Raw genomic sequence first — 144,179 nt, 5'->3', positions numbered from 1 at the left:
AACTTGGCTCAGTTCTGAAATGATAATTGAATAGAATAGAAAAGAATAGAATTCAACTTTATTGTCATTGCACATGTCACAGGTACAGGGCAACGAAATGCAGTTTGCATCCATCCAGAAGTGCTTTAGTGATATAGATATATTACAATATATATTAGCAATAATATAGATATGCAAGTATATTACAGAAATGGGTCTATTGTGGTATGTTATAATGTACACGGTATGAAGTATGTTGTGAATATTCTATAACTATAGGTATGTACAGGCTGTAGTGAGTACAAGCTATGTACAGGATATAAATATGAAAAACTATACAGAGTATGAAATAAATAACTTTACAGAAATATGAGATATACAGTTATACAGAAATGGGAACTATGCAAGTTGTAAACAGTTGTAAGGTTAAAAATTATTGTATGTACAGAATGATTATTTACACAGAGCTATACAGTAGTGCAGTTAAGATAAGTGAGGGTGTGGATAATTTCTACAGAGGCTGTCAGATGTCAGGAGGCAGAGTTCAGGAGTCTGACAGCTGTGGGGAAGAAGCTGTTCCGGTACCTGGTGGTCTTAGTCCGGAGGCTCCTGTAGCGCCTCCCAGAGGGCAGGAGGGTGAAGAGGCCATGTGATGGGTGACTGGGGTCTCTGATGATTTTCCCAGCCCTTTTCAGACACCGCTTCCTGTAGATGTCTTTTATGGCAGGAAGTGGTGCTCCGGCGATGCGCTGGGCAGTGTTGTGGAAGTTTTCCATTAAATAAAGCCTGCAGATGAGTGGTGAGCGATAGCCAACATTCTTTTAATCAAAGCACACAAAGAACAGACAACCAAGCTTGGTGGAGAGCCTGCATGACCACAGGGCAGGGTCAGCAGAGTCTCACTGAGAGTAGGGTGGCTCTCACTTAAATACCTTCTCCAGGAACAAAAGGCAGTACACAGATGTTTCACACCTTAAGATTCACCACTCCCTGGAAGAGACAAAAGACTCTTCCTGTGGAGTTGTCTGCTTCCCCAACTTCCTAACTAGACCCCCACCATTTGTCTTACAGTATGGGTGTCAGACATGTTAAAATCCAGTGGCACCAAAGCATTACAATAAAATAATGTGATTAATACATAAGTGAAAGAAATTCCTTTACAATCCCACCCTTTGATTCTCAAATCAAGAATCACATTAAAACCAGAATTTCTTTCCCAACATTCTGTACATCACATCAACATTATTTTACACTTAAAGGAGTTTCACACTGTGTATCCTAACTTCACTGTTCTCCCACCACCCTTTGTTCATCTTTAATCTTCCCCCAATCTAAGCTCTCACATGCAAATGGCAACAACAATGATACAGAGGAAAGGTCTTCTCCATAGTGTCAGAGTACTTTGCATGGCAAAGTGAAAAAAAAGCATTAGATGGTCATTCCCAGTCCCCGGTCATGGCTCCTGGTGTCTGTGCCATTTACAGAGTCATAATTCCAACGCTGGTCTCCCTCTGCGCTGTCACTTTTGGAGCTTGGCACGCTCTCTCCATCCCTTGATTTCCGTTCCAACGCAGCTGTAGATTTAAGGCAGAGCACGTCGTACACCTTAGTTGTCTTCCTCAACGTCAACGGCGAAACTCTTTCATTTTATTTTAAGATTTTACTGTTCAAAATCTCCTCGTGACAATCATTTGAAGCCCAGTGGTGCAGCCCACTGTCGTTTGTCTGCTGTCCTGCAGATGGTCCCTGCTTCTCACTGGTCCTCTTGAAGCGTTCTCTCCCGGTCGTGGTCTGGATCTGCACTTCAGTCTCTTCTTCCATATCTCTCATGTCACGGTCTCTGCAATTTAAAATGAAAACTTCCCGGAAAACCCTCTTTTGCCCTATGTCAGCTTAGCACAATTAGACATGCACAATAAAGTTGTGCATTGTCTCTAAAAATTCCCAGGATTCCCCCTGGAGTAGTTTCACTCCAGGCCCTGTCTTTAGAAAAGGTAAAACATTAGCCAGTGGTGTGTCCTGCTGCAAATCATGTGATTGGATCATATGATTAGCCCTCTGCTGTGGAAGAATAGATGTTAGCGTAGCGCATCTGTATGCACACTTTCTCACAGTGACCTCTGCACTGTAAACAATACAAGGTCATGAATAACACACCGCTGGTAAATTCAAAGACACAGAAAGTGGCAATTAAAAGGTTAAACCAGCATGGTCCAAAAGCTCATGCAACCTGTTGCTGTCACCTTTCTGCTCCTGTAAAAAAACAAACATACATACATACATCCACCCTTTTGTCAGGTCAAGGTGGAGGTGCAATCTTGCATACTGGTGTCAAGTCAGTAAAAGCTTTTGTCAGTCCAGTCAGTCCTCATTTTTATTTGCTGACAGTAGAACCTCGTGACGCAATAAGTTTCTACTGCCAGCAATGACGTCATTTAAAAAAAAGAAAAATAATTTAGACTGGATTACATCGCTGAATCCTTTTTGACAGGGACTTGTTTTCTGGTTGTCCCAAATCAGTGGCTTTCTCCCGAGCCCATTTTAATTTTTTTGGAGAAACTCACTTGCGATTGTTCAACATGTTGTGTAGCGCTTTCGATCCCGATCTTGTAGGCCTGCTTCAAAAGAAAAATTGCCAAACAAAAATCTCAGTGCACTGTTAAAAATCAAAAAATATGAAGGCCTCTTTTTAGAAGTTGTCTAAGCATATTCTTAGAATGATAGATCAAAACACAACTAACTGGTAGGTTCAAAGTGGTACCAAAATAAAATGCAAAATCCCCAAAACTTTCATCCACCAGTCACACACCTCACACAACAATATTCTATTAGATAATGAGTTTTGTTTTCCCCATGTAACCAGATGTGTGTCATGATAAGACCTCCCCACACATCAGAAACAAGAAACTCAATAATCTATTAGTCTCCACTCATCTGACCCCCCTGCATCATTCTGTTCACCCCTGCTATGATTCAATCATCCTTCCATAAAAATAATACTAGTTCACTAGTCTATGTATCACTTCTTAACCCACTAAGTGAACCGGACAAGATGATGGTAACAGCAATGCATGCTTAAAATGCTATTTGGTCTCCATGAGCTTCATTGTGTGTGTTTGTGTTAGTAGGATTAATGCATTTTCTGTTTGTGTAATTTTTGTGTACCTCTCCTCTTTGCGGTGCTCCAGACACTTTTCAATTCTCCACGCAAGGCAGTCGTTTTTTCCTTCCCAGTTTCCTAAACCCAAATTTCATTCCCCACACTAAAACAGCCATGTTCTCCCCTGCTCCTTCCACTGTGGTCTCATCTCATCTCTCCCCTTGCAGCAGTCCAGTGAGAATCAGTTGTCTTTCAGCTTTGTCCTGTCTTTTCCACTGTTTCATCTTGCCATTTTGCTCCAAAAGTGGCAAATGTCCAACTCAGACAGTCTTTCAAAGGTCCATTCACACACAGTGAAGTTGCAGCTCGTTGGAAATGCACATCCATCCATCCAGTCATGATGATGCCATTTTTCTCCTTGCTGCCGCTGTCTTGCACAGTTGCTGCTGCTGGACCTTTTCTTCACTGCTCAGGACCCTGCTGTGAGCTCTTGATATCCATCTCGTTGTTCTGGAACTGCATTTCTTGTCTTCAGGGAGAGATTCTTGGAGCTTGTGTTCTCAGGGTGACAAACACATGGAAGTTAAGCTGTAAAACAATTCAGCCAAAACTTGGCTTGAGTGTTTCTAAATGATGTTAACCTATAATTTTCTTCCGACTGCTGCACGTGAAAAATTGATCAGGGTCTGCTCTTCACCTGCAAGTGACACACTGAGACATTTTGATCATTCTTATCACTGCTTAAAGAAACACGTCTCCCCTCTCTGGTTCTGAAGTCCCCTTTCTTAAAACCCCAGAGAGATTGTAGTTGTTCTACATTGAAAATCACCAAACCCTCTTCCTGTTTTTTTTTTTACTCATTTTCATCAACAATTCTGCTAATTTTGTGTGTGTGCCCACCCTAGGGGAGCTGGTGGCCTGCAGTACCACCGTCTCCCGCTAGTTGGAAACAACTTTACGCACATTTCTACACTCCTCTTTCTTTTTTTTTTTTCTTGTTTTTGTTCCCTATTTTCAACATTTTGAACCCCATTTTTCTCTGTTTTTTACACACACACCAGCTTTTCCCACACAACCATTCTCTTTCATCTCACAACATACTTTTACCCACAGTTCTTAACATACAGTCACACATTGAGTTTTGTCTCTGGCCGCCTGGTGGAACGTCTGCCGCAGTCGCCTCTCGAGCCACTAATCCGGCTCCGCTGACTGCCCCTGGAATCTAGATTCTCTTCCTACTACACGAGGCGTCCCCCGTGAGGTTCCTTGCCTTCTACGGACCAAGGAACGAACACCGCCACCCCCAGTCTCCTTTGAAGAAGTTAGGATCTTTTAGAAGACGCTAGAGATGTCACTCCGTGATTCTACACGAAGACTCTCCGTGATTCTACACGAAGACTCCCTCGGAGCTCTTGCCCTGGAAGGTCGTAACACACCTTCTTGGGCTCCCCGAAGGCTGCAACACGCTCACCTCTTGCCAGACACAAAACTCTCGTGACTTGTTACAAGTTAGCTATCACTCACCCATCTGCAGGAGTCCCCTCAAAATCGATGGTCTCGGTGGCCACTGAAACACACGGCTCCGTGACTCCTCCATTTCCTTTGCTTCAACAGCCGGTAGGACAAAGGTACCTTTTCCCTCAGGGGTGATCAGCCCGTCCACGGAACCGTTGTTCAGCGACCACACGGACCACCCTGCTCGCAGCGCCATTCTGTTGTGGAAGTTTTCCATTAAATAAAGCCTGCAGATGAGTGGTGAGCGATAGCCAACATTCTTTTAATCAAAGCACACAAAGAACAGACAACCAAGCTTGGTGGAGAGCCTGCATGACCACAGGGCAGGGTCAGCAGAGTCTCACTGAGAGTAGGGTGGCTCTCACTTAAATACCTTCTCCAGGAACAAAAGGCAGTACACAGATGTTTCACACCTTAAGATTCACCACTCCCTGGAAGAGACAAAAGACTCTTCCTGTGGAGTTGTCTGCTTCCCCCAACTTCCTAACTAGACCCCCACCATTTGTCTTACAGTATGGGTGTCAGACATGTTAAAATCCAGTGGCACCAAAGCATTACAATAAAATAATGTGATTAATACATAAGTGAAAGAAATTCCTTTACAGCAGTTTTCACGACCCTCTGCAACGCCTTCGGTCCGGCGGAGCAGTTCCCGTACCAGACTGTTATACAGTTGGTCAGGAGGCTCTCGATGGTGCAGCGATAGAAGTTCACCAGGATGTCTGAGGACAGGTGGTTCTTCCTCAGAGTCCTCAAGAAGAAGAGGCGCTGGTGAGCCTTCTTGACCAGCTTGGAGCAGTTGGTCATCCAGGTGAGATCCTCGGAGATGTGGACTCCCAGGAGCTTGAAGCTGCTCACACGCTCCACAGCCGTCCCCTTAATGTGGATGGGTGGATGTGGGTCAGCATTCCTCCTGTAGTCCACGATGAGCTCCTTGGTGTTCTCGGTGTTAAGCAGCAGGTTGTTTGTGTCGCACCACTCAGCCAGACGATCCACCTCCTCCCCTGTAGGCGGCCTCATCGTTGTCACTGATGAGGCCAATCACCGTGGTGTCATCTGCAAACTTAATGATGGTGTTAGAACCATCAGCAGGTCTGCAGTCGTGGGTGAAGAGGGAGTAGAGGAAAGGGCTCATCACACAGCCTTGTGGTACACGGTGTTCATTGTGATGGTAGATGAGCAGTGGTTATCCAGCCGGACATGTTGGGGCGGTTGGTCAGGAAGTCCAGTAACCATTTGCAGATGAGGGAACTGATGCCCAGGTCTGTCAGTTTCCTGATGAGTTGTGAGGGTGGATTGTATTGAACGCTGAACTGAAGTCTATAAACAGCATTCTGGCGTAGGTGTTGTTGTTGTCCAGGTGTGAGAGGACAGAGTGCAGTACGATGGAGACTGCATCCTCTGTGCTCCTGTTCTGGCGGTATGCAAATTGGTGGGGGTCCAGGGTGGGGGAGACAGGATTTGAAGTGTGCTAGGACCAGCTGCTCTAAGCACTTAGTGATGATGGGGGTGAGTGCTACTGGGCGGTAGTCATTGAGGCTAGATGGGTTGGAGTTTTTGGGTATCGGGACGATGGAGGTGGATTTGAAGCAGGCCGGTACCACAGCGTGGGCCAAGGACAGGTTGAATATGTCTGTCAGGACTCCTGCAAGCTCCCAGAACACGCTCTAAGAACACGACCGGGATGCCATCAGGACCAGGGAGAGAGTCAGAGGTTGGTGGTCTGGCGTCGTGTCTGTTTTGGTTGTGGTCGTGGGGTTCCCTCGCTCAAAACGAGCATAAAAGTTGTTGAGCTCGTTGAGGAAGGAGACATCAGAGGATGCGGGGAGGGTTTGGTGGTCCTGTAGTCTGTGATGGTCTGGAGTCCTTGCCACATGCGTCGGGGTTGGAGTTGGAGAAGTGTCCTTCTACCTTCTTTTTGTAATGGTGTTTGAGAGACACTGAGCCTCGCGTTGTTCACGCAGCGCCCGCCATCTTGGCGCGTGAAGTTCTCCAAACAATGAGTGAAATCCTTCTACAGGCTTGTGCAAAAATTAGGAGCTTTTTTATTTTATGTAAGCATTTACAGATATGTTAGCACATATGTGCACACAGCTAACTAGTAGTTTTGTTTGCAGCTTGAATAAATATTATTTACGTATGTCTTCATGATCAAAACAGATCAGGTGTGTTCTGTAATGAATAGTTGTACTTTCCAAAAGACGAACCAGCCATTGTATTTGGTACACCTGTCCAACTGCTCATTAATGCAAAAATCTAATCAGTTAATCACATGACTGCAACACAATGCAGACAAGATGATCTGCTGAAGATCAAACTGAACATCGACATCAAACTAATTCTAAAAATCCCAAAGTGTCCATGTTCATATTTTAATCACTTTTATTTTGTCAGAGAAGACAACAAGCAGCACAATTTCAACACCTGTGAAATCTGCACTAAAGATCAAAGAAGAAAAGGGTGTCGTTAATAGCCTTCCTGAGGTAAGACTGTTTTATTTTATTAAAAACTTACCATGTAAAAAAAGATAAATAAAACACCACTGTCACTAAAGCACTTGCTCATAGGGGTCATCTAATTGTTGGTGTTTTCTCCTTATTATTGTAGGGTCTTCATAATATAAAGCACCTGGAGGTGACTGTTTTTACATTGTATCGCTATATAACTAAAACTGGATTAAACTGAATGTTGCTCAAAGTAAGGCTAGCATTTTCAAATGAAATTATAAATAAGGACACTAATATATAATTGGCTGTCTTTGAAACAGAAGACTAGACATCATCCTGAGATGCCAAGATCTGAAGTCAGTGGAAATAAGAAAGATGTGGCAAAGAACACAGCAATCAAAGTGCAAAATGTTAAGAAAGAACCTCAAGACAAACTGAGTGAGTTGTTCAAAACCAAAATCACTTTAATGTTGTATTCAACTTCTATATTTTTTTTTTCTGTTGTTGAAGTAGAAGAAAAACATTTTCAATCTATAGTTTAAGTTCACAGGTTTGTCCTTCTTTAACCTCTGATTATGTGAGATGACTGTGGGTGTACAGTTAATTTGGCTCAGTTCTGAAATGATAATTGAAGTTCACCAAACAATGAGTGAAATCCTTCTATAGGCTTGTGCAAAAATTAGGAGCTTTTTATTTTATGTAAGCATTTACAGATATGTTAGCACATATGTGGACACAGCTAACTACTATAGTAGTTTTGTTTGCAGTTTGAATAAATATTATTTCTCCATGTCGTCGTGATCAAAACAGATCAGGTGTGTCAGCCATTTGATTTGGTACACCTGTCCAACTGCTCATTAAAGGGAACCCCGAATATTATGAGAAATTACTCTAAATATGTTACAAAATATTTCCACTACATAAAAACATACTTGAGAATAACTATATTTTTGTTATTCATTAAATCTTTGTTGTTTAAAACTATTTTGGAGCCGTGGGAGTGGCCATGTTTTCACAAACAATGAATTCTGGGACAATGACGGATATTGGTTGTCGGCAGTATAGGTGCTTTCGTTCAGCTGACCTGTTTTGTTTTTTATAGTATAGCAACCGTATTAATTAACTTGCCTACTATTGATGTGGTTACGACTTGGTAGACCAGCACTATCTGGTCTTTGAGTCTGACGTTATTAGCCATGTCTGGGCCCAAACTCCGCTGCAAAAGTCAAATGATCACTGCAGCATTACTGAGAGTCGAAAACTGTCTAAATATGTTCATCTATATAAAATGATAAGTGTGACGGTTCTACCAGGTGTAACAATTAAGTTTAACATTCAGGCATCCATGAAAATGGAATTTATGATATTTAACTAAGTTAGTTAACAGGGAGTGGCTGGCTAGCTTCCATCTAAATATACCATGTTCTGACTGAGAGATTTATTAAACAAATTAAAACGTACAGTTCTGCTATCACTTCCAACATAAATGACGACAGGAAAGTGAAGAGCAGCGAGGTTTGTAGGGTCATTGAAGTTGGGCTAGCTGGTGTGCTACGCGATCGCTAGTGCGACAAGCTATGTTAGCATAACATAAGTAGTAAAGCTGGAGGACGAACGCTAACAAACGGAGGACTGTTTTCCACTCGATAAAAGTTAATGTGAGGGTTCCCAATGGTTAGGGTCAAATGCAATCGCATGGCAGGATGCTGTAAACAGACCAAACGTCAGTCAGGAGAACCACCGAGATAATCCATCCACAATAGAAGGTTAGTCATTAATATACTGCTGCTGCATGGGCTGGGCTGTAGTTACATCATAAGGGTTTAAAAACTGTGAGAAGCCGACAGTGATCACTGACTGTTTTTAGAGGCTTGTTGAGATTAAATCGAACAAGATACAAAGCATTAAAACATGTTAAAAACACAACAGTCTTATTAAATGCAGAATACTTTGGGGTTGGAAGCAGGATTCATCACATTATCACTTAAAGACCGGATACCGGTCATGGAGGCTAACAAGGGCTGCCCAAAGAACATCTGGATTAAGACATACGGCTTCAAAAAGCTTTGGTGCTTTACAACAAAGGCTCTCAGTCGCAATAGCCATTGGCAAGCAGTAGCCTCATAGACACCAGTAGTTTTCTCTCACTCTCTCGTCCTCTTGTGACAGATTGTTTTCATCTTGATCTAAACTCACTACTGGTTGACTATTTTCATTCTCTCTCTCGGGTTGCTCTGGTTCAAACTGGAAAGGTTGAACAGAAGCCATTTCCATAGTGCTGCTAACTGTGAATTGGATGCAGTGCAACCGTATGATGTCGCTACCCATAGTGCATTGAGAAGTAAATAACAATGGCGGCCTACTGGTAAATCAGTTTTATATAACATGTGCTTAAAAGGAAAACATTTGGCGTATTTCAATAACACATATGTGTTATTGAAACACAGTACATATTTTAGCGCAGACATGTCTTAATAGCCGGGGTTCCTTTTAATGCATAAATATAATCAGTCAATCAAATGACAGCAACTCAATGCAGACAAGATGATCTGCTGAAGATCAGACTGAACATCAACATCAAACTAATTCTAAAAATCCCAAAGTGTCCATGTTCATATTTTAATCACCTTTATTTTTTTCAGAGAAGACAACAACCAGCACAATTTCAACACCCGTAAAATCTGCACTAAAGGTAAAAGAAGTAAATCGTGTCGTTAATAGCCTTTGTCAGGTAAGACTGTTTTATTTTATTTTAAACTTGCCATATAAAATAAAGATAAATAAAACACCACTGTCACTAAAGTGCTTGCTCATAGGGGGTCATCTAATTGTTGGTGTTTTCTCCTTATTATTGTAGGGTCTTCATAATATAAAGCACCTGGAGGTGACTGTTTTTACATTTTATTGCCATATAACTAAAACTGGATTAAACTGAATGTTGCTCAAAATAATGTTAGCATTTTCAAATGAAATTATAAATAAGGACACTAATATATAATTGGCTGTCATTGAAACAGAAGACTAGACATCATCCTGAGATGCCAAGATCTGAAGTCAGTGGAAATAAGAAAGATGTGGCAAAGAACACAGCAATCAAACTGCAAAATGTTAAGAAAGAACCTCAAGACAAACTGAGTGAGTTGTTCAAAAACCAAAATCACTAACATGATTTTTCTCTGCTTTTATTTAGAAGAGAAAAAAAATCCAGTTTCATGTATTTGTTGTATTTTTTATTATTTCTTTTGATCTTTTCTGGTCTTCTTTTCCCCAATATGTTTTCTAATCACAGGTCTTTCCTGTGAACCTCTGGCTGTGTCAGATCAGCAAGAGCATAAAGCTGTTCACTGCTCTGGCCACAAAGTAGCTGATTTACAACCCATGAGGCCAGAAGGGGGGTAAGATAAAGCTGTCATATCGTTTAGGCAAATATTTTGAATTTATTCACACAGTCTTAAAAGGTTTTGTTTCTATGGCATTTATTTCTCACACTGCAAAACCAACTCTACTTGAAATTAAATCTGACCAAACTGTCTAGTTTGAGAGAGAAAAATCTGCCAATAGGGTAAGTAAACGTTGTTTTGGTAGAATTCTTAAAACTAGCAAATTATTGTCTAAAATATACAGAACACTTACTAAAATAGATGAATCAATATCCCTTCCTTTTGCAAAGTGGGAAGCAGATTTATCAGTCAGCTTAGACCAAAACTTCTGGTCTCAGGTATGCTTAAAAACCTTCAAATTGAATAGAAATCCCAGTCTGCAATTAATACAATACAAAATACTACACAGAGTGCACTAAACAGGTCATTGGATGTTCCAGATGGGCTTTACATCTTTCAACAACTGCTCACACTGTCAAGGCAATACACCAAACACTTACATCCACGCTCTTTGGTTCTGTCCACCAGTTCAGAAGTTTTGGCACGGGATATGTGAAGACTTCTCAAAGTGTCTGAAATGTAAAATTCCAACCTCCCCTTTAGTGTGCTTGTTGGGCAAATTGGATGATGTCACTACAGAAACTAATACAGTCCACATGGTTTTTACTGCCCTATGCATTGCCAAGAAAACGGTCCTCATGAACTGGAAAAATAAAAATAATCTTAATTCTAGCCAATATAGGAACCATCTAATAGATCACATTAGTCTCGATACAACCTCTGCCACCACATTAGATCAATCCCTCTGGGCTTCTTTTGATCGGCTCCATCACCTAGCGGGGGTAGGGGGTCGTGGTTTGGTCCCGCCTTCGCTATTGTGGTTGATGTGGAGGTTGGGATGGGCTTAGGGCGTTTGGAGAATCCCTAGGGACGTTATCCCTGGAGGGCTTAACCCGGGGGTTGTGGTCATAACCTGGTTAGTGGCTCTGATTGCTCTTAGAGGGTGTTTTCCTCGTGGCTGCGTGCAGCAGGGCTGGGGGAGGGTCGGTGCTGGCGGACGTAGGTTACTGGCCTGGTAGCCTGGCTGCCCCTGAGTGGATCCGAGGCAGGCGTGGGGGCTTGGGCCCCTCCCTTCTTTTCCTCCCCATCCCCGACTGCCTCCCTCTTCCCGCTCCACCACACCCACCCACACAAGTAGGGCCTTGGGGTGCAGGTATGTCACCAGGGTGCAGGGGAGGCATGCCAGTGTTGTTCCCTATGGCTTCTGCTTCATGGATGCTGGGTGACACCTCATCTGAGACTCTCCTCAGCTCTTCCCAGAAGGGTGGCACGGATGCCCCTCCGGTGGTCCTCCTTAGGCTCTCGCACTTAGGGCCTCTGGATGTTGTTAGGGTTCTGGAGCCTGGATGTCCTCCATGTCTGCTTCATGCCCTGGGGGACGGGGCTATGGCTCCGTACACCCTCTAGCAGACTGTTACATGGGGAAACCTTTTGAATACAAGCGCACTGATCAACACAGGTGTGCACACGGGTGTTCACTGTTCATAGACATAAACTACACCTTTCTCGGCTGCTACTTCAAAGCACATTGTGCGCTGTTGGTCCTACGTGCTGCACAACAACATTCAATATTTAGTATTTACTGCTGTTTACACTTAGCTAGATTATTGCGATGGTGTTGTGTTTATTATGTTGCTCTCTTTTTTTGCTTGTTTTCTCTTCTTTTTCTCTCAACAGGTGATCCAGGTGATTTTTTTTCTTCTTTCTCTTTTTAAGTGCCCTTTCTCACTGTCCCTCTTCTCATCTGTTTTTCTTTTCCTTCATCTTTCTTGCTCCCTTTCCTATCCCCCAGTCATGTCTGTCCTTAAAAACAAAACAAAAAAACAAAACTGAAAAGTCAATCACAACTGAACTTTTTTTTGAAAAAAAAACAAAAACTAGCAAATTTGACTGTTGTATGCCTTTAATTAGACAAAACTGTCTAAAATGTCTAATTAATTAAAAATCTTAACCTATGATGAATATTACGCTTTCTTGAACAAGCTATTTTCAAAAATAAATTTGTTGTTTTAGTGTTTAATTTAGATTTTCACATAAAGGTTAGATTCATTTGCTAGTTTTAAAGATCTTACCCAAACAACTTTTGCTTACACTATTTAGATTTCTTTTCTCAAAACAAGATAGTTTTGTTAAATTTAACAAAATCTGGCTCATTTCATTTTTAACTTGCAGTGCGGACATGATGGAGGCCCTGTCACCTAAGCCCTCGGGCAGCTCTGGTTTGAATACAGTGGATCTTGATGAACTAAAGAGGAAGAAATAAAAATGCAACTAACGGTTTTAAAATTAAAAGAAGAGTATTACACTTTGAAAATAAAGGAACTTAAAAATGAGCATTAATGCTTCTGTGGGGCTGACATTGCAGACAATAAATTAAAAGATTGCTGTGTTTACATCCACAAACTGACACACGTTAGTTGGAGGTTTGTTGGCAGGAATGTTACTTTTGACAAAAGCTACATAATCATAGAAGTGTGCTGCATTAATACATTGTACTTTTTCTTAGCTATACTCAGTTTCCCTTTAGTATTGTTGATTACCATGTTTGACTTTGTTTTGTAATTAAACAAATATCTGATATTTTCTTCTGTAAAATGTGAATAAACAATATTGGTGCTTTTATCTGTAAACCATGCAAATGTTATGAAACAGTGTTTCCTTTGGACCTTGCCCAACCTGTAGTAATTGTTGTAAGAAGTAGCCTTTTAACAGCATCGTCCAGGTAATGTACTTACCTGTTTTGTATATGGATAGATTATAAACACTATGTACGTAAGCAACATAGTGGGTTGGAGAGTACTTGTATCTTGCAATAAAGGCTTCTGTTTGTGTCTGCTTTGTCTACCTCTGCGTCCTGCTTTAAACTCTTCTCATCTCCACCCTACACCACAGCTAAACCAATCACTGATTGCAAGTCTAACTGTATACCCAAAAAACCAAGAGACTCTTCAGCTGTACATCAGCATTGTAAATGTGTGATAAAACTTACAAATATCAATAGTTGAGGTAGTTTCAAAGTTACAAAGCTTAGGTTAGTGAGTTAGTTATTTAACCCTAGAACACTATCGCAAATACATTTACATGATTTCTCTCTCCTGCAGCTGTTTGCGTGTCGAGGAGCCTGTGCCTTCACCAGGGAAGTCTCAAATTTCCCAGGAATGGGTGGACCAAAGACCAGCTTTCCAGAGTCATTATTTTGTTTTAGGAGGGGTTTTTTTTTCATTTTGTTAGACATGGCACAATTGAAAGTAAAAGAAGACCACTCTAATTTGTCATGTGTTGTCATATTTTGATATATTTGATTACTTTTTATTGGTTATATTATATTGGGTAAAAATCACCCGGCATTAGTGATTGTGTTACTATTTATAGCGATAGTGTTCTAGGGTTAATGAGTTACTTAGCTAAGTAATTGAGGTTTGTGGGGTTGATAAGTATCAAGACATGCAATGGGTCTTTGAGTAAGTCAGCCCAGGACAACGGTCATTTTGGGTTTTCAGGGTGGAATGACTGTACATTTTTAATGACTTACAAACAAACAAAGAATTAGGTGTACAAGTTTGAATTTCTTCAGGAGTTTCTCTAATCCAAACAGGGTGAAAAGTATACACACTGAATCAAATATATACATACACTCCCAGTGATATTTGGTTAAATTACTCTGAGCAAGTTGCACCTCAATCAGAGACTTTCAGTGGCCAACAACAAGACCATGCTTAAAACCTGGTCCTTTGCCAACAAACCAAATAATTTTAATAAACTGCACCAGTTCTGCAAAGAAGAGCGGTCAAACATTCCGCCGGAATTTTGACACACCTTTCTTGAAATTAGTAAATTAGTTAAATTTACTAATAGCAATTTCTGCAGTAAAAGAATTATATATATGACTGGATATATTTTGGAGGTCTCCAGTTCATTGGGATGTGATATTGGTCTGATTTCTCTGGACCAAGGAAAGGCTTTTGATAGAGTTGAGTACCGTTACCTCTGGAGTGTGTTGGAAAGGTTTGGTCTCAGCACTGACTTAATTGCCAAGATTATGGTGTTGTACAAAGACATTGAAAGTGTACTGAAAATAAACGGTTGTTTGTGCAAACCTTTTAAAGCAACCAGAGGTATCAGGCAAAGTTGTTTGATGTCTGGTATGTTATATGCTCTGTCTATTGAACCAATGTTAAATAATGTTAGGTGTTCTATTGCTGGGATTATTTTAGTAGGTTTTAACATGCCTTTTAACCTATCTGCATATGCTGATGATAATACTGTTTTGCTAGTGTTAGGGTTCAAATATTAAGGAGGGATATAGGAGGAAATCCAAATAACAACGCTGGTCCGGTGGAGTCAAACGCTGATTTTTAATGAACACGCGTGGGGAGATGTACACTGCCAAACATCAGCTGTAGATCTCCGCCCAAAAATACACAAGACAATCATTTTATAGCATCAGGGTATGTTTACTGACGCCCCCTCTTGCGTCATCCGATACAATACATGCATAAGTTAAAACCACAAATGTTCTGTTGACAACTTGTGACACAATTAAAAAGAACATTGTCTCCATCTCGACGGCAGGGGCTTCCTGTCGCTCGTCCTGCCCGCTTATCGTCTGGAGCATCAGCAGCAGTTCTGCAACAAATTGCAAGCTTTGCAAAGCTATGGTTTGAACTCTTACCTAAACATGAGCCTCACTATGGTGTGTGTGTGCGTGTGTGTGTGTCTGTGTCTTAACCTCAAATGCACTCTGCCTCACCTCGCCGACTAGCTCCTGACGTCTCACCAGACAGAGAGACAGAAGCCACTCTCATATGTGTAATAACCTAACTGAAACTATGTATATGTAATCTATTGAATAAATGTTTTAATCAAGAACCTCTACTAAAAGCTTAATCAAAAAATATAAATGAATAAGAAGTAATACTGAATACCCTGGTTATTCATAGCATCATCCAAACAGCTCCTCAAAGTAACTTACACTTAGATTCTGCTTTAGTTTCACTTTCACAAGCACGCTCAAAAGCCTGCACTTCCTGTCTACTTTGCCACAGAGTGTACTCAGAGTTTGGCCTTTCTTTTATAAGTAATGTAATCTGCATATAAACATTTAAGATTATAAAAAGCATTCAAAAGCATTTAAGATTATAAATTCAACTCAACAGTTTAAAGTGGTTATAACTGCACCTGTAATAAAGGTTAACATGATACCAGTATGTTTAAACATCTGAATGCAATATCAATATTAATTATTAATGCAATGGTAATGATGATGATTATAAACAATAGCAGCAAAATATCTCCCCGATCCCCACACTAGAAGTCAAAAAGATGTCAATAAGTTAGGAATGATTGTTGAAAACTTTTGCTGGTTTTCAGCTGCACAAGTAAATTTGGCTAAGAGTGAGGCTCTTGCAGTAGGAGATTGGCGTGCTGGACTCCCGCAACGTCCAGGTGGTTTGAAGTGGAAAAGGGGTGGTTTGAAGTATCTGGGTGTGCACTTGGGAGAAACGGTAAACAAGAACTGGGAAGGGGTGTTAGGGAAAGTTGAGGGGAAATTAGGGAAGTGGAGATGGTTATTACCCCAGATGTCATATAGAGCGAGGGTGCTGATTATAAATACATTAGTTGCTTCTGTATTGTGGCATCAATTAGCTTGTCTGGAGCCACCCCCTGGCTTATTGTGTAAACTTCAATCTTTGTTGACCAATTTTTGGGGGGATAACTTGTGGTCGCAAATTTTGAAGCCATTCTGATAACCTTCTCCCACCAACGATGTGGAGATCCAAATCCAATTAAAATCAAGACACTCAAAAAGATGCTCTGTAAAAGAGTAGAATTCTTGGAACAGAGTTTAATACACTGAATCATATGAACAGCAGGAAAAATACATACAGACATTTAGCAAGAGAATTACAAAGCAGAAAGCAAGCAAAGCAAAACCCCGGGGTGTACAGCCTTAAGCACAGACAGCAGAGCAACACAGAGACGGACAGGTAGCAGCAGCAGGAGGAAAAAGAGCTCTGGGGGCGTCCTCTGGTCCCCTAATATAGGGACCAGTATCGCCGCCCCCTGCTGCTGGGTAACTTTCCCACACGCCCAGCACAGCTGCTGGGGTCAGGTAGCGGCCAAGGTCTTGGCCAAAGGCCAGTCAGGACTCTGAGTACCCCTTGCTCTGGCTTATCACAATAGGTCATGACACGGTCAAAGGTCAGACATTAATCCTAATTATTAAATCTTATACAGCAAGTGGCACAATCTTATAACATATAATACATAGGTTACATGCTTAAAAACACTTCAGTGTGGGTTCAAAGTGTGTGTGTGTGTGTGTGTGTGTTTATTTTGTATGGTATTTTATCGTGATGTGTTCAGGATCTCTGTTACAATGTTACTGTTTTGGTTGTGCTGCGTTAAAAAGATGTTGAGTGTGTATTAGGGAAGGTTAGTTACCGGAGAGTAAATTATTCAGGAGAACTCTCCCCTTACATTAACTGCCCTGTTACTGTACCAACTTAATAAACCTCGGTGAAGCAAAAATGTCTTGTGCTTAAGACTCTACATGAAAGTTAAAATATATATGTTCAGTGCACATAGATATATAGAGTATATAGTTACATAGTTATACATATCATACAAAAATCCACCACAAACTTACACTGGATACCCCAGGCTGTGCTTCTTTTTGCCCAAAGAGGAAGGTGGACAAGGGCTGGTTCACCTTGAGAGCAGCTGCTTTCAGGTTGCAGTTTATTCAGAAGATGGGAAGGGATGGGATGGGAAGGGAAGAAGATGTTGTCTGGAAACCAGTAACTAGTGTTATTTTAAGAAGAATAGGAGAGTTGGGTATCGGTGCCTCAATGTTTTTATTAGACTGTAATATGATATGTTCTTATGACATACCCAGGTTTTATAAAGGCCTTTTTAAAGCTTGGACCATTTTCACATGGAAAATGGAACCTATGTTTGGAACCTACGTTTTCATTGTTTTGCCTTCTAGAGGAACCATTGCTGTTTGGGGCCCGGCTGGATGCACATGATGGAACAGGACTTGCTTTTGCAAAAAGAGTGCTTGAGAAAGAGGTTCTCAAACTAGGACAAAATGTGGAGGTGGCTTGACCAGACCTTCAGAACACAAAAGCAGCAGCATCTTTGGTTGGATTGAAATCAAGCCGCATCCCGAGGTGTATTCTGGACTCGTGGCTTAGAAGGTTAACCTCATTTAAAAAAGGAAATGCTGTTGGATTATTCCAGTGGATTGGAGATTCCTGATGAAGCAGATCCTCTTCCAGGATTGGGATTGAATATTAATTTTACAGGCATGACAGGACCACTGCTTGTGAAGCAAAAAGACTCTGATTTTCACATGTTGAGTGGAAAACTGTTATATAGAATGTCTTTTCAAGGGTTAAATAAAAGGCAATTTAGTGGAAGAACAGATACTATATAAAGAGACAAGTTGTCTTTTATAAACCCCCTTTGAATAAGAGGTCAGGTGATCTACAATGGAAGATTTTGCACGGGGCCATTGCTGCTAATAGTTTTGTGTCTAAGATTTTAAAAGATGCAAGGGAATTATAGCCAGAAACAGTTTTTCACGTTTCTTGAATGTAAATGCCTTGGACCATTGTTTTTTATGTTAAAGCATGTCGTTGAAAAATGTGGAGTGGGTTGGTCTCCATTGGCATTTCTGTTTTGTGCTGGCTATGCAAAATGGAAGCAACTACATTTTGTGGTGGGTCAACCAAAATGTTCTCTATATAAAAGTAGAAAAGTTAAGATTGATAATATTGCAGAGAAAAGGGTTGATACTACTTTCATTTTGCTGGTTAAATATCGAGTTAAAGCTGAGTTTCAGTTTTACTCATTGGTTCATAATCTAACAGACTTCTCAGTGGTGTTTTAAGAATGTGGTGTGTTCTGTTATAGATGGCCCTTTATATTTCAGGCTTTTTGTTCATGTGACAGTTTTTTTTGTTTGTATTATTTCGCCTTGTGACAAAACTTGGGATGTCTTGATTTATAATAATGTGTGGGATAAATGTGTTGTTAAAAATAATTAAAAAAAAATCTTTCTTTCTGTCTTTCTTTCTTTTGAAGGAAAGCTATTGTGTACATGGGTATATGATAATCATAATACATTCAAGCAATTAACAATGGACAAGTCTATTGAGACATGTGGGATTAAGAGTCCTCCTGGCATTTCTCTTGGCCTATTATGTTGCCGGGCAAATTGAGCTATTTTGACATTTTTAAAAATGTAATAAAAATAAATAATAATAATAATAACTAAAAGCATGTTTTTAATGTGAAGCTTGCTTGTCTTGTTTATATTACACAGATACATATCATGTCAATTTGAACTTGTAGTCAAAGTGTAGAAAAAGGCTTAGAAGTGTCAAATACTATTTGCTTCTTTGCAGCTAGGAGTCATTGTCATGGTCCCCGTGTCTCTCTGGCTGGCTCACACTGACTACAGGCTTTGTTTTTTTTCTTTCCCTCTCCCTCGCTCCTCTCTGCCTGGGTGGAGCTTGTTATGGGCTCTTGCTCTTGGCCCACACACGTGTGTGATTGTCATCACCTGGTGCTTTTCTTCAAAGATCACCCTGTGTGTATTCGTCTGTGGTACTAACTCCTGTATTCTGTGTGTGTGGAGTTTTGGAGCGAGTACGGCTGAAGAGGTGTGAGAGTGCGTGGAGGAGCTGTGGTGGTGACTGAGCTGAAGTGGAAGCGTGCAGGGCTGGACTGGGACAAAAAATCGGCCTGGGCATTTTGACTAGAGACCGGCCCACCAGGTATTATGGTAAAAACCATAAAGCCTTTGAATGAAAACAAACGTCGTTGTGACAGTGATGTACACTGTCTTGTTGGTATATATGCATCAATCTAGAACTTAACTTAAACCTACACCATCCTCCCTATTCTGGTATTCTAAACAGTACTTAGCCGAAACCCAAAGACTGCTTGGTTTACCTCCTGAACTTTCTACAACACATGGAGGAAACCTGAAATTAAGACAGAGAAGACTAGAGGTGAGACATGACCATTACTGAATATTAAAAATAATAAATGACAGATTTAGTGATATTTTCATAAACTATTTATTTACCACATCAATAAACAGCATGGCAGGGCAAAATATTTTTTCTAACATGGCAACCTTTAAAAAGTGAAAGGAGACAGAAAGAAAGGTGAGAAAGAATAAAACTTCCTCACTCAAAACTTACCATCAAAACTTAATTTTGATGGTATTTTACACACAGTACTGGTACAGTATCTAGAAAATGTGGGAAAATACTGGCATCATATACAGTACTTACTTCTGAAGAAATTATGTTGGGACCCTGAAAAAAATTACTATGTACAATAATGGATTTCTATACATTTGACATCAGATGAAAACTTTGGTTGTATGATTCAGATAATTATTTGTTAAATAATTATTATTTGTTAAAATAATTGTTTGTTTTACAAAATGAGCAGCAGAAGTAAACAGTTGACACGCCTGGAGGCTTAATTTTGATCACAGAGGAGGAGGATGAAGATGAGGTCAATTCAGAATCTTATGATTCTGATTATGAAGCAAACTGGTATTCATATCCCTGCAAGCAAGTCACTCACATCAAAGAATAATGAAATATAGTGGTCTTCAGTCTGAAATATACATCAGGCAAAACTACCAGCCCAAAATATAATAAATGGAAATAATATTTTTTCAGCTTTTTCAGTAATAGATCATTTATCACTCAGATCTATGATAATGAAGGTTACCGGTTATTTCAGAATAAATTGCATTAAAAATGTGATTCAAATGTATCAGTCAATACTTAGAAAATGTTTCCATAGCATTAAAGGTTCTCTTCAGGTAATCAAGTAAAGCAACTGTAAAAATGCTAAGAAAAAGTAGTGGCAGGATTAATAAAAGGCTATTACAAGTTTTGAAATGATATGGTCCATTGTAAAATCACTTTACAGCAATATGTAGTCATGTCTCACTTATCAGTAACTGCAGAGTACCGAGCATCCTCTGGTATTAACGTCAACATAAAAATTGTGTTCATGACATGGTTTTCTGTGTAAAGCAGGTAAACAAATAAATTCAACATTTACTCGTGTTACTCCTTTTTTAAATTATTGTGACTGTAATTGTTCAAGAACGTAGTTTTAAAAAAAAAAACAGTATGTCAACTCTCAACGGCTGAGAGTGTTTATTTTTCAGTGTAACTGAAAAGTTAAGTTTCATTTTCCTGTTCTGGGATATCTCTCTAGTCAGCAACAGAGGTAAGTCCCCATTCTGGTGTTTCGCCTTTCAGTTCTTTTTTAAAACAAGTTGTGTTTTTATACATGGATAATGGATGTATGATTGCAAGAACTGATGTGCAGATGTGCTGTCTGTTTGCTCTACTGTGGTTTCTGATGCTTTTGCTTATAGACCTCAGTGCTATTGTAATTACAGAATGTGACTTTGTTTACACATGCACACATATACACACACACAAATACATATATATATATATATATATATATATATATATATATATATATATATATATATATATATATATATATATATATATATATACATATGTAAATGTATATATAGGGGCATTTATGTATACAGCGGATTTGTTAGTTTGGATAGTGATAGCAGTTCAGTCTAAATGGCTAAACTATATGGATAATATGGATAAAAGTACAGAGTCTTCATCTTTGTATTCAGGTGTTTTCATTGCTTGGCCAGGCAGTTTTTCCTTCACATGGTTCAATCTCAAGAGCTCACTGAGCATGGTACTGTAATAGGATGCCACGGTTGCTCCAAGTTACTTTGTGTAATTTCTTCCCTCCGCCACAAAGTGCCAGACAGAGTGGAGTCGCCAAAGTGCATAGAGTGTAAAGTCCCCAAATTTTGCTTATTAATAATAACCCTTAATAATCATAAGAATTCTTCTTTTATTAACATCTTCATGAAAACTGTTGAGGTGGGTTTCTATGTCACAAGCAGTTCCCGTGGGAATAATGTGTAAGTGGACCAGAACGTTTGTCCCTATAGTGTATTTCACTTTTCAGTTTTATTCCTGGACTTTGCATACAGGAATGCAAAGTGCATTCCTGTATGCAAAGTCCAGGAAATGCAAAGTCCATTCCTGGATGGACTTTGCATTTCTTCCCTAATGCTGACCAAGTGAACAAAGAATTCAATAATGTAAAACTTATAAATTGTATTAATTTACTGTATAAAAAATAGAGTGTTTTGTAAAAGTCTTGAACCACAGCTCACTTCTTTATAGGAATATTTACTGAAATATGTGCAAACAGACAGTATACTTATTATTAATAGAAATAGAATAGAAAGTGCCTTGAGGCAACTGTTGTTGTGACAATGCACTTTATAAATAAAAAACTGAACTGAACTGAAATATATAACCAAACCATGTTTGAAAGCGTTCCATACTGTAAAAGTAAAAAATACAGGCTCTGAACTGTACTCAAAGTATGAAAGTAAAATAATCTCCTTAAAGCACAATTCAACTAATCATATTTGTACAAAGGTAACTGAACCTTTGTATATTATTTTAATATAAGAATAAAATACTATTAGTACATGATGATAAAAATATTCACATTTAATTCTAATGGATGTACTTCAATTGAATATGTTACATAGTGAAAAAGGATTTTACAAAAATAACCTATTTTCTGGTGCCTAGATTGTAGAGGGTGAAAGTAAAATGAGTACAGTCGGGGTTTAAAGTGAAATTCAGTAGGTGAGGGATCTTATAGTCTATGTAGTGGCTCAGCATAGGTAAAAGAACCACAACACAATCATTTCTAATGTGAGCTCCAGTAGATTTTCTTAGTGCATGCTGTGATCAGCATATCATACGGCCACAGTGTTTTAAATGCAGTTTTTATACTGTGAGACTTGTAAAAATCCGCTTCTCTTTGTGTTCTTAGAAGAGACAATGATGTATATAAATAATTTTTAAGTGTTTTTGTGGATATTTTGTTGACTCCATTTACATATAGGGAATTTCACCTGCGTCACTGAAGAGGTGTGCAAAGCTGCCTAGACATCTTGCCCCTCCTTTACTATTACTATTAAACAAGTTAATAAGTTAACTTATAAATAACTAAAAGGCAAGATTTATGAAGTTATCATAGGCCAGTTCTGACTGGTCACAACAGTTCATTTTACATAAAAAATTTAATCGGAGTAAACACATTATGGTTCAGAGGTTGTTCAGATGAAGAGACTTTCCCTCAGTTTATTTAAAACCTATACATACTCCCATACATGGATATGGAGAGAAATATCCATAGGCTACTGTGTAGTCGAGGCACAAATGTAATGTTCAGCCCCAGTGTAAAACTGAAACATATTAGCTTCCACTGTATTTCTAAAATAAATTGGACATTTTTTTTTCTAAATAAACAGAACCGCTCTTGAACACTTTACTAGAAAACATAGATTTACTAATTACAGACACTAGGCAGTAGCCTGTTACATGCTCAAATGTCCTTGGTTATTTATTATGCTAACATTAATGTTAGCCTGCTTTAAATAGAGAAAGGACAATTAGCATCAGTGTTATTCCACATTACCTGGATTATATTTACATTCAAAATATAAAGAGATTAGTTAGCATATGTTTACGCCAGAGGATGATACACAGCGATGTAAAGCCATTGTGTTCCCATCTGCAGCCGAGCCCTGATTGACTTTTCCCAGCAGAAGATTGTCCAGCATGTAGCAGCAGATTATTATATATGCTGGTGTGTACTGTCTGTAATTGGTAAATCACATTTTCTGCTGTATTTAGAAAAAAGGGACGACCACTTTATTTGAATAAATACATAAACAAAATGACCTGCCGTCTTTACCAGAAGTCAATGTACACACCTCAACGGCTGAGAGTGTTTATTTTTCCAGTGTAACTGAAAAGTTAAGTTTCATTTTCCTGTTCTGGGACATCATTTGCTTTCTAGTCAGCAACAGAGGTAAGTCCCTATTCTGGTGTTTCGCCTCTCTGTTCTTTTTTTAAAACAAGTTGTGTTTTTATACATGGATAATGGATGTATGATTGCTAGAACTGATGCGCAGATGTGCTGTCTGTTTGCTCTACTGTGGTTTCTGATGGTTTTGCTGAAAGACCTCAGTGCTATTGTAATTACAGAATGTAACTTTGTTTACACATGCACACACACACACAAATATATATATATATATACCCCCTATATACTAGGGGTGCAACGATACACAAAATTCACGGTTCGGTTCGGTTCGATATTTTGGTTTCACGGTTCGATATTTTTCGATACAAAAAAAAATGTTCATGCCTTTTTAATTTGTCATTTATTAAAATTATAAATATATATTTTAACTCAAAAGTACAGTTTTTAAATTTAATGTTGCTGAAACAACAAAATAATAGAATAAAATAAATCTATCTGATCGAGAAATCACTCATCTTTGGAAAAGAGAGTTTATTACAGAGAAATGGCTCTTTCAAAATAAAAGCTCTACTATACGCTTCTTCTGGGCTATATTCTCAGCAGCATATTAAACATATCAGGTCCCCATAAGGAGAATCATGTGCTAACGGCTGTCTAAATGACTCGGGTAAAGTTTGTAGCAAGCGTGCTTGTTGTTTTTGTCTGCTTCCACTTGTCTTTGCACTAGGATGATGTCGGCGTAAATGTGCAGTCATATTGGTTGTGTTCCCACTAGTGCTGTCAGCGTTAATCTCGTTAAAATGACACTAACGCCATAACGCCGCGCAAATCTCCGTTAACGAGTTACCGCGGATCGCCCGAACGTGGGGCTGGACGGCGTCAACACGTTAATAAGCTAACCGCGCTAATGCACTAGTTCCCACCAATTGAGCATTGCGTGGCACATCCGACATACTGTTTTACTTTTGTCCATGACGCGCTTACCATCAGGGTCATGCTTCACATGAAAACCAAGATAGTTGCAAAGGCCAGATCTGAATGAGGGTGGGGGGGTTCAGTTTCGGGTAGCTTTGAGGCAGTTGCCATGTTGCAACGAGCTTAACTTCTGTCTTGCTAGCTTGTGCTGCGCTCAGTGGATCTGCGCTCACAGTGCAGCCTAGGGCGGAGTAGTCGAACGCAGATCCACTGAGCGCTCAACGCAGACAGCATCGTCAGAAGAAAAGTTGATAAAATAAATAAAAATTTTGTATTGTTCGATTCATATGCGTGCCGAACCGAAAGCACTGTATCGAACGGTTCAATATCGATACGAGTATTGTTGCACCTCCACTATATACATACATATATGGGGGGTATTTTTGTATACAGCGGATTTGTTGATTTGGATAGTGATAGCAGTTCAGTCTAAATGGCTAAACTATATGGATAATATGGATAAAAGTACAGAGTCTTCATCTTTGTATTCAGGTGTTTTCATTGCTTGGCCAGGCAGTTTTTCCTTCACATGGTTCAATCTCAAGAGCTCACTGAGCATGGTACTGTAATAGGATGCCACGGTTGCTCCAAGTTACTTTGTGTAATTTCTTCCCTCCGCCACAAAGTGCCAGACAGAGTGGAGTCGCCAAAGTGCATAGAGTGTAAAGTCCCCAAATTTTGCTTATTAATAATAACCCTTAATAATCATAAGAATTCTTCTTTTATTAACATCTTCATGAAAACTGTTGAGGTGGGTTTCTATGTCACAAGCAGTTCCCGTGGGAATAATGTGTAAGTGGACCAGAACGTTTGTCCCTATAGTGTATTTCACTTTTCAGTTTTATTCCTGGACTTTGCATACAGGAATGCAAAGTGCATTCCTGTATGTAAAGTCCAGGAAATGCAAAGTCCATTCCTGGATGGACTTTGCATTTCTTCCCTTGTGCTGACCAAGTGAACAAAGAATTCAATAATGTAAAACTTATAAATTGTATTAATTTACTGTATAAAAAATAGAGTGTTTTGTAAAAGTCTTGAACCACAGCTCACTTCTTTATAGGAATATTTACTGAAATATGTGCAAACAGACAGTATACTTATTATTAATAGAAATAGAATAGAAAGTGCCTTGAGGCAACTGTTGTTGTGACAATGCACTTTATAAATAAAAATGAACTGAACTGAAATATATAACCAAACCATGTTTGAAAGCGTTCCATACTGTAAAAGTAAAAAAATACAGGCTCTGAACTGTACTCAAAGTATGAAAGTAAAATAATCTCCTTAAAGCACAATTCAACTAATCATATTTGTACAAAGGTAACTGAACCTTTGTATATTATTTTAATATAAGAATAAAATACTATTAGTACATGATGATAAAAATATTCACATTTAATTCTAATGGATGTACTTCAATTGAATATGTTACATAGTGTAAAAGGATTTTACAAAAATAACCTATTTTCTGGTGCCTAGATTGTAGAGGGTGAAAGTAAAATGAGTACAGTCGGGGTTTAAAGTGAAATTCAGTAGGTGAGGGATCTTATAGTCTATGTAGTGGCTCAGCATAGGTAAAAGAACCACAACACAATCATTTCTAATGTGAGCTCCAGTAGATTTTCTTAGTGCATGCTGTGATCAGCATATCATACGGCCACAGTGTTTTAAATGCAGTTTTATACTGTGAGACTTGTAAAAAAATCCGCTTCTCTTTGTTTTCTTAGAAGAGACAATGATGTATATAAATAATTTTAAGTGTTTTTGTGGATATTTTGTTGACTCCATTTACATATAGGGGAATTTCACCTGCGTCACTGAAGAGGTGTGCAAAGCTGCCTAGACATCTTGCCCTCCTTTACTATTACTATTAAACAAGTTAATAAGTTAACTTATAAATAACTAAAAGGCAAGATTTATGAAGTTATCATAGGCCAGTTCTGACTGGTCACAACAGTTCATTTTACATAAAAAATTTAATCGGAGTAAACACATTATGGTTCAGAGGTTGTTCAGATGAAGAGACTTTCCTCAGTTTATTTAAAACCTATACATACTCCCATACATGGATATGGAGAGAAATATCCATAGGCTACTGTGTAGTCGAGGCACAAATGTAATATTCAGCCCCAGTGTAAAACTGAAACATATTAGCTTCCACTGTATTTCTAAAATAAATTGGACATTTTTTTTCTAAATAAACAGAACCGCTCTTGAACACTTTACTAGAAAACATAGATTTACTAATTACAGACACTAGGCAGTAGCCTGTTACATGCTCAAATGTCCTTGGCTATTTATTATGCTAACATTAATGTTAGCCTGCTTTAAATAGAGAAAGGACAATTAGCATCAGTGTTATTCCACATTACCTGGATTATATTTATATTCAAAATATAAAGAGATTAGTTAGCATATGTTTACGCCAGAGGATGATACACAGCGATGTAAAGCCATTGTGTTCCCATCTGCAGCCGAGCCCTGATTGACTTTTCCCAGCAGAAGATTGTCCAGCATGTAGCAGCAGATTATTATATATGCTGGTGTGTACTGTCTGTAATTGGTAAATCACATTTTCTGCTGTATTTAGAAAAAGGGACGACCACTTTATTTGAATAAATACATAAACAAAATGACCTGCCGTCTTTACCAGAAGTCAATGTACACACCTCAACGGCTGAGAGTGTTTATTTTTCCAGTGTAACTGAAAAGTTAAGTTTCATTTTCCTGTTCTGGGACATCATTTGCTTTCTAGTCAGCAACAGAGGTAAGTCCCTATTCTGGTGTTTCGCGCCTCTCTGTTCTTTTTAAAACAAGTTGTGTTTTTATACATGGATAATGGATGTATGATTGCTAGAACTGATGCGCAGATGTGCTGTCTGTTTGCTCTACTGTGGTTTCTGATGGTTTTGCTGAAAGACCTCAGTGCTATTGTAATTACAGAATGTAACTTTGTTTACACATGCACACACACACACACAAATATATATATATATATACCCCCTATATACTAGGGTGCAACGATACACAAAATTCATGGTTCGGTTCGGTTCGATATTTTGGTTTCACGGTTCGATATTTTTTCGATACAAAAAAAATGTTCATGCCTTTTTAATTTGTCATTTATTAAAATTATAAATATATATTTTAACTCAAAAGTACAGTTTTTAAATTTAATGTTGCTGAAACAACAAAATAATAGAATAAAATAAATCTATCTGATCGAGAAATCCCTCATCTTTGGAAAAGAGAGTTTATTACAGAGAAATGGCTCTTTCCAAAATAAAAGCTCTACTATACGCTTCTTCTGGGCTATATTCTCAGCAGCATATTAAACATATCAGGTCCCCATAAGGAGAATCATGTGCTAACGGCTGTCTAAATGACTCGGGTAAAGTTTGTAGCATGCGTGCTTGTTGTTTTTGTCTGCTTCCACTTGTCTTTGCACTAGGATGATGTCGGCGTAAATGTGCAGTCATATTGGTTGTGTTCCCACTAGTGCTGTCAGCGTTAATCTCGTTAAAATGACACTAACGCCATAACGCCGCAAATCTCCGTTAACGAGTTACCGTGGATCGCCCCGAACGTGGGGCTGGACGGCGTCAACACGTTAATAAGCTAACTGCGCTAATGCACTAGTTCCCACCAATTGAGCATTGCGTGGCACATCCGACATACTGTTTTACTTTTGTCCATGACGCGCTTACCATCAGGGTCATGCTTCACATGAAAACCAAGATAGTTGCAAAGGCCAGATCTGAATGAGGGTGGGGGGGTTCAGTTTCGGGTAGCTTTGAGGCAGTTGCCATGTTGCAACGAGCTTAACTTCTGTCTTGCTAGCTTGTGCTGCGCTCAGTGGATCTGCGCTCACAGTGCAGCCTAGGCGGAGTAGTCGAACGCAGATCCACTGAGCGCTCAACGCAGACAGCATCGTCAGAAGAAAAGTTGATAAAATAAATAAAAAATTTTGTATTGTTCGATTCATATGCGTACCGAACCGAAAGCACTGTATCGAACGGTTCAATACCGATACGAGTATTGTTGCACCTCCACTATATACATACATATATGGGGGGTATTTTTGTATACAGCGGATTTGTTGATTTGGATAGTGATAGCAGTTCAGTCTAAATGGCTAAACTATATGGATAATATGGATAAAAGTACAGAGTCTTCATCTTTGTATTCAGGTGTTTTCATTGCTTGGCCAGGCAGTTTTTCCTTCACATGGTTCAATCTCAAGAGCTCACTGAGCATGGTACTGTAATAGGATGCCACGGTTGCTCCAAGTTACTTTGTGTAATTTCTTCCCTCCGCCACAAAGTGCCAGACAGAGTGGAGTCGCCAAAGTGCATAGAGTGTAAAAGTCCCCAAATTTTGCTTATTAATAATAACCCTTAATAATCATAAGAATTCTTCTTTTATTAACATCTTCATGAAAACTGTTGAGGTGGGTTTCTATGTCACAAGCAGTTCCCGTGGGAATAATGTGTAAGTGGACCAGAACGTTTGTCCCTATAGTGTATTTCACTTTTCAGTTTTATTCCTGGACTTTGCATACAGGAATGCAAAGTGCATTCCTGTATGTAAAGTCCAGGAAATGCAAAGTCCATTCCTGGATGGACTTTGCATTTCTTCCCTTGTGCTGACCAAGTGAACAAAGAATTCAATAATGTAAAACTTATAAATTGTATTAATTTACTGTATAAAAAATAGAGTGTTTTGTAAAAGTCTTGAACCACAGCTCACTTCTTTATAGGAATATTTACTGAAATATGTGCAAACAGACAGTATACTTATTATTAATAGAAATAGAATAGAAAGTGCCTTGAGGCAACTGTTGTTGTGACAATGCACTTTATAAATAAAATGAACTGAACTGAAATATATAACCAAACCATGTTTGAAAGCGTTCCATACTGTAAAAGTAAAAAAATACAGGCTCTGAACTGTACTCAAAGTATGAAAGTAAAAATAATCTCCTTAAAGCACAATTCAACTAATCATATTTGTACAAAGGTAACTGAACCTTTGTATATTATTTTAATATAAGAATAAAATACTATTAGTACATGATGATAAAAATATTCACATTTAATTCTAATGGATGTACTTCAATTGAATATGTTACATAGTGAAAAAGGATTTTACAAAAATAACCTATTTTCTGGTGCCTAGATTGTAGAGGGTGAAAGTAAAATGAGTACAGTCGGGGTTTAAAGTGAAATTCAGTAGGTGAGGGATCTTATAGTCTATGTAGTGGCTCAGCATAGGTAAAAGAACCACAACACAATCATTTCTAATGTGAGCTCCAGTAGATTTTCTTAGTGCATGCTGTGATCAGCATATCATACGACCACAGTGTTTTAAATGCAGTTTTATACTGTGAGACTTGTAAAAATCCGCTTCTCTTTGTGTTCTTAGAAGAGACAATGATGTATATAAATAATTTTAAGTGTTTTTGTGGATATTTTGTTGACTCCATTTACATATAGGGGAATTTCACCTGCGTCACTGAAGAGGTGTGCAAAGCTGCCTAGACATCTTGCCCCTCCTTTACTATTACTATTAAACAAGTTAATAAGTTAACTTATAAATAACTAAAAGGCAAGATTTATGAAGTTATCATAGGCCAGTTCTGACTGGTCACAACAGTTCATTTTACATAAAAATTTAATCGGAGTAAACACATTATGGTTCAGAGGTTGTTCAGATGAAGAGACTTTCCCTCAGTTTATTTAAAACCTATACATACTCCCATACATGGATATGGAGAGAAATATCCATAGGCTACTGTGTAGTCGAGGCACAAATGTAATGTTCAGCCCCAGTGTAAAACTGAAACATATTAGCTTCCACTGTATTTCTAAAATAAATTGGACATTTTTTTTTCTAAATAAACAGAACCGCTCTTGAACACTTTACTAGAAAACATAGATTTACTAATTACAGACACTAGGCAGTAGCCTGTTACATGCTCAAATGTCCTTGGCTATTTATTATGCTAACATTAATGTTAGCCTGCTTTAAATAGAGAAAGGACAATTAGCATCAGTGTTATTCCACATTACCTGGATTATATTTATATTCAAAATATAAAGAGATTAGTTAGCATATGTTTACGCCAGAGGATGATACACAGCGATGTAAAGCCATTGTGTTCCCATCTGCAGCCGAGCCCTGATTGACTTTTCCCAGCAGAAGATTGTCCAGCATGTAGCAGCAGATTATTATATATGCTGGTGTGTACTGTCTGTAATTGGTAAATCACATTTTCTGCTGTATTTAGAAAAAGGGACGACCACTTTATTTGAATAAATACATAAACAAAATTTGAATAAATACATAAACAAAATGACCTGCCGTCTTTACCAGAAGTCAATGTACACACCTCAACGGCTGAGAGTGTTTATTTTTCCAGTGTAACTGAAAAGTTAAGTTTCATTTTCCTGTTCTGGGACATCATTTGCTTTCTAGTCAGCAACAGAGGTAAGTCCCTATTCTGGTGTTTCGCCTCTCTGTTCTTTTTTAAAACAAGTTGTGTTTTTATACATGGATAATGGATGTATGATTGCTAGAACTGATGCGCAGATGTGCTGTCTGTTTGCTCTACTGTGGTTTCTGATGGTTTTGCTGAAAGACCTCAGTGCTATTGTAATTACAGAATGTAACTTTGTTTACACATGCACACACACACACACAAATATATATATATATATATACCCCCCTATATACTAGGGGTGCAACGATACACAAAATTCACGGTTCGGTTCGGTTCGATATTTTGGTTTCACGGTTCGATATTTTTTCGATACAAAAAAAATGTTCATGCCTTTTTAATTTGTCATTTATTAAAATTATAAATATATATTTTAACTCAAAAGTACAGTTTTTAAATTTAATGTTGCTGAAACAACAAAATAATAGAATAAAATAAATCTATCTGATCGAGAAATCACTCATCTTTGGAAAAGAGAGTTTATTACAGAGAAATGGCTCTTTCCAAAATAAAAGCTCTACTATACGCTTCTTCTGGGCTATATTCTCAGCAGCATATTAAACATATCAGGTCCCCATAAGGAGAATCATGTGCTAACGGCTGTCTAAATGACTCGGGTAAAGTTTGTAGCAAGCGTGCTTGTTGTTTTGTCTGCTTCCACTTGTCTTTGCACTAGGATGATGTCGGCGTAAATGTGCAGTCATATTGGTTGTGTTCCCACTAGTGCTGTCAGCGTTAATCTCGTTAAAATGACACTAACGCCATAACGCCGCAAATCTCCGTTAACGAGTTACCGTGGATCGCCCGAACGTGGGGCTGGGCGGCGTCAACACGTTAATAAGCTAACTGCGCTAATGCACTAGTTCCCACCAATTGAGCATTGCGTGGCACATCCGACATACTGTTTTACTTTTGTCCATGACGCGCTTACCATCAGGGTCATGCTTCACATGAAAACCAAGATAGTTGCAAAGGCCAGATCTGAATGAGGGTGGGGGTTCAGTTTCGGGTAGCTTTGAGGCAGTTGCCATGTTGCAACGAGCTTAACTTCTGTCTTGCTAGCTTGTGCTGCGCTCAGTGGATCTGCGCTCACAGTGCAGCCTAGGCGGAGTAGTCGAACGCAGAGATCCACTGAGCGCTCAACGCAGACAGCATCGTCAGAAGAAAAGTTGATAAAATAAATAAAAATTTTGTATTGTTCGATTCATATGCGTGCGAACCGAAAGCACTGTATCGAACGGTTCAATACCGATCAGTAGTTTGTTGCACCTCCACTATATACATACATATATGGGGGTATTTTTGTATACAGCGGATTTGTTGATTTGGATAGTGATAGCAGTTCAGTCTAAATGGCTAAACTATATGGATAATATGGATAAAAGTACAGAGTCTTCATCTTTGTATTCAGGTGTTTTCATTGCTTGGCCAGGCAGTTTTTCCTTCACATGGTTCAATCTCAAGAGCTCACTGAGCATGGTACTGTAATAGGATGCCACGGTTGCTCCAAGTTACTTTGTGTAATTTCTTCCCTCCACAAAGTGCCAGACAGAGTGGAGTCGCCAAAGTGCATAGAGTGTAAAGTCCCCAAATTTTGCTTATTAATAATAACCCTTAATAATCATAAGAATTCTTCTTTTATTAACATCTTCATGAAAACTGTTGAGGTGGGTTTCTATGTCACAAGCAGTTCCCGTGGGAATAATGTGTAAGTGGACCAGAACGTTTGTCCCTATAGTGTATTTCACTTTTCAGTTTTATTCCTGGACTTTGCATACAGGAATGCAAAGTGCATTCCTGTATGCAAAGTCCAGGAAATGCAAAGTCCATTCCTGGATGGACTTTGCATTTCTTCCCTTGTGCTGACCAAGTGAACAAAGAATTCAATAATGTAAAACTTATAAATTGTATTAATTTACTGTATAAAAAATAGAGTGTTTTGTAAAAGTCTTGAACCACAGCTCACTTCTTTATAGGAATATTTACTGAAATATGTGCAAACAGACAGTATACTTATTATTAATAGAAATAGAATAGAAAGTGCCTTGAGGCAACTGTTGTTGTGACAATGCACTTTATAAATAAAAATGAACTGAACTGAAATATATAACCAAACCATGTTTGAAAGCGTTCCATACTGTAAAAGTAAAAAAATACAGGCTCTGAACTGTACTCAAAGTATGAAAGTAAAAATAATCTCCTTAAAGCACAATTCAACTAATCATATTTGTACAAAGGTAACTGAACCTTTGTATATTATTTTAATATAAGAATAAAATACTATTAGTACATGATGATAAAAATATTCACATTTAATTCTAATGGATGTACTTCAATTGAATATGTTACATAGTGAAAAAGGATTTTACAAAAATAACCTATTTTCTGGTGCCTAGATTGTAGAGGGTGAAAGTAAAATGAGTACAGTCGGGGTTTAAAGTGAAATTCAGTAGGTGAGGGATCTTATAGTCTATGTAGTGGCTCAGCATAGGTAAAAGAACCACAACACAATCATTTCTAATGTGAGCTCCAGTAGATTTTCTTAGTGCATGCTGTGATCAGCATATCATACGACCACAGTGTTTTAAATGCAGTTTTTATACTGTGAGACTTGTAAAAATCCGCTTCTCTTTGTGTTCTTAGAAGAGACAATGATGTATATAAATAATTTTTAAGTGTTTTTGTGGATATTTTGTTGACTCCATTTACATATAGGGGAATTTCACCTGCGTCACTGAAGAGGTGTGCAAAGCTGCCTAGACATCTTGCCCCTCCTTTACTATTACTATTAAACAAGTTAATAAGTTAACTTATAAATAACTAAAAGGCAAGATTTATGAAGTTATCATAGGCCAGTTCTGACTGGTCACAACAGTTCATTTTACATAAAAAATTTAATCGGAGTAAACACATTATGGTTCAGAGGTTGTTCAGATGAAGAGACTTTCCCTCAGTTTATTTAAAACCTATACATACTCCCATACATGGATATGGAGAGAAATATCCATAGGCTACTGTGTAGTCGAGGCACAAATGTAATGTTCAGCCCCAGTGTAAAACTGAAACATATTAGCTTCCACTGTATTTCTAAAATAAATTGGACATTTTTTTTCTAAATAAACAGAACCGCTCTTGAACACTTTACTAGAAAACATAGATTTACTAATTACAGACACTAGGCAGTAGCCTGTTACATGCTCAAATGTCCTTGGTTATTTATTATGCTAACATTAATGTTAGCCTGCTAATTTTAGCCTAGCATCAGTGTTATTCCACATTACCTGGATTATATTTATATTCAAAATATAAAGAGATTAGTTAGCATATGTTTACTATTCTGGTGTTTCACCTCTCTGTTCTTTTTTAAAACAAGTTGTGTTGTTATACATGGATAATGGATGTATGGTTGCTAGAACTGATGTGTAGATGTTGAGGTGGGTTTCTGTGTCACAAGCAGTCCCTGTAGGAATAATGTGTAGGTGGACCAGAACGTTTGTCCCTATAGTGTATTTCACTTTTCAGTTTTATTCCTGGAACTTTGAATCCAGGAATGCAAAGTGCAAAGTGCACTACTTCCAAGAGGAATTGTACCAGTGCGTTTTTTTCCTTTGGAAAGGCATTTCCACGTGCAGCTCACTTCAGAGAAAAAGAAAAGGTGAAATTTAGGGATATGTTCCTCAACTTTAAAAAGAAATACGTAGACGGAGTGGAAGGCATCCCCTTTGTTGCAATAACGAAGGAGAATCTTCAGAAAGAGTGGGACTGTCTACATACCAGATGCACGGACCTAGAGACAGCTTTACTAGATAAAAAACGGGAGCTGGATTCATTTAAAAGGAAGTACAATGATATGGTAAAGTCTTTCTAGGACGCTTTATTCAAACAAAGACAGGAGCTCATTGGACCAGTGAACCAGATTATCAGAAAGGCTTGCAATGAAGAAAAAGAGATAGGTCTTCTAAAATCTAGAGTGAAAGACGTTCCAATGGAGCTTAAATTAGAAAAACAGAAAGGACAAAAGCTCACATCGTTGGTCCATAGAAGCGGGATGGGGAGATGTTATGGGGAGACTCCGACTCCGTCTCAGATCTTTCCACAGATTAATCCTCGTCTACCTCCAGTGCAAACTAAATTTATTCAAGTGCTTCCAAAACACTCTCGCAGATGTGCAGGAATGCCTTCTCCAGTGTATCCCCCTGTAGAGTCTCCATCAGCACCACCTTTCTTCAATTCTGATGATGGATTACCACCAGTTGATTGTTAAAAATTAACTGCTAAAAATTCAAAAGGGTATTGAAGCATTTGATAATTTAATCTAACAGGCCAGGGGTGGCCAACTCCAGGCCTCGAGATGTGGTATCCCACATGGTTTAGATAACACCCTGGATCAACACACCTGAATAAATTGATTAGTTCATTACCAGGCCTCTGGAGAACTTCAAGAAATGTTGAGGAGGTAATTTAGTCATTTAAATCAGCTGTGTTGGATCAAGGACGCATCTAAAACCTGCAGGACAGCGGCTCTCGAGGCCTGGAGTTGGCCACCCCTGTAATCGTTTATAATACTATATAAACGATAGTATTCAGAAAACAACAAACATTGCATATATTTTTTTATCATAACTCTGGTTTTACGTGGCCTATCAACACAATTTAAAAACTGGTCTAAAGTCCACACGTTTTCCGTCAATTGTTCCGTCTGTCCTGCTCACATCTCCAATGGTTGTACACGGTGTCATTAACGTGGTTTCACGCCACATCAGCCACGCCACTTTGCTAACTAAAACACCGGTGTCGGCACATAAGGACGCTGTCGTAGCCTGTCAACGACGTTGATTAGCTGCGCATCATTGCCTGGAGCAGCCAGTCACCGCTCACTACTGACTCACACTGCAAAACAGAATGAATTGTCTGTTGTCTGTGGTGACGTTAATGCCTTTGATCCTTTGATGTTCAAAAAGTCTTAAATAGACCATGAAATCTGTCAAAATGAATTGATTATTAAGCTATCGTTTTGTTGTGAAATGATACAGCATTAAAAAGCAGAAATGAGTTCAAAATGTAAGAAAGACAGAGATGTTAATATCTTGAAAAAATGGTTAACAGTCTAAAAGACAAAAGTCAAAAGAAAAAGATACATATGCCAGCCAGTTTGACCAAAGACTCCGTCCAATGACTGACGAAGTTGAAAAGCTTAAAACAGAGCTTGAAACTACTAAAAAAACAACATGTAGTCAATAAGAAACGGATCGAGGATCTAACTGAAGAAAACAATGAACTTTGGCAGAATAATAAGATGCTGTCTTCAGTCGTGGACGACAGGACAAATATCTCTGACAGGTTAAACTCCATAATGGATGACCACGAAGCTCTCATAAAGTTCCGCGCAGAGATGGAGAAAACTCTGGCTGAACTTAAACAGAAACATGAGGAAGAAGTTGAAGTCCTGCAAGGACTGCTGGAAACAGAAAAAGAAAAGGTGGCACGTCAGGAATTTCACAACAGCCAAATTGTTGACTTATTATTGAAACGCCACAAAGAGGAGAAAAATCAGATGCAGCAATTTTACGATGAAAATACAAAAACCTCGAAAACAAAGGTTATCCTGCAGAAACAGAGTTAAAAATGGTCATGGGAATTTATGCTAATTTAAGCTTGAGAATCGATTAAAAATTGGTAAAAGTGTGACCGTCAACGTAGTTAAAGAACGTGAGGAGGAACATAAATCCTCGCAGTATTGGATTGAGGGCCTTTTGACACATAATACAAAGCTATAGGACCAAAATGAATTAATGGATAAAACTGTGAAAGAGTTAACAGATAAGAAATATGAAATGGGCAAAGTAATAGATGATCAAAAGGCCCAGCATATGGAGATGAAACAAAAATGTCAGAGAAATATTAGGGCTCTGGCAATTGAAAAGAAATTAAAGGCTATGGTCGAAGATGAATTTGTTTCTTTGAAAAAGAAAAATGAAGAATGAAAGTGGATGTAAAGTGCTAAGTGTGTTAGCAGCAGTTCAGCGAAGGGAGGTGATGTGTCTAAATGAGGCTACATGTCTGGGTAAGAAGCTGTTTGTCAGTCTGTTGTGACCAGCAAATCTGTTCAGTGTTCTAAGTCTGTAAAAACAATAATAGAATTGTTTACAATTAGATTAAAATGTTAAAAGCTAATAGATTCATCTCATATAAAAATGGCAGATATGAGCAGTGCATGTTTCTGAAAAAAAAAGGCTTTTCAAAATTTATCTGTGTTGATACCTTTAAAATGACAAAATATAAATGAAGGCTAAAAAACCTGAAATAAAATAATGAAAACTGTGTTATTAGACCACAAAGGCATAACTTCAAAGTGCTAATGCTGTTTTTCTCAGACCATACTATCAGGACCAGTGTCATAAACTAAACCTGAACTGAATCTGCGTGAGTGGTGGGAAATATTTTTCTTTCCTTGTGCTGACCAGGTAAACAAACAATTCGACATTCACTCTTGTCACTCTTTTTTTTTTTTATGATTGTGACTCTAATTGATTTAAGTGATTCAAGAGCATTATTTTAGCTGAAAATAACTTTTCTTCCCTAAAGTCTGTTTGGAAGGAGATATCTAATATTGAAAAATAAAAAATGGATAAAAACCTTGAAAGCCTGCTTCCAGGATTTCCATGGGAAAAATATGAGAAATCCAATGGGAAAAAAGGAAGAATTAGCTTGAAGAAAAGAAAGAGATTTGCGGATGATAAAAATGAGAACAGTAAGTCCTTTGTGTCATTTTACCTTAAAGATCTGTTTATTAAAATATATTTCTGCATGCGAAAAATAATTCTCTGAAGCTGTTGAAGTTACAGGGTATAATGAGACATGACAATTTTGAGGGTATTTCATATTCTTCATTGTCATACTTGTGTAAATGCAAACATATAAACGCATGTGTGAATTCATTCTTCACAAGTCGAGACTGCCTAAATGAAACTGCCTTTCTTTTGTTCCTTCAGATAAAGACATGCATAATTAGATTAAAATTATTTTACGTGATTGCAAAGTTGTTGGCAGATATAGGTTTAGGAAATACTCTCCAGGGATCTTAGCATCGCATTATACCTTAACTGGAGGACATTTTTGGCTTTATTTAAATGTAATATTTAAGGAAAGAAACCCCCCAAAAAAGTGTTGGATAATGGAGCAAACTGATGTATTTCAAGTTTTCATCCAAAGTGACAATAAGACAGGCAACATTTTCATTTCATTTAGGCAGCATCACCTAATGAAGAACCAGCTCCACAGCATGTCTTTTGTCCTGTCTCCCTCCCTCACCCCAACTGGTCGTGACAGAATGGCTGACCCTCTCTGTGCCTGGTTCTGCCCGAGTCTTCTTGTTAAAAAGTTTTTCCTTGCCACTGTCACCAAAGTGCCTGCTCATAGGGGGTTATCTGATTGTTGGGTTTTCTCTGTATTTTTGCAGGGTCTGTACCTTCCAATATAATGCTTTGAAGTGACTGTTGTTGTGATTTGGTGCTATTTAATAAAATGAATTGAATTATAAATATTTGCATTATCACAACTATTACAATAAAAGTAGGAAATACTCCCACAACTGGCATCTCTCTTTATACAACTTCTACAATTGCAAATTAATTGTACATTGACCATGAAAATACATTTAATATATATTTTTATGGAGAAATTACTTCTTCTTTTTTGGTGATTCAAAAACAGACCTCTGGCGTGTAAAATGTGGAACCAAAATGGGCATCTTGCATAAAGAGAAGATGAGCAAAGGTAAGTACATACTGTATTGTTTTCTTACCTGTCTTTCCTTTTCTCTTTTGTACATATATAAATACATCAATCAATGAATAATTTTTCATAAAAACGATTACTTTTTCTTTATAAATATAGGTGAGGCATGTATTGAGCGTAAAGGCTCCTTTTACACTCCACCTGAGTTTGAGAAGCTTGCAGGAAAAGAGCCATGTAGAAAATGGAAGTCATCTATTTGCCACAAAGGAAAAACTCTACGCTTTTGGTTCAAGGTACTTTGTTGCATTTTATGAATCTACAAAATCTGATTTCACTAAATAAACCGTTGAATTAACTTATCACAGAAAGGTGAGCTAACCACTACCGGATATAGACAAAAGAAAAGAAAACAACAATCATCAGACCTTGAGTCCCACGAACTCTCAACAGGTTTGTCTGCTCTTTTTTTATCTGTGCCTCAAACCAGAAAATGTTTGAGAATATGAATCAAAAGCATGCAAACATTATATTATTTTTAATCAGCTGTTTGTAGACTTCAGTAGTTTTGACAAATACACCACAGAAGTTCAGAAAAAAGAGTGTTTGCATAGAAAAAGTCACAAAAATCTCAGTGTATGTTGTAATATTTTATGTATTTAAACATCTCTTGAAAGAACCCAAGGAAGATCGTGATGAAGATGAAGATGATGATGGAGAAGAGGATGATGATGATATGGATGAAGATAATGAGCCTGACACTAAGAAAAACAAAGATGAAGATGCTACACCGATTTATATCTCTTCTGAAGAAGAAGAAAGCGAGGAAGATCTTGTTGAAGATGAAGATGAGGATATGGATGAAGATGATGTTGGTGACGATCAGCGTAGCACTGAGGAAGATGAGGATGAAGAAGATGATAATGATGAGGAAGAGACTGTGCCTGCTGTTGCCTCTAACAATACTGACAGCAAAGGTGACATTTCCAATATATTTCCTGTTGGTATGTTAGGATAACAAAGACCTTGTTTGTGTATGAAAATAACTTTTCTTCTTTTTTCAGAGAGAGTAACAGCTACAATTCCAACACCTGGAAAACATGCATTAGAGATGAAAGAGGTAAAGGGTATCGTTAACATCCTTCCTGAGGCAAGACAGATTATTTGATTTAAATGTTTCACTGTGCTTTACATTGCTGGAAGTTTTGAGTATGTCACGGATCAGAGATTACTCTACTTCACACCAGCACCGTCATCAATGGAAAATATTATGGTTCAGCATGACATACAAAATAAATTACAAATGTACACTTTTACCTCATCCAGACCGACTATTTAAAAAAAATACTAATACATTCTTGGTTGTCTTTAAAGCAGAAAACTAGACGTCGTCCTGACATGCCAAGATCTGAAGTCAGTGGAAATAAGAGAGATGTGGCAAAGAACACAGCAATCAAACTGCAAAATGTTAAGAAAGAACCTCAAGACAAACTGAGTGAGTTGTTCAAATACTGAAAGCACTTTAAGGTTGTATTCAACTTCTGTTTTGTTTTTGCTTTTTTTTGTTGTTGAAGTAGAAAAAAACTTTCAATCTATTTTCTAAGTTCACAGGTTTGTCCTTCTTTAACCTCTGATTATGTGAGATGACTGTGGGTGTACAGTTAATTTGGCTCAGTTCTGAAATGATAATTGAAGTTCTCCAAACAATGAGTGAAATCCTTCTACAGGCTTGTGCAAAAATTAAGAGCGTTTTTATTTCATGTAAGCATTTACAGATATGTTAGCACATATGTGCACACAGCTAACTAGTAGTTTTGTTTGCAGCTTGAAAAAATATTATGTCTTTGTGATCAAAACAGATCAGGTGTGTTCTGTAATGAATAGTTGTACTTTCAAAAGACACTAAACTCCCATTTTATTTGGTATACCTGTCCAACTGCTCATTAATGCAAAAAAAAATCTAATCAGCCAATCACATGACAGCAACTCAGTGCAGACATGGAGACATGGTCAAGATGATCTGCTGAAGTTCAGACTGAACATCAACATCAAACTAATTCTAATAATTCCAAAGTGTGTATGCTCATATTTTAATCATCTTTCTTTTTTTTCAGAGAAGACAACAAGCAGCACAATTTCAACACCTGTGAAACCTGCACTAAAGATCAAAGAAGTAAAGGGTGTCGTTAATAGCCTTCCTGAGGTAAGACCGTTTTATTTTATTAAAACTTATCATTCAAAATAAAGATAATTAAAACACCACTGTCACTAAAGCACTTGCTCATAGGGGTCATCTAATTGTTGGTGTTTTCTCTGTATTATTGTAGGGTCTTTACAATATAAAGCACCATCAGCTGACTCTTTATAGTTTATATAAATAAAACTTGGATTAAACTAAATGTTGCTCAAAATAGTTTTATTATTTTCAAATGAAATTATAAATAAGGACACTAATATATAATTGGCTGTCTTTGAAACAGAAGACTAGACATCATTCTGAGATTGCAAGATCTGAAGTCCGTGGACATAACAGAGATGTGGCAACAAACACAGCAATCAAACTGCAAAATGTTAAGAAAGAACCTGAAGACAAACTGAGTGAGTTGTTCAAAAACCAGAATCACTAGCATGATTTTTTTCTGCTTTTTTTCTAGAAAAAAAAATCCAGTTTCATGTATTTGTTTTATTTTTTATTATTTCTTTTGATCTTTTCTGGTCTTCTTTTCCCAACATGTTTTCTAATTGTACAGGTCCTTCCTGTGAACCTCTGGCTGTGTCAGATCAGCAAGAGCATAAAGCTGTTCACTGCTCTGGCCACAAAGTAGCTGATTTACAATCCATGAGGCCAGAAGGGGGTAAGATAAAGCTGTCATATCATTTAGGCAAAGATTTTGAATTTATTCACACAGACTTAAAGGGTTGTTTTTCGACGGCATTTATTTCTCACACTGCAAAACCAACTCTACTTGAAATTAGCCAAATATTCTTAAATCTGGCAAAACTGTCTAGTTTTGAGAAAAAAAATCTGCCAATAGGGTAAGTAAAAGTTGTTTTGCTAGAATCCTTAAAACTAGCAAATGAATCTAACTGCTGTATGCCTAAATTAGGCAAAAATGTCTTAAATGTGTGATTAATTTAAGAAAATTTGACTTATTACAAGGAAAGACACTGATTATTAAAAATCTTTACCTATAATGAGTATTATGCTTTCTTGAACAAGCTATTTAGAAGTCAAAGGAGTTTGCAAAGAAAAGCGTCTGGACTTCTTTGAGTTGCTTGAAGACGTTTCACCTCTCATCCGAGAAGCTTCTTCAGTTCTAAGGTCAAATGGCCGAGAGTCCCAGATTTAAACCCAGTGGGAGTATCCCCCAAAGAGGGACAAATAATTCTATTTAGAAGAATTATTTTGTTATTTTAGTGTTTAATTGTGTTTAATTTAGATTTTCACATAAACAAAAAAGCTTTCTATAGGTAAGTCTAGATTTCAATTTTTATATTTTATTTTTGGCCTTTATTGATAGAGACAGTGAATAACCGACAGGAAAGTAGAGGGAGAGAGAGGGGAAGACATGCAGCAAAAGCCATGGGTCAGACTCAAGCCTGGTCGACCGGATGGTTCCCGACTGGTCGACCTGCCTGTGTTTGTTTGTTCATGTTTTCTCTCTTTCCTTTTCTCTCCGGCTTTGTGGCGATTGTTTACCTGGAAGTGCTGCCGCTCTCTTAGGCAGGACTATTTATTGGTGTGGCTGAATGACAGTCAGTGCTGAAGTATTGCACTAAGCCTGGTAGTATTCTTGGACCGTTCGAGTAGTTAAGTATTACCTGCCAGACAAGTGATCAATTGTTAGCTCTGTGCGACTGGGTCTTCTCTTTCTCCAACCGTGACACCCGGGCTGGCTGGCTTCATGCATTTCTTAAATTGAAAAGTCGTTTATGGCCTTACTCCTGAAATAAGAAAGATAATCTTATTCTTCTAGAATAAGATTATCTTTCCTATTTCAAGAATCAGAACCAGAATCTTCAGTTCTGAACTGAAGCTTCTCGGATGAGAGGTGAAACGTCTTCAAGCTATTTAAGTCCAGACACTTTTCTTTCCAAGCTCCTTAGACTACAATGACCTGGATGACTGAGAACATTCAGACATTTTTCTTGAATGAGCTTAATTTTCTTGTGCAAAACTTGCTTGTTAAGAATATGTTTTCTTTCTAGACAAAATATATAAAAAATATATTTTAAAAAATTCTATAAACAAGCGTTTTTTTTTTACTTGCAGTGCGGACATAACGGAGGCCCGTTGCCTGGGCCCTCAGCCAGCTCTGGTTTGAATACGATGGATCTTGATCAACTGAAGAGGGAAAAATAAAAATGCAACTGAAAATTTTAAAATTACAAGAGAACTATTACACTTTGAAAGTAAAAGAACTTAAAAATGAGGATTAATGGTTCTGTAAAGCTGACATTGCAGACAATAAATTAAATGATTGCTGTGTTTATATCCACAAACTGACACGTTAATTGGAAGTTTCTTTGGTGGAATATTACTTTTGACAAAAGCTACAAAATCATAGAAGTGTGCTGCATTTATACACCGTACTTTTTCTTTGCTATACTCAGTTTTCCTTTAGTATTGTTGATTACCATGTTTTACTTTGTTTTTAGAATTAAACAAATAGCTGATATTTTCTTCTGTAGAATGCGAATAAACATGATTTTTATCTGTAAATCATATCATGTAAGAATGGATGTTTGTGTAAAAATTGGCTAATCGTAAACCTAACTGAAGAGAAAATAGCTAAACCTGAATAAGACATGAAATTAAGTGTACTCATATGAATGAAAATTCATATGTCTCAAAAGATGTGACGTCCAGAAATAGAAGGGGGGTGAAAGTTAGGTGAAGAAGGGATATGGGGTTATTCCCTTTATCTTCTGTCTTCTTCTGAAATCGATAATGTGACATGACTGTTTTGAGGGTATTCCCTATTCTTATTGTCCTACAAATATATATCAGCATGTGTAAATTCATTCTTCACAAGCCAAGACTGCCTAAATGAAACTGTCTTTCTTATTGTCCCTTCAAATAAAAGCATACACAATTACATTCAAATGATTTTATTACACTAAGTTTTTCTACTTTAAAACTTGTAAAAAAAAAATCACCTTGTCTTTTTTTTTCTTAGAAGAGACAATGATACAATTTTAAAGTGTTTTTGTGGATGTGACTCCATTTAAACAGGAGAATTTCACTTTACTTGAAAGAAGTATGTGCCACCCTGCCTAGACAACTTGCCCCTACTTTGCATCCCATGTAAAATTTTGTAGACCTGCCACTGTTGGAAAATCCCAATGATTTTTGCAAATTAAGGCTCAACTAAATAAACAAAGAAAATTGTGTTGTTTCAATCACTTCAAAAATAATTATTTTGATAACTAACTAACTAAATGTGTTTCCATTCTAAAAACTAAAAAACTAAAAGGTAACATTTGTGAAGTTATCATAGGACATTCACATCAGTTCATTTCACATTAAAATTTAAATCGTATTAAACTTTTATGGTTCAGCGGTTGCTCAGATGAAAAAACTTTCTTTCTTCTTACATGGATATGGAGAGAAATATGCATAAACTACTGTGTAGTAATCTGCATTAAGATCCAGCATAAAACTGGGACATCACGACATCACACTCCTTGCTTTTTCTATTTGTATTTCTCTTGACATCACCGACTTTTTGTTTTGTTTTTCTCAAATAAATTGGAAGTTTTTTTTCTAAATAGCTCTTGACCACTTTACTAGAAAATGTAGATTTACCAATTAGAGAATGGTCAATTCCATATTACCTGGATTATATTTATATTAAGAAATATACAACGATTGTGCAAGATTAGCATACGTTTACTCCAGAAGATGAGCCACAGTGATGCCATTGTGTTCCCCATATGCGGCTGAGCACTGACTGACTTTTCCCAGCAGAAGATCATCCAGCATGTAGCATCAGATTATTTAAACCACATATTAAACTTTATGGGCTGCTGTGTACTGTCTCTAATTGGTAAATCACATTTTCTGCTATATTTAGAAAAAGCGACCACTTTATTTGAATAAATTTATAAATAAAATGCAGGTATACCGAGGAAAGTCAGATGTCCCAGTTTAACACTGGGACATGAACGCATCTTAAGTTTGCGGATGTCGGTGAAGCTGGCAGTGTGAAATGTGTCTCAAAATTATACACATTTGTAAATCATATCGTACGTGCACTTGCAACCGTTTTGAGGTTTCTCTCCATATATAAATAGCAACTGTAAATGTAAGTTTAAATCGTCTTACCTGTAAAACCTGAAGCAAATTTTGCTTCTTTTTTTTTTTTTTTAATTTTCAGTAATAGAGTCCTAAGCATCCTCTGGTATTAACATCTTGATTAAAACTGTTGACGTGGGTTTCTATGTCATGAGCAGCTCCTGTAGGAATAATGAGTAGGTGGACCATAACTTTTGTCCCTATAGTGTATTTCACTTTTTACTTTTATTGTATTTACATTAAAGTAGATGTAAAGTGTTTAGTGTGTTGACAGCAGTTCGTGTCAGGTCTTCAGATTTAAATTTGCAAGAGAAAAACAAGAGGTGTGCTTTTACTTTGAAGCATTGCGAGTAATATATCAATTATGTCTGTGACAGATGAATATAACTGTTCTAAAGAAGTTAGACAAAACAAAAACAACATTTTCATACAAATTTGTCCAGCCATATTGACAAAATATGAAATAAATAAAGGAGAGTTACAGTGTTGTGCAAAAGTCTTGAGCCAAGACACGTCATGTGGAGATGTCAAGTTTTCAGCTACTGGTAATAGCTCTTTGTACATCAGTTGGTTTACAATTAAAAAAAAAAAAATTCCTGTCAAACTGTGTTATCTTTGGCATTTTTCAGAGATTCAACTAAAGAAATTGGAAGAAATTGTATGTTTTTGTGACAGGCTGCTAGTAACAAAGTACCTAAAGATACAATTTAATACTGATTCTTCGCTAAGTTATTTGTTATATACAGTGTTATTTAGACAACACTGTATATATAAGTCCCTCGAGTTAGGTGTGTTTTTAATGCTTGAATGATTCATAGGTCAGTGTTAAGGGGCCTAACAATCTAAAAAAACACATTCCTCTGAAATATTCAGGTACAAGGATGGCACTGAAAACAACTGAAAAAGCAGCTAATCCAAGCTGATGTGTTCTTTAAGTTAATTCGCAATTATATTGCACTAAGGAATTCAAATATAGTCAGATATGTTAAAAAGTAATGGAAGATTACATTTTAATATATATAAAATTTACGATATATTTTAAAAAGTCAATGGTGTTGTGCATCTTTTTGAAAAACAGAAGACATATCTATCTGTCATCTATCTGATTAATTGACTGATTTGAAAGTTACAATGAGTTTTGTCAAATGAAGGCTAAACTGAAATAAAACAAAACATGAAAACTTTGTTGTCAGACCACAATGACAAAACCTCAAAATGTTTATACTGAGAACTGTTTTCAGGACCAAACTATTAGTATCGGTATGAGCTGAACTCGAGATCTGTGCGGTGGTCAGCAAACATTTTTCTTCTCTCGCACAACAAAAGACGAACAAAGAATTCAACATTCAGTTGTGCTATTTCTTTTTATGATCATATCGCTTGGGTAAGGGCTCACAAATGTTGTTTCGGGTGCAAAGACCTTTTGACACAAATCAATGATTACCCTGAAATCTGTTTAGGAAGAGTATATTTTCAGTTTTGAAAAATAAATGGAGAGGAAAAGATCTGCGGAAGGGGAAGACCAAGAAGGCTGTGGATTAAGGAAAAGATGGAAGGCTGAATATAATGAACCTTCTGATGATGAAGACGAGAAGGAGGAGGAGGATCAAAAAACTTGGAGGACAGAAGGAAAACGTAAGTCCTTAGTCACGCAGCACTGAACATCTTTTTAGATTTTTGAATATGTTTCTCTAATTTTATGGCATGAAAATACATTCATATGATTTTATCATAGGGAAATTATTATTATTGTTGTTGTTGTTGTAATTTAGAGCTTTTGCCTGTAATCTGTGGAACCACAGAGGGCATCCTTGATTGTGAGAAGCTGGAACAAGGTAAGCAAATACAATTATCTGAGAAGCATAAGCACATTTCATGGAAACCATTAAACAAGAAAACACTTTATACTCTTCGAAACTGTGCCCACAAATAAAAATCATGTATATAAAAAAATGGAACTTGACTTCAATGATCTGTAGTCATCAGTTTCTCTCCAGCTGAATGAATGCATGATAGATTATGCATTGGTGATTCTGAATTGCCTTCCCCCATCTCATGAAAGCTGGGAAACCTTATAGCAATAAGGTTTCCCATCAGTCATTTGGGAAAAGTAAATACAAACCTACATTAAAAAAAAATCTCTAAACCTTGGCTTGGATTGCAGATCAGGTGCGAATGTTTTGAACATCTTTAAGAATTGAGAAAAAAATAAAGAGAAAGCATTTTCCTTTTGTTGTTCAAATCTACAATTTAAACAATGTGCAGTGTTTTAAAGAGGATCAAATGTTAACTTGTCAGAAGTTAACTTTATTTTTAAGTGTTCTTTTCTACTGTCATTTCAATTTTCCTGTGTGTTTGGATGATCAATTTAGGTAAGGCGTGTATTGTGTATGAAGGCAAATGGTGCAAGCCCTCTAGGTTTGAGACACTTGCAGGGAAAAAATTGTGTAAAAAATGGAAAGCAACTATTTTCTATGATGATCAACCTCTGGAATATTGGATTAAGGTACTTTTTTTTCTTTGCATTTCTATTAATCAAAGAAAATCAGATTTCACTAAATAAATTGTCAAACTAACTTTTCACAGAAACGTTACCTAAAAACTAAGGGATACAGAAAAGGAAGATCCAAGACTAGAACGGTAACTGAGCATGAGAGTACTGTAATTCTGATTTTCAAAAATGAATTAAAACAACACTGAGAATGATAATTAAAGGTCATTTTTCTTGAACCTTGAATCAAAAGGAAATACAATCATCCAACTCTGAAGAAACTGAAGATGATAATGCTGAAGGTAAAGACCAGCTTTCAAACAGTGAGGAAATGCTAGTGGAAACAGAGCAGAGAGAGAGAGGAAGCTGAAAATGCTGGGAGTGAAGAAGATGAAGAGAAACAGGCAGAGGGAGAAATAGAAGATAAGACTGTGTCTGCTGTTGCCCCTAAACATACTGACAAGAGTGTTATTTATTAAATGATGTTATTTCCTCTTGACATGTAACTATCCTAACAAAAAGTGTCTGTGTATGAAAATCACTCTTCTTTTTTCAGAGAGGACAACAAAACATACAATTTCAACAGCAATGAAACATCCATTCAGGGGGAAAGAACTAAGAATTATTCTCAAGAGATGTTTTGATGGAAGACAGGTAAATATATATATCTTTTTTTTATTTTATTTTATTTTAATACACTTTACTGTCTGGTATTATTTTGGTCCTCATGTGAATGTTAATGACATAAGATTACCCTTATTTTTCAATCAGGCCATTTCATCAGGTCAGAATTTCAATGTAAAAACGTAATACTACAAATCACTGGTTACTCTACTAGTAACTATTTTAATTCCATCAAAGTTTCATTTCCTTTTTTCCTATCATTTAAACTTGATATCACCAATACAACCATAAAAAAATAATGCATTAATTGCTGAAACTTGGAAATTTTATTTATCTAAAATTACGGTTGTCAGTGTTAACGTGGATCATCACGATTAACGCGACACACAACAGTACACATATGTGTATATATATATATATATATATATATATATATATATATATATATATATATATATATATATATATATATATATATATATATATATATATATATATATATATATATATATATATATATATATATATATATATATATATATATGTATATATGTATGTATATATATATATATATATATATATATATATATATATATATATATATATATGTATATTTGGTATGGCCCACCTTTGTCCTTCAACACAATTCAACTCTTAGGCAGCTTTCTTGTCATTTCTTTAAGTCGTCTTCAGGAATAGTTCTCCAGGCTTCTTGAAGGACATTCAAAGCTCTTCTTTGGATGTTGGCTGCTTTTTGTTCAGTTCTTTCTTAAGATGTACTGCTTCAATAATGTTGATGTCCAGGGTGTGTTGAGGCCAATCCATCCATTTCTATTCAGGCATGCTTTTACTGCCCTGGCAGTGTGTTTGGGATCATTGTCATGCTGGAAAATGATCCCTTTGCCAAACAGATCCTTTTCAAACTGGTTTGGATTTCTTTAAAACAGAAGAGTAATATATAACTTGGGACCAGTGCCACTCTATACCACTCAAAATTCTAGTTTTCAGTATTTCACAGTCTTTTACCATCATACAAGATCATACAGCAATTAAAAGAAACACTGAAAACAGCAAATGCGAGTTTTCCATTGTTTAATCTTAAACACTGGTGTGTTTTTTAGGGTGCTGAATCCAAAATGATCTCAATTTTCCTCCATCACATACAGTTTTTTTACAAAACATAAAGAGTCTTGACCCAACAATTCGGCTCCATCTTTGGAAGGGCCTAAATCTCTGACTAGATCAATAAGCTCGCTGTGAAAAAATGGCTGGGGTTCCTCATCAACAGAAAAAACTGAGCTAGATTCGTCCTGGTGAGGTAATGTGTCCCTGTCCTCAGAATCACTCTGGATATCATCTAACTTGAAGGTGGGTGTAGAACTGATATTTCTGAGGTATGAGGCACTGGACAAATAGCTGAACTAAAATTTGAGTAAGATATGTTCTTTTTATTTTTAGTATTAAAGCCTCTTAAATCTACCGAAAAGAAATAGCAATCAGTAGTGTGGTTTTGCAGTTCACACCACATCATAGGAATGCCAAAAGGAAATGAGTTTTTCTTACTCTTAAACCACCAAAAAAGATCTTCCCTACATCTTCTACACACCTTGTGAGGAGCCCATGGTTTGTCTTGATTCCCAAGTTTCAACTTGAAGTAAGCAAAATAAACTTTCTTCACAAAATCACTTGTGTTCCTTTGTTAATAGTTTATTCACCACAAATAAAACAAAAGTTGTCTGGAGAAATTACACAACCTCTTGGAGCCATAATACAGAACTAAAACATGTGCATGGTCCAGATTGAATGCAGGATGTAAACTGAGTGTGGCTTAGACAGCAAAGAAAATCCTGAACTTATTTAGCATGGTGAAAAATGAACAAATCTGATAGCAGGCTTGCTTACTCATTCCTAATACCAGAGAGCAAAACAAAACAAAACATGCTTATACCAGCCAGTGAGATTCCTTACGTTTCGTTATGAACAAAATAAACCTGTTGGGACATGATCATCCTATTCCTTCTGTTTTCCTTCTCTCACCCCAACTGGTCACAGCAGATGGCCGCCCCTCCCTGAGCCTGGTTCTGCTGGAGGTTTCTTCCTGTTAAAAGGGAGTTTTTCCTTCCCACTGTCGCCAAAGTGCTTGCTCATAGGGGGTCATATGATTGTTGGGTTTTTCTCTGTACTATGAAGCGCCTTGAGGTGACTTTTGTTGTGATTTGGCGCTATATAAATAAAATTGAACTGAAATGAATCATCCGAGCTCCTCACACCGCCAAACCCACTGTATCCCCCCTTCCCCCACTGACCACCCTCAACTCCTCGCATTTTCTATTTGTATTTCTCTTGAGTCTCGCTCTTAGAAATTTTAAATTACTGTAAGAAATCATTATTAGATATGGGTTTTTTTTACTCAAGTATAGAATACCAGATTTCAGTTTAAAAAGAGAAAATGTATGCTTAATTAAACTAAAAACATGAGTTTTGCAAGAAAACTGGACTTGATGGAATTTTTAAAATATTTTTCCAGATTTCAGTGAGTAAAAATCTATAAGAAACAGTCAAAAAATCTTATGCAGTTTTTTGGTTGTAGACCCGTGTCCTTTTAAAATGAATATCTGGTGTTGTAAATGTAAATCTAATTTAAATGTTTAATTTTGCTTCAGGGAACAGGTGCTCGTCACTCCAAGTGGATGGACCTTCCAGAAGAGTGCAGCAGCTCAGCAAAAGTTAACACAGCCACTGCAGCAGCGACGCTCATTGCTCCCTCACACATACATGACCTATCCATCAATGGGAGTGATGGGGAAGGCAGTGAAGACCAGTTACCACAAAGCAGTGAAAGAAAAGAACAGGAAGCTTCCACATCTTTGGGAATAGTGAATAAAACTGAATCCAGTGTCTTCAGTTTGATTGAATCCAGTGCCTTAAACTCTGGTATTAAGAGAGTTTAACATTAAATAAACATTTAATAGCCACTGTGCATTTTTTCATATATTTGATTAATTGACATGTTGACTTTTGCAAAGATGCAAGGATGGAGGACAGAGAAGACGGGCATTTAACGCACTGTGGGAATGAGAAAGAACAAAACAGAGAAGATCCTCTTAATATGTCGAGATCTGAAGTTAATGGAAATACCAGAGATGTACCAATACAAACTGTGCTGAAAGTGCTACTGAGTGAGTTCTTCAAAAACAAAAGCAGCAGTTGTATGTGTTTTGGCTTTCTTATTTTGTCAGTGTTTTTCTAGAAGAGATTTCTACTATCTCTTCTGAGAAAAAAGTCAGAATTCTGAGATTAAAGTCAGAATTCTGACCTTTTTTCTCAGAATTCTGGAAAAGAAGAAAAAAAGACGTGCCCACTTTTTTTTTTTTTCCTCCGTGGTCCTAATCCTCTTCCGTACATTCATGGCCATAATCAGTGCATGACCACAACTGGAAGTGACTTTGAACATGGCATGGCTGTGGGTGCCAGTTACACCGGTCTGAATATTTCAGAAACTGCTGATATACTTGGATTTTCCCAAACAATCATCTGTAGAGTTTACAGGAATGGTCCTAAAAAGAAAATATCAAGTGAGCAGCAGTTCTCTGGTGTAAAATGGGGTCAAAGAAAATGACCAGATTGCTTTGTGCTGATAGAAACACAGTAACAGTAACTCAAATAATGACTAACTGCAACCAGGGTACACAAGAGCATCTCTGAACACCAAACCCTGAAACAGATGAACTACAATAGCAGAAGACCACACAGTTTGAGTGCTGCTAACTTGAAAACTATTTTGAGAAATTATTTGATTCTACTAATAGTAATTACAAATAATTATAAAGTGTATATACATAAATCTAATGCATTGTTATCCCTATCAAGAAGCAGAATTACAGCCTGCAGAAGAAACTGAGGGAGATATTGTTGAAGATAAGGACCAGTTTCTAAGCAGAGGGAGCTGGCAGTAAAAAAAAGAGCAGAGAGCTGAAGAGAAGGTCGGGTCTGGACATGAAAGCAAAGTTGTAAACTCAGAAGATACTGGGAATGAAGAAGAGGAAGATGAAATGGAAATGGGAGGGATGGAATCTGAAGCTGTACCCACTGTTGCCTCTAACCACACTGACCAGTGTGTTATTAAAGGTGATATTTCCCACAATTCTCCTAATGGAAAATAGTAAATACTTTATTTGTGTGTGTATTAATTTCACTTTTGGTAACATTTTGTCTTTTGTAAAGAAGGCTCAGCAGACAGAGGAGATGGACAGTCAGCAAACTGTGAGAATGAGAAAGAACCAAAAGGAGAAGATCCTCCTAACATGCCAAAATCTGAAGTCACTGTAAAAATCAGAGATTTGGAAAGAAACACACCAATCAAACAGCAGAATGTGGAGGAAAAACCAGAAGAGGAAATGAGTGAGTTGTTCAAAAACCGAAATCACTAGCATGATTTCTTGGATTTTTTTCCTTTAAGAGAAAAAAATCCAAGTTCAAGTATTTATTTTATTTTTTATTATTATTTTTAATCTTTTCATGGTCTTTTTTCCCCCCAATGTTTTCTAAATGTACAGGTCTTTCCTGCAAACCTCTGGCTGTGTCAGATGAGTGTGAACATAAATATGTCCACTGCTCTGGCCACAATCTACCTGAATTACAATCCATGAGGCCAGAGAGGAGGTAAGATGTAGCCGTCATATCATTTAGGCAAAGATTTTTAATTTATTCACAGTCTTAAAAGTTTTTTTTAACCGCATTTATTTTTGCAAAAACAGCTCTACTTGAAATAAGCCCAATATTCCTAATATTCCTCTTAAAAGTTTAATTTTTTCCACAGCTCATCTCAAGCAACTCAAACCTCTGTCGGCATTAATTTCTGCGTGTCAGAGGCTTTGTCGCCTGGGCCCTCAGCCAGCTGTGGTTTGAATACAACGGACCTTGATCAACTGAAGAGGAAAAACTAAAATTGCAACTAAAGGTTTTAAAATTACAAGAAGAGTTTTACACTTTGATAATAAAAGAACTTAAAAAATGAAGATTAATTCTTCTGTAAAGCTGACGTTGAAAAATTGCTGCGGTATGTCCACAAATGACAGGCGTTATTTGGAGGTTTCTTTGGTTAACTGTTACTTTTGAGAAAAGCAACAAAATCATAAAACTGTACTTTTTCTTTGCTATACTCAGTTTTCCTTTCACACTGCTGATTACCGTGTTTTACTTTGTTTTAATAATTCCACATACATCTGATATTTTCTTCTTGAAATTCTGAATAAACAACATTGATGCTTTTTATCTGTAAAATGTGCAGATGTTACAAACTGTGTTTTCTTTGGACTTTGCCCAACCTGTAATAATCATTGTAAGGAACAGCATTGTAATTAGAAGAAAAAATACATTCCTTGAATTTTTTGAAGTGGCCTTGAGCAAAAGTTCTCCAGGCTTTCTTAAAGTCAGCCAACATTGGTTGCTTTTTCACTCATTTTCAGTCCAGATTTATAAATGTGTACGATGATTTGTAACTTTTGAAGACTCACTCATGTTTCAATCCACACTTAAATACAAAGCAATCTGACACGCGTACATCTAAACCTAAATAAATACTGATTATTTACGCTGGTTTATTCGGTTCCAGCTTCACGACTACGTGCGCAAATGTCTAAAAGCTACATGTACCATCGCTCTCACTCACTCACAAAGCCTAAAACACATGTGGACAAATCACCTGATACGCACAGATCACGTCCCGTGTGTTTTGAGACAAATTTAATGCTGAAATGTATCATAATTAGTAACACAGCAAAATGCCTCGTTTGTTTCTGTTGAGTTTTGAACAAGAAAGTCATATTTAGACAAATTTTCAAAAGACCCAAAAACATGTTTATTACATCTTTTGTTTGTGTTCATGTGTCAAACTAAAATGGAAACTCTTTTTGTACATTTATATTTACAGTTCATTCAGTTATTAATAACACAGGTACTATTCTGTCATATTTTCTTCCTCCTCTTCTTCTTCTTCGTCATCATCGTCATCAAAATATTTATCCTCTGCATCTCTGTTGACAATGTCCAAGTTGTCATAGTCTGGATTCTCATCCACCTCCCTGTAACACAAACACATAAACACCTTAAGTCACTTTCAAAGCCCACAGTGTAGGATTTTTCTCATTTTCCACTTAACTTCAGAGTTTGTAACTTTTTCCCTCCTCTGGAGTCTCTTTACTAACTTGTGTTAACATGTGTAATTTCACAACAGCTTGTACAGCACAGTCTCAATATGAAACAGAAAACAGTTGTGAAAAAAAGTTCAGTTGTTAGTACTGTATTTTCAGTATGGAGCACACTTTGAGCATGTGTCACACAACATGCCCAGACAAAGTGGCAAACCACAACCACAAAACTACAGATTCAAAAGAACGAGTGAGCGTTGAATTTTAGGCCAAACCGTGATCGTTTTCTAAACTTAACCCTGCAGCTTTTAATTCCTAACACCAACCAAGTTGTTTTTAGTGCCTGCACATATCCATGTAATGCATTTGGTATTGATAAAATGATTTTACATGTGGAAAGTACTGTGGAAAGAAAAATCTGTATATATGTGTCTGGACAGATGAAAAATCGTGATCCAGGACACAAATGAATAAAATACAGGTAGTCTGTACCTCATGAACTGCCTTTAAACTGCGCTGAGCTGTAGCAAAAATAACTTTGGTAGATTACTGAGTTCTGTTATTCTGTGAACTGATTAATCTATGAGGAATGATCATCTCAAAGCTTTAATAACAAAACTAGTTATTTTTTTCAGCAACATTCTCAAAAAGCCTGCTTACTAATTTGAAAATCTTATATTACAAACACCTACAAACATAAACTAATAGTCTGAGGAACTTGATCTGTCAAAGGCAGCTTTAGGTTGGCTACAACGCAAAGAAGAAGCCTTTGAACTGCTCCTGTGTGCTGCGTGACTGACCTATAGTTGAAATCCTTGTCTTTGCCATCTAGAAAACGCTGGTGCATCTGACTGATGAACTCCTCTCTGAGAAGAGCCTTCTCCTCCGGGGTCGGCTCCCATTCCTTCTGCTGGTCTCTGTCATCTACAGTATGAAACACAGAGCAGAATAAGAAAAGATGGAGGGAAAAGAAGAAGAAAAGAAAAAAGCCTAAATTTTCTTTTTTGCTTAACTTCAGTGTGAAGTTTTTTCTTCAACCCGAACTCTGACTGACCGTAGTCGTCGTCCTCCTCTTCTTCCTCCAGTGCGCCGTCTTCCTTCTCCTGCTCCTCCTGCAGACGATTTTGGATGAGTCGTTCCTGGTAGGAGTTGAGGAGCAGATTGGCAAGTCCTCCTGTACCTTGCCCCGGCTCCCCAGGTCCCCCCTGTGCACTATCCAGCATGGCCTCCTGGGAGCGTTGTAGCACCTGCAGCATTCATGAAGGTAATTAGATAAATACTCTGAAATATACAAAAATTGTAATCACATATAAAAGCATAAGATAAACAGGACTCACCTCTTCATCTGTCAGGTACTGGCCAATATACTGTTCGTACAGCAGCGGCTCCCTCATTCGCATCTGTTCTTCACTGAAGTACTGGCCGTCTAGAAGAGGAGGCATGGCACAAAAAGAAACACAAAACAAAACCAGGCCGATGGCGAGTTAGAGAGAAAAGTACCTCAGTTGGCTGCAAGTACCTCAGTTGACATTATCAAAGACTAAAGCTTTTTGCCCAATTGCTGCATGGTGGCATAATTTAAAAGGCTGTATTGCATCATTAACTGCTGCTGCCCTACCCTTCTGCAGAGCCCTGAGGGCAGCATAGCGCTGATTCCTGACTCTGGTCCTGTCGGTGCGTCCTGCAGCCCGTCTCTGTATCACCTTGCTGTAGTGCTGTGCTCGTGGGTCTGAGCTGACATGTGCAAATGCTGACAGATGCTGAGGCTTCAGGCAAGCCTAGAAATTGTAAGATTAAAAACAAAATATAATAATGGAATTCTTCACTTCTTTACCAACAGTACAATATTTAGTTAACAATGTATTTTGAAACTGGCTTTTTTGGAGATCTGTAATGTAAATGTTCCTGTCTGTAAAGAACTTTTGGGTCAGCTTCTGTTATTTAATGTGTTATTGGTAGACATAACAGTCAACACACAGTCACAGTGCATGTTTGAGGTACATCTTTTCATTTCTAAACAATAATAACAGTTTATTCAACACAATTCAGTGCTCTGCAAACTAAACTCAGAGGACAGAAGTATCAGTCGTAACACTCTAGTACCAACCCAATACCAATGCCAGCACTGGTATCAAAATGATATTTAGATCGATGGGCCCACCTCTACAGTTGGGCTCAGAGGAAGATTTAGTACTTAAAAAATATATAGCTCAACAACCATCAGCCAATGCTGTACTCTCCAAAATATACAAGGAAATTGTTCTCACTGAAAGTGAAAACAAGACACACTTCTTTCACTCCTTAAGGTAAAAACAAAGCTAAGTACAGCCAGGCTAAGAAGGAGGAGATGCTAACAGCTGATGATGTGCGACCCAAATGTCAACAAACGACTCCACTGTGTCACTTGAGCACTAGCTGGTTGCACTCCATATGACAGGAAGACTAAAAGGGATGTGGGAATTACTGACACTTAAAGCAGATGGTTACAAGCTTAAGTTACAATGTTTACAAGGTTGCAAGGTTAAGTTGTTGTTGAACTGAAGCAATAAGCCGTCATTTTATACTTTTTAATTAAAAATTCCAAGGAAAGCACTAACTAGGCTACTTTTGTGTTTAAATTTGATTCATGCTCTGTCACTACTATTGTACTACAATGCTGGCACCTTGTTCCAACAGAGTAACACATTAAGTGATAAAGAGTGCCATCAGTGGAAGCACGTCACTGGGAAAGAAGTTTGCCTTCATTTACTTATGAATGTCGTTGCCTCTAAGCATCTATATTGGGCGATGTTGCCCTTCACTAGCACACACACATGTACGTTGATCTGTGGGCACATACATGGTACCTCTCCAGGAACACCAGCGGCCTGCTGCGGTACTGATGCAGCAGCTCCTCTCTGCGCTCCTGCACGGTCAGTTCAGCCTCTCCGATCTGCTGGCTCTTCACCAGAACGCCGCTCACAGCTATGGCCTCCATCATGGCATTCACACAGCTGGACTCGCTCAGGTTTATATTCTGTATGATGAGCAGAAAGAGTAAATCAGCGAGGCGTCATAATGGCAGACAGCACCTGACACTGTGGTTGAAAATATAAACGAAAAAACAAACAAACGCTGTTGTCACTGATTGGTTCACCTGGATGTCCTGCACCACCCGCTGGGTGTCTTCAGAGCTGCTGGAGTCACATCTCTGTCTCCGTGGCAGTATTATTTCTTCTATTTTCCTCTCGTCTTCAGTCTCACACAAGCTTGGCTGTGTTTTAACAGGAGGGTCGATCTCTCCCCACATCATTAACCGCGGTGTCACTTAGCCACCGTCTTCCCAGCAGCTAACGATGGTCAACTAAGAAAAGCTCAGCCTACTGCCGACTTCCCCTGTTTATTTCTTTTAAACGACCAATTAATTTTTACAATTTAATGTAAAACCTCTTTGATGAGAAACTCTCTTTAATGGAAACCTCGCGTGTTATTTTACCTTTCACTTGTTTTGTATAACGTTTCGTCGCCATAACGGTCCGTCATTTTTGTGTGTCCCCCTTTCTCTGTGCAACCGAAAGAATTGTTCCTCCCCCACAGCCTTTTCTTTGATATGTCTTTGTCGCCACCTTGTGACAGACTTTAATGCTTATATTTTTTTCCAACAGAGAAATATTTTAGAAATAAATATTAAACATAAATTGCACATGGGTCACCTCAGCTTTCTTTTTTATTCTTTTATCAATTATTGCTGACATATCATACTGTGGTGTTTAAGCTGTATAGTCTATTACTTGAAATCTGTGATTTCAAATAATATGTTAGGTGATATGACCAGTATTTTCAAATATTATCAAAGGTCAGGTTGAATTGTTTTCACCTTGAGGCTCTGTGCATGGCTTCTTCTTGGCTGAAGTGCTCTTCAGCAAGACAATGAACCCTAAACTGCTTCTGTGTGCACATAAAGGACTGTTCAGCTTCAGGGAGATAAGTGACAGGTCACAGCTGTCCTCTGCCTGAGAGCCACTCTGGAGAGTAAGAGCCTCTTCTTACTCTCCAGACTTTCAGGTGTGACTGTGAAGCATGAAAATCAAAGAGGAAGAAAAAGATGAGGAGGTACGGCAGGATTTGGCATTCAAGGCCAGTCTTTGAAAACAAACAAACAAAGCTGCTCTTGTAATGGAAATGATGTGTCTTGTGGTCAGGGTTGGAATTACTACTGTTGTATTTTTGCATAAATGCATTTTACTATTAAGAGCTGTTGGATGGATTCATGGTTTCACCTTTGCTGCAACTTCTGAGGGCTGGTAGATGTACATCTTGTTGTGGTAGAACTGAGGAACAGAATATTAATTTACCTTAACACTAAATGTGTATTATGCCATTTCTCCAACTAGTAATACTAAGCAAAAATAATAAAAATAAATAAAATCAAGGTCGATTGCTGCTGCTGTTTGGGTTAAGAATGAACATTCGTTTTTTTATTGGTGAACACTATGAGATAATGCTTGCAGAGTTTTTCTCTGTGTTTCTCTAACACTTCCTGTGAAATTCATTTAAAATAAACTGTTGTATAATTTGAAGTGCACCTCCAACTTTAACCCATTGGTGGTGCTGGAGTTCTTGAGCCATGGGCATAAAACTTGGTGGAAAGTATCAGAGGGTTATCCTCAACCACATTTCAAAATATTTTAGCATACAGTTTTCAGATCAACCATAGACTTCAATGGCAGGAGAAGAGAAGGGAGATGATTAAAGAAAAAGAATAAGCGTGGATAATGTTTAACCCATTCTCTAGCCCTCAGGACACAGCTGACGGTTCTCTTGTTTTGTTTTGGTGTTTCAGAGGTGTTACAGTGAGCTCACAGTAATCTGATACAGCTGTTCAAATGACTGTACTATTTAGACAGGAGTATGCTGCGGACCCCTTTTCAAGATGGCACGTCTCCACCCGCTGGACAGCAGAAGTACTACAACTCTCCTTTCTGCAAGATAGAAACAAATACAAATCTATGGTGTCTGGTTAATGAACACAGTCCTATCTGTTCTCTCCAGACAAGTGTTACTCTGTATCAAGTCCCGTTTTTAAAGCTCTAAATAACAGCACATGTATGTGTGTGTCTGTAATCCCAGCACCTGTGATAAAGAGGTCCTGCATATATTGATGTGGCCAGCTGGTCCTGCTATTTAAACCCATGGCAGAGACTAAAGGAGTTTAGAGGAAAGAGAGATGTAATATCAGAGGAGGAGTGGGGGAGATATGAGGGCTGAGTGTTGACAGAGGAAAAGGGTTAAACTTAGGGGCCAAGAAAAGAGCAAATCATTTAAAAGGAGACTAAAATCAGCTAAATATATAGAGTCAAATAAACATTTTTAAGCCTTAAATTGAAATTCTCTGGTGAAAATATGACTTTTATCAAAATTATTTCATCATATCGATCTTTATTTACAGCACTATAGATGCATGTGTTATGCGTTAGGATGGTTTGTTAGAGAAAAGTGAAAGAAATGAGGTGAAATAGACCATCCACACAACCTTAAAAAACAAATCACAAAAAATTGTGTGCTGACTAAAATATGGAAAGCAAACCGGTGAGCATAAAATGTTTGGAACCCAAAGTGCAGTTTTCACTGTGACAAAACTGTCAAAGCAAGGTCCCATTATTGTGAATAATTTGCAAGAAAACTGAGTCTCTAATTCATTCTGTTTGCTTTCCATGCAGACTTCAGTTTGACTGACATGTGAATCAATAGTTAATAACTGTATTTTGGTTTTGCAGTCAATTATTTCTCAGGGGGGCCCAAAGGGAGAGAAAGAAAGATACAGGTAAATGTGCCAAAAATGGATACCACTGAGTCAACAGCTAATTAAAAATGTAATTGCTCAGTTACTTTGTTACAGGAGACAATGGAGTCTTTTTTTGGAAAGCAGAAATAAATAGAAGGCAGATGTGGTTATGGTACAGTCATAATAACATAACAGTACCACCAGGGGGAAGAGCAGCAGTCTGGATGATGAAAATGTAAGAGAGGTTAATTTATGTGCGTAGTATAGTTTAGGTTTCAAAGATGAAATAGACTAGACCTGGTTTTATTTTTTGATCCATTTAAAGAGTTTGTGTGACATGATGATGAAATATTAGACTTGAAATAAATAAACAGCATCCATCGACTAGCTACCTGGATACATATTCTTTTGTGTACTGCAGCCTTTAATTTCCTGTATTCATTCGAGGTCTGTCAGTAGTATTGAGTCAGCTTCTAAATGAACGCACAAGGTGACTCATTAGATTACTGAGACCACTTCTAGGCAATGACTTTTGACATCTGGTCTTATAATTTCCTCTTTGTGACACAGCAGAGAATCATTTTAATAGATCTGGGTACAACAGATATTGATGAACACATTGTGTCTGACAGTGACAGAGAGCGGAGGGGAGAAGGTGGCCCAGTAATTACAACTGCGCTGGTTGTAAGCAGCGTTTGGTTTATTTATTACTTATTTGAACTTCCGCTTTGTTATTTTAGGATCTTTACCTTATAACATAAAGCGCCTTGAGGCTGCAATACTGCTCAGCATGCAGAAACAGTCATCTGAGACTAGATGGTAAACATAACAGAGCACTGAGCAGCTACAGAGTTGGGTAAAAAACAGGCCAGAAAGAAAGGAAATATCACCAGGTGACCAAAAACGTATCTACAAATGAACTAACTTCTGACTATGTCACAATGTTAAATGATACCTTTGAACCATCTAATGAAAAAGGTTATCACGGTTTGCTTCCACATGCGCAGGAAACAATAACAAGTTGTTGCAGATTTTAAAGGTCAGTGGAGTTGTGACTTTTTCCTCAACTTTTTGTTAAGAGAAATTTATTTTGCCGCTAAGGGTTGCCGCTATAAAAATGATGATATTACCAAAAATAAATTATTTATTCTCAATGATCCCAACTAAACCACCGCAAGATTGGTTCAGATCTTTAGATTCATATATGTCCAAATTCCTTCGGAAAAATAAGCCCCCACGTATAAGCTTAAAAACACTACAAAAGACCAAGGATAAAGGAGGATTAGAACTACCTAACTTTCAGCACTACTTCTTAGCCAACAGGCTTCAGTTTATCTCAGGATGGCAAAAACATACCCTCTTAGATGAACCTTGGCTAGATGTAGAACAAGCACTTTGCAATAATCTAGAGATTTCAGATCTACCATTTATCAGCTCAAACATCCAACGACATGAATGCTTCAAAAGCATCAACATCAGCTCCTCTCTGACAGCATGGTGGGAGTTTCTGAAGCTGACTGAGTCTTCATTAATCCCATGCAAACGTACACCTATCTGGAACAACCCTGACATATTACAAAACAATAATATGATAAACTTTTCAGATTGGAGTAGTAAAGGAATCAAATATTTAGAACATATACTAGAAGGAACAGAATTTATTTCATTTGACAGACTAGTTACACAATATGGGATCAACAAGAAAAGATTTTAGAATATCAACAAATTAAATCCATAATAAAAAGAGATTTAAACCGGGTCAAGTTGAACTACAAACACCACCAAGTGTGGTTCAATTTCTTACTCTTAAAACCCCAAATTACTATCCAAAATATACAGAATGCTTTCTAAAACAGATGAATCAATATCACTTCCTATTGCAAAATGGGAAGCGGATTTATCAGTTAACTTTGACCAAAACTTCTGGTCTCAGATTTGCTTAAAACTTTTCATCTAATTAGAAATCCCAGTCTTCAATTAATTCAATACAAAATACTACATAGAGTGCACTATACAGGTCATCGGATGTTCAAGATGGGCTTTACGTCTACCAACAACTGCTCACACTGCCAAACCAATTCACGGACAATTATATCCACGAACTTTGGTTTTGTCCACCAGTTCAGAAGTTTTGGCGTGAGATATGTGAAGACTTATCAAAGTGTCTGAAATGTAACATTCCAACTTCCCTTTAGTATGTTTGTTGGGCAGCTTAGATAATGTCACTACGGAAAAGAATATAGCCCATATAGTTTTCACTGCCCTATGCATAGCCAAGAAAACAGTCCTCATGAACTGGAAAAATAAAAATAATCTTAATTCTAACCAATATAGAAATTATCTATTAGATCACATTAGTCTTGATACAGCCTCTGCCACCACATCAGATCAATTGCTCTGGGCTCCTTTGATCAGCTCCATCACCTAGTGGGGTGGGGGTCTTAGTTTGGTCCCACCTTCACTGTTGTGATTGGTGTGGGGGTAGGGACAGGCTTAGGGCATCGGGGGTTCCCGGGAGCATCTTCCTTGGGGGCTCAACCCGGGGTAGCGGTCATGGCCAATTAGGGGCTCTGTTGGCTCTTAGGTGACGGTTTCCTCGTGGCTGCGTGCAGCAGGGCTAGGGAGGTCTGTGCTGACGGACGTGGGTTACTGACCTGGTAGCCTGGCTGCCCCTGGGTGGGTCCGGGATGGGCGTGAGGTTCTGGGGCGCTCCGTCTCTGGGCTGGGGCCCTGGCCAAGCCTCAGGGGCTTGGGTCCTGGTTGGTGTGTTGCCGGGGTTGTGGGCGGGTGGGTGTATGGGGGCCCAGTCCTGGCGCAGGGTGCCGCCTGTGCATCGAACCACCTGGGGGCTCTTCAACTGGTGGGGAGGTTGTCACATCCTGCAGGAGCCTTCCTCTCTTCAGGAACTCTCTCTGCAGGAGGGGAGATACAGGAGAGGTGGAGGAAGATCTCAGCCTGGGCGTCTATTGTCTTGTGTAGTCTGGAAGATGAGTGGATGATGGGGTGGGTGCAGTTTTTCTCTGTGGTGGGGTCAGGTGGACTGTCCCGGGCTCTGTGGGGCCGGGGGCGCTGCTCCACTGGGCCCCGGTCTGGATGGGCCTGGGCCCCCTTTCCCTGGCGGGTTGCAGAGTATGGGGTGCCTACTGGGGTCAGCGGGGAGCTGACCCCAGGGAGGGGGTTACTGCCCCTCCCTTCCTTCCCTCCCATCTCCAGCTGCCTCCCTCTTCCTGCTCCACCACAATCACCCACACATGCAGGGCCTTGGGGTAGGGGTGTGTCACCAGGGTGCAGAGGAGACATCCCCCTCTGTCCCCTTCTGGCTGCCTCTGCCTCAATTTTATCCCACAACTTAGACATTCACATTACTCACACTCTCATTACACATACGTATAGGATCTTGGGGGTGGGCACGCTACACGGATTCCAGTCACCATCAGGGTGTACACCTCACCCCTGGCGTCGCTGCCCACCTCTCAATTTTAAATACACGTAGACATTGAGGGCTAGCAGGAGGGGCTATGCGCTTACCTGCTGCTCTGGCAGGTGGCTCCATGCCCTCCTGGGTTTTAAATGCACCTTAGAACACACATACATCAACACTACATATGAGCGGGTGGAGGGAGGTTTGGAGTCTTCCTACACCCCCGTTCTCTGCGACCTGCTGGGCGGGGGGCTAGGAGGAGGAGTTGGCCGTCCGACTGGGGTCTGGAATGTGGGGCCTCCCTGCTGCTGCGGAGTCGGGCGGTCTGCTTCTCCCCACCGCAGGGAAAAGGGTAACACCACCTGAGTCTGGGTGCAGTTTCCCCTCCAGGGCAAGGGTACCTAGACCCGGGCTTAGAGTGCGCTTGGGGAGTGTGATTGTGTGTACAGTGTCTCTCTATGTCTGTCTCCACGTTGGGTGAGTGTTGAGAGCATGAGGGTGGGAATAGATGTTTGTATCTGTGTGTGCCTGTTTGTCTGTGTCTATATGTCAGGTTGGGTATCAGACCCCACCTCTCTGGGGACATCTCAGGCCCTCCAAGGTTTGGAGGCCCATCTCCCCCCACCACTTCCCCTGCTGGTGGCAGACGCCCTCAGACATCGGTGCATTGGTGGTTCTTTGTGTCCGGGGGTGGGCGCCCAGGTACCCACCGGCTCACTCCTTGGCGGCTGCTTATCGGGGCATGGAGCCTGGGGCTCGCTCGGGCCACTTCGGGGATGGGGTGCCCTCGGCCCGGGGCTCGGTCACTCAGGCACAGCTGGCTGCCGGCGGAGCTCACGGGCACGTCACTGCAACCCCCCCTGGCTTCTGCTCCGCGGCTGCTGAGTGACCCCTCATCTGGGACTCTCCTCAGCTCTTTCTGGGATAGTGACGCAGCTGCCCCTCTGTTGGTCTTCCTTGGTCTCTTGTGTTCTGGGGGCCTCTGGATGTCTGGAGTTTTGATCTCCTCCATACCTGCTTCATGCCCTGGAGGTCGGGCAGTGGCCCCCACCCTCTAGCAGATCATTACATGAAGGAACCTCTTAAAAACAAGCGTTCATGCTCACAGGTGCACACACGGGTGATCACACACACAAACTACACCCTTTTGGGCTCCTACCTCAAAGCACACTGTGCGCTGTCGATCTCACGTGCTGCACCATAATGTTTAATATTTAGTATTTACTGTCATATTCCCTTATATCATTGTGATCTTGTTTATTACTCTTGTCTTCTTCTGCTTGCTTTCTTTTTTTCTTTCTCAACAGGTGATCCAGGTGATCGATATGTATTTTTTTTTTTCTGCTTATTCTGTTGGTTTTGTTTTTGCCCTTTTCCCCGTCCCTCTTCTCAGGTTTTTTTTTTTTTTTTCTTTCCCTCTTTCTTTCTCCCCTTTCTTTCCACCAGTCAAGTCTGTCCCGTATTCAGCAAGTGAAAATAAAATAAACAATAAAAGGTGAATCAAATGGACCATTACGGCAAGGCTGGGATGGTCCATTTGGTAAAGTAAATCTGTTGGGCATCTTTCTTCGCCTTTAGACAATAATTCTGATGGCAAAAGAACCAAACGGGACAGGTTAAAAAAAAAAAAAAGAGAAATTTATTTTTCATTGTACGTGCCAGCTAAAATCCTTTTATCTATGCCTTTACATTTGCCTTTACAAGTGATGCACACAGTACTGTGCACAAGTTATGAGCTCCCCTCATTTCTTTATATTTTGCTTCCGAGGAGTGCTCTGTATAGTTCTCCAGGCTTTTTTAAGATCTTCTGTTCGCTGCTTTTTTCATCCATTTTAAGGCCAGTCTTTGTACCTGACCATTTTCAGGGAAGCATAAAATAAGCCTCTAATTCAAGAGATGATCCAAGGTTGTGTTTAAATGTAGCAAAGCATTTTATTTAATTTATTAAAAAATGCCAAAGATAAGAGAGTTTGACAGGCATTTACCTTGTTGCTATTTTTCCACCAGTAAGGTAATTCCCAAAGTGCTATAAGCATAAGCATCTCAACATGATGTGCAGTTTATCCTTAAAAGATTTGAGGAAACTGGATAAGTGGAGAGAAAAAGAAGGAGGAGCAGCCCCAAAAGAAAACTATCTGCAGCTGATGAACAATATCTGAAAGTCACAGAGAAGGAAAAAATCTGACACAGGACCTGACAGATGCATCTGAATGCCCTACTGATCCACCTACTGTTCACCAAAGCCTCATCAGAAATGGTCTCAGTAGAAGGTTGGCTGTCAAGAAGCCATTATTATGGAATGGAAACAGAGAGGAAAGGCTGAGGCATGCCACATTAGTGAAGAACTTGAAATCAGTGGCAACAGGTCTGATGGAGTGATGAATCACCGTGCAATACTATCCGGAAAGCATCTGATGGCAATACCTTCATTTTTCATTATGACAATGATCCCAAACACCCTCTGAATGGATACCTGGATAGAAAAACACACAATGGAACACTATTGTCTATTCCTCGACACAAAGTTTGACCACCCATGACAATAGTGAGGTCATCATCTGGCCTCCTAAGAGCCCAGACCTCAACATTTTTGAAGCAGTGTGGGATCATCTTGAGAGAGAACTGAACAAAGGCAGCCAACATCTAAAGAAGAGCTTTGAATGTCCTTCACCAGGTCTGAAGAACTATTCCTGAACACTACTTTAAGAAATTTTAAGAAAGCTGCCAAAGAGAGTTCAGGCAATGTTGAAGAATAAAGGTGGTCAAACCAATTGTTGAAGAGCTTATTACAATTGTACAGCAATGTTTTTGCCTTGTGTACTGTATTTCCATATGTGTTTGCATAGTTTTCAATAATTCACCTATTTTCCATTTTCCCAGCTAAATCTAAATAAATTAGACATGACTCAAGCGTTATGCATAGCATGGAGTTTCATTACTGTCCTTCACAGCAGCCCTTCAGACAGATATCTCCCATGTTATTATGCTGCCTGAGTTGGCACAAGGATGAAGGTAACAGCTTTTTAGTTGAGTGAGCTAATGTTTTGTTCCTGTCAAATGCTGTAAAGCAGCACCAGAACTGAGACTTCCATAATAGTGCTTTGTTATACAGCACTTACCAATATACTTTCAGATCCCCACAGCAATACATTTATGACATACTGAGAATCTTCACCAGCACAATATATCAATGTCTGATCAATTTTGAGATTTGGGAGATTTCTGGCACAACTTCAACTACTTCGAAAGTTCTTGGAGTATCGACTAAAATCTAAAGAGGTGCAATCTCCAATGACAATTTTAACATTTCAGCTTGTGGGTTTCATAAAGCTCATTATAAGCTATTATAGAAAAAAATAGGTTAAATGTAGAGTTAAAAACTAAACGATTAATCATAGCTGTCTGACATACAGATCACAAATGAGACATTATTGGATAATATGTTTATGTGGTTTAAAGACAGTCATGCTTCCCTGGCAATAGATAGAATCCTGGGTGACACCATATTTGATCAATGAACTGGAGAAGTGCAATTTTTATGACAACCCCAATGAGGCCACAAGCTAAGGTCAGTCAAACAATAAACTTGTTATATATACTTTAAGTATTGCTGAAGCTTTATTCTCTTTAATTTGGCCAATTGTTTATACTTTTCACCAAACCTTTTTCTTCAAATCACTCAGGCACCCTCAAATACCACTCTTATGTCTATGAGGCCCAATGGAGATTTGAAAATCTGTCACTAAAAAATTCATCCTGGTTGTTCCTTTGTTCAAATGGTCAAGAACTCTGACTTCTTCAAGCACTACTCTGAGAACTGTTATGTTTATTAATGTTTTCTAATCGACCGATTATTATCTGCAATTATCTGGAACAACAAGAGATAGTCTTCTGTGTGGGAGATTTACAATTCTCTTTGCTGGCTTTCATCTCAGTGTTTATAACTGATATGAGGACACGCACTTTAAAAAGTTTGTGACTAACTCAGATATAAAACAATGTAAACATATTTTAAAGTCTTAATCTTGCACTTACATTGCTTATACAGATATATTAGTGATGTGCAGAGTTGAACACCTTGCACATGTAGATAGACTCTTTGTGACAGGAAACAACTGCACACACAAAACACACAAGCACATGCAGCAGAGCAGGATTAGCCCTGGCAGCATTTTGGTTGGAGCCTTATCCGAAGTAATGGTGGATGAGAGTCTTGATTCATTTTCCCCTCTCCTGTCACACTGAGGAGTTCTTTGCCTGGGGACAACACTTCTCACATAATAACACCCTCAGTATCAAGAACACACAGGGGAGTCATCCTGCACGTTTAACACAAATATGCAGATTCTCACTAGTGATGATCTTATCATTTACAAATCCACATGCTTTATCATGTGTTTTCATCTTCAGCTTGCTCTTTGTTTTTGAAGCACAGGCAATAATATATATATATATATATATATATATATTTACATAATGCAAACATGACAAGTACCATCGGCTCCTTGTAATGCTAACTGACAGATGAGAATAGAGCGCTTAGTTTTTTCACCTTGAAAGGGCTCTCTTTTAATGTCATGTCATATTAGTTGATGTCACCTGGGACAGGGCGTTAATAATGGAGATGAATGGAACTGTCAGTGGAAGGGAACAGGTGTTTTATACTGACACACAGGCACGGAGAGGAGGAGACAGTCGCGCTGAAGGAAAGTGATAAAGGCAACATGAACGGCCGCAGGCAGGTATACTGTATACACTTTAATGAGGCACTGGGAGAAAACAGATCATCTTGTGAAAGAGATACGCAGCTACGTATTTTCCAAGAAGAGTGTACCACTACACTCTTCTGCTAAATGTCAAAACCAGAACTGAAGACCCTTCAGTTCACTAGATGGAAATACAAAATTGGTTAAAAAATCCACTAGAAACTCGCATTTTTTTGGCATATTTTGGCAGCAATATTGGAAACAAATACAATGTACTTTAACCTACTTTGATGCTCCATATTTTCTTTTTGGTTTTGCTCTGTAGTTCATTTGTGTGAAAATTTCACGTGGACTTGCTCTTTGTGTTTAGTCACCCTCTGAAGCGGTAGTGGTCCAACAGGGCAAGCAGGGCAAACAGTGCTTGTCCAGTGAAATCCAAACCAGAAATTTCAATAAGGAGAAATTCATTGGAAAAAAATGACTAGATTTATTGAAGTACAAAGTTTCTATCATATTATAATAATATAATTATATCCTATTTGGCAACTGGACTCTATGCTGATGTAGCAAAGCAGAGCAGAGCAGGAAGCGGGTGAAGACCTGTGCAGTCTAGATGCATGTGGTAGTAGAAATGGAACAAGTGGAAGATTGATCTCTGATTGATGCAGTGGAGATGGGGAAGAGTTGAAGAAGAAGAATTAAGTTTGACAGCATGGGAAAGAAGTGATTAAAAGAATAAAGCCCAAATAGCTGGGGATACAGGCAGGCAAGTGCATACAGATCTTTGTTGTTGAAAGTATGCACAAGTTTATCAATTTGAAAGTTCAAGCTTGTCAAGCTGAGAGGACAGCAGGTTTTTCTGGTTGTTGCACATGTGCATTGCAGATAAATCTCTCGTCTTTGACGGGAAATTTATGGAACACTAGTGAACTAGACAAGCTACTGTTTGCTTTGCTTTCACTGCAGTGAGATCAGTTGCTATTCTTTGCAATGTGTAGAAACAGAGCCAGTGTTAGCAAGTAAATGTGTTATCATCAAAGCCTGGATGATAAAGATGGGACATCAAATCCAAATCTGCTCTTCTGCAAAAGTCATCACATGCCATGGCTCTGGCTGTAGCTTGAGCAAAAGCCACATAAACAGCTTGTCCTCACTTGATTTTAAAGCAGTTTATAGATGAAAAGCTGCCCTTTTTCTTCTCCTCCTCCTCCTTTTGTGATAGCTATTATAGTTTTGCATTTTTTAATTTCTGTTTATTTTTATTTAATTTTACATTTTCAGTGCAGTTTAGTTTAAAGCCTAGGTTATACTCGGTTGTGGACACAGACACGGACCTCTGATAGTGGAATAGACATTCTTTTTATACTTCTTTGACATCCACTCCAGGTCTGCCGTCTGGGGACCGTGTCTAGTTGGTGCCCAAAAACAGGCAGGTGCACGAACATCCGCACGAACCATCATGCTAACCATCTGATAATGACCCTAGCAGACTCACAGACATGGAAAGCATAATCCCTGCTTAGTTCATTTTTATGATTCAAAAATGTATTACATGTAATAGTCATTAGTCATTTTCTAGGGTGTAGTTTATAGTTTAGTTTAGTTTCAAAGTAAACATTATCTTTTAAGTGAATTTATTCGCATTATCAAAGGTGAGGGTTTGGTATCTTTTCATGATTACTTTTCGATTTTTGGTTACCGTCCTAATCAAAACTCCAAATAAACTCTGTCAATCATTGCGAGCAGAAAAAGAGGAAATAAAAGTCAGACAGCTGGACAGAAAGACAAAAAAAAAATAAAAATAAAACTGACAAAAAATGATGACGGGCACATGGAGTGGCAGCAGCTGTTGAGATGTTGGATGTATCACTGACACCACACTGAGCTCAGATCAGAAGTGCAAAGTGAGAGGAATTTGGTGAGGAGAACGCGTGTGCGTGTATTTGCGTTCGGATGCGCCTGCTTGTGTCTATCAACGGCCGAGTGACTGAGTACAGCAACAGCTGTGACAGACCTCTCGAGCACAGCTTCACTGACATACGACACACATGAAGGCATGCACACACGAGTTAGTCAGTCCTGTAGCAACAGCAAACCCAGGAGACGCTCTTCTAAAGCACAGTATTAGAGTTTGTATAGTTTGCATTCATCTGCTTTCTCTTTTTTTTAAACTCTATTAAGGATTTTCTTCTAGACACTCTCTCTTTTGTTTTTACTGAATCTAATCAAGGAGATCTTCAAAAGAAGTGGTTGGAAATGGCTGTTTTGATAAGAACAAATCTCTTTTGATCATGACTGACACCAGAAATGTTGCAGATTTCTTCTTCTTTCACTTTTCTCTACTTTAAAGGATATTCCTTCATTTCAGTCACAACAATAGTCTCCCAGAGCTCGACTGTTTAAGTGGATTGCTTTGTTTTGGGAGGATTTCAAGGCTGCAGAAATCCAGCACCTGGACTAAACTGATGTCCACCATTGGCTGTTCGTTCCCATTGTGGTGTTTTTGTGGATGACTCACTCAGGGGTAATTTTCCAGTTTGCTAACGCTCGCCATGCTGGAGCACCTTCCATGTGTCCGGATTGACCCTGCCCCTTTCAGGCCTCAGCCAATCAGATGCAACATGGATAAGCGAGATATGCGTTTTGAGTTAGAGCGCCAGGCCTGTCAAAGTCTCAGACAAGGTGGGAAACCTGTTTCTAGCCACGTTTCCAGTTCACATACAGCACATGAACATTTTTAGAGCTGCACTCACACAACACATGAGCATCTGAAAATGTGTGTAGCTCAGTTTGATTGTATTAGAAGTTTGTTTTGAGTAAATATAAAGCAATTTTGTGAAAATTTTGTGTAAAAGTGTAGGCTTTCCCATTAAAGAATAGAGGTTTAGTTTCTGAGGTGTTAATGGGATCAAATATTCTGCAAGTGGCTTGGTTACAGTTGGGGCACAGCCAGCCTGGGCACAGCACACGTTGCCTTGAGCAGATGAACCGAGCAACCTGTTGGCTGGAGGTCCCTGGGCCTTGAACCAAAGTATCTGGACAGAGAGGAGTGTGGACCAATTTAGACAAGGACAAACTCCAAGAGGCTTTAGTTTCTTTTCATCAAAAATTTAAAGGCATGTTATGGCGCATTACCACGGTTTCAGTTATTGAAAAATATCCAATAACTAATAAATAGCAGAATGACAGCCGCAGCTATGCCTAGCAGAGACTGCCTATGTATCCTTTCACCACATCGCTTCTCACGTTTTCCCATCAGACCAAGTGTGCACAAGCTTTTAAGCTGTCCTTACACTTTATGTACTTGTGTGCGTGTTGGCGGTTTACAGTAATGTTCCTCTTAATTCACACGGCTGTCTAGAGGGATTGGGTTTCGAGTGGTTACAGCATGGTCGGAAATAGAAAACTTGTGAGGCGGGGGAGAGAGGGGGGACACAGAGGCAGACCACAGGTTAGGGGCAGACAAGAGAATCTGAACTGTCCACTACATCGTGTTTACCATATAGAAGACTCCTTAGGAAACAAGAAAGGACAGATGGATAAATACACACTGTAACTGACACTCTCGCCACAACTTTGAAATAGAAAAGATGGTCCACAAATCCATGCAGATTTTATTTAATGTAGAAAGCACTCTGAGTGAACTGTTCACACAGAAGTGAACCAGATGTGATACGTCGGCTACTCATTATCACTGTCACACATGGAAAGCAGTCAAATATGTGAAAATAATTGTATTATTGTTATATATATTTGACAACCTTCTGTACTCCATGCATCAGTTAAGATGTGAATTGACGATCATTAAACAGGTTCTGTCAGGGCGGCTGTGTGTCAGGCAGGAGTTGGAACCAAGATGCAGGACTCAAAGGACAAAAAGTAAACTAAAAAGCAGCTTTAATGCTGAGCCTGAACAAAGCACAGAATATCAAAGACCAGAAATGAGGAAACCAAAGCTACAAATCTTCTAAGAAACCACACTGGCAGAGAGGAAACAGCCATGAGGGAGAATGTGACGAGGGTCAAGGAAATACTGAGACAATATATATAAACACAGAGGATAACGAGGGAACAGCCAACAGGTGGGAGAACAGCTGAAACTAATTACAGGTGACAAGATAGGGGAAATAGAGCTAAATACAAAGCAGAAGAGATGTGAGACCGCCAAAATAAAACAGGAAGAAACAGAGCACGGGAACTGAAACGCAGATAAGACAGAAGGGTAAACAACCACAGAGACAGACTGTCTTCACAAAAATGCATGGGGAGCACAGGAGGAGTATGATTCCTGAAAAAACATAGAATACAAGCAAAGTAGAACCAAGATAACAAAACTAAGAAGATGTAAGGATACAAATAATAAAAAACTAAAGAATTACAGCTATAATAAGAACCAAAACCTGGAATAACCATTTCAAACTCAGTATATTCAATAAATTAGAATTCAAAAGTCCAAACACAGAAGATACTGGGTCAAAGACCTGGGATCATGACCACTTCTGAGTTTTTCGAAGGATATCCTAGTAAGCTTTACAGGAGATCAGCCTCACTAATTTCTGATAAACACTCAGTCTTTTTGTTCTGGAAGAAGAGGTTTGTGACAGGTGAAAATAAGTTGTAGCATATGAAAAGTCTCGTTTTACCTACATTTTGATACCAGGCTCGTCTTCTAACTGTGATGCCTTCTGTGTAAAAACGTTTTTTTAATATGCCCACGTAACTGGCTTATGGAGTGGCTATGAAATGGAGAAATAACACTGCTGTTCATATTATGTTGCTCAAACAACTTTAAGTCATGAAGAAATCTATTAGGCTCAGTGCAGTCTTTGCAATTTGTTGCTTCATTGCCTGTTCAGCTTGTGACAATTTTAGTTTCGGATAATACAATTCAATTCTCAGTCGCCTCAATGCTTTGTATTGTAAGGTAAAGACCGTACAATAAGACAGAGAAAACCTCAACAGTCAAATAACCCCCTTTGACATAGATCCCATGTTTCATTTTACTCAATGAGCTCAATGGGCTCTTTTGCATGGTCAAATTGCACAAAGTGCTGTGTGCATAAACTGTTTATGACTAGGCTAAAGCGAGACTTCCTCTTATTTAGTAGCGTTTGACCAGTGAGTGCACATTCCAAGAATAGATTCTTTCTCAGTGCATACAGTAGCATCACTTTGCAAATGTAAGTGTTTGTCAGTGTGTGTGTTTATGCGTTTATGTGTGATTACACTATGCCACCATAAGTGGAGATTAAAATGTGCATCTGCACTGCAATGTATGTTTGCACGCGTATGCAAATATTATGTGTTTGCTTTGTGCTGCTGCCCATGTTTCCCTGCAGGAGCCAGTTAAATTTTTCCTGCTGCCAAGGGGAGAAACTGCACCATCCCATGTCAGCCAAGTCCTCATCACAGAAATCAAAGCGATATGAATGTTTTTGTAGGTCGCTCATAAGGACTATCTGTAGATTCTAATGGGCCACAGTAACACAGCATGGTCCCATTTTTTACAACTCAGGGAAGAAAATGAAGGCCACACTCAAATTTCTGAAAACATTCAGCTTGTCCTTATTAAGTAAGACTTTTTACAGGTATAAAGACAGAAGACATGGACAACAGCTCTGGGCTGTTTTCTACTGATACCTGGGAAACCAAGGGAAAGAAGACAGTCATGTTTGGGTGATTGAGGGATAATGTTTGTTTGTATCACAATACAAAAGAAAAAGGATGTAGACCTGAAAATGTAAAAGAAAGACAGGAGATTTAAGAGATAGATGTGGAAGTTTGGATTCGGGTTTAGAAAAGACTTGAAATCTCATAATATCCAAATCTTGTGATTTATGTTTAAAATCCTGCTTAAACGTTAACAAAAAGGTAACTTACCGAACTGTAAAAATTTTAAAAAAGGAATATATTTTCTAACAAAAATCTTGACTCCCCCCTCATTTCTTTATATATTGTTTCCAGTGAATTTCTTGTCATTTTGTCATTGCTGAAGTGGTCTTTAGTAATAGTTCTACAGGTTTTCTGAAAGTCTTTCAAAGTTTTTATTTGAACATTGGCAGTGTGGGATCACTTTGACAGAGAATGGAACAAAAGGCAGCCAACATCCAAAGACCTGTGAATGTCCTTCAAGAAGCCTGGAGAACTATTCATGAGGAATTCTTAAAGAAATGACAAGAAAGTTGCCAAAGACAGTTGAGGTTGTGTTGAAGAACAAAGGTGGTTGTACGAAATATTGACTTTCTGGCTTGTTAAAATTGTACAGACTTTTGCCTTCTGTGCCATATTTCCAGTTTGTACATGTTTTAAAAAAGTAGCTTAACCAAATTTCCATTTTCTAGGAAAATGGGAAGAAATGAGGGGTAGACCTTTGCTATTCGCGTATTCCTCTAACTCTTAGTTACGGCAAGAGTTATTTTAAGCAATATTTACAGCAATACATGGTTATACTCTAGACTACTACTTAGCAATATTTACAGCAGTGATTATACTTAAGGGTTAGTAACAGCTATTTACATATTTACACTTGGGCCGAAGGTGTCGCCTTTCATACAGCGACGCGCGCAGTTACCCAGCGTGTCCAGACTGGTGGACTCGAAAGCCCTCAGAATCCCACTGCGAGCCCCAAGTCTATTTTAACCTGATTTCAGTTCTCTAACAAACTAGGCGATAATATGTCTATTATTTATCATATGCACGCAATTAACCCATATGCCTAAGGTTTCAAACATAGTTTTCTGAAATTATCGGCCCTTTGTTTGTCATTGGTGCTACTTTCGGTCATTACACAAATGTACTGTTTATAAAGGGGGGGAAACCTGCAGTCAGGTGAGACTGAAAAAGTCACTTGGATGAGAAAGGAAAAGTTTCTTCCTCTATAAACACTATGACCAGATGAACCAACTTTCTTTGACCCCCACTATTATTTAGTTAAATGTCCCTTGGGAAGTTTCACTTCGGCCAGCTTCTTTTGGTTGCCACCAAAAAGCTTCTGGCTTGAGATTGTCTGGATATTTTCACCATTCTTCATGAGTTGAAGTTAGTGTAAACTGGATGGTTTCTTTGCATGGACCTGGCTTTTAAAGAATAGTACACAAATTTTTAATAGGTTTGAACTTGGGGATTTCGGAACCCTATTCCAGAAAATGGAATGGTCAGGCTAAATGTTAGCCTGCTTTATTTGTTACGCAGAGAGGTGTGGTGAGGGAAACATTAGACTTCACTCTATCTTAACTGACGTAATTGCTTTATTGTCTCTTGCCAATATCATGCACATACAGACAGCAACTTCTCAAAATGGCCCCCAATCCATTTCCTGCCCAATTTAAATACTCTAAATCAGCATACACCCGATTTGAGGCAAAACGTGTATATTTGGAACACCCAGTTGTGTCAACTATGATTGAAGCTAGGACACAGTTGAATGCCCCAACAGCATAAACATCACAAAGATTCAGCAAAACTGGTTTTGGAATAGCTGAAGGTTAACATTAAGCTTCTGAAACTGGCTTCCGAAACCTCCAACCTCAACTCTTTTGAAAATTTGTGGCCAATCATTTAAAAATAAATCTTAACCAGGAAACCAACCAATTTAAATGAACTAACAATTTTGTCAAGTAGAAGTAGTGAGATGTCCAGCCCAAAGTTTATTGATGGCTACCATAGGGTTCTGGTCGAAGTGGTACATGCTGAGGGACATTTAACCAAATATTAATGGTGGTGTATGTACATTTGAGTCTATATGTATACTTTTGACCCTGTGTAGAGAAAATCCATAATAAATTCCAACTTTTATTTTACCCAATTCTTGTTTTTTAACATTGTTTCCATAGTCAATTCCCCCCTGGAAAAAACAGTTTGAAGATAGCCCAAAATTACCATTTAACCACAGCTGTATTTCTATATTAGTTTATTTCTTTTGCTTGTCTAAAACTGATGAAGTGCTGATCAAGCATACCCACATGGGGTCTTAGCCCATGGTGAAGGAATACTCTGATGAGGAAAGATGAGCTACAGTTTGAATGTCACTGGGGTGATCAGCTTCAGCCCAGAAAGTACAGCAGTAAATTTTAACTTTATGGATATGTCCTTTCAAACCACTGATCAGACATTTTGGCTCAGCACTGAGTACTGGATTTGTACTTACTGTAGAAGGTTAAATTTAAACATTTAATAGAACCTATTTAGGAAAATGAGAACAAAATGTGACCAGGCAAAAAAAAAGAATATTAAAACACAGCTATTCTGTTGTGCATTTCCTCGCTTTGTCATAAGACTTTCCCAAAAAACTATCAAATATGCATGCACTTCATATGTGTTAAAAGAAGCAAGCTAAACATAAATGTCTGGCTTTGCTAAATGGGAACCAAAGCCTTCAGTTGAGACCAAAAGTTATTTATTAATCCCACTCAATCACCACATCACATTGTCGATCTGCTCTGAAAAGACCTGTGATTGTAGGTGAAGTTATTTTTTATTGGTAGTCATAACTTGTAACACACTGTGCAACACCTCAGCCACACTTCTATGTGGCAACTGTGTGTACTAATACTGTGGATGGAGAAAGTCAGAGTGCGTGAAAAAGACCTTCACACTCAAAAAGTTTCCAGGTACTGCATTTTACTGCAACTCACTGCTGAGTTCATGATGCAGATCAAAGTGCTGATGTGCAGAAAATCCTTTCCTGCCAGTCCATATTTTCATATCATCTTGAAGTTCAGCCCTCAAAATGTTTTGCAGATATAAATAAAGTTGTGTGAACAAATCAATAATTTATAAAATACAATAACAAACATCAAGTTGAATCCAGGTGCTCTCAAAATGAGCAGTCTGCTGTCTTTTGTTTTTTCTCACACTCTGTGTGATCTTGTAATGTCACGAATGTGTGACTGTGGGCTGCCATTTCATCAAAAACCTGAAACAGGAAACTACCAGTACGTGTGTTCATGTGTGTGCCTGACTTCCCTTTGTAGTGTGTTACATAACCTTTGTGCATCCGATCATACAAGATCACGATTTTTGTAGCAGCTAATAGTGTAGACAGAAAAGTCCTCATAGAGTAACTTGGATATATCACGGCAACATAACTGCTTCAATCTACTGCTTTCATTTTGCTCATGGGCATTTGCTTAGTAATGTCTCTACTTTTGTGGCGATCGGTGTGTGAGAACTGAGATAAACATGCATACACACTCAGTCTGATGATGTTTTCCATTCATTCTGCTGCTACTGACTTGCATCTTGGTGTTCAGTTCTTCAGCTGAAGTTGCAACAGAGAAGGAGCAGAGAGGAGCTCGTCAGCCAGGGGATCATGCCACGTAAGTTACAACAAAACACTTTTAAGAAATATTTTGGTATGAACTGTAAAATGAAGCTGATGTAAACTCTTACAGTAACCTTGCTAGTAGATACAACTGGCACATCTAGTACTGCGCCAAAGTTTTGGGTCCCACCGTTTGTTTTTTTTATATTTTGCTGCCAAAGAGCCAGACTTTGTTTATTTTTTGAAATTTGTCTTTTTAAAAGCATAAAGTTTTCTTTGGAGACTGGCGGCTTTTTCACTGATTTTCAGTCCAGTCCACGTATCTCACCATTTTCAGTAGAATGTTTTTTGTTTGTTTGTTCGTTTGTTTGTTAAGCCCCTTAACACTGACCGATCAATCATTCAAGCACTTAACTTATTGGATAAACCAGGGCTGTGTCTACACATAAGGGGCAACTTATCAAAGAAGTCATTTTAACTTAAATAGACTGTTTGTTACTGGCAGCCTGTCACAAGAACATCTATTTTGTTCCCATTTTTTCAGTTGAATTTATCCAAAATGTCAAACATAGCAAATTTTGATATAAATAACACTGAATTTTACATCAAAAAGACAATTCTGAAAGAGTTATTAGTCAAAACCATGGCATATGACAGCATGATGTGCAGAGTGTGAACAGTATCTGAGCATCATCTCCTAAGAAATAGGAAAAACTCCAGTCAGGACCTAAAATATCCATCTGACCTTTAAAATTTTCTGAAATTGTCATCAACACATACTGATGAGGTCAGGAGAGAAGTACAACTATGAGTGTCTAACGCCATCTGTACAACACGCTGTCATGGTTTTAGTGAGTGTTGTTGTGGATCTTCTCAAAATTGATGGAATTATGTACACAGAATTATGGTTAGATTTTGACTGACCATGCAACAGCATCTGGAATGATGAAAAAGATGAAAATGACCCCAAACACGCTACCAATGCAGTAAAAGCATACCTGGATAGAAAAACACACAGTGGAACACCATCAGTCATGGATTGGCCTCCCCAGACCCTGGACCTCAACATTATTGAAGCACTGTGGGGTCATCTTGGCAGAGATCAGAATAAAAAGCAGAAACATCCAAAGCTTTGAAGCCTGGAGAACTATTCCTGAACGCTACTTCAGTTCAAGAAATTACAAGACAGCTGCCTAAGAGAGTTCAGACTGAAGACTAAAGGTTGTCATACCAAATACTGACTTTCAAGCGTTTTAGAATTGTACAAATTCTGTCTTACCTTATTGCCCACTTTATTTCCATGTATGTGTGCACGTTTCAGTAAATTGCTGCACCTCTTTCCAATTTTCCTAGCAAAATATAAAGAAGTGTTTCAAGACTTATGCATGGTATTACACTCATTTATTCATTGGTCCATTAGATACACTAAAGGTATGACATAACATTTAAGTGTGTAGCAAATATTATTTTATCTGAAAGGTCATTTATGACATTTTAAAAAAAATGGGATTTAAATTTTTGTTAAAAAATTAATTAATGTCAAATCACGAAAAATAAAGAAAATTTTATGTGTATTTAGCTACAAAAGAAGGACTAGTTTTGTCTATAAGATGACGCAAAATGAATCAGAATCAAATTATCTTTATTAAGTGCAGTCCCTGCTGTGTCAGAAGAAAAAGGTTTTAACATAATTACAAAAGAATAGTATAAAAAAAGAGGAATACGATAGTCTTTCAGTAATAATAAAAAGAAGCTTATTGCACAAAAACACTATTGCTCAGGATTTTACAGGATGTCATCCATTGCACAGTATTCGTCAGGTTGAATTGGAGGTTGTTATTTGTAGTTCAAAGCCCTAACAACTATAGGGGAGAACTGGCTATTTACTCTATTAGTCTTTGTTCTGGTGCTCCTGTATCTTTTGCCTGATGGCAGCAGTTTGTACAGATTATGAGCCGGGTGTGGGGAGTCTTTTATGATATTTCCTGCTTTCCTGAGACAACGAGAGCAGTGTAGTTCATCCAGAGGGGGTAAAAAACAGAAAGTGATCCCTTGGGCAATCTTTACAATCACACACAGAGGCAGTAGCATAGGATGCTCTCTGTTGAGCAATGATAGAAGGACACCAGCAGCTTTTGAGGGATGTTTTTTTCCCTAAGGATTCTCAGGAAATAAAGTCTCTTCTGAGCATCTTTCCCAGCTCCACTGTTGTTCACCCCCCACAACATGTCCTCCTAGATGTGAACTCCCAGGAAGCAGAAGTCTGACACCATCTCCACCCCATCCCCATTGACGTAAAGGGGTTTAATGTCCATAAAATCCACAACAATCTCCTTCGTCTTGGTTGTGTTCAGGAGCAGGTTGTTGTCCCTGCACCACGCTGTCAGTCGCTCCACTTTGTCCCTGTAGGCAGACTCATCCCCCCATATGTTATAAAAAGCTTGTGGCATGTGTTGCAGTTTGCTTCTTTTTCAAATGCTTACATTTGAGAATTGCATACAGCCTCACACTAAAAAAATGAAAGCAGCACAAGAACCTCTAACATATAAAACAAGAAACACGCAACATTGAACAGAGAAAGATGCATCTGAGTATAAAGTACTTCAGCATAACAGCTGCATTAGTTGGTGCAAGTTAGTAATGAAATTAAAACAGAAGCATCTGAGTGCAGTCTGTTGTGCCTTTGTAGGTTTATTCTAAAGAGATTTGGATTGTGGTTAAAGGTGTCATTGTCTCCTTTCAGTCTGTACAGTGAGTTACTCGAGATCATACTGCAGCTGCCATCATGCATATCCGTAGCTGCTTCTTATCAGATTGTGAGAGTTCCCCATCTGCCATCCAAGTTAGCTGCTACTTTTGGCTCAGTTAAAAAAAAGCCACTTTTTTTTCTGTTTGATTTATTTAACGAAATATGTTTATGGAGTCTTAATTATTCTGTTAAATGGACAATTTCTATTTAATGCTACTTTAGGGAGCATAATATGATGTTCAGCGCATGCATTGATACAAGTATGTAATGCACAAAGTTCTGAATGCTTTACAAACTGGTACTATTAATGGTGTTAATAGTGTGGCTAACTTTAGCATTTCCCCACATTTTATGTTCTTAAGAAAATGAGGCTCAGTCTTCCTCTGACAATGATTCTCACAGTAGGTCTATATGCACACAGTTTGACACAGGAAGTGTGTTGTGCGTCTTATCTGCTAATGATTCTAATATTTACCTGCTGATGTGGTAGATGTTTAAACTGGGAGCCTGAAAACTATTCATATGGACTCTGTATGCAAGCGCTTTACTGCTGCTGAATGTATTTCCCTCGCTATAGGTACCATTTATAATACAATAATGTCATCTTATCTTTGTGGGCAGACAACATTAACAGCAACTCTAAAATGGAATTATGTAAATGTTACCTTTGTTAACATGCTGGTACTGTTAAGTTTCCATTTTATTTATTGGCAGCATTTCGTGCGCACCACGCTCGTCGTGGTCATGTTAGGTGTGACCACAGGAGTCATCACAGTTCTTATCTGCTTTCACTTTCCTGACGAACGTTTGAAAAAAAACTGACATGGAGATCAAAGATGAATGTTATGTGCATATGTTTTAATTCAGTTATCCAGTGCCTCTCTCTGCTTCTTAACAAAAGGCGTGTAGCTTTGTTAGTTTTTTGCAGTAGTATTCAGGAACGTTGCAGTTGAGCCAGGGAAGAGACCGATTAAACCTGCACAAAATCAACTAGTTCTTTGTTTGAGAAACCACCTAAAAGTTAGTTTTCTCACATAAAAGCTGCATTGCAGCTCCCCAAAACTGTGTGGTGTGCTTGCTGTTGTCATGTTGTAATTGACTAGATTTGTGTGGTGCCTGGGAACAACCTTTAAGAGAAAAAGAAACTCATAAGTCAGCCATGTTTTGCAATAATGAGCATGCAAAACGGCATTGCAGCTGCTTAATATGATGTGGTTACATAATTCATTTATTGTTCCTACATGTTAGTGACTTCATGACCGCAAGATGAGTATATATACAGAGCCAGTGCAACAGACCAGTCTTTCTCCCTGGACCATTCGGCCCAGTATACACTGTACTTCACTTTTATTTCTTCTTCTTTCTAACCTTAGTAAGGTAAAAACCATGCTATGGCCATATTGTTCTTGTGGGGAAACTTGACACAGCACTCAGTGTGATACCTCACCTAGTTTGTAATTTTTACACTTCTCAGAAAAAACACTAAAAATAGTTTGTGAGTTCACACTAGCCTACATGTGATCAGGCTGAGTTAAACAAAGGAGGCGGGGACCTTTTTTATTTCTAAAGAATTGTTAACACGGTCGATATAATGAGCAAAAACACAAGAAAGAGACTGAAAGCATTAATTAGTAAACCTGCCCTAGTTGCTTGGAATTGCAATATTTACTTTTGCAGATGCTCCTCCACTGATTATGAGCTCTGTAAAAATCTGAGTATTGCATGTATACTTGGTGCAGTATTTGCAAATGTATCACACTTTACACAGCTGACCTGCAGGACAGCTAAATACAGGGAAGTCTTAGAGTTAACACTAAAGAGGAAGTGCTAGACAGCAGGAGACTGATCATAAAACACAGTTGCTGTCAGAGGAAGTGATGTTGTTGTTTAATGTTAAAATGTTTAAAGACTGTTGCTTAGCTCTAGCAGGGTGGTAAGGAACTACTCGTGCACATAATGGGGTCTTTTCTGTCTGACCCCATCTCAGCACTCTCTGTTTCCTCCTCGTCTTTTGCCCTTTGGTCTGTTGTTCCATTTTTCTTCCAGCTGCCTCCTCTCATTTGTCATCTATCCCCATCTTCTCTACATCCATTTCATGATTCTTCATCTTCCTTAAATCTATTTCTATCCTTTCCACTTTCACTCACACTTTTAAAACCCCCCATGTGTGCTCATCCAGCCATCCTTCCCTCGATCCCACTACTCATTTTCAATGTAGCTGACTGACAGGCAGCTTTATACACCCTCAAGGTGGACACATAACCTCCTTGTGGATGGGTGAGAGGTCTAAGAGGGCTGATGTCTCCAGGGTGTGCGAGAGTGAGTGCGTACCGGCAGTGTGACAGTGCTCAGTGACGTGAACTGAGGCTTGAGCAGGTACCAGCAGTTCTGGTTTGCTAATCCAGCCATACTGTGTGTATGTGCATGTGTGTGCAGTACAGTAAAGTAACACATATTTTTTGTTGTGTTAGCTTTGGCGCATGAGATTTGAAACTAGACTCTGACTAGGAAATTACATGCAGCCCTCATCACAGACACTGACAGCTTCATACTTGGTTTAAAACACAAATGACGTAAATACATTGGGCTAAAGTTGAGTCTAAGACTTTGAGTGCAAATAATTTCAGTGTCCTCACATACATGTAGTATGGATATGGGGACACTATATAATAAATGTGCTGCCTGTATGGTGGCCCTGAGAGGTCAAATACACTGCAACTTAAAAAAAAACACACCAGCAAATAGAAATATTTCACTGAGTGCCTCTTTTTGTGAATCAGATGGGACGGCATGTAGTCCTACACAGTATTGTAATAGATTGAATTCTGGATAAATTGCCATCACTAGCAGTGAAGCTCACCCAACACCATCACCCACCAGCCCAAGCTTGATGGTTTCTACACATGGAAAGATCACAGGCTGAATCATTAATCACACATTTTTGACCAAAGTCCAAATTTAAAGTCAATGCAAGACATATGACTACTTGGTCGTCCACAGTGGTGTTTTCTTTGCAGCAATTTAAACACAAAGGCCTAAATTTACTCAAAATTAATGTTGAAATGTGTCTGCTACATGAACTCTGGGAAGTACTTATGTGGGATCTAATCCATCAGGATGCTGAGGCTAATAACTCTATGAACTCACAGCAGAGAGAACTCTTGGACTTCTTTGCTTGTTCAGTCCTCGTGTTGAAGATTCAAATGTTTCTTCAAGTTCTTGACACTTTCCAGATGAAATGACCTACAAATCTGGAAGTAAAATAATATAGATAAATACAGCAGCATGACTTGGTACATTGATGGCTGAATTACAATAAGGAGAGATCATTTGGAAGACCTGAACATGATATACTGAGATACAGAATTCGATAAATAAGCTATTTTATACTCTGATGAACCATTTTGCAGGAAGGAGCCTCTGCATTGATAGGAATTAAGACCCTGGTGGTGACAAAGATGGAGACTTGGAGGGGGTTGATCACGGTGAGGCAGAAATGGGGTGGAGGACTGTTGCACAAATGAGATTCCGATTGCCAAGAACATGACCAAACTAGAGTAATGGTGTCAGTGTTGAATCTGATAGTGTGGGGAAGAGGAAGTGATGTAAAGAATAGACTAGCAGCCTGAACATCCAGGAAAACAGGAAGATTAGCGGTTACAGATCTTCCTCATTGAGCATTAACATAAGCTTTACTTGGCCACTTTAGAAATTTGATACCTTCTCTTATATTTGAAGAGAAGGTAAAAATTATAATTGTGCCACGTGGGGGAGTTTTACAGACAGTTTCCAAAAGCAAAGTCAAAGGCGTGTCAGCAGTCAGATTTTGGTTATTTTTGAAACACATTATAGTTGGCTGGTTTTGCACGTATTGTCAAATACATTACCAAAATTTGCTTATGTATCTGGTAATCCGATTGTTCTTAAAGGTTTTACACATTTACTAGAATATTAAAACAAAATTCCGTGTCTGCTGTTAAATAATTTGGTTCTCACATGTAGAATATTTATTAGGTCAAAATTTATATCCGCTTTTTTGTCTTAGACTGCTTAGAAGCAAAGCTATATTGTAATGGTTGAGCTGTTGCATTTAACTCAGTATCACGGTGTCATGATTACCTCGAAGGTTTCCAATACCACTAATCCTGAGGTTTTGCATAATCACAGACCTACACAAGTCCTGCTTAAGTCATCTTTGAATGCAGAACAGCTTCCAGGAAATCCACTGCTGTAGAGAAGCTCATTGGATCGAAGCAGTCAGACTTCATCCCTTTACATTTCTCCTTTGACTTTGTGATTTTTTAAAGCTTTTTACAGCAGCTGCTGTTGGGGACCAGTATCCCAGCCATCATTGTACTTTATGCACTACATTGAACTGGTACTCAGGAAAAAGCTTTGGCTGAGACCATCAATAGACTTGATATTGAACTAAAGAAGCAATGATCCATGAAAGCTCTTTTGCTACCCCCCCAGTAGCATCAGTACACAAACTGCCATGTTAACACCCTATCTCTTTTTGCCTGATTTTTTTTTCTTTACTATGCCCTCTCTTTTTATCCTCTTAGCACTGAAAACTTCAGCTGCCTTCCATGAACAGAGAAGGAGCTTGGAACGGGCTCGGGTGAGTATGCCATTCTCAAATCAGCCACTGATGTCAAAACTGATGCAATTTAAGCTTTGAGAGTTTTCAAAACACGTGACATCATTACAGAAACGTTGGATAATCTTGTCTTTTCCTGCTTTAATGTAAGCAAAAAAAAAAAAAATTAAAAAAAAGAATTGAGATAAGGCCATTGGCTCAGACAAATAGACTTAGACTTGACAGAGCAATGCAAAACTATCCACCAAATCAGTGCTTGCCCCAAGGGCAACATCATTGGCAGCTGTGAGTGAGTACGTGAGAAGATTGATGAGTAGATTAAAGTAATTCTCCATTAGTTACTAGATAAAAATGATTAGAGAAACACAGGCCCTTTAGTTAGCTTAGAAAAGCACAGTCTATGTTGTTAAGAGAAGGGTTTGGAGAGGAACCACAGTGTTTAACAGTGTACAGTAAAGGGTTTGTGACTGCAAAATGGAGAGATTTTCCACTCCTTCTTCATCTTGTCTCTTGGTCTTTCTCCAGACGGAAGACTATCTCAAGAGAAAGATCAGGAGTCGACCAGAGAAATCTGAACTGATCAGGATGCACATCTTGGAGGGTAAACACTACACAGAGCCTCATACCTCTGGAACTTTGGTCAGTCTAACAAAAAAAGACCCATTAGATCCATGAACACTCGTAAAGAATTGCCATGCCCGGTTTGTGTGTCTATGCAGAGCCATTCCTTCAGGTCAAGCAGCTACAGCTGAAGAAAGCATGCCTCGCTGTTGATTTGAACGATAAGATTGCCCAGAGGCCAGGGCCCATGGAGCTGATCCATAAAAACATTCTACCTGTTCACTCCAGTATTAAACAAGCCTTCATAGGTAAGTGAGAACTATTTTTATGCAACAGTTTCAGTATGAATAAACAGGATTCAACTTGCCCTTTACATCATGTTTCTACAATTTCACCAAATTGTTTATTGGGTTGCTGCCATCTTCAGCTGGACCACCATAAACCCCTCTCAGGATTACTTCTGCTGAGTGGAGGAAATTATTAGCTTAAATTTCACAAGTGCAGAATTATTTATGGTTGATTACAATAAGCTCACCACAGAGAAAACCCCCAACAAACTAAGCGTTGAGACCAAATAGAATGATCTTAAGCAGATAGATGCAGTTATTGCGGACAACTCGTGGTAAGCCTTTCAAAAGCTTATCTTTAAGTCTCTATTTTACAGCCATCAATACACAAACCAATACCAATGTTTCTTCACACAGTCTCGATATGTAGGGCTGTTGCACAATAACACATTAGTCATGCCAACTTTCGAAAGCCTTACTTTGCAAATTTTGTTTTATTATTTCTGCCCCCTCAACAATCAACAAGTGTACCATTGCTATATAATTTCCTGCACACAGTCTGTGTGGAGGAAGGAAGTGTGATATAGATTTTCATCAAAACACACCCACACTGTGAGGCTCCTGACAGGACATCCCTCCTGGCCCCTTCCTCCACCTATCATGAACGTACTGATGCTTCCTCCCAGATCCCAGATGCTTCAGTTGTCCTCACCACATACTCACACAGGCACCCGTACCTGTCAACAAGAACCACCTAACATACAAATTCTCCACAAACAGCGGACTGACAGGCAAACACTTCAAATGATCAATTCTATGAGTTTGGAAAGGTTGGAGGGGGATAATGTAAATGATGCATGACCTCTGATTCCCATTTTAACAGACAAGGGAGGAAGATACAGCTTCCTTCTCTGTTCTCTGTTGGTTTTAAACAATCACAGTGCCTGTTAATAGAGAATCACTTGCTAATTGAAGAGCTGACAGTTTAAAATAATGGGGACCTATTAAGCTTAATTCAATAATTCAATTGCATATTAATATTTTCAGAATGGATCACCAAAAAAATAATCCTTAGTTTTCTCACACTGGCCGTTAATGGAGCTTCGTAAGTTCATCCATAGTCTGAAATGACCACTTTTAGCTCTTTTCTAGTAATTTTTTGAGGTAATTTAATAGAAAAAAAGAATGCTGTATTCATAAATATACATTGATTAGTGCGAAATTACATCTTCCAACAAATAGATGCATTGTCATAAACTTAGAATCACCCCATTAAAAATACACCGTGTCATGGTCCTGAGTCTGAGGACTCAGGACCATGACACGCTGTATTTTGTGTGTTTTGTGTTTCTTTATATTATTCTATGTTCTTGTTTATTCTGTTTTGTCTTTTGTTTAGGTTTGCTATGTGTTAGTGTTTTTGTTTCATGCCTGCCTGTGTTCCCTCTGTCTGTCCATGGTGTTACTGTGTCTGCTCATGAGTCTGCCTGTCAAGTTCAGTGTCCTGTCTGGTTCTCTGTGTCTGTTAGTTTCCTGTTTTATTCTGAAAGTTCATGTCTCATGTCAGTGTGTTCAGTTTTACCTCTCCCCTGTCTCGTTAGCCTAATTTCTCCCAGCTGTGTCTCCCTCCTGTTGCCCATTCCCTGATTACTCCCCTGTGTATTTAAGCCCTGTGTTTTCCTGTGCTCTCTGTCGTGTCGTCTGTTTAATTCCATGTCAGTCTGCATTGTTCTATGTTCCCTGGTATTCATTCTGCATCTCTCTGCCATCTCTCTTTGTGCATTTTGCTCCTCCTCCTGTGAGTGTCTGGTTTAAGTTTTGTTCTTTAGTTTTCCCAGTTTAGGTTTGTTTACTCCCCGCTCTGCTCTTCCTGTTTTTGTCACCTTATCACTGCTGTAAATAAACACTCACTTGCACCCCAGCCAGTACCTGCATTTTGGATCCTTTTTTCAATACTCCACACGACTGCTCCCCAGCCGTGACACACAGCAACGAGCGCAAATTTTTATTTGTGTCTTTAGCTATGTTAGCGATATTTTATCATCTGAAAAGGGGTCCACTTCACCAAAGAAGCAAAAATGCAAGTCAGAGCTGTAACACATGAATTACTTATTGTCAGCAGATCAGATATACCACCCCTCCATCTCTGGACAGCTGACAATGAGGCAACTAAACAACACAGTTAGCTGGTTATAAGCTAATGTTGTGTCAACTAATGTGAGACTCAAGTGTCTTAACAGTCACATTTCCCCTCTGACAAACTTTCTCACATCATATGAGAGTTTCTGAGACCAACAATGTTAGATCCACTTCAAAAAAAAGTTTCACTTATGCGGGCTAACAGCGGCAAAAATAGCAGTGCTTACTGACATAAAGGATATCCTCAGCAAAAGAAGTGACTTTCACTTACTGACTCGTGTCAAACTCCTTTCACAAAGTTTTACAGTCTCCTCCAGAGTAAATAGACATGAACACTTCTCATCTGGTATACTGTGGTTATCAAAGGACTCCAGTTTTTTTGCTACAGCTGTTATGGGGTCTGGTGTAAATGCAATGTTTTGCTCTCTCTTTGCTATCTTGAACATGTTTGTCCTACAATGGCCACGGTAGCTAGGATTATGAACTTAAATTAGGAGAATTAAGAAAACAGAGTTCAGTTGACTGACATATAGCAGTGAGATTTTACCCACCAAGGTCATTTTCTATATGTTTGGTTGTCCATTGTAGTCAAGACATTTGCACAGCAGGTGGATGTGAATTCTGTGTTTGAGTTGACCAAATCAAGTACATCTGCTCCAGCCCATTCTCACTCCCGACGCGTGATATACCGATGATTTTTCACGTCCCGAGGCGTTCCATGGTGACCTTCCGCGTTCCTATGCTACGTGGCGGATTGTGGATGAAATTGAATAGAATGACGCTCCCGTGGTAACACACGTTCCAGCCCTGTATTCCAGCCCTAGGTGTTTTCCAAAGCGATTTAAGTAAAATAAACGTACATGTGTAGATTTATTCCAAACCGTTCTCATGTTTCCTCATTTTTTCGAACTCGTAATATAGGGACCTGTTGGGTGGCCGAAAGCGTAATATACCGACGATTTGTCACCTAGCCTTAAATGTTACGCTTTGGGAGTGAGAACGTGTTGTCTGCTCTCACTGGCATCATACGCTCCAAGAATAAAACAAACTTCCTGTTTGGGAAGGATGAGGATCATCTAAGTGGGATTTGTATATAGAACACATTTTTTTTCTTTGTGCTGTGGGAGCAAAGAATCGGTGGGTCCAGCTGCTTGATTGATGTGTAGAGGAAGAAGGTTGAGATTTAATAACAGACTGTGTCAGTGGAATATCCATCTCTGTCACTGCTACACAATAAACACAATTACATTACCGCCACTTTTGGTAGGAGCACTAGGAACTAGCTAGATGAGGTTGACATATGAGCATACAAAGCATGATGCACTCCTACACCCACACACAGCACAGCTGTAAGCGAGTCATTACATTATTAAATCAGCCCAGTGTTGTCTTTTCATCATTACCTGCTGATGGTAAATTAATGGACAGCAGTGTGTTCTAAATAGCAGTGGGCTACTGCCCATAGCACCTCCTGTAATTTAATAACTCACTTCTATTATTAAAAAAAAGGCTCTACAGCAGTCCTGGGGATCCTAGCGGGTACTTTTATTCCTTAAATCCCTGTGAAGACTCATAAGTCTGCATAATAATGAAATGATTATATGATATGGCGCATGGGAAAGCTAGCAGACTTGGATTAAAGCTATGCTGTAAGATGTCTTAACCTTCCTGTCGCTGGCTAATAAGGAAACTTGACAATTTTCTTTGCAGTTTTTTACATTGCTGTATCTGATTTACTATTATATCACACTCAGCTGCATTTATCTGTTGCATACGAAACATATTTTAAAGAGAATATTATTAGTATAGCAGGCATAAACAGGGGAAGCCGTCACATAAACAGTTCAAATATTCATCGCATAAATTACACAGACGATCCTTCAGAATTCTCAGCACAACGTCATCCTTAGTGAGACGCCATCTGTTACATAAAAACTGTTATGAATGCCTCGTTTGGCTGTGTGGGAAATGAACATAGATGAATGAAAAGCAATCGCTTGACAAAAACCTGACTCATCACAGGTGCATCTAGGACTGGCTCTGGTAGACATGATATGACTACAGAAAAGTGTTTGAGTAGTTTAGATAGCTCTCTCGCTCTCTGTGGACCTTCAGTTTTTGACGAGACACTGGGGACGAGTGTCTTGTGTGTATTTTTGTAGCATATTGAACATTAACAAATGCAAGCCTTTGATGAGTCACCGATACTTGTGGAGGAGGCACCGGTGATAATTTGTCTGACTTTGGAGGTGCCCACGAGGTGTTAGAGTCACAAGCAGAAGTCCAGTGGCTCAGCTCCTGTTAATGCAAGTGATAGTGTTACACAGGCACACAGACTTGGGCAAGGACATAGAATCCCTGGGTAGTACATTGGTTTTATGGTTTAATTTAACTAGATAATGATTATTTCCTTCCCTCGTCTCCCCCACAATCCTCCCTTCTCCTCTCAGAGACGCAGTTTCAAAGAGCCTCGGGAGACAACTCTTCATTTGATGAGGACAGTAATGACAGTCTGTCTCCAGAGCAGTCCACGCCTGTCAGAGAGGAGGGTTGTTCGTTGGGCCTGGGACCTCTGCCCTCTCCAAAGGAAACACTGACAGGCCATGGCATCCCATCTCCTACACAGGTAGGATCACTGCAGCAAGTGGGACTACGATGCTGTGCAGAATGTATGCATGACTGTAAATCCACAGTTTAAAGGCAATGTAGAGGCTGTGAATTAGTGTATTTGTCTGTGTATATGTGACCTGCATCAGACTTACCGCTGGTGGTGGTGTAGCACAGTGTGGGAGAGTTTATAGTGGGTGCAGTTGTTACAGAGGGGATAACCGTACTTTGGTGAGGGGAAAATAACAACATTTTGAGCACCCACTCACTCACACACTAGCAAGTTTAGCATTTTCCTACATCAGCCATCTGATGCATAGGTTTTATCCGTGGCACAGAAAAGTACTGTTTTGTATCATTTAATTACTGAATAAAAAACAGTGAAAACTACCTGGAGATTTATTCACTGAATAAATTAACATCCATCAATCTTTCCTCATTGAAGCGCATCAAGAACAGTCCTTCCAAACCAAGCTAAGAGGCTATAGTCGTGTGACATACTGCAGATTTTTTGTATCGATCCCACACCAAGTAAATACATGGCCAATATTGCTAATGCCAATACCGATACAGATACTACAGATACAAAGGCAGCTTATGTAGGGGAGAGCGGTGTGTAATGACTCATTGGATTGTAAATGTTCCTGCCTCTAAAGCACTTTGGATCATCATCTGTTGTTTAAATGAGCTATAAATAATATACTTGTGACAGTCAACATATAGTTGTAGTGCATGTTTGAAGTTTATTTTTTCAGCTTCCAAAAAATAATGATTTAGCGAACACAGTTTAGTGGGCTAGCGCTTAGAGGATAGAAACAAAACATCCATCCAATACCAGTGTCAGTATCAAGAGTATTTATATTTGGATCGATCCACCCGCCTCTAAATAACATCAGTGGATGCAGTGACTCCAGACATCTATGGGATGAGTTTGATTGTCATATGGACATTTGACATGCGTCTGGAGGGGGACAAATTGAGCATTTTCAATTCAATTCAATTCAATTCAATTCAATTTCATTTATATAGCGCCAAATCACAACAAATGTCGCCTCAAGGCGCTTTATATTGTACAATAGATCGCACAATAATAAATACAGAGAAAAACCCAACAATCATATGACCCCCTATGAGCAAGCACTTTGGCGACAGTGGGAAGGAAAAACTCCCTTTTAACAGGAAGAAACCTCCGGCAGAACCAGGCTCAGGGAGGGGCGGCCATCTGCTGCGACCGGTCGGGGTGAAAGAAGGAAAACAGGATAAAGACATGCTGTGGAAGAGAGACAGAGGTTAATAACAGATATGATTCGATGCAGAGAGGTCTATTAACACATAGTGAGTGAGAAAGGTGACTGGAAAGGAAAAACTCAATGCATCATGGGAATCCCCGGCAGCCTACGTCTATTGCAGCATAACTAAGGGAGGAGGCCTGAAAACTGAAGGCTCTCCCTCCCATTCTACTTTAAATACTCTAGGAACAACAAGTAAGCCTGCAGTGCAAGAGCGAAGTGCTCTAATAGGGTGATATGGTACTACAAGGTCATTAAGATAAGATGGGGCCTGATTATTTAAGACCTTGTATGTGAGGAGCAGGATTTTGAATTCAATTCTGGATTTAACAGGAAGCTAGTGAAGGGAAGCCAAAACAGGAGAAATATGCTCTCTCTTTCTAGTCCCTGTCAGTTGAACCTGTTTGTGAACAACTGTGTGTTTTGTATGTAAACCTTTTAAGCTATGTAAATTTACATTAACCACAATCTTCGATGTTCATTACTTTAAAAAAAAAAAGACCTTTTCAAATTGGATGATTCTTTTTGACGCCTTGCAGTTTAGCCATGAATGATCAGCCAGTGTTTCCATCCTACCAATCAGGTCCCACCTACAGCTCCTTCTCTCCTACCAACCTCTGGGTCACCCGTTTCACTCAAGCTGACCAATGAGACAGGGGCATCGTCTCTCCTGAGGACAGGTGCCAACAAGGTAACATCTGTCAGTTCAGCTCTATTAGTTGTTAGACACGCATACATTAGACTGGACCGCTTCAGTCCTGTCACAATGACGACTAAATTATGAGCTTTCGTAAATGATTATTTTAGCTGTTAGTGCTAATTGCTAAAATAATTATTGAGGGCTGTTCAGAACTGCAGATGATGAAGTGAACATGGTCACCGTAGATCAGGTCTGGTGGTAACAGGAAACCTCGCATGTGTTGTGGGCATCTCATTTCCTTCCCTCATATTGTGGTGTAAAGTTTAATTTTACTCTCATTAAAATTACTCATCTTTTCTTTTTTAGCCACAACCCAAACCAAACTGTGATCGCTCTGGCCTGAGACACAAGAAAACCAAGGACAAACCAAAGGTAGAAACTACTCCTTCTCTGAGGAAACTATTCTAATGATAGCATTCCAAATAGCCAGTGTAGCTACAGCTAAGAGGAGGCAAATATTTGTCTAAAATGCTGTACTGTAGTGCTGAAATAATGACTTGCTCTTAATGGGGCTGCTTTCCAGATAAAAAAGTTAAAGTACCATCAGTACATCCCTCCTGATCAGAAGGGAGATAAAGAGCCTCCTCCTCATCTGGATTCATCCTATGCCAAGATCCTCCAGCAGCAGCAGCTCTTCTTGCAGCTCCAGATCCTCAGTCAGCAGCAGCAGCGCTACCACACCATCCTCCCTGCACCAACTAAGTAAGTCCACATGCATGCTCTTCTGTGGAGTCTGAAGGGTTGCACGTTCAAAGGCTGTGAGGAACATGGGACATAAACTTCTGTTTACAGGACTCAAGAGCACCTGTTAAGATTTACTTTTGTGTCACTGTCTTTTTGCCCAGCAGATCCCAGACAGCTCAGCAGCCATCTTCCTCCTCTAAGTCTATGCACACCTCCTCCTCCCCACCTCGACCTGCTGGTGCACCTTTAGACTTCTCTAAACATTACATCCACACCTGTCTAAGTTCTGTCCCGCTAGGTGGAACGAAACCAGTGTCTCTGCCTCCAAACCTTGATGAAATGAAGGTAAATTGCACAGCGACATGCACGCCCCAGAGAAACCTTTCCAACCTTATGTGTCATTTTTATAATATGAGTAACATGCATGACTGCATAATAAGCATTCAATAAAGAATTAAAAGTCTAAATAAATATCTGTCTGTGCTATGACCTGTCAGAACCAAGCTAGGTTTATAGCAGGAATGGACAATTTATCAGTAAAATAAAGGCTATCAATAAAGGCTGGAGTTAAGTGATGTATTAAAAGTGTGTAGTAACGGGAGGGCCAAGTGTGTGGCTGTGACCTCGTGGGAGCCACAGCAGCAATATGTTCAGGGAATCCAGAGATTTCTCTTGAGCAATAGAGTGGAAGGGGGGCTGGAGTGAGGCTGGAGCTGGAGAGAGGCAGGGTTAAACAAGCAGATTTGCAGATTAATTCAAAAGGCTGAAATGAGACTAACTGGCTGTAGTAGCTGATTCTACAATCTGGAGTTGTAGTGGAGTTGAAGTTGAAGGTGATTGGTCCATTCGAATGGTACACCTGAAACCACTCCTGAACTGAGACTAAGGTTAAGAGAAGAGGGAGGCTGGAGCAGCTGGCCTGACATCCGTACCCTTTAGATGGAGTAAATGGGAGATGTGAAGTGATGCATGCAAAAAAAATCCTGCAAGGTTTCTTTCATTGAAAGGAGCCAACCAGCTCAGCAAAGTCAAACAAAGAGACAGTGATGGATTACTTGTTCTTCTTGTTTTCGTTTTGATTTCCCTTTCAAATTTATCCTAATCTCTTTGCTTTCCCCGTCTCTTTTTCTTCTATCTCAATTCTTTTTTTAATGCTGTCTTTACATCAGGTTGCGGAACTGAAGTCCGAATTAAAGCTGCGTAACTTGCCCGTCTCCGGCACCAAAAATGACCTCATTGAGAGGCTGAGGACATATCAGGAACTAAGCCGAGGCAGTGACACTACCTCCTCTCCAACAGCAGGGTGTACCACAGGGCCAGGGGCTGAAGGAGCAGGAAAATCATCCAAGAGCGCTGCAATCATCATCACCAGTAACAATACACGCATAGAGGTTATCATAGTAAGTGTATATAAACTTTCTGTTAACTGTCTAATACCACCCTTTCTTTACATTTTTGTGTAGCTGAAGCGGGCAGCAGTGGGAGCCTAAATGCAGCAAAACCTCAACAGTTCATGACCTGCAATGGGAGCCTTGCCTCTTCAGCTGTCTCCTTCATTCCCTCACCGACTGCCATGAGTCCAGAAGACATCAGCTTTAACAGTGACCTCTTAGGGGAGCTGGTAATACCTTTTTGTTGCTATAATAAACCTTAGAGGACTTCAGAAATTTACTGAAGAAATGTGTGCATTACAGATAAGTGTCATAGTGATGTAAGTTCACTTCCTCTCAGAACTTCCTTCAAGCTAAATTCAAACCAAAAACTAAAACACCACAAAGTGTTGATAATGAGACACTTATATTGCTAATGAAGTTGACAAGTGGAATATGATAGATTTTATTATTTTAACAAAAGCAATCATTATAAACATAGCAATAATAAACATTATATGGTAAAAAAGTGAAACATTCCTCAGAGATTTTGGTCCACATTGACATGACAGCGTCACACAGTTTTTCTGGATGCACATCCATGATGTGAATCTCATGTTCCACCATAAAAAATGAATGAACATGAAATACATATGCATGACAAATTAAAGGAAAACCCAATTTACATGGCTTTGTGAGGTGTTAAACCAGCAGCAAATTTTTTGCGCCACGGACCGGTTTATATTTGACAATATTCACAGACCAGCCTTTAAGGTGTTGCGGATAAATACAACAAAATAAAACCAGTACCGATACCAAAAAAAAGAAGATTTATTCATAACACACAGGAAAAGACCCAGGGAAACAGAGTTAACGCTAAAAACGCTAAAAAAATAATGATAAAAACCAATAAAAACCCTGAAAACCATAAATTTCACACCCGAGCCTCAACTCTCGTGGCCTGGTACCAAATGACTCACGGAACGGTTCCGGTCTGTGGCCTGGGGGTTTGGGACCGTTGTGTTAAACCATGACATGTCACCAAAATGGGTTGAATTCTGTAAAAATCCTACAGCACATGATTCCTCTTATTTTCGTACTCATCAACTGTTCAGCAGCCCCTCTGACACTATCAGCCTGGAAGAGTGCCCATGCATTAGATGCATTAGGCAGAAATGTTTAATGACAGAATAAAGGTGATCGCTCAGATCCCACACTGTAACAGAGGCACTCAACCATAGGTATTCAGGTTTTTCCTTTAATTTGTCAGCACCTTGTATATTGTAAGGTGAAGCATTATATAATTTAAACTGCAGACACACAGTTTGCTTTACACTTATAGATTACCTATTTCTTCTCTCAATAGATGAGTTCACCTCTCAACCAGTTGAGCCTCCAGCCATCTTCAGTTGCTCAGCTCTCCACAAACATTAAAAAAGAGCGTCGATGCTCGACTCCCGCTCCTTGTCAATACTCTTTAAAGTCTGCCTCTCTGCAAAGACACTCCTCAGTATCTTCAGGTGTCCCGGCCACTACGAGCACAGCTCCTGTACTGAGTGTTGATAAAGACAGATTGCTGCAGGAGAAAGATAAGCAGATAGAGGCGCTGACCAGGATGTTGTGGCAGAAACAGAGATTGGTGGAGGTGTTAAAAATGCAGCTGGAAAATGGAGACAGAGGAAAGGCTCCAGAGCCAATCAGTCCTCTCGGGGTAAAAGAAGAACCTCTCGATGAGCCCGATGTTGCCTTCTCAATGGACTTTGATCGATTTCCCTCTCAAAAATCACCTATTTCACAAGAGATGGATATTACCAAGGTAATTGTGAAACAGGAAGTAATCGAGGAAGAAGAAGTTAAACCTGAGAAAACTTTCCAGTGCCCAGTCACTCATGGATTGCTGCAGTCCTCAACCCAAACACAGGAGGAGCAGCTGGCTCAACAACACACCATACAGAAAGTCCTGCTACAGCAGCAGCAGCACAACATCCAGAACCAGAATCAGACGCTGGAGAATCAACATGACCTGCAGAAACTTTGTCAGCAGAGAAAGAAAAAATCTCAAAACCAGCAAAAGCAGCTGCTGCTGCAGTCACAACAGCAGCATCAGCAGTCAAAGCACGTGCAACAGATGCAGCTGAAGCAACAGCTTCTGCTGAAGCAACAAAAGTCACACATGTTGCCACAGCAAATGAAGACTAAACAACAGACTAAACAACTACAGCAAATCCAGATTCAGACCAAAATACAGCTGAAGCAGCAACAGGTGCTCAAACAGCAGAAACAGCAGGTGAAGCAGCAGCAGCAGCCATCTAAGGTTAGGACTGGGTTTTATCTACAGTATTTGGGGGTTTTATTAAACTGCATTGCTTGTAAAGTTCTGCTGTTAAGAATGATTCTGAACAACCAGCTCTGGTAAGAATTTAGAATAAAGAGAATAATTATAACAATCATATCTAGCAAGCACTGAGTATGATGAATCAAAACAGAAGTTAATTTGTTGCCATGCTGGTATGAAACATGCAGCTAAGTGTAGACTAGACTGTGGAGTTTCCTCCCGTAAAAGTTCTCTTTTCTGTTGAACAGGTGCCTCAAGCATACCTGAAACAGCAGTCAGGCTCAAGTGCCTCTTTCTCACTGGACCACCTTAAGATTGACTCCACCCCAACCCTGGTCACTGACACCAACGGTAACCATTTTCTGATCGCGCTGACCAATCACCTGACTGGAAACAAAATAAAGGCCCCTGCTGAGGGAAAAGCAACCAATCACATTACACTGCAGGTACGTAAACTCAGTGTGCTGGCAATCTTGTTGCTTTTTGAGCTACAGAATTACAATTATAGTTAAATGTAAAGAATATCAAACAGTACTGCAATACTCAACATAATGTTTAAGAAGATTAATTTTACTAAGTTTTGCAATGATAGCATTAGTGTTAAAATGTAGAAAGACTGACTCAAAAAAGCTTTGTCAGTCATATTTACATAGATTAATTTATTATATAAATATATAGTGTGATATAGTCTATACAGCATTAATGTTGGCCACACAGGCACTGATCTCTGCAAAAAAGTATCAAGCTCAACTCAGCAAAGCTGTATTCAGATCCTACAGGTGGATGTTGCACTTAAGGCTGGCCTTTTTGTAGAAGCATTAGGAAGGCGAGTAGCTTTTAGGTTGGTGGTGTACAAAGACAGACCAAAAACAGATAAGCAGATCATTGGTAATTGAGCTGGACTGCATGAAATTAGTTTCATTGCTTTGCTGTCCATTCACTTCTTACATTGATAACTACCTCATTTGTTCCTATAGCGACTCCAGTCTACTCCAGCCAAACTTCCAGGCCACAACCGTGTTAAGCTGTCCAGAACTGATAGTAAAGCTCAGCAAAGCATGCAAGTGAAGTTTGTGAAAAAGCACACTAAGGTGAGGATTAAAACAAGACATTTCTGATATGATTTTGTTGCCCAGACTTAGGTAGTGTATACAATGGGAGAAATTATTCTTTGATTCTTTGATTCAATTATTCTTTGGGGCGATCGTGGCTCAAGAGTTGGCAGTTCGTCTTGTAATCAGAAGGTTGCCAGTTCAAGCCCCGGCTTGGATAGTCTTGGTTGTTCTGTCCTTGGGCAACAGGACAAAACCTCCAGCAGAACCAGGTTCAGGGAGGGGCAGGCATCTGCCACGATTGGTTGGGGTGAAGGGATGAAGACAGGACAAAGACACACTGTGGAAGAGAGCCAGAAATTGTTACTAACTAATAATTACATGCAGAGAAGTGTATAAACACATAGTGAGTCAAAAAGGTGACAGAAGAAGAAACACTCAGGTCATGATGGGAATCCCCCAGCAACCTAAACCTACTGGAGCATAACTAAGGGAGAATTCAGGGTCACCTGATCCAGCCCTAACTGTATGTTTTATCAAAACAGAAAGTGTTAGGCCTAATCTTTAAAAGTAGAGAGGGTGTCTGTCTCTCTCCACCTCTCCACCACCATGAGCCAAGAGTTGTCAAACGATGTCAATCTGCACAAGGCACAAGGTAAGGACCTGTTGAGGTGCCATGGAAGAAATCTAAAATGACCATCAATCCCTCTTGGTCTGCCACTCCATGTAAGATCTTTCCTCATGGGGTGAGAATAATCATGAGAAAGGTGGTGTATCAGCCCAAATCTACACAGGAGGAGCTTGTTAATGGTCGGAAGGCAGTTGGGACCACAGTCACCAAGAACACCATTGGTAACATGCTACACTGTAATGGATTGAAATCTTGCAGCACCCAAAGGGCTCCCCTGCTCAAGAATCCACATGTACAGGCCCATCTTAAATTTGCCAGTGTACATATGAATGATTTGGAGAAGGCTTGGGAGGAAGTGCTGTGGTCAAAAGAAACCAAAATCAAGCTATTTGGCATCAATTTAACTTGCCATATTTGGAGTAAGAGAAATGCTAAGTATGAACACCAATGCTACAGTCAAGCACGGAGGTGGAAACATTCTGCATTGGAGCTGTTTTTCTGCTAATACTACACGACGACTTCAATGAGGGGGCCAATGGACAGGGCCATGTACAGTAAAATCTTGGATGACAATCTCCTTCTGTCAGCCAGAACACTGAAGGTGGATCATGAATGGGTCTTCCAGCAGGTCACGGAGTACCATAGGCAGTCTTCAGACTTCAGTCTTATAGAAAATCTGTGGAGAGAGCTGAAGCTCTGAGCAAGGGGTCAAATTATTTTTTACCCCACTGTAACTATATTGAAAAACTTAAAGTGTTACATTTCACAGCTCTTACAGTAGATCAGTATGATCAATATGCCACTATGAGTGGGTTTTAGCTCAGAGCATATTTCTTTCGTAGCAAAATTTAGTAATAAAAAATTGCTGACTGTGAGGTATACAGATTATCTGTCAAATCTAGGATCTCAAGAGGCGCATCATCTTCAAGGCTTTAAGCAATATAACATTTTTAACTATCATTTATCTGTATTAGACTACAGTGAGAGAAAAATAACAAAATCTTTGGGATCTTTTTATTTGCTATCCATGAAGTTTCCCTATAAAAGATCTGAAGTAATTTTCTTAAATATTTGTACCATTCCTTTTTATATTTGATGAGACCAAGTTATACAATTTATTCTCAGCTAAAACCACACACCCCCAGAGCCATCTCCAGTGCTGAAACAAAAGTCTGTTAATGCGCCACAAAGAGATAGAGAAACATGAGAGTGTGAGAGAACTGCTCTAGTGAGTGCAATCGCATCGAAAATTAATGATGTATGCTGTTTGAAACAATGACAGCGGTCCTTGATAAGTCTCTGACACTAGCCTGATGCTGATTATTATTGCTTTGCTAATTACTCCTACGACATCCTCCATTACGATGATTTATGGTGTTAATGGAGGAAGAACAAAGACTCTATCGCATTCTGGCTAATTGAGATGCAGAGTATATCCTGCCGAGTGCAGGTGTGCTGGAGCGCGTGGTCACTGGGCCAAAGCCTGCCTCAAACACGTCAGGATTTAGTGGAACACTGTATCCTGATTAGCAATTTTTCCGTGTCTCGTTATGCCTTCTGTGACACTTGATTTAGAACTTGTCTACATCTTATGAATAAATTTACTGGTAACTACATCAGTACTGCTGACTTTTATTACTTTTACGGTGCTTACAGTCCTTTCCAATTTTGTTCTTTAATTGAAAACACAGAATGGAGTACTTCAAGTGTCTGTAGAGAAACCACACCAGGGCACTGCTCAGTGTTTGTCAGCACCACCCAGTCTACAGCCATTCTTCAGGGACCAAGAGCCTGCTCCCTCAGGAAAAACCACCCCCTCATCTCCTTCTCAGAGTGTAAGTAATCCAGCATTGATGTGAATAATTTGTCATGGTGGGCCTGGAACAGGACTTGGAACTTTTTAGTTCTTCATTCATTTTCACTCACTTCCTCTTATCTCTGCCAGGAGGTGTGCCCAAATATGGATGACTTGTTTAGTCCTGTGTCTCCTGCTTCTGTTCAGACAGCGGCCTCATCTCCTGATGACAAAGTATGATGATTAAAAAAGACATTTCAGTTGCAAAATGTACCTTTTTTTAAACTATGTTTTTCATCATGGGCTTTCACATGAGGCATTTGCAACATATATTAACACTATATGTAATTTAAACATTTTGTTTCTCATCAGGACACAGATCATGAAGATGATTTCATTGACATCATCTTGCGGAGAGGAGGTAAGATCTCATTAGAGATGGATGGATGGATGGATGGATGGATGGATGGATGGATGGATGGATGGATGGATGGATGGATGGATGGATGGATGGATGGATGGATGGATGGATGGATGGATGGATGGATGGATGGATGGATGGATGGATGGATGGATGGATGGATGGATCATGCTTGAGCTTTTTGCCCTCAACAACATGTTCATTGTCATTTTCAACTCAATCTGGAGTGTTTTGATTTGTTGTCACTAATACCTGCTGGGTTCTGTGTGGGGGTCATGCTGTTGGTCTCACTGCCTTTAGCCTTCCATGTATGCACATGGAAGGCTAAAGAGATATGCTCCAGAACAGAGCGAGCCACTAAATATAAATTACTGCAGATGGAAATAGAGAGAGATGTAAATAATCTTCTTTTGACCGTAATAATTGGTTTAGAGTGCTTTCTATTTTTGTTGTTTTAATATGATCTTTGTGTTTCCTTTCAGAAAACTCCTGTAAGCCTCCACCAGACCTCTCTCTGAACCGCCTTAATCGAGACTCCTCTGCTTCTTCCCTTCCTCCCTCGCCACTCCAGGTGTTGCTGCCCCCATCTCCCCCCATTCCCCCCAGCTGTGGCACTCCACACCCTGACCCCTCTTTGCAGCCTGAGTTTCAAACTGTGGCCGACACCAGAGAACAGAAACAACACCTTAGTCATGATGGAAGTGGGCGCCTTGAGGACTTCCTTGAAAGCACCACTGGAAGGCCTCTTCTTGGGGTGGAGCCCGGAGGTCTACTCAGTTTGATTGATGACCTTCACAACCAAATGCTGTGCACTTCCAGCATTCTGAACCACCCCCCTTCTCCCATGGATACCTTAGACACGGCATCATGGGAGCAAGGGCTAGACAGTATGGACTGGTTGAATCTTACCACAGAAAGAGATAGAGAAGAGGGAAGTCCATCACTGGCTCTTCAAACTCCCCCTAGTGTCTTTTCCACAGACTTCCTGGATAGTTCTGACCTGCACATACATTCGGAATTCTCCCTATAGCCTAAAGTAACTGGAAAACTGATATCCTATGTAGATGGGTGCAGTTAGTCATTATGCAGTCACTTACACATAAAAACATGCAACTGATTGCTGAGGTTTCAGTATTTGATTAGGGCACTCAGTCTCTATGTTCTCATACACTTGCATATTAGATCTTCAAGAGCTTTGACCTTTGTTTATTTGTTCATATGCTGCTGTACTGATTTTGATGTTCTTATTAGGCAGGTCCTATATCTGTTACAGCAATTTAGCAAAGGTCTTGTTGACACTTTTGTGCTTTTAACTCCAACATAACCCCCCAAAATATAAATTACTTTTATCTTGTCTTACCATAGACACAATGTTCAAGTAAAGAGGTATAAAAACTTACTTGATATTTGTCTAATGACAATGCAGTCTCCTTGCTTGTAATTTAACTAGTAATCAGTAACCAAAGTTAAAGGAGAAACGTTTAAGATCGATGCCAATATTGGGTGAATTTAAAAATGAGATATTCTGATATTTCGGCTGATATTTTTTCTCCTTTCAGGCACGCAAAACACAAACAGATTTCCTTGATAGTTGCTATGTGTAGTTATTTATTTACTTGTTTGTACATTGCCCAACTCTGCTTGGACTAGTTGAACACCAATGCAACATTGATGTTGCAAACACATTTACTGCCAAAAGGGAAATTGCAAGCGCCCTTTGTTGGGGAAACTATAACATGGTTGAAGGGTGTTTCTCCCTTCTCTTCTTTACTTTTAAATTTTCCAGTCATCAGCCAATAAATGTAGATACCAATAGATCATCAAATATATAATGCTGGCTGATAATAGTGGGATTTACAATGACTGTAGCTCCATGTTACGGAAATAACTTTGGATATTGTGCAGGCTACAACCATGAAAGATTTACTACTGTATTTAGTGCTAGTCAAGCTTACACACATTATGTTTGTGCTACTGCTCTGGAACTTTTCTCAGGATTTTTCAGGGATTCATTCCCATGAAAAATCAAACTGTTGATATTTTACAAGCATTTTCATGCTGGTACAGGATATGTGTATCGCCAAAATTAAGTACAAAAATCATCCAAGCACAACATCAAAACTTAGGTACACATTTAGCTTATGCAAAATGTTTGGAACAATCAGGAATTATTCCATCAAAATCAAAAGTGTTACAATAACGGGAGTTTAAAGGCTGTATTTGGCTTAAGTCCCACAGTATAGTGGGGAAAAAAAACAATGACAGTGTTGGTATTAAATGTTGGTTTTATAAACCCAGACTGCGCAGCACAGTTTGCGTTTGAATGTATAAAACTATACAAAAAAAAGGAAATAGAAAATTGATCGAGATAGGAGAGTTATGGAAGGTAACTACTGAAAATTGTTGATTGTTTCATTCATAGCCCAGCATCTCCTAAAGAAACATTATATTCATTATATAGAAGATTAACTGCATGCCAAAGATAAATCCCTGGTTTTGTCAGTTTTGAATGTATATGGAATGTGAAAACTGATATGTGAGCTACTAGTTCTTGAAAATAATGAGGAAATAAACAATATAATAACAATGATCCAATTTATTTGGCACTTTTTCCAAACAAAATGTTGAACTGATCAGTGTTTTTGACAATATAAAGTGTGATGCCCAGTGTTTTACTGTTTTGTTTGGGTTTATTTTAGAGTTCCAAAATTATATAAATGTAAATACATGAAACATTATTTTAAAAAAAACTCTGAGCATTTTATATTTCTGTTTAATGTGTGAATGTGTTGGTATGATATGCTCACAGTGCTTCATGTTTATATACTGTATGGTATTTGTGGTATATTAGTGATCCCCTTTATGTTTGCTCTTGTTATAAATGATCAACGCACACGTGATGATGAAAGAGAATAAGATATGATATAAAAGGAGAAACTCTTGATGTCTGATTTACTTTTTTTGAATTCAATTATTCTTAAAGGATTTTTGCAATTATTTTGTTTTTTACTTGTTTAGTTGTCCTGTACTGTATCAGTACTCCTACTGATATTGAGAGCTTTCAGTGCTGTAATTTCACATTTCTGACACTGAACATTTACCATTTCAGAGCACATTTGTTTCTAATTTTCTTCTTTTCTTCTTGTGTAATTCAGGTTTCTTGGTGCTGTTTGATCACAAATTAATTTGTCTTGAGAATAACAACAACAAAAAAAACATTTAAAGGCAATGTAGACAACTATTATGATATCCATGAACACATATGTTGAATTTACCATGCACATGCAATATACATGTCATTACATTTTTAAGTGTGTTACTATTTATATTGTACTAAATGTGTAATGTTCTGGCTCCTATGAAAGAGCTGCTACTGCATTTTGAATTGGTTTTACGCAATACTAATATTTTATAAGTGTTGTGGAAATTGTCACAAGACCATGTTTCCCCTGTGGGAAAAAAATATTTCAGGGACTCTGGTGTAGGTGGAAGAAATATTTATTGCATCTTAGTGCCAAAGAAAGGACAGTCCCAAAGGCTAGTCTTTTCTTTTTTAACTATTCATGTGTTGCTCTTTGTTTACTATTCTTTTCAGATGAAGAACCCGCTTCGTCTGTGCTTTCAGCTTGTCTAACCTTCAGGTTTCTACTCTGGAAGGAGAGTAGAAAGTGAACAGTGGTCCTAAGGTCACACATACAGTCAGGTAATAGCGATGCAAAGACCCTTTAGACCAGCGGTCCCCAACCTTCGTTGTACCACGGACTGGTTCATGTCTGACAATATTTTCACGGACCGGCCTTTAAGGTGTCACGGATAAATACAACAAAATAAAACCAGTACCAGTACAAAAAAGGAAGATTTATTCATAACACATGGAAAAAGAACCAGGGAAACCGAGTTAATGGAAAAACGATAAAAAATATAACAATAAAAACCGATAGAAACCTTGAAAACCATAAATTTCACACCTGAGCCTCAACTCTCGTGGCCCGGTACCAAACGACTCACGGAACGTAATACACATTAATTACTCCCTGGAGAATGTAATATGTTACACTACTTATTACATTTCTTTTGCATTAGTTAGTAACATGTCCTAAAATACATTGTCAAATAATTACCAGTTAACAATAAGAACTTTGGGTTACAGTCCCACACACTGACACAAATCCTTATCCTAATGAGGACACCAACACAAGCCATCTTTCTTTTGGTGTTTGAATGCAAAATCTACAACACAAAGAAAAGTTGAAAACCTGCCCAAAGACACTCAAAACTATCACCACTCCTCTCTTTTTGTGTACAGCACTGTGTGACTGTCTATGAAAAGCACTTATTAAATAAGCTTACTTACAATTAACTACGTACTTACAGTCATGGTACTGATACTGGCCATTGTGGACCTAGCATGGGTCTATTTTTATATAACTTTAACAATGTGGAAATAATTTGTTATATGTGGATTTTGAAATTCATAAAATAATCAAATAATCATATTTGTACCCACTATGATATATATGCTATAATAATATTAATGTAAAAGTAGACATGTTACAGTACATTTAATAAACCTTGAACTGTTCTCTTGCACATACGGATTGACTTCTTGAGATAATCACTACAGCACACTCACACTCACTCAGCAGCAGAAGCTTTGATTCTATAAACCAGAATAAAACAATTTTTCAGTGAATTCATTCTTTGATTAGTTCCAGTTTGCTTGTTTGTTCCTTGATATTCTGACGTTAGCAAAGCCAATGATACTGATGATAATTGCAGGCTTATCTTCACACCCACAAGCTTGCTGTTTATTTTCAAAGATGCATTGAATCTCAGAAATAGAAATTCATAGAGACCTACAGGAGAGCAAGGAGTGCAATCCAGTGTTCATGCAAAGCAGTACACATATTCACTAGTGTGTGTCTCCTGAATGCATGTCAGTACTTGAACAGGGGGTGAATTATATGTTGTCACATCACTGATAACACAGATCACATATGAAACGTAACACAGATGAATACACACAGACTCTCACCATGAGGGAGACGGAGGTTTATTTGAAAATGATAGCATGTTCTATAGTCTAATGCAGGGGAGCGGGCACTCCACCGTGGGGGTCCATTGCCTTTCACTCAAACCCATAACATGGTGGCTGGTCTCCACCTTCATCATTCCTCCTTTTTCCTTCGCTCCTTCATTTCATCGTGGAAAAAAAGCAAATATTAAGGCTGGGTATGCGATTGAGGAAGTTGAGAAAAATGCTGAAAGGTTAAAGCTCTGAAGCAATTATGCAAATTATCACTAGGTAGCTGAAACTATACATGTACTGGCGGTTTTTCACATTTACTCCTCTTTATAGTATATCATTTTTAACTGTTTTAAAATTCACTTATGGAAAAGTGGAGATGTGGTTCAAGTTTTCATCTTGACTGACGTCAGTGCAATCAAGCAGCTTGCGTTGTCACACCAGACAACTTCTTCACTTCTGGAAATGTCCTTAAAGCTTCCATCCCGGCAAACTGTCCCATTATCTCGCTTTCCCTGACATGCAGAGCTTCACCTTTGGCATATGAGCCACAGCAGGGGGGTTTGATATTAGACAGCCTGAAGTGATTCTGCAGATGCTTTGATGCGTCTCAGCATTACAGTAGGGGGTCTGCTTGTGATGTGGAAGTATGCTAGCATTTCCAAACACAGACAGTAACACATGCATCCACAAATATACACAATACATAAATTTACAATATGTGGACTTCCAAGTACACAATGGTTGTTTTATAACACTCCTACAGGAGCACGAACTTATATTTTGAGAAGATTCAGAGTAACGTATGATTACAACATTGTGGTGGTAACAAAGGTCTATACTTTGCTAGGAAAAGTGGTACAGTGATAGTATGGCATGTTGGATTAAAATCCGATGGTGCTTCCTGATGGTACTGTTCAAACCATGAGTGTGTTTTACAGATGGTTCCTTTTCCTTCTTGAGCAATAGCTCTCCAGGTTTTCTAAAGGTCTTTCTAAAGGGGTTTTTTGGACATTGGCTTCTTTTTCATCCATTTTTAGTTGTTAGACATAATGGACCCATTAGCTAAGAACCTATTTAAAATTGTATTTTTAGGCACAGTTTCTACAAACAGCCTGTCATAAAAATGTATCATTTGCTCCTATTCATTAGCTGAATGATCCCCTCCAAACTTAACCAGAAATTTCACATTTGCATTATTCACTCCATTAGACCTGTTGCCACTGATTTTCAGCCCAGTTCTTATGTAATTAGGCACAACAGCCTTTTGTCCCTGTTTCTTTTCATTAACGATGGCTTCTTGACCGCCAACCTTCCACTGGATCCATTTCTCATGAGGCTTCAGTGAAGAGCTGGATCAACTGATGTACGGATGCATCTCTTAGGTCTGATTTTTGCTTGTTCTTGAATGGTTTTCAGGCCTGACACTTCTTCTTTGACCTCTTCCTGTCCAGCTTCCTCAAATTTTTTAGGACATGCTGCCCACCATGCTGAGATATGGCAAGTTTTCCTCTAATACCTCTTTGAGAATCAGCCTGTTGGTTCAAAAATACAATTTTAAACCAATTCACTAGCTGGGCCCATGTCTTCATTTTAGGTTTGACAGCATTTTAGAAGGTAAAGGTGAATGGCTTGGATATGAATTGAGCTGTGGTTTGGGGAAGGCCTCGAAGGGGACTGGCAGTGGCTCATGGGTCTGGCAGATCCCCATGTACTAAAAGTGAAGAAGTTAAAGAATTAAAAGGGGAGGGAGGGTGGGGCACGTAAACGAGAATGAACAGCTTATAGAACTGGGGGAACATGTATAGATAAGATCCAAAAGGAGCATGTTTGGAGGCGTGGTCCCGCTCCTGAAATTCTGATACTTTATCTCTAATTAGAAACTTTAACACAGTAGTACACTATGAGATACAATTGAAGACTTCCTGAACCTTTCAGTCTTTGAAAATCAGGAAGGAGCACATAGAATAGTAGACTACTAGATGACACAATAAATAGTTTTGGTTTATTCAGGAAGACAAATTCCTCAAAAACAAAAAAACATGTGGTGAAGATGAGTATAGGGTTGTAACCAACACAAAAGTGATGCAATTGGTTGTGTAGATGTCAGCCACAAACATCGAACATGACAATGACTGGTAGCAAGTGAACATGAAGATTAAAGAAGGCACATAAAACATCTGCAGACTGTTAACACCCACTGACTCAAACTGGATCAGACTCAGTCCATCTCCATCTGATGAGTCACTACTATTGGCTCAACAGTCTGTGTGTGTGTCTCCAGTTTAAGACAACAAAAGCACTGATGTGATGACCTCGTGACAAGCTGCTGTTGTTGTAGAGGACATTTGACAGTCCTTTAAAAGCTCAGGTTATTTCAGAGCCAACACCATGACTCCTCTGTGGTGGATGGAAGGGGTGAAATTAATTTAGGTTTAACAGATTGGGGAGAATATATCTCGCTCCAGATGACAAATAATATGCAAAATGTGGACCAGTCTGGAAACCAGTGAAGTGAAGTGATGACATGTTTATAGTGACATACAAGGAGACACATTTATACAGATTTCAGCTCCAGCTGCATGTGTAGATAAAAATGCTGACACGGGCTGTCAGATACACATGTGAATGGGTAAGACATGCCTGCAAGTACATGGACACACATACAAACACACCAGCATTCACACACAGAAATAATACAATTCAGTTCAGTTTTATTTATGTAGCTCCACTTTACATCAGCAGCCATCTTAAGGGCTTTACGTTGTTAAGACCATGCAACTTCAGAGTTTACTCCCTCTGTCTGATCTGTACCCCTAAAGTTTGGTTAAAGACTGATTGCTGAGTACCATGCCCTGTTTGGAGAGCACGTAATGCAAATACCTCCTCAGACATCTATGTAAAGCAGTTAACAGAACTACGTGAGTGGACAGTGTGTAATTGCTTTGCAAATGGCCCAATTAAGCCACTAAATGCATAAAGCCATCAGCCTCATTGTGCTCTGCAAGAGTGCTTTTTGTGAGTATGTGTGTGCATGAAAAAGAGAGCGTGTGAGTGCAAAACAGAAGAGTTAAGATGCTGAGACAATCTGAAGTGTACTTGTTGCAGTGTGAGCGCAGGCCAGTGGGGAAGTGGAACAATTGTGCTTGGGCGCAAGAACAAGGCAACCATGCCCAGTGTGAGTAAACCCTTAGAGGCAGAACCTCAACACTCTGCTGTGATCCTGAAATGGATCTCTGATTTTTGGAAAGCAACAGTAGGGCTGGAGAACTCTTTTTAAACAAGAGTTCTCCAGTCAGTTTGCAATTTTGTGTGGTTGACATGACGTGTTTGTGCTGATATGCTGTATTAGGTTGTTTCTTAGGTGTCTATGTATTATTGCCAAACATCTCCACTTTGGTCTCGTCTGTCCAAAGGACATTGCTGCAGAAGTCTTGTGCTTTGTTCAGATGCAACTTTGCAAACCTTACCCATGCTGCTGTTTTTTATACAGGGAAGAGGCTTTTTCCCCGGGAACTTCTCCAAATGAACGATAACTGTTCAGTCTTTTTCTAATTGTACTGTTGTTAACTTTAAAATTTACCATCCTAACTGAGGCCTGTAGAGCCTGACATGTAGCTCCTCAGTTTTTTGCAGTTTCTCTGAACATTAGTCTGAGCTTGGGGTGAATTGGCTCGGACGTCCACCCCTGGGACGACATCCACAAACACCCGAATGCTCCAGGCTTGCTAACTGCCAAAACCTCCACTTTTATAGAGACACTTACACTCACTGATGACCAATTAATCAACTGCACTCAATAAGTAGCCCCTTGCTGCTATTTACCCCTTAATTCCTATGGAAGCAGCAAAGATGTATCTAATTTTTTTAGTGGAGTGCAGAGAATCCTGAGAAATCACTCTTTATCACATGACTGTACAAGCACATTCATACTCTTGTATTTATTGCACTATTGTTTGAACTAAGGTGAAGGTTTAGAAAATGAGGTCTGGCAGTCATGAGTTGTGTGGCTGGCATCAGATGAAAGTCACATTCAAGGGCAAACGCAGAAATGACTGATTCAATCTATTAGTGCTTAGTTTCTGCCCAGTGACTCGTGTTGCGTCTCACCTTAAAAGACCTGCAATGATACAACTATAAGAAATGAGACGCCTAAATTAAATTCTGTTTATAATGAGTGGCCCTTATATTTAGGCTTCATTTAATACATTGTCTGATTAACTAAAACATCACATCTCAGTATCGACCCAAGCTTGGCTTAAGTGACAAAAGGATCATCGAAATCTACAAATGCATTAGGCAGCAAACTCCATTTAGTTTTTAATAACTTCACTGGTTCCTTTTTATAACATCAATCAATAATTTTACATAGTGAAGGGGTTCTCTCATAATGCTGAGCCCAACTGGAGAATTTTCCACCAACCTTCATCCCTGTCAGCTCTGTCAACACTTCATCATCATTTAGTTTTTATGGCTCACAACTTTACTGATTAACTCTCTTCTCAAACTTTGCTCTAAAATAACATCATATGCACCTGTCGAGCACCAAACAACAGGCAGACACATTTAGAGACCAGCTGCTGAACACAGCGGAACATTTAGCAGCTAAAGAGCCAGATACAGATGCCTCTGGAGACCACAGCAGCTAAGTGAGTGTTTAGTTCGGTGGACAGACGCATCGCTGCTGATGTCACTCACTTACCCAGCAAAAAGTTGAGAAAAGATAAGGAGAACAAAACTTTCCACCTTTTTTACTTACCAACCCACTTTAGTCTTTTTAAAGGTCTGTGGACATTTGGTGGTTAGAGGGGCTGCGTCTGCTGCATCTGTAAACTCTTGACCTACACATTCACCACATCAGCTATGCAAGGTGACAGCACACAAATGCTGAATGTACTGTTTGCTTCCCTGCAAGAGTGAGGGAAAAATCAATTTGCCAAATGTTTTAACAGGAAGTACAATATTTATGTATTTTCTACATGTTTTCTCTATTGATGGGACTCATTCTAAGAAATCTGGTGAAGTTTAGCTGCCTGCAAGCCCCATATCAAAGGCTACGACATCACCTTAATAGACTCTCATGTACTAAAGTGCTTTTTTAACACTGTGTATCTCAGTTGCCATCTTCACCCCTTTGCAAAACTGTGAAAATGAGTGCTGCTGTTGGAAATAGTTGCAATCCCTATTTATACATATAGAGACAATGCCAAAACAGACAAAGGGAACAAAGAAAGTGCAGTTTTGAAAGGTGAGAGAAAAAGCGATATGGTGTGAGAGACTCCAGGAAGAGGCGAAGGGGGAGAGACAAGAAAAGGGAGTGTGTGTAAGGACACAAACATGCATGTGTTGGAGTGTGTGCACTAGAACATTTCGGTCCCACCTGGACCAGAGGTGAGTGTTTGGCAGTGAAAAATAAAAAGATATGAGCTAGTGAGAGAGACCGAGGGAGAAGACAGAGAGCTCAGGAGCAGGAGGGTGGAGAACAGAAATAGCTGCGGCCCATTATCATCACCTCTACCTGTCTGGCTGTCACACCTTTAATTACTGTTGCCACATTGCTGAAAATAGCCCTGAGTGAGGGAGGTGTGTGTATGTGAATGCGTGCGTGTGTTTCTCCTTGCGTAGGTATATTTGCGTACATAGCATCTATATGTAAAATATGGTTTCCGCCCTATTTTTGTGCTTTTACACGACATGTCAGGCATGTCAACTCTCTATGTCTCACTGCCTGCTTTGTTACCGCGTGTGTCTGTGTGTGTCTGCGCACATGGCTGTTTGTGTGTACGTGTACGGCGATTATACCTCTCCAGTTAACCACCTGATGAGACGCTGCCTGGTGACAGAAGCTTAATCTAATCTTTGCCGTAATATGACAGCAGCATTTCTGCGAAACTACTGTCATCACTAAACTGTTGAACTTCAGTGTGTGCATGTCTGTTTAAGCAAACTACAGTCACATACACATACACACACAAACATGCTCTGGAAAGCAGATATTTTTCAGAGAGATACAGTAAGTGTGACTTCATGTGTCATCTTAAGCACACTGTAAGCAGCCGATGTAGGTCAGGCGTATTGCAAACTGTGTCTGTGACTGTTCTCTGACTTATGCTTGAAACCAAATTCTACCAGAGGGATTATACAGAGACAGGCCACCCACCAACCCACAAACACACACACACACACACACACACACACACACACACACACACACACACACACACACACAAACGGGTGCATCATCATATGAACACATAAAGGGGCCTTTTAAATCTAGGTCAGCCAACTGGTGGAGACAGTACTGACCTTTACCACAAACAACACTACAAAACTACAGGTGAAGTAGCAACACAGCAAACAATAAAGGAAAATGAACCACCAAGTCTCACTGTTATTTGAGACTTTCACTGTACTTTTAATTTGTCTGACTAATAATATTTAAATCCTCACATGCTGCCAAAAAAACCGTCTGACCCATCAGGGCATGAACCTTTGGCAGTGTCCTGTGGGTTCTGGCACAGGGACATGGATCAGGCTTGTTTAGGCTCATCCCATGGAGGCTCAATATGCTCTCTTGTGTGTGTGTTTCTTTTTTTTTTAATATAATATTATATTTTGGAGGAATGATGGAGTACATTGTCTAGTTTTAAAGCTATTGCTTACCTCCACCTTTAACCCTGTGTTTCACATTCACTTATCTGTAGGAGAACCCTTTTATGTCTCTGTGTCCTTGCCATCAATCTCAAGGTCTGTCTCTGTGTGTAAACTGCAGAGGCAGCATCATATGGCCACTGACAGCTTCCATACTTTCCCCCTCTGCTCAATAAAACTGCTGAACCCTTGCCAGAGCCTGAGAGCAGAGAGAGAGAGAGAGCCTGGTAGCTCTGCATCCAGGGCTCCCATCTGTTTACAGCAGTGTGCAGTTTTTCTTGTCAGCGTCTCTGTCAGGTTTATATGTTTGCTCTCAAAAGCCTTCATGTCCTTCCTTCCTTTGGTTATGGAGTGGGCGCCTTCAGCCATAAGGTGTGCTGTGTACTGTATATGACTGGTGTTTGTATCTAGCTACTGTATGTAAGTATACATCTAGTCTATAGCATGTTTGTGTTTATAGTACATTTTAATGGAAGATAAATTTAAGCATTTGCTTTAATGTAATCATCTCATATGATAATGTGCAGTATGTAGCCTGTGCTCTCTGTCCTGTGAGGTCACTGTGAGCAGCTAACAGATGGCAGCTGAACTTTTTGCTGTTTTCTCAACAGCTTATTTGCAAACTTAACTCATCTTCACTCATGTTGATTTGACAATGTCTGTATTTGGCAATCATCCCCAAAAGCCCAAAATCTTGACTCAAATTTGTTCTATAGAGTTTATATTACTGTTTTTAAAACTTTCATTATTATTCCCATGCCTATGACGAGTCACTTCCTTCACACATTACAGCCTGCAGCTGTTGAATCCCCTTCACTTTTTGTATTCATTACTCACGCAGTTGAGTAATGAATTAAATTTGACACATAAACATACATTAAACATACATTAAATGCCTTGCTATTACAAACTGATGGGATTTTATACAGTTTAAAAAGCAAAGTCATTAAAAAACCCAGTCCATGCTCCCTAAATAACCCCCGCAAAGCTCTATGATAATAACTCATACATGATAAAGTGGCCGACTGTTTGAAGATCTTACCATCCAGCTAAACTGAGCATTTGAGCAAATCAGTCCTTGGTCAGGGAGGACTGCAAAGTCCTCTGCAGTGACGGAAGAACCTGTCAAAAGATAACTATTTGAGCTTCTCTCTGCCAACCAGGTCTTTATGTCAGTGTAGCTTGGCCCAAGGTATTCTGAGTAAAGTCCACTTGAAGTTTACTATATTATATTCAAAGAGCACTCAAGACACAATGGAAATCATGCTCTAATGTGACGAGTCAAAAGCTGAAATATCTGAGCAGAACTCCAGGAGTCTATCAAACACCAAACAGTGATGGCCTCATGTTATGAGTGTGCTTCTCAACGGCAATGAGAAAACAGGATGACTCAATAATGAAAGGTTTTGGTTTTGGTTCTCTGACATCACAAAAAAGAAAAACTTTAGTCAACCAATTTAATTGACTATTATGGACCAGAGCAGCTTATTTCAAATAAAAACAATGATTTACAAATGTGTTTGTAACAAACACACTCTTAAAAAACATATAACAGTTTCTACAAATGTGCAAATAATATAAAATCCAACTTGTGTGCTTTTCAGTTGTCTTTGATGTATTAATACTCATAAAAATATGTTACGTCATGTTTTTGATTCGTGGCCCATAAAACATGCATTTGTCACCACTGCTGAGACAAACAGAGGGCCGAACGATCTCACCCTTATCTTTTTCAGACGCAGTCTTTTCCTTCCACCCTATCTGTCATGTGAGTTGCAAGATGCATGACTGTGGTGCAGGTGTTGCCTGACCTACTTTAAGTGGAGCACATGCACCCCCGCAATTAGGAAAAAAGATGAGAACAGCAGAAGAAAACAGGAGGAAATACTACCATCTTACTACAATGGGCAGTGCTGTGGATACTTACACTCTCATGTGTTCCCTAAACACCAGTCTGCAACTTTCTAATCACCTACTGTTTTTCCAAAGATCCCTTCCACTGTTGTAAGTATATATTTAATTACTAAGAATCAGCTAATTACAAGCTGAGAATTTGCTGACCCTGCCAAATGTGTTTTTCCTTTTTTTTTAATCCTTAATTGTGTGAGTACAAGAAAATAATTATTAGAATGTAATGTGTTAAATTTGTTTAGATCAGATGAATAGGAAAGGATTTGTCTCTGTGTTTCAGTTTGGCTTAGCTGTAAGGCAAGGCAAGGCAAGTTTATTTATATAGCACAATTCAACAACAAGGTGATTCAAAGTGCTTTACAGAGACATTAAAAACAAAAACAAATAAAAAGCATGATTTAAATTTGATTAAAAAAAGCAAACAAACAAACAAACAAACAAAACAGTATATAAAATCAAATATCAAAACAGTAGATAAAATCAGAACAGTAGATAAAATTAGTAGTTAAAAAGTAGGTTTTGAAATTTAAACTTAAGTGTGGATTTGGTGCTTTATTCAAATGCAGCTGAGAATAGGTGAGTCTTCAACCTGGATTTAAATAAACTGAGTGTTTCAGCTGATCTGAGGCTTTCTGGGAGTTTGTTCCAGATATAAGGAGCATAAAAGCTGAATGCAGCTTCTCCGTGTCTGGTTCTGACTCTGGGGACTGATAACAGACCGGATCCAGATGACCTGAGGGATCTGGAAGGTTCATACTGGGTCAGGAGGTCACTGATGTATTTCGGTTCTAAACCATTCAGAGCTTTATAGACCAGCATCAGAACTTTAAAGTCTATCCTCTGACAGACAGGCAGCCAGTGTAAAGACCTCAGAGCTGGACTGATGTGGTCCACTTTTTGGTCTTAGTGAGGACTCTAGCAGCAGAGTTCTGAATGAGCTGTAGTTGTCTGACTGATTTTTAGGTAGACCTGTAAAGATGCTGTTACAATAATCAAGCCTACTAAAGATGAATGCATGGACTAGTTTTTCCAGGTCCTGTTGAGACATCAGATCTTTTATCCTTGAAATATTCTTGAGGTGATAGTAAGCTGATTTTGTTATTGTCTTAATGTGTTTTTCTAAGTTTAGGTCTGCATCCATCACTACACCCAAATTTCTCGCCTGGTTTGTGGTTTTAGGTGTATAGATTGAAGTTCTCTGGTGACCTGTAATCGTTTTTCTTTTGCACCAAAGACTATTACCTCAGTTTTATTTTTGTTTAGCTGGAGAAAATTGTGGCACAACCAGTCATTAATTTCCTCAATGCATTTACCAAGAGCCTGTACAGGGCCTCGGTCTCCTGGTGACATTGTGATATATATTTGTGTGTCATCTGCGTAGCTATGATAGTTTATTTTGTTGTTCTTTATAATCTGTGCCAGTGGGAGCATGTAAATGTTAAACAGAAGGGGTCCCAAGATGGAACCTTGGGGAACTCCACATGTGATACTTGTCTGCTCAGATGTGAAGTTGCCTATTGATACAAAGTATTTCCTGTTTTCTAAGTATGTTTTGAACCAGTTTAGTACAGTTCCTGAAAGACCTGCCCAGTTCTCCAGTCGTTTGAGTAATATGTTGTGGTCAACTGTATCAAATGCTGCACTGAGATCCAGTAAAACTAAGACTGACATTGTTCCACTGTCTGTGTTCAGACATATGTCATTAAACACTTTGGTCAGAGCGGTTTCAGTGCTGTGGTTCTGTCTAAAACCTGACTGGAAGGCATCATAGCAGTTATTCTGTTTTAAGAAGTAATTGAGCTGTTGAGAAACTGCTTTTTCAATAATCTTACTTAAAAATGGGAGATTTGAGATCGGCCTGTAGTTATTCATTTGTGTCTTGTCAAGATTGTCCATTTCAGTATAGGTTTAATTACAGCAGTTTTTAGTGATTCTGAAAACACACCTGATATTAAAGAAAAGTTGACGATCTGTAACAGGTCTGACTCCAAAGTCTTTGTGACCTTTTTGAAAAAACTTGTAGGCCCGAGAGTGTGTAACTGTTTAGAGAGAAAGGAATTTATTGACACTGGGGGTCTGCTGTCATAAAAGGAGACAGGAAGCTACAGTTGGGGGTTGCTGATGCTGATGCTTGTACCTTTAATAAAAACGCATAATTGTTATAACTTAGAAGTAGGTTTGCAGGAGACTCTCCACCTTATCTGTAAATGTAAAACAACAAGATGTAATATGTTAACTCTGTTTTCTCTGTTGTGTAGAGGCATTTGGTGTACCTTGGGTGAGATTACTTTTATGACCCCCAGGAAGTCACAGACACAGACACACACACACAGTGTTTTAACTGATATACTCCCACACCCACATGCACACTCGCACACAGGTACACACAGGAACATGCACACAGTAACTCACGTGCACTCACACATACACATGGGTACATGCACACACAGGCACTCACGTGCTCGTGTACATAGACACAGACACAGAGTTTGCAGCAAACTGTGGGGGTTTTATGATGGGGTCGCTCCTATAAAGCTGCCTGGAACTAACAAAGGGGTGAAGATTGTTTCAGAGGGACACCGGCCTCATCTTCCCTTCTAGAAGTGCATGCTTAAATGAAGATGAATAAAGATGAATAAAGATTTTGTAAAATAACTACTGGGTTCCGGTGCCATCTCTGGATCCCTCGCCAAGCCAGGTAGGTGCTTGTGGAAAAGGGCTATTACAGCTCACAAGGTCTGATTGAAATTGAGGCATTTCAATGTCATTGTAAAGAAGTGAAACTACATATGTCAAGGTCTCACAAGGTTTCTCACAACCCGAAACCTCTGCTGATAATTACCCAGGCCTTTTTTCACACCTTGGCTCATGTGATATGTTTCATAGTTGGTCAACGACCATGGTAAGGACAACCCCCTATGGGGTTTCAATGCCTTGGACTCTGCACCATTTAGTGTTAGAACTAACAAAGGTTCTCAGATGAGAGGTGAAAGGTCTTCAAGAAACTTAGAGAATTCCAGCTGCTTTCTATCAAAGCTCATCAGACTACCATGACTGGGAACCCTTTTTTTCTCATTCATTGTGTGCAGTCTCTCTGGAGTCATCCCTGTTGGAGCTTGTCAGTACTAAAGGCCTGACATTTTAAAAAATGGATCGTGAAGAGGGCTTAAAAACATTCTTGCTTGAATTTGAATGGCGATTTAATTCTATACTTTCAGAGTTCCAGATGTGAGTGCAGGCTTCCTGTGGCTCGTTGGTCTAGGCGTATGATTCTCGCTTAGGGTGCGAGAGGTCCCGGGTTCAAATCCCGGACGAGCCCCCTTCGCATCACAATCTCTTAGTTTCATGGAAACCTTTGGCTAGTTTAATTCATTCTGGGTCATCGTACATTTGTAGTTTGCCAAAACTTTCAATGTGATCTGTGACACCAATGTGTCATTCAACATCGGTGCTTTTGATTTTGTTAAGGAGTCACTCTCATGACTTATTGAGTGATGCCATTGACTGCACAGGCCCTGACATGCAATCTGTACATGTCACATTTTGAGAGTGACTTGGAAACCTTACTGAGCAGGTACTAGAAATACCCGGTAACAGGTACTACCACCTAATGGAAAACCCTAAAGACCGAGCTCATTCAAGTTAAGCCAAGCCAGGTAGGTGCTTGTGGAAAAGGGCTATTACAGCTCACAAGGTCTGATTGAAATTGAGGCATTTCAATGTCATTGTAAAGAAGTGAAACTACATATGTCAAGGTCTCACAAGGTTTCTCTTCTGTTGTGTCCCGAAACCTCTGCTGATAATTACCCAGGCCTTTTTTCACACCTTGGCTCATGTGATATGTTTCATAGTTGGTCAACGACCATGGTAAGGACAACCCCCTATGGGGTTTCAATGCCTTGGACTCTGCACCATTTAGTGTTAGAACTAACAAAGGTTCTCAGATGAGAGGTGAAAGGTCTTCAAGAAACTTAGAGAATTCCAGCTGCTTTCTATCAAAGCTCATCAGACTACCATGACCTGGATGACTGGGAAGCCTTTTTTTCTCATTCATTGTGTGCAGTCTCTCTGGAGTCATCCCTGTTGGAGCTTGTCAGTACTAAAGGCCTGACATTTTAAAAAATGGATCGTGAAGAGGGCTTAAAATTATTCTTGCTTGAATTTAAGGCCGATTTAATTCTATACTTTCAGAGTTCCAGACGTGAGTGCAGGCTTCCTGTGGCTCGTTGGTCTAGGCGTATGATTCTCGCTTTGGGTGCGAGAGGTCCCGGGTTCAAATCCCGGACGAGCCCCCTTCGCATCACAATGTCTTAGTTTCATGGAAACCTTTGGCTAGTTTAATTCATTCTGGGTCATCGTACATTTGTACTTTGCCAAAACTTTCAATGTGATCTGTGACACCAATGTGTCATTCAACATCGGTGCTTTTGATTTTGTTAAGGAGTCACTCTCATGACTTATTGAGTGATGCCATTGACTGCACAGGCCCTGACATGCAATCTGTACATGTCACATTTTGAGAGTGACTTGGAAACCTTACTGAGCAGGTACTAGAAATACCCGGTAACAGGTACTACCACCTAATGGAAAACCCTAAAGACCGAGCTCATTCAAGTTAAGCCAAGCCAGGTAGGTGCTTGTGGAAAAGGGCTATTACAGCTCACAAGGTCTGATTGAAATTGAGGCATTTCAATGTCATTGTAAAGAAGTGAAACTACATATGTCAAGGTCTCACAAGGTTTCTCACAACCCGAAACCTCTGCTGATAATTACCCAGGCCTTTTTTCACACCTTGGCTCATGTGATATGTTTCATAGTTGGTCAACGACCATGGTAAGGACAACCCCCTATGGGGTTTCAATGCCTTGGACTCTGCACCATTTAGTGTTAGAACTAACAAAGGTTCTCAGATGAGAGGTGAAAGGTCTTCAAGAAACTTAGAGAATTCCAGCTGCTTTCTATCAAAGCTCATCAGACTACCATGACCTGGATGACTGGGAACCCTTTTTTTCTCATTCATTGTGTGCAGTCTCTCTGGAGTCATCCCTGTTGGAGCTTGTCAGTACTAAAGGCCTGACATTTTAAAAAATGGATCGTGAAGAGGGCTTAAAATTATTCTTGCTTGAATTTGAATGGCGATTTAATTCTATACTTTCAGAGTTCCAGACGTGAGTGCAGGCTTCCTGTGGCTCGTTGGTCTAGGCGTATGATTCTCGCTTTGGGTGCGAGAGGTCCCGGGTTCAAATCCCGGACGAGCCCCCTTCGCATCACAATCTCTTAGTTTCATGGAAACCTTTGGCTGGTTTAATTCATTCTGGGTCATCGTACATTTGTAGTTTGCCAAAACTTTCAATGTGATCTGTGACACCAATGTGTCATTCAACATCGGTGCTTTTGATTTTGTTAAGGAGTCACTCTCATGACTTATTGAGTGATGCCATTGACTGCACAGGCCCTGACATGCAATCTGTACATGTCACATTTTGAGAGTGACTTGGAAACCTTACTGAGCAGGTACTAGAAATACCCGGTAACAGGTACTACCACCTAATGGAAAACCCTTAAAGAAAACCTTCTGGCATGATCAATGAGTCAGCTGCGTTCTCTTGTACTCTCAGTCAAGGATATTAGAAGGCGTTTGTGATATTCCCAAAGAGTAAAGATCAAGGCAGAGAGCTTATCCTCCTCCTGTTCTGCAAATTCACATTTCCCCTGACAACAGCTTAAAGGTGGAGTTTGAATCTTATTATTTTTCCTCTGATCTCTTCTGTCTCCTCATGTCCAAAGTTTTATGTCATAACCACAGAGCCACAGAGTTTCTGGTTCTGTTTTTTGTTGCACTATTATAGTTTCTTGCATTTTCATCTGCTCCTTTTATGCAGAAAGATCAACTGTGCAAGTATTATATTGTTTAAATACTATGCATGGCTTCACAGGTACTAAATTAACATTACAGTAGCATAAAAATGATTTGGGGAATTACATATGCTGGTAATTTAGGGCAGCTGTGACATAAACCTTACCCTTGCTGCACATACAGATGTCTGTGTGCATTTGTCTGTGATTGATCATTTATCAGACCTCCTCACTGGGGAAGGAAAAGGTTAAATTGCAAGCAGTGAGGTGAACGCATGTGAATGAGTGCAAATAGAAATGTGCTGATGTTGGCACTCCCACAAATATCCTCATTTCATGTCTTCCTCCATCTGAGGTCAAACTTACACTATGTATCAGACCCTCAGGCTCTTTGCTCATTCTCACAATCGCTCCTCTTTACTCGTATTCCTCACTCGTTCCTCACATTTTAAACATCTCCTCAGTTTCCTCTGCCGCTTTTCCTCTGTCTGATACTGAGTCCAGACTTAAACCTGTTTCCACACAGATGCCAAAGAGGATTCTCTAACAGGAGGAGGTGCTGCTAAAAGATTAGATGCTGTGACTAACACAAATAGCAATCCCATAGAGCATGCCTCACTACACAACTTGCTCTAAGCTACAATTAACCTACCCAGCACCTATAACACTGTACAGTGAAATGGATAATTACAGAATTACTGGTCCATAGTTATTTATACACAGATATATACTGTGTACCAAACTCTAACCAGGAGGGATTTACTTAACCTACCTAAAAATAGCCAGAGATACACCACTGTCCATTTTGCACAATAAAGCTGCACTGATGTTCCAATATTTTATGTAATACTGGGTGAGACATTTCTGACCTAGCTCTTAAAATTGGTCTGCATGAATTAGCATTGCTCTGATAATGTCGTTAGACCCATAATGGCCTGAAAAAAACAAACAGAAAAGGATCAATATCAGCGCAGGAGAGGCAGAGTTTTTTTCTTTTCTTTTTATTCTCACCTCGTGGTCGTCATTTCCGCAGAGCAGACAGTCCGGCCCAGTATACGGATGTGTTAGTTTAGTGCTTATGTCACTTACTCTAACCGGAGCTAAAGAAGCTCTAGAACCCTTGAAACTCTGTGTCCACCTAGAGTACAAGATAAAACCACAGCGCTGTGATTTTTCCCTTTCTTTCATCCTGACGTCCTCTCTAGTTGTTCGTTCTTGCTGCACTTTGCTAAAACAGGACTTACATAAATTTAGTGCAAACCAAATTTCACTGTTATCTGAACACAACATGAACTCAATCTATACTTAAATATTCCCATTTTTACCAAACGATCCAGACACCTCTCCATAATTATTTTAACACTTTATTCATGTCCTCCAATTATAACTTTCTTCTTTTATAATTTAAAAACCTTATCTTTGCAAATATCATCCTGGATATTGTTCTTCCTCCCGTTCCAGTCTCATGTGGCTTCTTTCACCCTCTCTACACAGCATCATTTTGTATTTTACTTATTCACAGATAACACCTGCCAGTTCTAACACTGTAAACAAGAATACAATGAGGGGATTTTATGTATCTGTGAAATACAACAAATAAGGAAATGGGTATAAGCTGCGGTGATGAGAAAATGACATCATGAGGATCCATCTTTGTAATTTGAGATGAAATATGTGCATACACACATACACACACATACGAAAGCTTTGCATTTTATAAACCACTCATGCTTTGCATAAAATGACACTGAATACTCTGTCGGCACATGAAAAACCCAAAGGCACAAAAGGTATGTGTTCTTACACTGAATTCATATGGCAATGTGGTTAGATATGCAAGTCTATAACTGATCCATTTCTTATCTATGGTACAGGTTTAGTACATGATCACAGAGCATGATCAAATGTCCTCTTCCATGCAGACTCTTTGGCATGCAGTCCATGCAGTACTTTTGTTGGAGATAAGACAGAAGGTGGTCTGTGATGAAAACAGCTGGTTTAATTAAGGAAGACGCATTATTGAATCCAACCAAGCAGGGTCAGTGTTATGAAGGAGGGAGAATTAAAATGGAAATGTACTTTCACTAACAGGCACCACATCCTGAAATTAGACTCACAGTGTTTCTTGAAAGACAATGGTGGATGGAACAAAAAATGGATCTAGGGTTGAGACTGTGGTTTGGGGAAGGCCTCAGTGAGGACTGGGTTGGGCCGATCCTCAGAGGTGTGACAACTGAGAATTAGAATAAAACAAATAGGCTGCACTGCAGAAAGTCATATATAGTCTCAGAACCAGAGGGGAAGTGTGTGAGGTGTGCTCCCGACCCTGAAATTCTGATAAATTGTCTTCAATTGTTGCAAAAGAGAAATGAAAAAGAATTATCTAATTAGATAACGGTGAACAAATAAAGGTATACTCTGCCTCCAAAAACATCTCGTACACACATAAGCAGTCATTGATTTTTTTTGTGCTGTTTTTCTTTAACGTTCTGCTAATAAGTAATAAACCTACCCTTACACTAAGTCATAATGGGATCACGCCTCCACAGGGTCTGACTGAAGACCTTAAGGCAGATAACCTGTGTCAGGCCATGCCTCCTGGCTGGGGTCAAAGGTCCCAAGTATTCCCAGAGAGAAAACACAGCCCTCCGATAGCTTTGGCACCGAGTAGAAGTGGATCCAGTCCCAAAAGGCATTGCAGTCTTCCATGTACAACACCCCCATGCACCCTAATACAGTTTTGCTGCCTCAGGTGGTTGCCTATATTTCCCAGGTGATCACAAAAAATGTTTACAGCATTTGCCACTTTTCCATTACACCTCCTCCAGACTTCTGCAGGTCAGTCAGCTATAAGTTCACCTACTGAGTGGCTCATATGTTCACCTGCTTATTGGGCAAAAGAGAACTGTTGCTATGGGTTACCAATTGCAGGTCCAGGGCAGAGCGCCTCATTTCCTCTCAGAAGTAAACCCTGCTTTAGGGGACATAGTAGCAGCAATAGCTATCGAGGGAGGAAATAAACAAGCTGCTTAAGAGGAGACAAAGAAGAGGTGATTTACAAGTCACTCTGTGAAACTCAACAGTTTCTAAAGTTTGGACTAAATGACACAACTTAACAAATTCTTGATTCTGCCACTGGTCCTGTCACTCAACCCCTGCTGCAGGGCTCAGGCACCAGCACAGCTCTCCCTAATCCTGACACACTGTGCTTTCCAGTGAACGCTCACAAAAGCATGCTAACTCTGTGAGTGGTGTTATTGTGTCTCATTTTAAACCTGTGACTAAATCACCGCATGCAGTAAATAGAGGTAATATCTTTGCTGTAATTTTGGGTACATTTGCAGGTAAAGAGATTTCTGCAGGAGAGAGTTAGAAGCCACAGAAGGTCTGTGAAACTCTGCTCTCCATCACTCTCTGAATCCTCGCTGCTCGCTCACCCCATGAACACTGCAGGGAGAGAGAGAGAGAGAGCAGTTTTCCTGCACCAAGAGATCGAGACATCATTGCAAATCAGTGGTCCTCTGTGCACAGATAATTCACTAGGCCTTTTTTGAAAAAGAAAAACGAATGCTAAAGAGAAAAGTGGCGAATTATAGCAATAATGAATGGAACTGAAGCACAATGATCACTTCTGTGAGTGGGAGGGATGTCAGATAGACAAATTGAGACAAAAACAAATATCCGAAGTCCAAAATTGAAAATCAAATAAATGAACAAACATCCAAGCAGTAGAATATTTAAGTATAGCTTTACTAAACAAGCTAAGTTCTCTCATTGTGCTGTGATTAAAGGCTACCTTCAGCTTCCAGCAGCAGAAGCCTGCTGCAGCTTTTATGCATTTGGCATATTAGGCATGACTGGCATCTCACATTGTGAGATACCTTCGCTCCAGCTGGTTAGTTTTCATCACCCAGTTTTGTCTGCTTTTTCACATTTTGGATTCGACAGCCTCGTTTGTCCTTTCTTTTTGGTTTACAGAGCACAGGAGGCATGGGGGGTTTGTAAATGAATTTTTGTCACCAAACCCTTCCTTCTAGGTGTGGTGACAATTCTGGAAGACATGAATATATGATAAATGGTAAATTGACTGGTAAATGGACTGGTAACCCACCCTCACCCCAACCGGTCGTGGCAGATGGCCGCCCCTCCCTCAGCCTGGTTCTGCTGGAGGTTTCTTCCTGTTAAAAGGGACTTTTTCCTTCCCACTGTTTCCAAAGTGCCTGCTTATGGGGTGCAATATGATTGTTGGGGTTTTCTCTGCTATATAAAGCACCTTGAGGTGACTGTTGTTTGGATTTGGCACTATATAAATAAAATTGAATTGAATTAAATTAAATAGCACCTTTCTTGTCAGCTTCTACTTCAAGTCTCATTCATCGAGTCGCACAAAGATTCACACAACATTCACACAGTCTCACACACTCCAATAGATGCATCTGGGCCTGTTTCTGGGCAGTTTCTGTCATTTGTGCTCCATGAAGAAGAGGAAGGAGTTATAATATCTGGTTTGCCCCATTGTACAGCTGGGCTCTGTGAATAGTAGCTATCAAACTGAGGGAACGGCCCACAGTATTCATACAGTCAGCATGAATACTGTGGGCCGTTTAGCTTGAATATCCCCTTTAAACTTTTAAGCAGTAGGGGAGACCGGGCATAGTTGTAACATTTTTGACATTTCTGTCTGTAAATTGGAGCTCTTTTAAAGTATTTACATGTCTCTGCTATTAAATAGTGCAGCTATTTTCTCTGCAGCACAATTACTCATTGCATGGTATGGTCTCAAACACAAAGAGTGAAATGTTACAATTAACCCCATAGCCTGGGTTAGTTATAACATATCCTGGGGTGAAATGTAACACAATGAAATAAGGGTACTGACAAAATGTTAACAATCTTTTTTTATTCAACACATGAATGCCTTAGAGCCATTTATGTAGCTATGTGTGTGTGTGACAGAATGCAGGAATCTAGCTTTTGAACATATTCCAACCCCCCAAAAAAGACAAATTATGGAATTTTCTGCAACTGAATATTTCATTAATTTTGGTTGGTCTTCCTTGAGTTTGGCCTCATTGGCTCAGTGGGCATTATAACCTACAACTCTTGCACCAATTTTTGAACATAACAATGAAGCTGAAAAAATGTAGTTGTGCACCAGCATCGTAATTCCATTACTTTTTTTCATGGCTTACCTTGGTGTGGTTTGCAAAGTGCTTCAGAAAGATGAGGAAATCTGTTTCTTGCACTCATCCTGATTTCCACTACCAATACTTCCTACTGGCCCATCTCTGACAAAGTGGTCTGCATAATGTATGTGTGGGAACACAAACAGTGGAGGAATTGTGTTGCCAATGGCATTAACCACATATACAAAGGTGACCAATGAACCTCTCTCTGCTGATGTCACTGCCCCAACTTGTGTAATATAAGTTAAAGTAATAGTGTGGTAAGTTGTAACATTTACATTATTGTTACAACTGACCCAGACTCCTATAGCCATGAACTAGCTAACATTACAGCCAACGGCTAAAACATTAGCACTAAAGACCTACACAGAATATATCCCCATAGACATACAAATAACATAATTTAAGTTTGATGAGTTTAACTGCAACGCAGACAATGCTATTAGAAATTGAAATAAAGTACAAAAAAAAAAAAAACTTACAACTGACCCACGTTACAACTATCCCCGGTCTCCCATATATATTAAACCCAAATTTGGTCTAAAATAAGCATTCTGTAGTTTCATGACAGACAAGCAAAAGTAAGGCAATAGTGTCAAATGTACACAGGACAACAGATCAGGTTTGGCTGATCATGTTTCATGGATCTCATTTATTTTTGCTTGATTTTCTTGCATATTCTATCTGAAAAAAGGGAATAACAATTTTTGATTTCCATCAGGCATTTAAAATGTAAAAAACAAAGACTCTCACTTAACATTTATTTCCTGGGATTCTATTGTTTTAACAAGAACTTAGCATAGCAATGGTATTTACCTCTTTAGCTCATAAGGCAAAACAGGGACATCGGAAAGCCCCTCTCCAGTGCTGTATGGCTTGCCTGCACAGAATTGATTTCCAATACATGCTTCAGCAGGCAGGGTGATTTGTGTCAGGCAGCATGCTATTTAACTTGTGATCACAGTGTCAGGCCTGCCAGATAACTGCAGCAGAGCATGTAAATACAGAGGCTGGAGTGACGCTGGAAGTAAACAGTGTTTTGGTATTTTCTGTAAAAATGCCGAGCCCCCTGTCACCACTTTCTTTGGGAATTCTTGTAATATGAGGGTTATTCTCTAAATAACCATCTTCTACAATCATCAGCTGCCACAGAACGTACTTTTCCAAAAGGAAAGTGGTTTTAAGCAACAAACATTTTTTGTCTCAGAAGATTGTTCCCCACTCTTTCTGTTTCCTCTTGCTCTCATCTTCTTGTTATCCTGATTACCATGGCAGCATCAACATATTGCAAAGAGTAGCTGGGAATATCCTGCCGTACAGCAAAGTAAGAAAGGAATGAGATGAAATTGGATAAATACAGAGAATTTGCCAGAAAACCAATATCAATCCACGATGATATTTTTCTTTTTACAAACCCTCTCAAAAACTATTCGACCCACATATTGTCAGTCACCCACCAAACAATCACGCTGAACCCTGAAGCCACCCCAGAAGATTATGATAACATTGAGAAAAATTAAATTATAAGAAGAATAATGAAATACAGGCACAAGGAATTATTGCATGCCATCACTTGGAAGAGTTATCAGCGGGCTCTTTCTTTTTTTAAAGAAAAAAAATTCAAAGAAAAGAAAAGATATCAAGTCCTCGGGCCATGAAAGAAAAGGCTGAGTGTGGATTCCAGCGGTTCCATAAAGGGAGAATACAACTTCAAGCATTAATGTGATGGAAAAAGCCGTAATATCTCTCTCTCTTTAAGCGAGACCAGTTGAATTGCCTGTCACACTGTAAAATGACAATTAAATATTCATGATGGCATAAAGAGCTTTAAACAAAATGGTACAAAAAGAGATCAAAGAGCCTTTTATCTTTATGCGGGAATAAAACACGTGTCATCTCAGCAACCAGCTTGCTGATTGTGCTTTTTTGTAAAAATATAATCTAGAACACAAATCAGATGAGAACAAGGAGATCTGCACTAGGACTCTCTTTCTGATCCATTTCAATAAAATGTGTCCATTACCCGAGCCTTTTGCTTCTTGCATGCAGATATTGTTGAATGTAATACATCCTTGGTTTTAGTGGATATTGTTATGGAGAGAATCCTAAAAGTACTCTAAATATCACCTTTTTTTGTTATGCTCTGTTGGTGATATCAATCAAGTTCAGAATCTTTTTAAAGGATGTGAAAACATCATCTTTCTTCAACAGTTCTTTGTTAAAGTAAGTAAAATAACTTACAGTATTTAATAATGTTCTTTTTCTTTGTAGACAGGTGTGCTCTTAATACAGTGAGCTCTCAGCTAACAAGATAAATCAGTACTGGGAATGATGTCATCTGTTATCTTCATGATGAATGAATTTGGACACAAAAGATCTTAGCGCAGTGTCTCAGGCGATCTATATATCTAAATGTTACTACGTAACATATTGAAAGCACACACACACACACTTACAGACGATACAGATTTCCAGTTGGTGTTAACATTTGCCTCAGTTGCCTGTCCCATCTATACCAGTCATTTATGTACTGGTACTGGAGCATCTCAGCATAAGTAGTGACACCTTGACCTTATGTTTCCATCAGTATATATATATATATATATATATATATATATATATATATATATATATATATATATATATATATCTTTGTCCTTTAGTGAAACTCATCTGTCCCATGTCTTTGGATGATTTGCAGCATTCAAAATATCCAATACCCCACTGTTAATACATTCTGTGTTTCTAGTGTGCATCACACTTTCACTGTTTCACTGCCGCTTGTCAAGTGGTTTATGAGTGTTTGCAGACTAGCAAGCATCTTCCATGCAAACAAACTGTTTGCCGCAGCAACCAGCTAGAAACCAGCTAGCATCCAAAGCAATCATGAGGGGGTATTTCGGTGCAGCACTGTATACCTCTTTGTGACCAGTTTCGCGCTAGAAACTGTTAGCAACATCCAGCAACCATTCGCAACCTTTTTGCCTTTCTTGACTGGTGGTTGCCCGGTGGTCGCTAGGCTCTAGGTTTCTGTTACTGGGGCCTTATACATCTCAAAAAATAAAGATAGAAACATTATCTGAATTTGGAAAATCCTTTTGTTAAAGCAGTTGAAATGATTTTCACAGTCCAGTTTGCAGCCAATCACAGAGCCAGCCTTCCTGATCAGTTTATTCAATCAGGTTGTTTTCACTGCTAGTCTCAATGTGTTTTTCTTTTAAGCTTTTTAATTGATTTCATGTTTTTTTAATATAATAAATTAGGACTTATTGACCTTTATCTTTACCAGGCCATGCCAGTGATGTTCCTATTTACCACACCTGAGTCTTCCTCGGCCCTGTCCCTGTAGGTTCATCTTTTGTTGATCATTCATTCTCAAAATGAAATAAATGCAGCCAGTCAAGTGAGCCTCTCAGTCTTGCTGAACTTCTCAAAGTACAGAAAACTTTGAAACTGAATTAAGCTCCCCAGGCAAATCCCAGGGCAGCAAATAAGGAACAGTCAAGAAACAGTGGAGACGTGATGAATACCTCACTGAAGGCAGGATTTTCTGGTCGAGTGCATTAAATCCGATCACTGGCAAACAGGTGCAGTCAAACCAAAAGCTTCTTCGAGGAATTGTCCTCATTGTCTCCTGCGTTATTTACATGGGTTATTGTTTATAATTTCCTCTTTTTACTCTGTACCAGTTGCAAAAGATTTTTATTTTACTGTTTTGTTTGTTTGTTTTATTTTGAGATTTTTTTTGCTGTACTTTTTTTTTAAGTGTAATACTTTCCTCTAAGGACTTTTAGTAATACACAAAATTTTTCACACAAACAAATATTTGTATAGTCACAAGCTATAATTTAAAATTCTTTCATTTTGGTTCCTAGAGTTGAGTTTCACAAATGAAGAGCACAAAAATTCAAGAATATTAAAAACATCTTTATCTTCAAGTTTTACAATATTAAGTGCACCGTATTACATTTAATTACAAGTTTATATAAAAGCTCATCCGTCTGAGCTCATTTGGTGTGATGCAAATAGACAGTAAATAGGCTGCTTGGACTGGCTTACAGGTAATATTATCCTATTACCTAACCTAACCTAACCTTAAGTAAAACAAATGAGAGCTTTAACATATTAATTTCAATTAAAAACTGCAGCAGCAGCAGCAGCAGCAACATGCTCATCAGCTCTCAGCACAGATAGGTGTGTACATTAAAATTAAAATTGGTAGCACTTTTTGCATGTGCTTCATGTCACGCAGTCAGCACTGAGACAAACATTTAAAGATATTTGACAGACACACAGCAAAATGCAAATGACATGCGGCTGAATCAGTTCTCATCGACAAGCAATTAAACTGAACACGCTTCCACCCATGCTTACTCTGACACACACATTTCTCTTGGCGAGAACATGCTGACACAGTGTGTGCTGGGAGGAAGCGTGGTAATGGGGCAGTGGGGCCGATTATAGAGCAACAAAAAAACATGCATTAAAGCCGTTCGCATCAGTGTGACCCTATTGCATTAGAAAGCTGAGCTCACAACGATCACAGCTCAGCAATAGTATACAGAGGGTCAGGACATATCAGGACACACACAGTCAGTGAGACAGAAGAAGTTAACATGCTAGTAATTTGATTGTAATACACTAGCATGGCTATAGCGTGCGTCAATGCATGAGGTCAAGCACTTGGCAAAATGTACAATACAGTATAGAGCAGCTATAATCTATTTTTAAAATGATAATGTATGACAACTTGACAGCAATATGTGCTGTGAGAGGTCAGCTGTTCTGACTACCCCTAGTATAGTTAGCAGCTAGCTAGGGAACGGAGCAATCTCCTGTATAATGCTTAAATGTTAACAGAAAGAAAATTAAATTAAAATTTCACTCATTCCTCTCTAAATCCTAAAAACAAGCAAATGTTTGCTAACAGGTTTGTCTTATGCTAATGTTATGCAAACAGCTTGTTCCCATAGACACTCCAAGTTTTAAAAACGAAGCCAGCGCAAAGTGCCTTAAATTTGCACTCAACCTGACAGCCACCAGGGGGCGATAGCTGTGGTTGTAAAAATACTTCTTTCATCTCTGTAAAGACTTTCCTGAGGAGTCTTGGGCCCAGTCACTTATATTGAGTAATATTTATTTAAAAATGAAGTTTGATTTGTAAATCTTGGTGAGGTAGTGAGTATGCATTTTCACAGTCAGTTTCCTGCCTCTTCCTGTAAATCCAAGTTTTTTATAATCAACTTACCAACTGCAGAAACACTCAGTTTGTGGCTTCAGAAAAACTTCACAAACCAGTGCGTGACATCACTGTAGCAGGGTCTGTCTTCTATGGTCATACGTCTGTGTAGGTTCTCAGTTATCCAGATCATCATCGTAATCTAAGAAGCTTGAAAAGAAAAGCAGCACACACAGACGAGTACCTGTTCTTTGACTCCCACAACCCTCTGAAACACAAACTTCGAGCAATCAGGACCCTGCAACACCTAAAATGTACACTTGAAGCCAGAAGCGAAAGAAAAGGAACACACATGTAAAGAAAGCTCTTAAAACATGTGGTTATCCAAACTGGGCTTTTGTCAGACACGGCAGTCATAGGTCCCTTCCAATAATATGACACGAGACTGGAAAACTTTATTAAAGAAGGCACATGTTAACACAGCACAAACACCAACACCAGCTGAAAGCAAAATGGCTTCCTTTTATACTCTACCTACTCTGGTGAGCATCCGGACTAGCCCAAGTATGGGGGTGAAAACATAACCCTCCACACAAACAAACATACAATAACATTAGAACACATAACAAACATATACATATTTCCAACACATACTATAAACAAATCAATAACATAAGCTTCACCCATTACTATCTAAATTAAAATCCCTCTTAACCATACTCCCCTAACCTGGCACACTGGTCTGCTCCAGGAGCTCATAAACAGGTGATTGAGCTTCTTTCACTCTTTTGCTCCACATCCTGCAAGAAGCAACCAGGACAGGTGAGCACTGTTACAAGTTCTCTTTTTGCACATACCACAAGTTTAGATTACAGACAAACGATTAAATGTGAACAGCTCTAACTTTGGCTCTTTTCTGACACAGGTAAGATGGCCAGCCCCCTTGTGATAGGTTTGTAGCTTGAACCTATTCGCTGGAACGTTGAAGACAATGTAATTACACAGCAAGCAAGACACGAAGTAGGCAAAGTTCTTTATGTTTCACGTGCACGGGAAAGAACTGAACAAACGCCGTTCCTTCGCTTGACCCCAGTTGCTCTCGTCCGCTCTCCCGTAACACTGCTCTTTTATTGAGGTTACATGAATATGCATAGGTTCATTAACATATGACGTATACGTACACACAAAGAGTACCTTGCCTGTGCGTTGTGTAAGCATGTGTGTGTGTGGGGGGGGGGTCGAGATGTGACCCTGTGAAGACTCCCCAAAGCTGGTGCCAGGAGTCTAGCGGTCCATCTAAACAAAAGGCTCTTACACTCAAACAGATATACGTGTGTTTGCTATACCATATATCAGCAAGAGAAGATACGACCTCTCCTAGGAGGTGTGTGATCTATGCCAGAACACTCTGAAGAGGAGTGAACGCACTCCCCTCTTCATGCTACACAGAGTTGTTACAGACCTCCTAGGATGAGACATTCTTTTCAATTTACAAATGATTATATACTTCTAAGCATATATGAGTAAATATTTCTAAGCATAAATGACAATAAACAATACAAATCTAACACCTTGTCTCTTCACCTTTACAAGCTGTCACTTAAATCCTAAATCAAATAAACCTAATAAAGAATCCATAAGAACAAATGTGTGTTTTTCTTTATTATATTGTTTTTATTAGCCAATCAGTTAATCAATTAATAAAAATACAAACGAGGTAATGGAACCCCTGGTCTCCATTACAGCTTTTGCCTAGTAAAGAAGGTCAGACACCAACTAGGGAGAAACAGTAGGACAAACGGAACAACACTGTTTTGCATCCCAGTGCACTTCAGGCCCAGCCACACTCTGACAAAAAGTAGTTAATCCCAGGGCAAAACTCCAGAACACAAGAGGAGTGAAAAAAGTCATCTATGTTCACTGTGAAAGACGATGTTTAAACAGAGGGGGTGGCTTTTGGCACCAACTGTCTGCCACCTACAATCCAGTTTTGAGATCCCTTCCCGGGCGCCTTATTGCCCACTCACATCTCGTGTCAGTTGATCTCAATAAGTCACATGATAGGGTGAGGCAAGGTCTTGCTTCGGCAAGTGGTGTACACTAAATTGGATTATGATACACAGAAGATTGACCCAAACCCTTATTCACACCTTGGCTCATGTGATGAGGCAAATGATCAAAAATGGGTCAGCCATCTTTTTAAGGGACAGCTCCCACTATGGATTAAATACCTGGGACTCTCCACGATTTGGATGAGAGGTGAGACATCTTTCAGAAACTTAAAGAAGTCTAATTACTTTTTTTCCAAGCTCCTTATACTATGGTTGTTCCCCAACTGTTGCATGTGTATGTTATGTAATGTAAAATATACATTTTCACTTTAGTTGAAAAATAAAATCCATAATATGTCCAATAATATGAAAGAAAAAAACTTTCCATATTGTAGCTTGCTTTCTTTGACCAAAAATCCACAAGAGAGCAAAAAACATTTTGTGAGAATTCAAGGACAGTGAATGTTTATCATGACCTCATAAAACGTGCTCAGTCATATGATTATAAATTACTGTTGATAATGTTAATAAGTAGTACTTTTTGAGGGTTTTAGTTATGAACTACAGTAGAATGTAAGAGAGCAGACAAGTCAGTGAATCACCACAGTCATCTGGATTGATCCCCATGTGACCGCAGAAGTCGAAACAAATTTCACAGCTATCCAAAAGGATCAAAGTGTTGGATTCAGACCGAGCATCCCTGGAGCCATGCCTCCAGAAAAGCTAAAAGAATGTGAGATTGCAAGAAGGAAGGATTGTGTTATATGTTAGAGAGATAAGAGAGTGTTAGAGAGAGGTGGGATGAAGAGAGAAAGAAGGGCGAGGTAAATTGCAGACGTTCTATATTTAGCAAAGGAGCTATTGTTTTCTGGCTACGGGGGCTGGGAAAGGCGGATGCCTTGCCAAACTGAGCTTTCTCACTAAACCTTTTTGCAGCGCACTGTTGCTCAGTTATGTACATATAAATCCAACACATACAAAGACCTACAACACATATACAAATGTCACATACTCGCTGTGTAACAGCTCCACTCCAACAATTTTAGTCTCCAAAGGAAATGTCCATGGGCTCTGTCTCGTGGCTGGAACTCATTATTGTGAACATTATTCAGATGCTGACCTTATCAGAGTGTGATTTATTGCTGACTCCAGTACAGTATTATTATCATCCCCTCCAATCTTACAGATTTGGTGGGCTGGCCTCTCTGCATCTCATCAAAATCTTCTAATGAGGATTCCATATTTCCATATTACTCTGCATTACCCTTGCATGAAGATATGCTGTTTGTTCTTTATATGACTTTGTCACGTATTTTCAGGACAAACAACTGTGGCTGGGACGATATAACCACTGATGGGGTTTTTTTTCCAGCCCTTGTGAAAAAGCCAGTAGCCTTGCTTCAGTCTACTGAAACTCATAGCAATCTACTCAATGCTACTGTGAGTATGTCTACCTTCAAATCAAGATTTGTAGTTGCAACTGGTGACTTCTGGGTGACAACTGATAGAATTAAGAATAAGGAATGCAGAGAAATACCATCAGATTTTGATTCACAATGCAATACCATCTGGAAAGCTTCTGATTGTCAACAGCTTCATTTTCAGTATGAAAATGACCACAAATGCACTGCCAATGGATACCTGGATAGAAAAGCACACAATGGATTGGCCTCCCCAGGGCCGGGACTTCAGTATTATTGAAGCAGTGTGGGATCATGTTGACAGAATAGAACAAAAGGCAGAAACAACTGCATGTCCTACAAGAAGTCTGGAGAAGTTTTCCTGAAGACTACTTAAAGAAATGAGCAAAGCTAGCCCAAGAAATTTCAGACTGTGTTGAAGAATAAATGTTTCCATATTTTTCAGTAAATCACCTGGTTGCTACGTTCCTGGCAAAATTTAAAGAAACAACGGGCGGATCAGAACTTTTGCAAACCAGCACACCTAAATAAACAACATACTGCATAGTGGTTGTGCAAAAGTTGTATCATGATTCATATGCAGTGTCATTAACATTGATCAGCGGCTGCAGTCAATGGCTTGGTGGCAGTTGTGTGAGAATGACTTTACAGCTGTCGGAGGAATCAATGGTCAGCCACATCCTGATGCTACACAGCCAGAGAGAGCTGTAGCAAGTACTCAGTGTTATCACTGGAGGGCTTTTATGTAATAGTGTTGTGTCTTAAAGCAGCACGTCTGATTTTGTTGACGAACGAATTAATGCCAACGGAGGCTCATTAACTCTGCTGTATCTTTCCATTTTCTCTAAGATTTTTTTTTGACAGAGCAACCGAAACCAGCTGCTTTGTTGACAAGCTAGACGAACGTATGAGAGAAAGCCTGCTGACATTTTACAAATGTATCGCAAATGAGAAAAATTAACAAAAGCCACCTGCTTTCGACTGTTTTTGACTCCAAAATCAGCAATGAGTTACCAAACTTGAAAGCAACAATACCGCAACTTTATGCCTTGAGGCAGAAATGCATTCCTAACATCCTGCTTAGTTAGCTCACTACCAGCGTTTCCCTCTCATCTTGCAGCTGTCTACAACCAGACGACATGTAGCCTGAGGCTGAGGTTAGCTGCATGTTGGGAAGCTGTTGCTTTGCTTTCCTCTTTTTTAAAAACAATAATGATTTGAAGAGTGTTTGGAACAGGTGGCTCCTATAGATATTTTTCCATCTCTGTCTTTTTGTTTAAATATTTTTTTGGAATCTATTTATACGGAAATAACATAAAGGGAAACATTCAAGTCAAAGGTTTAACATATCATTTTATTTTTAATCAGTAAATGTTACAAAAAACAAAAGACTAAAGCTGGAAAACACATCTTTTTTCTTTTTTTTCTATTGTCTTGGTTTCTGTGGTTACCTGAAGGCCACCAATCACGTCTTGGCCTGGAGGGCAGAGGGTGCACTGCTTCCTCAGGTTGAGTCAGGAAGAGAGATGACAGATTCAGCTCACTGACCCAAACATGGAAGATACTTCAGCTGCGGTTTGCTCTGCAGAGCCACCTGGCAAAACTAACGGCATTCCCATCAGGATCGTCTGTACTTTCTTAAATAACACAAACACTTCTTAAATAGAAACCTCACATGTTAGCATTGCTACAGTCATGTTGGTATTTAGCCAGAGACAATAATCTTGAATAGGAAAAAAGAATTACATAATGGCAAAGATGGCAATAATCTGCCCATTCACCAAAACAGTCAAAACCAAAAAGTAGATCTTGCTGTTATGCTGATGAATGTGCACAGGAACGGTTTATGACAGTTTCAGCTGTGTAGTCAGTCGGATGTGAGGATTATTTTTGCTCATTTGTGACGATGAGAGCACTTGATTGTGTCGACCTTCCGGATTAAGCCATTGATAAAGCCATATTGTCACGTAAGCCAGAGAGAGAAGGGCTCTCTCCCTCCAACCCTTCCAAATAAGCCACACTTGTTCAGCCTTTTTCCAACTGTGCTGTTGTGAACTTTAACATTTAACATGCTAACTGAGGCCTGTAGAGGTTAGAGATTGCTGCTGATCACTCAATCAAGTGCATTTGATTAGAAAGCACCTGGTTGAAGATTATAGAGAGAGGGACATGATTTTCTTTATACATTTTAAATATTCGTATTGAAATATTTTTATGTAGGCAATCTTTTAAATATTGAATGTCATGTCATAAACAAGAGAGAGAAGAAGAAATTAATAGGTGGTACAAAACCTACAAAACTCCCACTCTACTACTTCTATGAGACATGCCTATCAGTGTGGAGAGCCCCATGATGCTCCTTCAGTTCAATGAATCACATGAAACGATATGATTGAATTGAGTCCTCAGCATCAATGCATTCGACACTGGGGTTCTTAATCTTTTTTTTCCAGAAAAGCAAAGCAGTAACCATTTTCTGAACCAGCCAATTCATTGTGCACTGACCCATTCATCTATATCAACCTGGTTATGCTGGCTGTAAAGCAGTCAGCAGAAAGTACCAGAGTGAGAGCACGGGGAATGAGATGGCTTTTAAAAATCAATGAGGATGTCAAGCAATGTTCTGTTTCTTCGTCTTTTTCATTCCGGGTTTAATCTCGAGACAGAAATACTTAGAAAAAAACCTTGGTAGCCTTGTTGGTCCTTAGAATGTCCTTAGGGAGATAATTTGGGTGGATGCACAAAGAAGAAACATAAAACAAGATCTGTTAATAGCACAAATGGGCAACACAGTTCAATTACCATGTCTCTATCAATATCTATATCAAATTTATTTTTCTTAGGTGCAATAAAGACAAAGCACAGGCAAAAATTACAGAGAAAACACAGACAGAAATTGATGGAAAGAAGGGTGCTAGAAGCATTTAATTGCTAATTAATAGGATAATGTTTGGGCTGCAACAAACTGTGAAGTCTTGTGGGACCTCTACAGTGGCTCCTTATGGCACTGCCTTTAAACTGCCTGTGGAACACTAATTAATTCACATCCTGCTGCTAATTAATTTGGCAACACTAATTAAACTGAAAGGCACCTTCTTTTCACCCAGTCCTTCCTCATCCCATAGCGCCTATGTTCTTTTCTGTTTTCTCATCTCTATGCCTTAGCCTCCATTGATTCAAGAGCTCTTCCACCAAGCTGAAAGCTCGCTTTCCCCCACAGTGTCTTCACGGCTGACAGCTGATGCTATTATTGTGTTATATGCCCCCAGCTTAAAGTGAAACATCTTGCTATTTGTACCTTTAAATGCTTTCACTACCAGGGGAATTGTTAGCAGGATGTCAAATATAATCACTCTCTAAGTCCCAACACCACACTCAGCTTATAGGATTCAACCTCTGTCTCCCACACTGACAGTCAGCAGCATGTGGGGAATGGCTCCCACAATTATGCAGTTATACAAGACTTATTTTGCCCTAATGATGAGAAATGCTGCTAATTGCTATGCCAGAAACAATGCTGTTTAATAGAAATGTCTTCTCACGTCTTGTGACTTTTATGAGAATGAAAACCTTTACTTTTCTTGCCTGTAATTATTTTGTTGGGCACCATCTCTGTAGTTAGCTGCAGCACACTGTGGTTCAACTGCAGGCATCGAATGAAAGAAACCTCCTGACAACAGCAGTCTTCAGTTTTGCACAAGAAACCTAGATGCACGGCTGCTGATTTGTGAGAGTGCTGACTGGTGAGTCAGAAGACAGATGTATGGGGATCGTCTGTGTTTCTGTTTGTGTTCACAGTTTGGCTTCATGACTGCTGCATAGTTTCTCTTAAAAAGGTACAGTCAGTTGTTTTTTGAGGTTATTTAATTAAAAAAAGAGAACTTTGTACTCATAAATATAGATTGGTTTATAACGTTTATAACTTTTAATCCATTACAAATACATAAGAGCAATTATGGGTTTGTGGGAGCCACATGTTGCCCCGCCATCTTGAATAAGGTATCTGAGATGGACATCACCATTCTGCCCAATTGGGTTTATGTATGTGGCTAAAGACTGGACACATGCATAGTACATCCTATAAGTTGTGTTATAAGATCACAGATGGCTCCTTCCAACTTTATATAACTATTGAACATTTGTACTTGTATATTTTCATTCTCTGCTTCTCATTATGTCTTTCTCCTCCTCCTCTTCAACACTACTCTCTCTCCTCCCTCATTTCTACCTCATCCTCTTCCTCCTCACCCCAAGCATTGAGTCCTGAACTGAAGTCAGGGCTCTAACACATGGAAGCATGCGTAAACATGTTTATTCGTTCCCCATATTGTCACAATTAGATATTGTCAGGAGATTAGACACGTGACCCTCCAGTGTTCCTCAGATAACCAGTTTGATTACATTATCAATTGTATGACAGTTCAATGTGTCCAACATGATATCCACTTCAAAGAAAGTTACACTAACATGTGCTAACAGCTGCTAACAGCTGCTAACAGTGGCAAAAGCAGCAGCACTTACTAACATAAAAGTTCAGCATGTGTCAAAAACTCAGCTCACTTGTATTAAGTTGTCATTAAACAAAAGTGAACTTCACTGACTCATCGACTCGTATCAGACTTGAGAGCTTTACCAAGTTTTACAGCTTCCTCTAGTTGAGGTAAAGAGTGGACAGCCATGCAGCACAGGGGAACAGTAGAGTTTTAGAGGTGACTTGGCTGACCTGTTTGTAATAAAACAGCTTCCATAATTCGGATTCTGCATTAAATTGAGAAAGGTAAAAAAAAAAAAAAAAAAAACCATTTCTTACCGAGTAAGAAATGTTCTGTACACACTGTAACTTGAATAGAAATGTACTGAATGCAAATTTGACTCATGTCTTATATTACACCCATCTATAGAAGTTCTCCTGGACAAAACTTTTCTGTTTCAATATGAACTCAGACAAACTAAACAAAACTTGTTTTAATGATGTGCTTGTACATTTGGGTGGCTGTAACTCAGGAGGTAGAGCATGTCACCTAGGTTGGTGATTTGATCCCTCGCTGCTCCAGTCTGCTTGCCAAATATCCTTCGGCAAGATACCAACCCCAAGTTGCTCTATGGGCATCTATTGGAGTATGATTGTTGGATAGAAAGCACTTGCATTGAAAAGGATACAAAAAGGTGGTTGCGTCAACTGGTGAAAGAGGCAAGTGGTATAAAGCATTTTAAGTGCTCAGGTAGAGGTATTGGGTTTTACAAATAAATGTACTTATACAGAGATACCTTATAGAACTTTTGATACAATCAACCACAGTGGCCTGGTTAGCAGCTCAAAAGGAGAAAAAAGCACAGAAGCCACGAGTGAAGTCTTCAAGGCGCACTTTAGGCAGGGTCTGCAACTGTGAGTTTAGGTTAGGATGCAGGGAACAGAGGAGGCTGAAAATCAGTGCAGTTGAACATCTGATGGGTCGTAGCTTTCTGGAACAGGTCAGATGTTGGTTGGGAAGGCAGACTCTAAATAACTGGAGGTCAGCTAAGAGTACTCTTGGAGGTAATTTGTTGAAATCATCCAGCTCAATGGCAAGCTTGGTCAACTCTTGGGTTGATGGGGGACAGCAAATCAGTCACATATGGCTTTGGTGAGCTTGGAAGTTCACTGGAGACTGGCCAATGAGAATGCTGATAGTTAGTCCCATACTAGACTTTTACCAGGAAAATGCAGAGAGGCCTGAAAGCTCCTCCTAAGTTAGCTCAGAGGGTTACCTCTGATGACCTGTAATTGTCATAAACGAGCTTTGATGATAATTGTCACTTGACTTAAGGCACACGTGGCCAGCTTCTGCTTAGTGTCCTTAAAATTCCTTGAATTCCAATAAAACAGGTCTCTCTACAGCATGTTTTTTTTGCAACCTTTTTCTTTTAGAATCTCCAAAGTTTTAAATAATCAAGCTGTCCAGTTCAAACATATTGAAACAGCTTTATTTCACACATAAAATCCAGAAAACGCTTATAGCCATGTCATGTGTAATCTTTTTATAAGACACCAGCAGAGTCTGTTCAGTACTGTAATTGGAGTATTACAGTTTTCACAACGTATCCTCCCACCAAATGATCTTCCAGAAGACAAGTGCTGCGCTGTGCTTTAAATATCCATCCACTCACATCAATAACAATTACGATGATGATTATGATGATAAAGGATTGTGCTACAGTCCTCTCGGGCTATCGTGTGATTACATTAGCAATGACAAAGATAATGAAATTCATACACAATTGATTATATTTCCGATAAACCTTTATGGTGATGATGTAAAATTCAGATCATTATTCCATATGAGAGAAAGTTTATGCGTGCTTTGGCTGACTGTGTCTCTGCATCAAGTGTACCTACAGATATTACAATGGCCCGCTAAGGACTAATAATGATTGTATAACTTAAGAGCTAGCAGCATGCAAAACGAGCTCTTCGTTTGTGCATGCATCTGCTTATTTAATGCGTTTTGAACTTCCTGTTAACGAAAGCTGGTGAAATATGATGCATCCTATTCACAGCATTACACCAGCATCATACTGTACACTGTACAGACATGACATATGGTGGAAGTGTCTCTGTGTGAAGCTGTGTTTGGGTGTGAAAACTACCAGAGGTATGTGTGATAGGAATAATGAGAATTGCTATTTAAAGATGTCTCAAATATAAAGTCAAGCAATTATTATTGTAAAGAAATACTATTTTTCACGTTCAGTTACATTCAGCCCTTTATGATGTGTCTGCACTGGAGCCCGCTGGGAGATGTTAAGTCTGCATATAAAAAAGCATCTGCCTTTCTATCGCAGATGTGGCCTGGAATCATTTTTCTCTGTCTTCATTTTCAAAACACTGCAATCCTTTGGGGAAGCCTCATTAGCAATCTCACAAAAAATAGCCTCAAAAGTTAAATAAGTGTCATCTGTATTAAACATTTCTTTCACACACTCAGTTCAGATGCTATAAGACGATAATTGTTCTTCATAATTTCGTCTCAGTTTCATACATGTCAGGGGTAGATTGTGATATAACCAGTCAGCTGCAATCATTCATTGTAATCGGTAATAAACACATCCCGAGCCAGATGTTGTAAAAGAAAAAACCCTATTGTGTTACATGTCTTATTAGGATAGCAAATACTTCTTTGAAACATGCTTTTTACATTTAAAATTTTGAATTTTAGCCTGTGATGTTTAAACCTCACCAAGTTCCTTTAGAGCCTAATGACCCATTCACTCTAGAGTAAAAGTAAATTTATTATTTGTGCCTGGCAAATGTTTGCAAGTAGTTACAGCAGCTATGTTGTCCAGAGACTGTGCAACACTCTCAACTCTGGGTGACCATGTTTGATTACGAAGCAACCGTACCGGTAACCTGGTGGGAGGCTGCCTGTCTCTAAACATTTGGACTCAGTTTAATCATTCTCTGACAGATTGGTGAAGGTTTGCAAATAATCACTAACTTGCAAATGCAGACAGATTGCCAGCATGTTGCAATCTCTCAATGTGTCTCTTTGCAACTGGGGATTCCACTCGACTGGTTTTATTCTGGTTGTATTTCTATCTAAAACTATGATTGTTGAGCAACTATGATACAGTAAGTCGTAGTTAAATTATCATGCCTGTAAGGATTTGAGATAAAATAGTAGTTGTTGTAGTTGCCTCGGAAGCTGTTCAATAAACAACACTTTTGAGACATATTACTGGGAGATGTTTACAGACACTGAAATGAAGAGGACAACACTGAAATCTTGGAAAGTCTGTTTATTGTTGATTGTGTCATTGCTTTGCTGTTTTGGTACACATTGTCGGTCTGTGCTTCATAACATCCTTTAAATTTTCTTCAGTTTTATTTATATAGCACCAAATCACAACGACAGTCACCCCAAGGTGCTTTATACTGTTAGGTAAAGATGCTACAGTATGAATGAGAAAACCCCAACAATGAGATGATCCCCTATGAGGAGGCACTAGGTAACGGTGGGAAGAAAGAACTTACTTATAACAAGGAACCTTGCAGAGAACCATTCCAATGGACAGTCAGCCATCTGACCGTCCATTGATCGGGCTGGGGTGTGAAAGAAACAAGGAAAAAGAAGCGCACAGATATTGTTATCTTTTACTTTGTCAACTTGTGCATCACTGGTGACCTTTTATTGTATAAATCTGGGCTTATCTGTCTAATCTCTACAGGGAGTGCAGAATTATTAGGCAAGTTGTATTTTTGAGGAATAATTTTATTATTGAACAACAGCCATGTTCTCAATGAACCCAAAAAACTCATTAATATCAAAGCTGAATGTTTTTGGAAGTAGTTTTTAGTTTGTTTTTAGTTTTAGCTATTTTAGGGGATATCTGTGTGTGCAGGTGACTATTACTGTGCATAATTATTAGGCAACTTAACAAAAACAAATATATACCCATTTCAATTATTTATTTTACCAGTGAAACCAATATAACATCTCCACATTCACAAATATACATTTCTGACATTCAAAACAAAACAAAAACAAATCAGCGACCAATATAGCCACCTTTCTTTGCAAGGACACTCAGAAGCCTGCCATCCATGGATCCTGTCAGTGTTTTGATCTGTTCACCATCAACATTGCGTGCAGCAGCAACCACAGCCTCCCAGACACTGTTCAGAGAGGTGTACTGTTTTCCTCCTTGTAAATCTCACATTTGATGATGGACCACAGGTTCTCAATGGGGTTCAGATCAGGTGAACAAGGAGGCCATGTCATTAGTTTTTCTTCTTTTATACCCTTTCTTGCCAGCCACGCTGTGGAGTACTTGGACGTGTGTGATGGAGCATTGTCCTGCATGAAAATCATGTTTTCTTGAAGGATGCAGACTTCTTCCTGTACCACTGCTTGAAGAAGGTGTCTTCCAGAAACTGGCAGTAGGACTGGGAGTTGAGCTTGACTCCATCCTCAACCCGAAAAGGCCCCACAAGCTCATCTTTGATGATACCAGCCCAAACCAGTACTCCACCTCCACCTTGCTGGCGTCTGAGTCGGACTGGAGCTCTCTGCCCTTTACCAATCCAGCCACGGGCCCATCCATCTGGCCCATCAAGACTCACTCTCATTTCATCAGTCCATAAAACCTTAGAAAAATCAGTCTTGAGATATTTCTTGGCCCAGTCTTGACGTTTCAGCTTGTGTGTCTTGTTCAGTGGTGGTCGTCTTTCAGCCTTTCTTACCTTGGCCATGTCTCTGAGTATTGCACACCTTGTGCTTTTGGGCACTCCAGTGATGTTGCAGCTCTGAAATATGGCCAAACTGGTGGCAAGTGGCATCTTGGCAGCTGCACGCTTGACTTTTCTCAGTTCATGGGCAGTTATTTTGCGCCTTGGTTTTTCCACACGCTTCTTGCGACCCTGTTGACTATTTTGAATGAAACGCTCGATTGTTCGATGATCACGCTTCAGAAGCTTTGCAATTTTAAGACTGCTGCATCCCTCTGCAAGATATCTCACTATTTTTGACTTTTCTGAGCCTGTCAAGTCCTTCTTTTGACCCATTTTGCCAAAGGAAAGGAAGTTGCCTAATAATTATGCACACCTGATATAGGGTGTTGATGTCATTAGACCACACCCCTTCTCATTAGAGAGATGCACATCACCTAATATGCTTAATTGGTAGTAGGCTTTCGAGCCTATACAGCTTGGAGTAAGACAACATGCATGAAGAGGATGATGTGGACAAAATACTCATTTGCCTAATAATTCTGCACTCCCTGTATCTGCAACAATAAACTGCTTGACTAATACAACCTGATATGCTGTCAACCTACTACCAGCTAAATGGACTTGTGCACTGCTAACATAAATGACTCCAACTCGGGCTAAACTGAAGTGTCAGTAGTACAGCTGAAGCCAGCGTCTGTGGTGAAATTTGCATCTACAATCTCAGGCTGCAAAATTCATGTGGGTCATTTTAAGTGTTTAAGGAATAACTGTAATGGTCAGTAAACCTATTCCAGCATATTTACAGTGAATTAAACTGAAATGTAATACTGATCCAATTTTTTCTCCCTTAGCTGCAATTCAGGTATTCCTATTCGCTACACATGAGGACATAATTTTGGTTCAGATTTTTATGATAGTTCGAGATACTTCTTGCGATGAACCCATTACAGAAGAGCTTTGAAACTTGAGTGGGATAATGAGGTCACTGCAGCAGGCTTTGATGACGACAAAGAAAACCTTTCTGTCGCTGTTTCTAGCTCTGAAGGCTAATGAGTTCGCAATATGAAACACCAACAGGAGACTTCACGTTGTAGGACTTTAATCCACTTTGACACAAGCTG

General features: G+C 39.2%; 4 protein-coding genes, 1 long non-coding RNA gene and 3 other non-coding genes across 11 annotated transcripts in view; 7 read left to right on the top strand and 1 right to left on the bottom strand.

Annotated features, from left to right (window-relative positions):
- Positions 1-12,744, top strand: part of LOC120440023 (uncharacterized protein DDB_G0286299-like) — a 14,388-nt gene extending 1,644 nt beyond the window's left edge. Inside the window, exons 7-14 of the mRNA XM_039611576.1 lie at positions 6,989-7,077; positions 7,202-7,228; positions 7,362-7,479; positions 9,684-9,733; positions 9,899-9,925; positions 10,059-10,176; positions 10,331-10,436; positions 12,654-12,744. Of these exons, the coding sequence (XP_039467510.1) occupies positions 6,989-7,077; positions 7,202-7,228; positions 7,362-7,479; positions 9,684-9,733; positions 9,899-9,925; positions 10,059-10,176; positions 10,331-10,436; positions 12,654-12,744 (626 nt within the window). The remainder of the gene's footprint in view (positions 1-6,988; positions 7,078-7,201; positions 7,229-7,361; positions 7,480-9,683; positions 9,734-9,898; positions 9,926-10,058; positions 10,177-10,330; positions 10,437-12,653) is intronic.
- Positions 1-42,918, top strand: part of LOC116318899 (histone deacetylase HDT2-like) — a 53,377-nt gene extending 10,459 nt beyond the window's left edge. Inside the window, exons 3-13 of the mRNA XM_039611575.1 lie at positions 37,486-37,651; positions 38,614-38,676; positions 38,797-38,930; positions 39,003-39,087; positions 39,312-39,611; positions 39,699-39,754; positions 40,009-40,129; positions 40,749-40,837; positions 41,115-41,232; positions 41,385-41,489; positions 42,908-42,918. Of these exons, the coding sequence (XP_039467509.1) occupies positions 37,525-37,651; positions 38,614-38,676; positions 38,797-38,930; positions 39,003-39,087; positions 39,312-39,611; positions 39,699-39,754; positions 40,009-40,129; positions 40,749-40,837; positions 41,115-41,232; positions 41,385-41,489; positions 42,908-42,918 (1,209 nt within the window). The 5' untranslated portion in view covers positions 37,486-37,524. The remainder of the gene's footprint in view (positions 1-37,485; positions 37,652-38,613; positions 38,677-38,796; positions 38,931-39,002; positions 39,088-39,311; positions 39,612-39,698; positions 39,755-40,008; positions 40,130-40,748; positions 40,838-41,114; positions 41,233-41,384; positions 41,490-42,907) is intronic.
- Positions 42,919-46,357: 3,439 nt separating this feature from the next.
- LOC120439757 lies at positions 46,358-47,357 on the top strand. The gene is made up of 3 exons (XR_005612737.1): positions 46,358-46,567; positions 46,705-46,767; positions 47,305-47,357. It is a non-coding gene; the product is annotated as an uncharacterized LOC120439757 (long non-coding RNA).
- A 6,408-nt stretch (positions 47,358-53,765) lies between these two features.
- On the bottom strand, positions 53,766-57,778 carry ccdc97 (coiled-coil domain containing 97). The gene is made up of 7 exons (XM_039610703.1): positions 57,333-57,778; positions 57,036-57,212; positions 55,815-55,974; positions 55,534-55,622; positions 55,251-55,443; positions 54,997-55,120; positions 53,766-54,130 (listed from the first exon to the last, which is right to left on the bottom strand). Exons 1-7 carry the CDS (start codon positions 57,486-57,488, stop codon positions 54,007-54,009), a joined length of 1,023 nt encoding a protein of 340 aa, XP_039466637.1. The 5' UTR covers positions 57,489-57,778; the 3' UTR covers positions 53,766-54,006.
- Positions 57,779-70,694: 12,916 nt separating this feature from the next.
- Positions 70,695-103,513, top strand: LOC116318898 (myocardin-related transcription factor A-like). 4 transcript variants are annotated; one of them, XM_031738063.2, is made up of 19 exons: positions 70,695-70,769; positions 77,339-77,404; positions 84,664-84,719; positions 85,224-85,299; positions 85,418-85,567; positions 90,136-90,311; positions 92,165-92,272; positions 92,588-92,653; positions 92,805-92,983; positions 93,130-93,310; positions 94,135-94,336; positions 94,429-94,586; positions 95,702-96,649; positions 96,919-97,116; positions 97,648-97,761; positions 100,045-100,188; positions 100,299-100,382; positions 100,521-100,569; positions 101,052-103,513. In XM_031738063.2, the coding sequence occupies exons 1-19, from the start codon at positions 70,709-70,711 to the stop codon at positions 101,597-101,599; spliced, it is 3,564 nt and encodes a 1,187-aa protein (XP_031593923.1). In that variant the 5' UTR covers positions 70,695-70,708; the 3' UTR covers positions 101,600-103,513. The 4 variants fall into 4 exon arrangements, with proteins under 4 accessions (XP_031593923.1, XP_031593920.1, XP_031593924.1 ...); XM_031738060.2 differs by having other exon boundaries at positions 93,127-93,310; XM_031738064.2 differs by lacking the exon at positions 70,695-70,769 and adding an exon at positions 77,091-77,245 and having other exon boundaries at positions 93,127-93,310.
- Positions 103,514-117,404: 13,891 nt separating this feature from the next.
- On the top strand, positions 117,405-117,476 carry trnap-agg. Its single transcript has one exon. It is a non-coding gene; the product is annotated as a tRNA-Pro (tRNA).
- Positions 117,477-118,377: 901 nt separating this feature from the next.
- On the top strand, positions 118,378-118,449 carry trnap-ugg. The gene has a single exon. It is a non-coding gene; the product is annotated as a tRNA-Pro (tRNA).
- Positions 118,450-119,344: 895 nt separating this feature from the next.
- Positions 119,345-119,416, top strand: trnap-ugg. The gene has a single exon. It is a non-coding gene; the product is annotated as a tRNA-Pro (tRNA).
- The last annotated feature ends 24,763 nt before the right edge of the window (positions 119,417-144,179 follow it).

The sequence above is a fragment of the Oreochromis aureus genome, linkage group 4 (genome assembly GCF_013358895.1).
Source record: "Oreochromis aureus strain Israel breed Guangdong linkage group 4, ZZ_aureus, whole genome shotgun sequence".
NCBI classification, from domain to species: Eukaryota; Metazoa; Chordata; class Actinopteri; order Cichliformes; family Cichlidae; genus Oreochromis; species Oreochromis aureus.
The sequence above is the reverse complement of the archived record's forward strand: the minus strand, read 5'-3'. Positions and strand labels throughout refer to the sequence as shown.

Bases quoted from the DNA above. Each gene is read 5' to 3' on its own strand.
- LOC116318898 (XM_031738060.2), top strand. From the start codon at position 70,709: ATGGATAAGCGAGATATGCGTTTTGAGTTAGAGCGCCAGGCCTGTCAA. The intron at 92,984-93,126 runs GTAAGTCCACAT...CTTTTTGCCCAG, and splicing joins ATCCTCCCTGCACCAACTAA to CAGATCCCAGACAGCTCAGC. The intron at 96,650-96,918 runs GTTAGGACTGGG...TCTGTTGAACAG, and splicing joins AGCAGCAGCAGCCATCTAAG to GTGCCTCAAGCATACCTGAA.
- ccdc97 (XM_039610703.1), bottom strand. From the start codon at position 57,488: ATGATGTGGGGAGAGATCGACCCTCCTGTTAAAACACAGCCAAGCTTG. The intron at 55,623-55,814 runs GTAGGGCAGCAG...CTCCTCTTCTAG, and splicing joins CCTCAGGGCTCTGCAGAAGG to ACGGCCAGTACTTCAGTGAA. The intron at 54,131-54,996 runs GTCAGTCACGCA...TTTGTGTTACAG, and splicing joins GACAAGGATTTCAACTATAG to GGAGGTGGATGAGAATCCAG.